The 135,251-nt window shown below is 52.6% G+C and overlaps 5 protein-coding genes and 2 long non-coding RNA genes across 14 annotated transcripts; 6 read left to right on the top strand and 1 right to left on the bottom strand.

The window, feature by feature from the left end:
• The first annotated feature begins 10,844 nt into the window (after positions 1–10,844).
• Positions 10,845–15,803, top strand: LOC141584920 (uncharacterized). Its single transcript, XR_012518220.1, has 2 exons — positions 10,845–12,718; positions 13,185–15,803. It is a non-coding gene; the product is annotated as an uncharacterized LOC141584920 (long non-coding RNA).
• A 12,096-nt stretch (positions 15,804–27,899) lies between these two features.
• LOC141584919 (uncharacterized) lies at positions 27,900–54,029 on the top strand. The gene is made up of 3 exons (XR_012518219.1): positions 27,900–28,094; positions 40,760–40,960; positions 52,980–54,029. It is a non-coding gene; the product is annotated as an uncharacterized LOC141584919 (long non-coding RNA).
• Positions 54,030–68,061: 14,032 nt separating this feature from the next.
• Positions 68,062–72,252, top strand: CABP2 (calcium binding protein 2). 2 transcript variants are annotated; one of them, XM_003941191.3, is made up of 7 exons: positions 68,062–68,223; positions 68,783–68,953; positions 69,422–69,452; positions 70,099–70,233; positions 71,034–71,143; positions 71,254–71,401; positions 72,027–72,252. In XM_003941191.3, the coding sequence occupies exons 1-7, from the start codon at positions 68,182–68,184 to the stop codon at positions 72,050–72,052; spliced, it is 663 nt and encodes a 220-aa protein (XP_003941240.1). In that variant the 5' UTR covers positions 68,062–68,181; the 3' UTR covers positions 72,053–72,252. The 2 variants fall into 2 exon arrangements, with proteins under 2 accessions (XP_003941240.1, XP_010350249.1); XM_010351947.2 differs by having other exon boundaries at positions 68,783–68,957.
• Positions 72,253–87,406: 15,154 nt separating this feature from the next.
• Positions 87,407–89,644, top strand: CDK2AP2 (cyclin dependent kinase 2 associated protein 2). Of its 2 annotated transcripts, none has more exons than XM_003941192.4 (4): positions 87,407–88,114; positions 88,426–88,523; positions 88,618–88,750; positions 89,108–89,644. In XM_003941192.4, the coding sequence occupies exons 1-4, from the start codon at positions 88,033–88,035 to the stop codon at positions 89,173–89,175; spliced, it is 381 nt and encodes a 126-aa protein (XP_003941241.1). In that variant the 5' UTR covers positions 87,407–88,032; the 3' UTR covers positions 89,176–89,644. The 2 variants fall into 2 exon arrangements, with proteins under 2 accessions (XP_003941241.1, XP_010350250.1); XM_010351948.3 differs by having other exon boundaries at positions 87,408–88,256.
• A 1,108-nt stretch (positions 89,645–90,752) lies between these two features.
• PITPNM1 (phosphatidylinositol transfer protein membrane associated 1) lies at positions 90,753–104,658 on the top strand. The gene is made up of 24 exons (XM_039470372.2): positions 90,753–90,958; positions 91,937–92,058; positions 93,437–93,651; positions 93,741–93,862; positions 94,068–94,292; positions 95,751–96,077; positions 96,162–96,257; positions 96,341–96,448; positions 97,440–97,501; positions 97,595–97,845; positions 98,121–98,310; positions 98,417–98,524; positions 98,733–98,890; positions 98,976–99,181; positions 100,069–100,239; positions 100,781–100,945; positions 101,170–101,318; positions 101,431–101,541; positions 102,066–102,182; positions 102,354–102,502; positions 102,587–102,736; positions 102,829–103,012; positions 103,350–103,478; positions 104,130–104,658. The coding sequence occupies exons 2-24, from the start codon at positions 91,981–91,983 to the stop codon at positions 104,391–104,393; spliced, it is 3,735 nt and encodes a 1,244-aa protein (XP_039326306.1). The 5' UTR covers positions 90,753–90,958; positions 91,937–91,980; the 3' UTR covers positions 104,394–104,658.
• A 650-nt stretch (positions 104,659–105,308) lies between these two features.
• On the bottom strand, positions 105,309–113,922 carry AIP (AHR interacting HSP90 co-chaperone). 3 transcript variants are annotated; one of them, XM_003941195.4, is made up of 6 exons: positions 113,411–113,903; positions 109,159–109,338; positions 107,241–107,429; positions 106,185–106,361; positions 105,954–106,095; positions 105,309–105,628 (listed from the first exon to the last, which is right to left on the bottom strand). In XM_003941195.4, exons 1-6 carry the CDS (start codon positions 113,507–113,509, stop codon positions 105,423–105,425), a joined length of 993 nt encoding a protein of 330 aa, XP_003941244.1. In that variant the 5' UTR covers positions 113,510–113,903; the 3' UTR covers positions 105,309–105,422. The 3 variants fall into 3 exon arrangements, with proteins under 3 accessions (XP_003941244.1, XP_010350256.1, XP_039326307.1); XM_039470373.2 differs by having other exon boundaries at positions 105,456–105,628; positions 105,962–106,095; positions 113,411–113,916; XM_010351954.3 differs by lacking the exon at positions 109,159–109,338 and having other exon boundaries at positions 113,411–113,922.
• A 13,129-nt stretch (positions 113,923–127,051) lies between these two features.
• Positions 127,052–131,932, top strand: TMEM134 (transmembrane protein 134). Of its 4 annotated transcripts, none has more exons than XM_010351952.2 (7): positions 127,052–127,301; positions 128,226–128,290; positions 128,699–128,785; positions 128,898–128,974; positions 131,167–131,211; positions 131,433–131,486; positions 131,620–131,932. In XM_010351952.2, exons 1-7 carry the CDS (start codon positions 127,128–127,130, stop codon positions 131,769–131,771), a joined length of 654 nt encoding a protein of 217 aa, XP_010350254.1. In that variant the 5' UTR covers positions 127,052–127,127; the 3' UTR covers positions 131,772–131,932. The 4 variants fall into 4 exon arrangements, with proteins under 4 accessions (XP_010350254.1, XP_003941245.1, XP_074257874.1 ...); XM_003941196.3 differs by having other exon boundaries at positions 131,586–131,765; XM_074401773.1 differs by lacking the exon at positions 131,167–131,211.
• Positions 131,933–135,251: the final 3,319 nt, after the last annotated feature.

Below are 135,251 nucleotides of genomic sequence, written 5' to 3'. Positions count from 1 at the left end.
GATGGACGGTGACCGAGTCCCCTGTGGAAGAATTGCCTTTGGGGAGCTGGGAGGAAGCCTATCCCGGCGTTTGTGCCTCCAGCTCAGAATACTCGGTATCCCAAAGCAGCTTGCTTGAGGGTATGTGTCCTGAACTCCTTCCTTTCCCCGGCTTGAAGCTTCTCTAAAGTTTCACATTTTAAAAGCCAAAGAGTTGGCCTTGGAGAGAAAAACCGGGTTGGTAGCTGAGTAGCACAAGCTGTGAAAGAAGAGAGAGGGATATAGACTAGAATGAGGGTGAACCGGAGCAAGAACAAATCGAAGCGCGTTTTGGCCAACTCTGCTGAAGCAGTCTCCCAGGCCTGGAGTGGTCAGTCCAGTCAATTGGCTGAGCCTTTTCACATCTGAAAGAGAGTTTCTCTTCTCCGTTCAAAGGTGTAAAGTAGACACCGTTTTCCTATTCACTTCACGTAGAAGCAGCATTTTCCACCAGTGATTTTGGAGTATACAACAGTGGTTAAATTATTAGCTTCCGAGTGGAGCCCTTCTACATTTAAGGTATTGAACAAGAGTTCTATTACCATGGGAAGATTTAGGGTTGCGTTTTTTTTTGTTTGTTTGTTTGGTTTTTTTTTTTTTTTTTTTTTGAGACAGAGTTTCGCTCTTGTTACCCAGGCTGCAGGCTGGAGTGCAATGGCGCGATCTCGGCTCACCGCAACCTCCGCCTCCTGGGTTCAAGCAATTCTCCTGCCTCAGCCTCCCGAGTAGCTGGGATTACAGGCACGTGCCACCATGCCCAGCTAATTTTTTGTATTTTTAGTAGAGACGGGGTTTCACTATGTTGACCGGGATGGTCTCGATCTCTCGACCTCGTGATCCACCCGCCTCGGCCTCCCAAAGTGCTGGGATTACAGGCTTGAGCCACCGCGCCCGGCCTGGTTTTTTTTTGAGTCTGAGTCTCACTCTGTCCCCCAGGCTGGAGGGCAGTGGCATGATCTTGACTCACTACAGGTTCAACTGATTCTCTACCTTCCAAGTTGTTGGGGATTACAGGTATGTACCACCACACCCGGCTAATTTTTGTATTTTTAGTAGAGACGAGGTTTCATCATGTTGGCCAGGCTGGTCTTGAACTCCTGACCTCAAGCAATCCACCCGCCTTGGCCTCTCAAAGTGCCAGGATTACAGGTGTGAGCCACCGTGCCCAGCCAGGGTGGCTGCCTTTTCTAACACATCAGTTCCAAAACCTAAGAATAAGATCCCAGGGCTGGGAAGAACTTGAAGTGTTGATATATAAGCAGGTTGTCCGTGACTCATATGAGGCGTTTACATGGCACAATTTTGTGAATGAGAAAACCCAAGTGTGTAATTTGGTTAATGTGGCTGGCATTGAATGGGGTACCTCGTGATGGAAGGGGATGGGCCAGCTGTCTGAGTGCACTGCCGTGACCATGTGGTGGAACGCCTGAGGCACCTTGTCACCACATGGCTTGAGCAGAGCATGCCTGATGATTAAGGGCAGAGGGCAGCTGGTGGCACACTGGGGTGGGGTCTGGGGTGTTGTCACCTGTCATGTTGTCATCTGCATATCTCCATTTTCTGTTTTTAGGGGTTTTTTGAGATGGAGTTTTACTCTTATTGCCCCGGCTGGAGTGCAATGGCACGATTTTAGCTCACTGCAACCTCTGCCTCCCAAGTTCAAGGGATTCTCCTGCCTCAGCCTCCGAGGGAGGAGATCCTCCAGGATTGCAGGTGCCCGCCACCACACCCAGCTAATTTTCGTATTTTTAGTGGAGATGGGATTTTGCCATGTTGGCCAGGCTGGTCTCGAACTCCTGACCTCAGGTGATCCATCTGCCTCAGTCTCCCAAATTGCTGGGATTACAGGCGTGAGCCATCTCACCCAGCCCATATCTCCATTTTCTATGTGCTCCTGGCAGTTGGCAGGAGAGGAAGAGCTGGAAATCCCTGATACAGGAGGCCCGCGGCTCCACTCCGGATGCCGTAAGACCGGGCTTGTCACCTGACCAAGGGAGTCCAGGTTTTCGGTCTCCCTGGACTTGATCTTCAGTGAGTGACAGCCCAGATAGGGCAGCGGCTGGCTCAGTGTCCGGTTCAGCAGAATTGGCTGAGTGCGCAAGGCTGCTGGGGAGGCAGGCCCTGTGTGGGGTCCGGCCCTGGGCAAATTCTCCAAACACATCTGATTAGAAGCTTCTGGACTTGGTGACTATTCAGGGAAGCAGGCCTCAAGGGACAGCAAAGGGGTCCTCTTCTTCCCTGAGTTGGAGCCGCAGGACAGGAGGCAGCACTGGGGAGGCACCGTTTTCCCTGTTGGGCGTATGGATTCCAGGTGTCTGTGGGATTAGGGTAACACCCATGGGATTGTCCCCAGGAGGCAGAAAGGAAACTCAGACAGGAGCGCTGCTGAGCAACCATGTGGAGTCCGGAGAACCAGCTTCCTCCCTCAGGACAGATGCCTTTCCCCTTTCCTCATTCCTGATGTCCCACCCCCACCCCAACCAGAGCAGTGACTCTCAGGGACAAGCACCCACCATCGACAGCAGTGGCTCACTCCTGTAACCCCTGCACTTTGGGAGGCCAAGGTAGATGGATCACCTGAGGGCAGGAGTTTGAGACCAGCCTGGCCAACATGGAGAAATCCTGTCTCTACTAAAAGTACAAAAATTAGCAGGGCCTGGTGGTAGATCCCTGTAATCCCAGCTACTCGGGAGGCTGAGGCAGGAGAATTGCTTGAACCTGAGAGGCGGAGGTTGCAGTGAGCCGAGATTGTGCCATTGTACTCCAGCCTGGGAGACAGAGTGAGACTGAGTCTTAAAAAATAAAATAAAATAAGATAACCTCATATGTGGAAGCTGAAGCAGTCTTTTCCCTATTGGCCCTTGGCAGTGCCCTCGGAGCTGAGGTGGGAGAAGGGGCTCAGAGCATGGGGACTGATCCCCACCTCTGCCAGCAGGTGGCGGATGGGCACAGTGGCAGGGTGGTGCCATCTGGGGCTGGCTTGGCCAGAGGTGGTACAGACAGGGACAGGCACTGTCTTGGGGACAGACAAGTGGAGTTCTCACTCATGGGGAGCTGGGCCAAGTCACCGTCCACCACGTGCCTGGGCCAGAGAACACACTCCAGGTTCTGGGTCCCGGGGGTCTGGGCATAAATGTCTTTATTCCCCTCATTCCCGTGCCCTCTCACCAACTTCTTCCCTCACTCAGATCCTGCCAGCACCCTCTTCTTCTCTTTCTTCCAGAAGAGCTTAATTTGCTCATTTGACCTGAGCTAAAAACGATCTGCAATTTGCCTTCTTCAGTTCTCAATGCTGAGTATTCAATAAACTACAAAAAACAGTGGGTGTGGTGGCTCATGCCTGTAATCCCAGTACATTGGGACGCCAAGACAGGTGGATCACCTGAGGTCAGGAGTTCAAGACCAGCCTGGCAAACATGGCAAACGAAACCCTGTCTCTCCTGAAAAATCCAAAAATTAGCGGGGCATGGTGGCGGGTGCCTATAATCCCAGCTACTCGGGAGGCTGAGGCAGGAGAAACGCTTGAACCTGGGAGGCAGAGATTGCAGTGAGCTGAGATGGCACCACTGTACTCCAGCCTGGGTGACAAAAGCGAAACTCTATCTCAAAACAATAATAAATAAATAAAATACAAAAAGCAAAGAAAAGGCCAGCGGTGGCGCACGCCTGCAACCCAGCACTTTGGAAGGTCAAGGTAGGCAGATCGTTTGAGCCCGAGAGTTTAAGACCAGCCTGGGAAACATGGTAAAACCCCATCTCCACAAAAAAAATAAAAAATTAGCTAGGCATAGTGGCGCGCATCTGCAGTCCCAACCACTTGGGAGGCTGACGTGGGAGGATCACCTGAGCCCAGGGAGATCAAGGCTGCAGTGAGCCGTGATTGTACCACTGCACTCCAGCCTTGGTGACAGACTGCATTTTTGTATCAAAAACAGTGCGTGTGCTTCCCTTTCTGCTACGTTCTCTCCTTGCAGCAAATTCTGCAGCCCTTTCATATATACTCACCCCATTCCCAGCACACACACCATTCCCCAACACACTCACCATCAAACACACATGCTCCACACGACCTTGATACGCTGTATGGGAAGTAGAAAAGTTCCTTTTTAAAGTTTCCTTTCTTGTTAAAGAATACGTGTGCTAATAATTTTGTTAAGTCCTCTCCTGTGTAGCTGTTTTTTTAATAGTTGTTTTGTTTTTTTGAGAAGAGTTTCACTCTTGTTGCCCAGGCTGAAGTGCAATGGTGTGATCTCGGCTCACCACAACTTCCGCCTCCTGGGTTCAAGCAATTCTGCTGCCTCAGCCTCCCAAGTAGATGGAGATTACAGGCAAGCGCCTCCATGCCTGGCTAATTTTGTATTTTTAGTAGAGATGGGGTTTCTCCATGTTGGTCAGGCTGGTCTCAAAACTCTCAACCTCAGGTGATCCACCTGCCTCAGCTTCCCAAAGTGCTGGGATTACAGGCATGAGCCACCACGCCCAGCCTCTATATAGCTGTTAAACATGCCATGCCTACAGGCACATAGTACATTCTATATCCTTGTACTTTAACCAAGATATCTGTGCTGGATGTGCTCACAGGCATATCCCAGCTCTCCATTGCTCTTACCTGTTTAGAAAAGTTTTAAGTTATTAGCCAATCAGGTTTTAGTTTAGTTTGTGAGGTCTGGGTCCAGCCAACAGAGATCAGACACAGTAGTAAAAACGACCCCAAATGCATAAGCGATAAATTTGTGTGTTTGCCTTTGTTCATCGTACTCTTGTGGCAAAATGGCTAGTGAAAGTACTCTTCCTGCAGTCCAGGAAGTAAAAATTGCGTTGCTGAAAAAGCCTTTGTCTCAGTGCTGATTTTTCTTTGCGGCACCGAGCATCTGTTTCCAACACTCTGTCACCCATGCTCACTCACACCCACATGCTATCGTACACACACAACTTATTCACACTCTCAACAGTTCACATTTCCTCCTTCCCTCCCCAACACACACACTCATGCACACACGCACATGCACACACTCATGCACATGCACGCACACACATGCATATGTGCGCACATGCACACACTCACATGCACACGCTCACAGGTACACACACATGCACATGTGCACACGCACGCACACACGCACATGCACACGCACGCACATGCACATGCACACATGCACACACGCACATGTACACACATGCACATGCACACACACACACTCAGATGCACACACATGCACACACTCACATGCACATGCGCGTGCACACACATGCACATGCATGCACATGCATGCACACACATGCACATACACACATGCACATACACACACATGCACACACGCACATGCACACACACTCACATGCACACTCCTGCACATGTGCACACGCATGCACACACGCACATGCACACACTCGCATGCACACACGCACATCACACACATGCACACACACACACACCTGCGTGGCCGGGAACAAATATCTTGTGAGTTAGCACAGTGGCCTCCTCCTCCGGGCCCTCCAGGGCCTGCAGGTCCAGCCAGACCTCCTCCTGTCCTCTGGCAGCGGTTCCACATCCCTTTGGGCTCCCTTCTGCTCTGCTATTTCTCTGCTCAGGGTCTTCCCTGTGTAGGTTGGAGCAGGGTCTGGGCTATAAGAGCAGGGTACAGGGTTGCCCATGGCTGCTGTTTCCCCGTGAGTACCTGCCTACCACTGCCCCAGCCTGTGTCTGTCATCTTCTCACATCTCCCACTGTGGTCAGTTCAGATTAGGCTAACGTAGCCTCCCTGTGTGTCCCAGAGTGTGCGGGAGCATTTCTGTGCCCTGCAGACTGTAAGATCTACCCACAGTTCATTGAGACATGTCCAATCCAGCCCTCCTCCCACAGCGAAGCCTGGCCGTTCTGGGCCATTCATTCTTCCTGTCCATGCTGGACTGCAGATGTGCACATGTGCGTGGTGGGGGAGGGGTTAATTACTCCTAGGTTCCTAGTCCATGACCCTCGCTGCCTGGGCAGGATCTCCCTCTTATTTGTACCATTTATGTATATGTTCCCTTTGTCCTTACATTCCACTCTCACCTCCTGGGGGTGATGTTGGGATGATGTCCTGCGTGGAGCTGCTGGATCCCATGGATGCAAGCAGGTGGCTTCCATCAGCAGAGCCAGGGGCCCTCCCGAGGGCTTCCCCAGCCCCCTGCGCTCACGGCTGCTGCTGGACTCTCTCTAGCCCCATGTCCTCTCCTCCCGGCAGTTCTAAGGAATTTCCATTCTCTCTTTGTCTGCTTATTGCACTTTGTTTTTCTATTCTGAAAACTGGCTGTTTATTTCCTTGGACTATTTTTTTTCAATTACTTTATTGATTCGTTTTCTTTTTTAGTTGTGTGTGTGTGTGTGTGTGTGTGTGTGTGTTTTCTTTCTACTTTTTTTTTTTTTTTTTTTTTTTTTTAAGGCTGAGTTTCGCTCTTGTTACCCAGGCTGGAGTGCAATGGCGCGATCTCGGCTCACCGCAACCTCTGCCTCCTGGGTTCAGGCAATTCTCCTGCCTCAGCCTCCTGAGTAGCGGGGATTACAGGCACGTGCCACCATGCCCAGCTAATTTTTTGTATTTTTAGTAGAGACGAGGTTTCACTATGTTGACCGGGATGGTCTCGATCTCTTGACCTAGTGATCCACCCGCCTCGGCCTCCCAAAGTGCTTGAGCCACCGCGCCCGGCCTTTTTTTTTTTTTTTTTTTTTTTTTTTTTTTTGAGATAGAGTCTCACTCTGTCACCCAGGCTGGAGTGCAGAGGCACGATCTTGGCTCACTGCAACCTCTGCCTCCCAGATTCAAGCGATTCTCCTGCCTCAGCCTCCTGAGTAGCTGGGACTACAGGCGCCCGCCACCACGCCCAGCTAATTTTTTGTATTTTTAATAGAGACGGGGTTTCACCAGGTTGGCTAGGCTGGTCTCAAACTCCTAACCTCAGGTGATCCACCCGCCTTGGCCTCCCAAAGTGCGGGGATTACAGGCGTGAGCCACCAAGCCCGGTCCCCCTTCAACGTTTCTTTAAAGTTCTGGGGTACATATGCAGGATGTGTAGGTTTGTTACACAGGTAAGTGTGTGCCATGGTGGTTTTCCTGCACAGATCATCCCACCCAGGTATTACGCCCAGCATCCTTTAGCTATTCTTCCTGGTGCTCTCCCTCCCCAGTACCACCCCCCACCCCCCACAGGCGCCAGTGTGTGCTGATCCTCGCCATGTGACCAGGTGTTCTCATTGTTCAGCTCCTACTTGTAAGTGAGACCATTCGGTATTTGGTTTTCTGTTCCCGTGTTAGTTTGCTGAGACTAATGGCTTCCAGCTCCACCCATGACCCTGCAAAGGACATGATCACGTTCCTTTTAATGGCTGTACCCTGGGCTATTTTCTTTGGCGTTGCTGCCTACTTTCTGTTGATTTACAGATCTTCGTTTATTCTAGCTATTGATCTCTTGTTGGCTTTAGACACGACAGACAGCTTCTCCTATTCTATCAACCCTCAGGTTTGTCCAAGGAGTCTTTCATTAAACAAAACTCCTTAATTTTAGTGTAATCAAATTCATCAAGGGATTTTTGTGGTGAGGGAGGGGTTGGTATTTATGTTTTGTGCCTTTCAAACTTCATTTAATGCAGCCATGAAAAGAACAAGACCGTGTCTTTTATGGGAACATAGACGAAGCTGGAGGCTGTTATCCTTAGCAAATTAATGCAGGAGCAGAAAACCAGATACTGCATGTTCTCACTTATATGCGGGAGCTAAGTGATAAGAACTAATAACACAGAAGGAAACAGCAGACACTGGTGTTTACTCAAGGGTGGAGGGTGGGAGGAGGGAGAGGAGCAGAAAAGGTAACTACTGGGTACTGGGCTTAGGAGCTGGGTGATGAAATAATCTGCACGACACACTCTTATGACACAAGTTTACTTATGTAACAAACCTTCGCATGTACTGCCAAACTAAAATAAAAGTTTAAAAAAATTTTTCATTAAAAAGTCTTTTTTTTTTTTTTTAGACAGAATCTAGCTCTCTCCAGCCCAGACTGGAGTGCAACAGTGTGATCTCGGCTCACTGCAACCTCTGCCTCCCAGGTTCAAGCAATTCTCTGCCTCTGCCTCCCAAGTAGCTGGGATTACAGGCACCCACCACCACACCTGGCTAATTTTTGTATTTTTAGTAGAGATGGGTTTTCACCATCTTGGCCAGGCTGGTCTTGAACTCCTGACCTCGTGATCCACCCACCTCGGCCTCCCAAAGTGCTGGGATTACAGGCATGAGCCACTGTGCCAGGCCAAAAAAAAAAAAAATTTTTTTTTTTTTAAGAGCTTTGTGTTGTCCAGGCTGGTCTGGTCTCAAACTCTTGGCCTCAAGTGATCCTCCTGACTCAGCATCCCAATGTGTTGGGACTACAGGTGCGAGCCATTGTGCCCGGACTTAAAGGTGTTTCATGATCCCAACAATATTCTCCTATGGTGTCTTCTAGTAACTGTTTTTTTTTGTTGTTGTTTGTTTTTTTTTTTGAGACGGAGTTTCACTCTTGTTACCCAGGCTGGAGTGCAATGGCACGATCTCGGCTCACCGCAACCTCCGCCTCCTGGGTTCAAGCAATTCTCCTCCTGAGTAGCTGGGATTACAGGCACACGCCACCACGCCCAGCTAACTTTTTGTATTTTTAGTAGAGACGGGGTTTCACCATGTTGACCAGGATGGTCTCGATCTCTTGACCTCGTGATCCACCCGCCCCGGCCTCCCAAAGTGCTGGGATTACAGGCGTGAGCCACCGCGCCCTGCCCAGTAGCTGTTTTTTTAATCTTCACATTCTATCTTCATATTTAACGGCCACTCTAGCATATGCTGTTGGGTGGGAATCCAGTTTTATTTTTCTCTAAGTAAAGAGTCATTTTCTCCAGCACCACCTGCAGAACAACCTGACTTACGTGTTTTTGTTTTTGTTTTGTTTGTTTGTTTGTTTGTTTGTTTTTTGAGACAGGGTCTCGCTCTGTCACCCAGGCTAAAGTGCAGTGGTACAATGGCAGCTCACTTCAGCCTCCACCTCCTGGGCACAAGCGGTCCTCCCACCTCAGCACGTGCCCCTGCCACGGCTCCTGCCCCAAGTAGCCAAGACCACAGGCCCAGCGTGCCACCATGCCCAGCTAATTTGTGTGTTTTTTGTTTCGAGATGGATTCTCACTCTGTCACCCAGGCTGGAGTGCAGTGGCACCATCTCGGCTCTCTGCAACCTCTACCTCCCAGGTTCAAGCGATTCTCCTGCCTCAGCCTCCAGAGTAGCTGGAATCACAGGTGCCTGCCGCCATGCCTGGCTAATTTTTGTATTTTTAGTAGAGGCAGGGTTTCACCATATTGGCCAGGCTGGTCTCGAACTCCTGACCTCAAGTCATCTGCCTGCCTTGGCCTCCCAAAGTGCTGGGATTACAGGCGTGAGCCACCCCGCCCAGACACTTCACTGTCATTCGTGTTTCTTCTGGTTTATCCTTCCTGGGAGAGAGTTCCCCAGCTGATCTCGCCACTCATCTCTTTATCCTTGAGTCATATACCTTGTATGATTCATCCCACTTGTCACTGGCTTTCTTTGATTATTATTATTATTTTTTCTTTTTTTGAGATGGAGTCTCACTCTGTCACCCAGGCTGGAGTGCAATGGCGTGGTCTCAGCTCACTGCAACCTCTGCCTCCTGGTTCAAGCGATTCTCCTGCCTCAGCCTCTCAAGTAGTTGGGACTATAGGCAGGTGCCGCCACACCCGGCTAATTTTTGTATTTTTAGTAGAGACGGGGTTTCACCATGTTGGCCAGGCTGGTCTTGAACTCCTGACCTTAGGTGATCCACCCGCATTGGCCTCCCAGAGTGCTGGGATTACAGGCGGGAGCCACCGCGCCCAGCGATTATTGATTTTCTGTCTACTCTGTCTTTTCGTTGTTTTTTGTAACTTCCTGCTGCCAGTGCCTTTTCTTGTCTGCTAGTGCATTTCTCTTGTGTGTATTCTCCATCTGTGTGCTCCACTAATTCAGCACCAGGGATGTCCTTGTCCCCTGAGATGTCTCCCCTGGAACCGGTGAGCTCAGGCCCTTCCCCTGGTGGAACTGGTGGTTCTCGCTGGTAATATGCCAGCCTGTGGTTTCAAGGCGTAGGAAGGAGCTAAGCCCCAGGCACCACCAGACCCGCCAACCTCTCCCCTTTGCTATCTCGCACTTGAGAGTTTGAGGTCAGAGTTTCCCCTTCTGAACCTGGGGAGGTGGCTCTCCACGTTCTAATGTGCTGGTTCTGGGTATTTACAGCGGAAGTGTGGGAGCGGGACGGCCCGCAGCAGCCAGTCCCACTGTTCGCCCAGCGCCTCACCCCCCGCAGAGGTTAGCAGTGGCCTGCGCCAGGGTCAGTGCTGAGCAGTGACTGTCCCTCAACAGCTCCAGATATCGGTAAGAGAGGAACTGAATGCAAACGGCTTCCTTCCGGCATCCTCCCACGGCCACCTCCAGCCACGCTCAGCCTCCACCCACACACACACATCTCCACGCACACGCAGGTTCAAAACAGCCTGCAGCCTCCAGGAGCGGCTATGTCTCACTTCATTTGTTTATTTTACTGTTTTCCTGAAGTCCGTTTCTCTCTGTGGTTTCTCCCATAACCCTACCGGAGAGGGAACTGAAGGCGCATGCTAGTTCCCCATCTGCATCAAAGGCTGGGATGCCGTGGACCTAGGTCCATCACCTGCTTTTTTTTTTTTTTGAGACGGAGTTTCGCTCTTGTCACCCAGGCTGGAGTGCAATCGTGCGATCTCGGCTCACCGCAACCTCCGCCTCCCGGGTTCAGGCAATTCTCCTGCCTCAGCCTCCTGAGTAGCTGAGATTACAGGCATGCGCCACCATGCCCAGCTAGTTTTTTGTATTTTTAGTAGAGACGGGGTTTCACCATGTTGACCGGGATGGTCTCGATCTCTTGACCTCGTGATCCACCCGCCTTGGCCTCCCAAAGTGCTGGGATTACAGGCTTGAGCCACCGCACCCGGCCATCACCTGCTTTTGTAAGTAAAGTTTTATTGCAGCCCAGCCATGCTCACTCCTTTGTGTGTTGTCTATGTTTGCTTTTGTGCTGCAATGGCCCAAACGAATGATTGCAACAGAGACTATGTGGTCCTCAGAGCTTAAGATGTTTTCTATCGGCATTTTATTTTATTTTATTTTTTGAGTCGGAGTCTTGCTCTGTCTCCTGGCTGAAGTACAATGGCAAATCTTCGGCTCGCTGCAACCTCCACCTCCTGGGTTCAAGCAATTCTCCTGCCTCAGCCTCCCGAGTAGCTGCAATTACAGATGCCCACCACCGTGCCCAGCTAATTTTTGTATTTTTAGTAGAGGCAGGGTTTCACCATGCTGCCTAGGATGGTCTCTTGGCCAGTCTAGTCTCGAACTCCTGACCTCGTGATCCGCCCGCCTCAGCATCCCAAAGTGCTGGGATTACAGCGTGAACCACCACACCTGGCTCTATCTGCATTTTCAGGAAAAATGTGCTGACCCCTGATCTAGACCAAGATTCAGACCCCAGCCTCAGGAAAACCTAGACTTCCAACGTCACCGATTCAGCCTTCACCAAGAGTGGCTCCATAGCAACTCCATCTTCCCCTGGCAATGCCCAGCGCCTCCCTGATATCCCGGCAGCACAGGAGGATTCCAGGCCAGGGTGGGAGCCATTGAGACACCCCTGAAATGCCCTGAGGGTGAGATCTGGTCCAGCATAGTCTTCGGAGTTCTAAACTCTTATCCAAGGGGAAGGTGCCCCAGCGGCCTCACTGAGCACAGGGATGGGTGGGCCACAGGCGTGGGCTCATGTGTCCCTGAATGGAGTTGGGCTGGGAGCTCTACGTGGTGCTCCCAGCACCAGTTGTCCTGAGCAGGTGGACTGAACCTGGGAAAGCCCTTGGCCTCTGTCCTTGTCTTGGGCTTGATCCGTGGCTGCCCTGTTCCCGCCAACCTGCCATGTGCAGCCTGACCGAGCACTGGAGCTCGCTCAGGGCAGTAAAGGCTAAGCTGGGGCTTGACTGCCCAGCTCAGCAGGGCACAGAGCAGGCTTGGACTTCAATCCAGCACTTTCCCAGAGGCAGCTAGGGGCGTAGGGGCTAGATGTCCAGTGTGCCAGGGCTCTGACACATTATTTGTGGTGTCCTAGCCAAACCCAACTAACCTGGGCTGCATTTAGTGGCTTAGCACTCAGCGCCAGAGTAACCGGAAGCCCAGTTGATCTCTGCCCTTGCAGGAGCGGGGCCCATGGGTGGCAGTGAGCCGTTTCAGGGGTGTGTGTCCACTCGGTGCCAGGAAGCTGGTGTTAACAGTGCTTCCAGATAGACCAATTCTCACCTCTGCACGGACGCTCCTGGGCTGGCGGCCAGTGTCCTGCCTGCTTTCCTGAAAGCCTGGAAAGACGCGGTTAACGGAACAGCTCTTCCATGAATCACCGAGCCATAAGGAGGATAAGTGCCCTGTCCTCGTGGCGCTTACCGTATCATCTCCCACGAGTGGCATCGGGGCGAGAGCGCAGTCCCCAGGCCAGGCAGCCTGGGATCGATTCCCGGCCCCTCCCTCGCCCTCTGCAGCCTTGGCCATGCTGCTTGTACCTCGTGGGCCTCCCTTTCCTCACCTGCAGTGACGACAAGCCGAAGCTTCGCGGAGCTGACATTTCACACACAGCGAGCACATGGTGAGCGCCCGCACCCGTTCATACTCTGCCTGCCTGGTTCCCTGATCCTGCTGAGCCCTTCCCAAGGAGACCCTCGGCTTCCCCTCCTCCTGCCTGAGGGGACTCCGCAGAGGGTGGGGGCTCAGAGTCCCCTGGTTCAGCGCAGGACCCATACCTCTGGTCCTCGCCTGGATATTTCCAAATGCCTGTTCTGCTGCCAGGATCTCTGCCCCCCAGGGCTGGCTCCAGGGAGCAAGGGCCCTGACATGCTCTGGGTTCAATCCCATAGCACTCCCGAGAGCCCTCCCGAACCTACCAGGGACCCATGAGCTCCATCCCAGAGTGGGGGAAGCAACTGGGCTCAGGATGCGGGCCCAGATAAGGCTTTTTCCTCCCCGCTCCCAACACACACCTTTGGGTGCCCGCCAGAGGCCTGTCAGGGACGAGTCCCGGGGTGCCACCCCACTCACCTACCCTTCTTCTCCAGGCTGAGCCCCAGGCATCGTCCACCTCAGACCCAGTCCTGCCTGTCCCAGACCCAGTCTCCAAGGCTCTAGCACCCTCCTGAGGCAACACCAAAGAGTGCAGAAGCCAGGACCGCTCTGCTTTGAGAAAGAGACGGGGCTCCTGCCAGGAGGTGACCCGGAGCAGGAGTGCAATGGCGCGATCTTGGCTCACCACAACCTCCGCCTCCTGGGTTCAGGCAATTCTCCTGCCTCAGCCTTCTGAGTAGCTGGAATTACAGGCACCCACCACCATGCCCAGCTGATTTTTTGTATTTTTAGTAGAGACAGGGTTTCACCATGTTGACCAGGATGGTCTTGATCTATTGACCTCGTGATCCACCCTCCTTGGCCTCCCAAAGTGCTGGGATTACAGGCGTGAGCACCACGCCTGGCCCACCTTCCTTCTTTAACACAGGTTTCCTAGGCACCTACTATGTGCGAGGCATGGCTGGAGGCATGGCTGAAGGCACTGGGGATGCAGCAGGGAAGGAGACAAAGTCCCTGGGCTTTGGAGCGTGCGTTTTATCTACTTCTCCGGGCATAGAAAGACGGTCAATAAGTGTTCACAGACAAAAGGGTGTCAGTCCCTCTCTCTGCGTTGGAAAAACTACCCAGAATTATTTCCATAATCACCTTCTTCTGTCTTAGGCTGGATCGCTCCAAAGACAGGGCTTGTATGCAGTGGCTTGTTTGGGGAGTGGTTCCAGGGAGCAGGAGTGGAGGATTACGAGAGTGGGACAGGGCAGGAGCCCCTCCTAGGGTGTGTCACTGGGCTGGCACTGTGGGGCACCTGGAGCTGCTGTCCTCTAGGGAATTCTGAGGAGCCAGGCAGGGCAGAGGAGTGGAGACGGTGTCCCCGGGCTCCCAGCCCATCACTCAAGGGCTGCCCATGACTGTGACCCCCTGCACTCCAAGTCTCATCTGAGATGCCACCAGGGAGGTTGTGGCAGGTGATCGAGAGGCCTCCGGGCAGAAACTGATGGCCACAGGTGCTCTGAGGCAGGGCTGTCAGCGGCACCTGTGGGAAGCTGACTGTGGCAGCCATGACTAGAGAACGGGCAGGCAGACAGCACGGGGTCAGGCCTGGGGTCTCCATATACCCCATTTCTATCTTCCTAATATTCCTCCTTCCTTTTTTTTTCTGAGATGGTGTCTCTGTCACCCAGGCTGAAGTGCAGTGGTGCAATCTCGGCTCACTGCAGCCTCTACCTCCCAGATTCAAAGCGATTCTCCTGCCTCAGCCTTCCTCGTAGGTGACATGTGCCACCACGCCTGGCTAATTTTTGTATTTTTAGTAAAGACAGGGTTTCACCATGTTGGCCAAGCTGGTCTTGAACTCCTGACCTCAAGTGATCTACCCACCTTGGCCTACCAAAGTGCTGGGATGACAGGCATGAGCCTCGGCACCTGGTCTGTTTGTTTATTTCTTTTCAGAGATAAGATTTCGCTCCATTGCTCAGGCTGGCATGAAGTGGCATGATCACGGCTCACTGCAGCCTCTACCTTTTGGACTCAAGCAATCCTCCCGCCTCAGCCTCCTGAGTTGCTGGGACTACAGGCACTCACATCCACATGTAGCTAGTTTTTAAAACTTTTTGGCCAGGCATGGTGGCTCACACCTGTAATCCCAACACTTTGGGAGATCAAGGCAGACAGATCACCTGAGGTCGGGAGTTTGAGACAGCCTGGCCAACATGGTGAAACCCTGTCTCTACAAAAATACAAAAATACAAAAAAAAAAAAAAAAAAAATTAGCCGGGCATGATGGTGGGTGCCTAGAATCCTGCTACTTGGCAGGCTGAGGTGGGAGAATCGCTCTAACCCAGAAGGCAGAAGTTGCAGTGATCCAAGATCATGCCATTGCATTCCCATCTGGGCAACAGAGCAAGACTTCATCTCAAAAAAGCAAAACAAAACAAAACAACTTTTGGCCAGGTGCGGTGGCTCATGCTTGTAAGGAATCCCAGCATTTTGGGAGGCCGAGGCAGGCGGATCATGAGGTCAGGAATTTGAGACCAACCTGGCCAACGTGGCAAAACCTGTCTCTACTAAAAATACAAAAATTAGCCAGGAGTGGTGTCGGGCACCTCAGCTACTTGGGAGGCCGAGACAGGAGAATCACTTGAACCCAGGAGGTGGAGGTTGAAGTGAGGCGAGATTGTGCCATTGCACTCCAGCCTAGGCAACAGAGTAAGACTCTGTCTCAAAAACAAAAACCAAAACTTTTTTGTAGAGACAGCGTCTCTCTGTGTTGCCTAGGCTAGTAGGTCCAGGTTTTTAAGTTAAAAGACAGAGGCAGTTCCTAAGTTGTATACCAAGAATTCACAATAAAATAACATAACTTATCGACTGGCTGTACATTGCCCTTTGTATCGCAAATCCCAGGAACATGAACAGAATGAGTGAGGCAGGAAACAGGAACGAAATGCCTTTAAACAATGCTGGGGCAGGATGTGTGCGCAGGCGTGAGGGGCGCTGGAGTCTCATGCTCACGTCTCTATGGGCCTGATGAATTTTTCACACTTCACACAGCTAAGACTTCTCCGAGCTACTTTTCTTGGCTCAGCTCCCTCCTTTTCATCAAGATCTTTCAAAGAAAAGGCATCACAAGTGAACTCATGTTCACTCCTTAGCCTTAGCCTTGTGTCGCTAGCACGGCTCATCCCTGGCTGGTTCTGTCTGACGCTGTGGGGTGCCGAGGAAGAATATGTCTCAAAGAGGAATTTTAAGAACATCAAAAGCCAAATTAAGATGGCATCGCAGAGCGGCAAAAATGAGGCCTCTGTCTGATTTATATAGCTGCCGTCACTTTGTCTCTAGTCTTCGGAATATCATGAGCTTCGTTTTCTCAGGAGTAAAATGGGTCAGGTGTGATGACTCACACCTAATCCCAGCATTTAGGGAGGCCATGGTGGATGGATCGTTTGAGCTCAGGAGTTCGAGACCAACCTGGGCAACATGGTAAAATTCTGTCTTTACAAAAATATACAAAAATTCGCTGGGAGAGGTGATGTGTGCCTGTAGTCTCAGCGACTTGAGAGACTGAGGTGCGAGGATCCCTTGAGCTCATGAGGCAGAAGCTACAGTGAGCCAAGATCGCACCACTGCACTCCAGCCTGGGTGACAGCCAGACCCTGTCTCCACAGAAAGAAAGAAAGAAAGAGAGAGAGAGAAAGAAAGAAAGAAAGAGAAAGAAAGAAAAGAAAGAGGCTGGTCTGAAGGTAGTGAGTTATCTCAATTGATCGTTCACAGTCAGTTACAGATCAAAATCCTTGTTCTACTCTTTCCTCCCTTCTCACTACTGCACTTGACTAGTCTTCAAAAAAAAAAGAGAGAGAGAGAGAGAAAGAGAAAGAAAGGAAGGAAGGAAGGAAAGACCAAAAGAGACCAATAGTCCAAATATAAGTGTACATAAGAATCACAACCAGCCAGCCGGGCATGGTGGCTCACGCCTGTAATCACAGCACTTTGGGAGGCTAAGGCAGGCAGTCACCTGAGGACAGGAATTTGAGAACAGCTTGGCCAACATGGTGAAACCTCATATCTACTAAAAGTATAAAAATTAGCCGGGCGTGGTGGCAGTTGCCTGTATTCCCAGCTACTCAGGAAGCTGAGGCAGGAGAATCGTTTGAACCAGGGAAACAGAGATTGCAGTGAGCTGAGATTGCACCACTGCCCTCCAGCCTGGGCGACAGAGCAAAACTCTGTCTCAAAAACAACAACAACAACAACAACAAAACAAAGAATCACAACCAAAGAGTTTGTATGTCAGAATGACAACAAAAAACTTTTCCATCAGGGAGTCAACTAAAAACATCATGAAGAAAATGAAAACCCAGTCCTTCTGTAGAGACTGGTGGCCAGGAGATAATTCAAGACTTAGTCAAAATTGTAGGAAGACAATAAAACCTCAAAAGCTGTGGTCAGGGCTGAAATCTAATAACAGGTGTGCCATAGTTTACTTTTGAAAGATAATTCTCTCTCTCCAGTTCTGCATTTCTATCAAATAGAAATCTTAGTAGGACTGATTTGCTTGCAAAATAAGTTTTTGTATTATACTTGGTCTGATTATTTGCAAAAAGTGCAATAGGAATAGTGAATGGCCATATAGGCTCGTTTGTTTGTTTTGAGACAGAATTTTGCTCTTGTTGCCCAGGCTGGAGGGCAATGGTGTGATCTCAGCTCACTGCAACCTCTGCCTCCCAGGTTCAAGTGATTCTCCTGCCTCAGCCTCCTGAGTAGCTGGGACTACACGCATGCACCACCAAACCCAGCTAATTTTTGTATTTTTAGTAGAGATGGGGTTTCTCCATGTTGGTCAGGCTGGTCTCAAACTCCTGACCTCAGGTGATCTGCCCACCTTGGCCCTCCAAAGTGCTGGGATTACAGGCGTGAGCCACTGGGCCCAGCCCATATAGACCCTTTTAAATTGGCTTTGCTGGAGTTTTTTCGTGAAGAATCCAGGTAGGACTTTTGAAAGCCTCCCCAGGAGGAATTCACCCACTTCATACAGGTGCTACAGGTATAGGCTGTATGAAGTCGGTGAATTCCTCTCTTCTGAAGGTCCCAAATATCTTGAGGTTCTTGGGCATTTCAGAAAGTGACATCCCTTCCTTACCATGAGATCAGGAAGCTTGTAAGGGAACCACATAAACCAGGTACCAGACCAATCTTTCCAAAGGGCTTTTTACTGGTTCTATAAAGTCAACCTCAATTCCTCAAAACAGTCTGGTCATATCTGAAAATATGCCCTTGCAGTGAAAACCTTGGTAAAATTACTAGTGTCTTCAATGTGCCCTGTTACAAAGAAAAACATAGTCTTATTGATCGTATGCAGATAACTGTATTGCAATAAAGTTATAAAAAATAAGACTATTCACAAATAGTGTCCACATTTTGGAGAAATCAGTCGAGAGAAATTTCAGTTTTGCTCACAAAAGTATACTTTGCCCAATGGCCCTGAGTTATAAATAGCTTGAAAGAGAGTTTTCTTGTCCCTAGAAAAAATATTTTTTAAAATCAGCAATGTTTCAAACGAACGTCATAAAAATAATTTTAGTCCCCTATCGGTTCAGTCTTATGTAATTTATTCTTGTTCTGTTGCTGTCGCGTTCACAATCTTCATCGAATGCATCAGTTCTTTTTAGAGTTCTGGAAGTTTTTACTTCGTTCAGTGGCATGATCCCTAAAGTCACCAGAGCGGGTGCGGGAGCTCATGACTGTAGTCCCAGTGTTACCAGACGGCAAGTCTTGACTGTGACTTCAGGTTCTCCGTGTGCTGAACAAAGAATTGAACAAAACGCACAAACAAAGCAACAGAAGACGAAGGCATAGATTTATTAAAGCGAAAGTACACTCCACGGAGTGGGAGCAGGACCAAGCACTTAAGATGTTCTTCAGGGCTATTACTAAGCTAAAAGAACTTGGTAACGCCCTAGGTGCCCTTTAGAGGCCTCCAATTAGTTACACCCTGTAAAGGATTGGCCTGTGACCAATCAGAGGCTGAAGTGCAGACTCCACCGGTGGTCAATTGGAGGCAGAAGTGACCTCTTCTCTCTTGTTATCACAGAAGTGAGGACGTGGCCTGTGTGCTGCCTAATCTTGCCTGGAACTGGCTGCCCCTGCTGCTCTTTTGCTTATGCCTTAACCCTTTGTTACCCTGATTCCCTAGTCTCCTATTTTACCAGCATTCTGGGAGGATAAGGAAAAAGGATCACCTGAGGTCAGGAGTTTGAGAGCAGCCTGAGTAACACAGAAAGACTGTCTGTACAAAAAATTTAAAAATTAGCTGAGCATGATGGTGCATGCCTGTAATCCCAGCACTTTGGGAGGCTGAGGTGGGCAAATCAGAAGGTCAGGAGAGCGAGACCATCCTGGCCAACATAGTGAAACCCCATCTTTACTAAAAATACAAAAATTAGCTGGGTATGATGGCATGCACTTGTAAGCTCAGGTACTTGGGAGGCTGAGGCAGGAAAATCACTGGAACTGGGGAGGCAGAGTTTGCAGTGAGCAGAGACTGTGCCACCGCATTCCAGGCTGGCAACAGAGCTAGACTCCAGAAACAAAAAAAATGCAACTGACAAGGAAACTTGGTTATTTCTATAACATATAAAAATTTAGCCGGGCGCGGTGGCTCAAGCCTGTAATCCCAGCACTTTGGGAGGCTGAGGAGGGTGGATCATGAGGTCAAGAGATCGAGACTGTCCTGGTCAACATAGTGAAACCCCGTTTCTACTAAAAATACAAAAATTAGCTGGGCATGGTGGCACGTGCCTGTAATCCCAGCTACTCAGGAGGCTGAGGCAGGAGAATTGCCTGAACCCAGGAGGCGGAGGTTGCAGTGAGCCGAGATCGCGCCATTGCACTCCAGCCTGGGTAACAAGAGCGAAACTCTGTCTCAAAAAAAAAAAAAATTAACAAAATTATCACTGAAAACATATACCAAGACATGTCATTTTAAGAATCTCATATGATTTTGCCACACATATTAATAACACATTTATACAAATATAACTCAAAGTAAGTTAAACACCAGCCGGGTGCGGTGGCTTACACTGGTAATCCCAGCACTTCAGGAGGCCAAAGCAGGTAGATCACCTGAGGACAGGAGTTCAACACTAGTCTGGCCAACAGGGTGAAACCCCGTCTCTACTAAAAATACAAAAATTAGCTAGGTGTGGTGGCGCACGCCTGTAATCCTGCTACTCAGAAGGCTGAGACAGGAGAATCGCTTGAACCTGGGAGGTGGAGGTTGCCGTGAACCGAGATTGCACCACTGCACTCCAGCCTGGGAGACAGAATGAGACCCCGTCTCAAAATAAAATTAAAAAAAGAAAATTAAACATCATTTATTATTTGACAATACCCCATACATGATTTTAACATACCAATGAGTCCATATTTCTCTCTTGGACTTCCAGGGTTCCTATTTCTTGTGTCCAAGTCAGTTCAGATAAAAAAAGACTTAATTTTAGAATTTGAAATTTCATTTTGGGAAATCTGTAAGATACATTTTTAAATTTGAAATTTAATTTTGGCAGCCAGAGGTGATGGCTCATGCCTGTAATCCCAGCACTTTGGAAGGCCAAGGTGGGTGGATGATTTGAGGTCAGGAGTTCAAGACCGGCCTGGCAACATGGTGAAACCCTGTCTCTACTAAAAATGCAAAAATTAGCCAGGCATGGTGGCGTGCACCTATGGTCCCAGCTACTCAGGAGGCTGAGGCAGAAGAATTGTTTGAACCTGGGAGGTGGAGGTTGCAGTGAGCTTAGATCATACCATTGCACTCCAGCCTAGGCAACAGAGTGAGACCCTGTATCAAAAAAAAAAAAAAAAAAAATTGAAATTTAATTTTGGGAAGTATGTCAAATTTAAAGGTTCAAAACACTTGATACTAAAATAACTAAGGTTTAAAACACATGATCAAAATAGGATCACAGGTTACTACAAAATAAAAGTCATTAATTTAGACCAGGTACAGTGGCTCATGCCTGTAATCACCGCACTTTGAGAGGCCAGATTTCCCTCCTTTCAACTCATTTACCAAAACACACCTCTTTTTTTTTTTTTTCTAGATTGGGTCTCACTCTGCCACCCAGGCTGGAGTGCAGTGATGTGATCATAGCTCACTGCAGCCTCAAACTCCTGGGCTGAAGCGATCCTCCTGCCTCAGCCTTCCAACCAAAAACATGTCTTACTTTCTGCAAACACTCTATAGATAGAATTGCTTCTCTTACGTTTAGTATTTTTACTTCCATATGTCAACTAAAATGTTTACTCTTAGTAACCCTAATTTGCAGCAAAAAAAACAGGAAGTACGTAATTTTAGACTGTTTCATATCAGTATTTGTAGATGAAAACCATTTCCTAATTTTTAGAAAGCTACTTTGTCAGTTTATTAACAGATCTAAATATATTTGGTTTTTCTATACCATATAAACAACTCAGACATTTTATGATAATGAATTACTTAATTTAACCTAACGACATTAAGTTTCTGCAAAATAGGTTTGAAATTATGAAAAGTTCCTTTTTAAACTTTTACTCCATTGACATTTATTTAATTTATTCATTCTCAACAATTATGCTTGAATCGTTCCAGAAACAAAGCTTGCCATCCTCTCAAATCCTTTCTTTGTTCATCATTTTCATAGCCTTCGAATGTTGAGCAGTCATCACCTAAGCATCCTAAAGTTACATACACGGGTGTTTCGCCGATTAGAAGACAGAGCTGTTTTTGTTTGTTTGTTTTCTTATTCTTTCTGGGAGCTGTTTTTATTAAGCCAATTATATTATTCTAGCTGCAAATTGAGTCCAACCCAGATGTCTGTCCAGCCACGTTCCAGGATCTCATCTTTTTGAGACAGGATCTTGCTGTGTCATGAAGGCTGGAGTGCAGTGGTACAATCGTGGCTCACTGAAGCCTCAATCTCCTGGGCTCAAGCTATCCTCCTCCCTCAGCCTCCTGAGTAGCTGGAATTTTAAGTGCACACTACTGTGCCAGGCTAATTTTTTTTTTTTTTTTTTGGCAGATACGGAATCTTGCCGTGTTGCCCAGACTGGTCTCAAACTCTTGGGTTCAAGTGATCCTCTAGCCTCGGCCTCCCAAAGTCCTGGGGTTACACGTATGAGCCCCCATGCTCAGCCAAGCCAACAATGTGAAACTATTCTTACTTACCAGAAATTTACCCAAGTCATGTGAACTAAAAGACATTTGAGTCAGTTTCTGCTTTTCTGATGAAACATTAGATTTCAACATTTTCTTTTTCTTTACGTTAATTAATTAGAGCATTTTCATATGTTTTGGCAGTGAAATATCACAAACACATGACATATAAAAATATATAGACATAAAGACACACAGAAGAAGCAGAGTATTTTGTTTTTTTGAGACAGAGTCTCGCTCTGTCACCCAGGCTGGAGTGCAGTGGCGTGATCTCACTCACTGCAACCTCCACCCCTTGGATTCAAGCGATTCTCCTTCCTCGGCCTCCCAAGTAGCTGGGATTATAGGCATGTGCCACCATGCCCAGCTAATTTTTGTATTTGTGGTAGAGATGGAGGTTCACCATGCAGGCCGGTCTTGAGCTCCTGACTTCAAGTGATCCACCCGCCTTGGCCTCCCGAAGTGCTGGGATTACAGGCCTGAGCCACCACGCCCAGCCAGAAGCAGACTTTATCGCTTTATACATTTCTTTCTCTCTTTCTTTTTTTTTTTTTTTTGATAGGAACTCACTCTGTCACCCAGACTGGACAGTAGTGGTGCTCTCACGGCTCACTCCAACCTCTGCCTCCCAGGAAGCTGTCCTCCTGCTCAGCTTCCTGAGTAGCTGGGACTCAGGCGTGCAGCACCATGCACAGCTAATTGTTTCTATTTCTTGTAGAGACAAGGTTTCTCCATGTTGTCCAGTTTTATCAGTTTCTTCATCTTTTCAAATAGTTTTTCTGTCCCCTTCAGACTGTCAAGTCCTTAACACTGGCTAGCTAGGCAACCCTAAACTTGCACTTCCAAAGACACGACTCTGGTGGAAATTGACATCCCAAAGACACAGAAATTAGATCTAAACACAGATTTGGCAGGACACAGAAGGACGTAGGGCCCAGAGAGGACAAAATTGCCAGGAGAATGGTCTTAAACGAAGGTAAGGTTTGTTACATAAACTTAAAGCCAATGTTTTCCCTGTTATAAAAGTTTCTAGTGATTGAGGCACAACAAGGGAGACAAATAGAGATTACCACTGGATACGGCGGCTCACACCTGTAATCTCAAAACTCTGGGAGACTGAGGTGAGCGGATCACCTGAGGTCAGGAGTTCAAGACCAGCCTGGCCATCATGGTGAAACCCCATCTTTAAAAAAAAAAAAAAAAAAAAGTTCTTTTGCAAGTGATTCACCAAAACCAGTAACCCTTAACCAAGGTTACGACTTAGCCAAGGACAAACAAGGCATCTCCAAAGACGTGCAAAGTGGTCCTCACAAGATCCAGAACCACCCTAAAGACAGCTCGAAGAAAGAAAAGTCTCACTGTTCCTGGAAAGGGGTCCCGATCCAGACCCAAGACACGGTTCTTGGATCTCACACAAGAAAGAATTCAGGGCGAACCCATAGAGTCAAGTGAAAGCAAGTTTATTAAGAAACTAGAGGTAAGCCGGGCGCGGTGGCTCAAGCCTGTAATCCCAGCACTTTGGGAGGCTGAGGCGGGTGGATCACGAGGTCAAGAGATCGAGACCATCCTGGTCAACATGGTGAAACTCCGTCTCTACTAAAAATACAAAAAACTAGCTGGGCGTGGTGGCGCGTGCCTGTAATCCCAGCTACTCAGGAGGCTGAGGCAGGAGAATTGCCTGAGCCCAGGAGGCGGAGGTTGCGGTGAGCCGAGATCGCGCCATTGCACTCCAGCCTGGGTAGCAAGAGCGAAACTCCGTCTCAAAAAAAAAAAAAAAAGAAAAGAAACTAGAGGTATAGCCAGGTGCGGCGGCTCACAGCTGCCATCCCAGCACTCTGGGGGGCTGAGGCTGGCAGATCACGAGTCAGGAGATGGAGACCATCCTGGCCAACATGGTGAAACCCCGACTCTACTAAACATACAAAAAAGTAGCCGGCCCGTAGTCCCAGCTACTCAGGAGGTTGAAGCAGGAGAATTGCTTGAACCTGGGAGGCGGAGGTTGCAGTGAGCCAAGATTGGGCCACATCACTACAGCCTGGGTGACAGAGCGAGACTCCGTCTCAAAAAAAGAAGAAAGAAAAGAAAGTAGAGGACTAAAAGGATGACTACTCCATAGCCAGAGCAGCTCTGAGGGCTGCCGGTTGCCCGTTTTATTTTTTATTTTATTTTATTTTTTTTTGAGACGGAGTTTCGCTCTTGTTACCCAGGCTGGAGTGCAATCGCGCGATCTCGGCTCACCGCAACCTCCGCCTCCTGGGTTCAGGCAATTCTCCTACCTCAGCCTCCCGAGTAGCTGGGATTACAGGCACGCGCCACCATACCCAGCTAATTTTTTGTGTTTTTAGTAGAGACGGGGTTCCACCATGTTGACCAGGATGGTCTCGATCTCTTGACCTCGTGATCCACCCGCCTCGGCCTCCCAAAGTGCTGGGATTACAGGCTTGAGCCACCGCGCCCGGCCGGTTGCCCGTTTTTATGGTTATTTCTTGATGATATGCTAAACAAGGGGTGGATTATTCATGTCTCCCCTTTTTAGACCATATAGGGTAAGTTCCTGGCATTGCCATGGCATTTGTAAACTGTCATGGCGCTGGTGGGAGTGTAGCAGTGAGGACAACCAGAAGACAATCTCATCGCCACTTGGTTTTGGTGGGTTTTAGCTGGCTTCTTTACTGCAAGCTGTTTGTCAGCAAGGTCTTTATGACCTGTATCTTGTGGACCTCCTGTCTCATCTAGTGGCTTAGAATTCCTTAACCATCGCCGGGCGCGGTGGCTCAAGCCTGTAACCCCAGCACTTTGGGAGGCCGAAGCGGGTGGATCACGAGGTCGAGAGATCGAGACCATCCTGGTCAACATGGTGAAACCCCGTCTCTACTAAAAAAAATACAAAAAACTAGCTGGGCATGGTGGCATGTGCCTGTAGTCCCAGCAACTCAGGAGGCTGAGGCAGGAGAATTGCCTGAACCCAGGAGGCGGAGGTTGCGGTGAGCCGAGATTGCGCCATTGCACTCCAGCCTGGGTAACGAGAGCGGAACTCCGTCTCAAAAAAAAAAAAAAAAAAAAAAAAGAATTCCTTAACCATCTGGGAATGCAGCCAGGTAGGTCTCAGCCTCATTTTACCCAGTCCCTATTCAAGATGGAGTTGCTCTGGTTCAAACGCCTCTGACATTGAAAGCTTCAAATGGAGTGTGACCCACATTTCTGTCCAGCCATATCCCAGGATGTCACCTTCTCAGCCGACCACCTATGCATAAAGGCTCAAAATCCCCATATGCCCCACAGATGGGAAAAAAACAAGAAATCAGAAGCCGCCCATGAAAAGGAAGAGGACCAGTTACAAATGGCTACCCAAAAGGCGGAGAGTCACGCAATAATTTAAAATACACAAGATTGCCGGGCGCGGTGGCTCAAGCCTGTAATCCCAGCACTTTGGGAGGCCGAGGCGGGTGGATCACGAGGTCGAGAGATCGAGACCATCCTGGTCAACATTGTGAAACCCCGTCTCTACTAAAAGTGCAAAAAATTAGCTGGGCGTGGTGGCGCGTGCCTGTAATCCCAGCTACTTAGGAGGCTGAGGCAGGAGAATTGCCTGAACCCAGGAGGCGGAGGTTGCGGTGAGCCGAGGTCGCGCCATTGCACTCCAGCCTGTGTAACAAGAGCGAAACTCCGTCTCAAAAAAAATAATAATAAAAATAAAATAAAATAAAATAAAATAAAATACACAAGATTGGTTCCCTGGCCAGGAGTCCAGCCTAGGCTGCAGTCATGAAGCCGAGAATCATAGCCACGATCACAGTGCTCTGAACGTTTAAAGGATGTTAAACTGTTTCAGATCTGATCTCAACTAGAACTCTGCTTAGCCAATTCTGTGAGAGTTAACGTTTCAAATATATGATAAAATTTACAGCCGGGCGCGGTGGCTCAAGCCTGTAATCCCAGCACTTTGGGAGGCCGAGGCGGGTGGATCACGAGGTCGAGAGATCGAGACCATCCTGGTCAACATGGTGAAACCCCGTCTCTACTAAAAGTGCAAACAATTAGCTGGGCATGGTGGCACGTGCCTGTAATCCCAGCTACTCAGGAGGCTGAGGCAGGAGAATTGCCTGAGCCCAGGAGGCGGAGGTTGCGGTGAGCCGAGGTCACGCCATTGCACTCCAGCCTGGGTAACAAGAGTGAAACTCCATCTCAAAAAAAAAAAAAAAAGATTTACATCTCCAGGGGACTGTGAAGTCCAGCAGGCCTTTTAAAGGATATTTTCTGATACTGGGTCAATAAATCATCTTTGTCATTCATTAATCCTGGTTTGCAGGGGAAAAAATGTTGGATCTGTATTTTATGACGTCAGTAGAGTCATTCTCATTTTGCAGTAATTCTGTTTGTTTCCTTGGTTCCAAATTTAGATTTCCACCCTTTTGAGAGAAGCAAATGTGTGTATTGTGGAATTCCAAAAATCTCTGCCTGAGAGATGTATGGGAGTTGAGGGAACCAGCAGAAAGAGTTGGGTTCAGATTGCAGGGGGTGAGGGCCATGGAGCAGGCGGCGGGCGGTGAGAGAGAAAAAGCCTCCGAAGTCTGTCTTAATTTAGAAAGAATTTCAAATATCCTTTTGTTTACCTCTTTTTTTTTTTTTTTTTTTGGAGACAGAGTTTCGCTCTTGTTACCCAGGCTGGAGTGCAATGGCGTGATCTCGGCTCACCGCAACCTCCACTTCCTGGGTTCAAGCAATTCTCCTGCCTCAGCCTTCCGAGTAGCTGGGATTACAGGCGTGCGCCACCATGCCCAGCTAATTTTTGTATTTTTAGTAGAGACGGGGTTTCACCATGTTTACCAGGATGGTCTCGATCTCTTGACCTCGTGATCCGCCCGCCTCAGCCTCCCAAAGTGCTGGGATTACAGGCGTGAGCCACCGCACCCGGCTTTGTTTACCTCTTGAATGGAGGCAATTTTTTCTTTCAGAATTTCCTTTAGAAGCTTCTAGGTGTGGCCGGGCACGGTGGCTCATGCCTGTAATCCCAGCACATTGGGAGGCTGAGGCGGGCAGATCACAAGGTCAGAAGATTGAGACCATCCTGGCCAACATGGTGAAACCCCATCTCTACTAAAACTACAAAAATTAGTTGGGCATGGTGGCGTGTGCCTGTAATCCCAGCTACCCGGGAGACTAAGCAGGAGAATCGCTTGAACCTGGGAGGTGCCAGTTGCAGTGAGCTGAGATCTGGCCACTGCACGCCAGCCTGGTGACAGAGCAAGACTCTGTCTCAAAACAAACAAACAAACAAAACAACAACAACAACAACAACAAAAACAAAAAACAGAAGAGGCTTCTAGGTGCTATTGGAAGTAAATCTCTCATTCCATTTGTTTTGTTTCTGTTTTTGAGAAGGAGTCTTGCTCTGTCACCCAGGTTGGAATGCAGAGGCATGATCTCGGCTCACTGCAACCTCCACCTCCAGAGTTCAAGGGATTCTCGTGTCTCAGCCTCCCGAGTAACTGCACTTACAGCGCCCACCACCATGTTCAGCTATTTTTTGTATTTTTTAGTAGAGACAGGGTTTCACCATGTTGGCCAGGCTGGTCTCAAACTCCTGACCTCAAGTGATTCACCTGCCTTGGCCTCCCAAAGTGCTGGGATTACAAGCGTGAGGCACCACATCCGGCCCTATTTGTCTGGTTCTAAAATCAGCTTTTTCCAGTTGTGCATGTGAACTAATTTGGGCATTTCAAAGTACTCCATTTGGCATTATAAGTTGGGGTCATCACGAGTTATGCATGAGCAGTTTTCTAAATATTTGTGTGAAGAGGCACCACAGTATTAAACACAAATCCAGCCAATGTTTTTCATGTGGATCTTTCCTTCAGGAGCCATGGAACCGAGCTTCAGAACCTGGCCAGTTTAAAAGATTATAAATTTGACACTGAAGGCATAGAGATTTCACTCTTTTCAGAGAGAAATTGCTTTTTCCCTGATCAAAATTTGAAATGAGAAAAAAGGTTGCAAACTCTAATGAGGAAGACAAACAGACTCTTAACCTCGGAAAAAAGTGAAAATCATGAATATGTAATCAGCAGAGTCTCTAGAGAATAACAGATGAAACTCCCACCTCTCAGGAGAGTTTCAGCTCCAGCCCCACAGAGTAAAGAGTATTTGTAGCTTGAAGCAAGTCTGAATTTACAACCAAGCCTGGGAGGAATTTGGCCCTGAGCAGGACCTTATCAGAAATCGGGTGAGTCTGTGGTTCATGCTGGTACCAAGGCTCTGGTTGCTGGTGAGGTGGTGGCATCGTGGGAGGCTCCCTTCAGGTCTCAGCTGGGGTGAACCTTAATATAACAAGATTCCAAAAATATGATTAAGTACAGAGTCTAAAGCCTGAGGATGGCCGCCTGGGACACAGACTCAAGTTGCCCTAAATGTACACTCTGATTAGCAGCAGATACAAGCTGGGGTTTTTTTGTTTGCTTTTTGTTTTCTTTGTTTTTTTAGTAGGGGTTTAGTTCTTGTTGCCCAGGCTGGAGTGCAGTGGTGTGATCTCAGCTCACTGCAACCTCCGCCTCTCGGGTTCAAGCAATTCTCCTGCCTCAGCCTCCCGAGCAGCTGGGAGCTGGGATTATAGGCATGCGCCACCACGCCCGACTAATTTTGTATTTTTAGTAGAGATGGGGTTTCTTCATGTTGGTCAGACTGGTCTCAAACTCCTGACCTCAGGTGATCCACCCACCTCGGCCTCCCAATGTGCTGGGATTACAGGCGTGAGCCACCACACCCGGCACAAGCAGGTTTTTAAGGAAAAACGAAGAGGCAGTTCCTAAGTTGTTTACCAGAATTTTTTTGTTTTTGAGTGGAGGTTTTCACTCTATTGGCTAGGCTGAAGTGCAGTGGCATGATCTCAGCTTGCTGCAACCTTCCCTCTCAGGCTCAAGCAATCCTCCCACCTCAACCTCCCCAGTAGCTGGGACTACAGGCTTGCACCACCACGCCTGGCTAATTTTGGTATTTTTTTGTAGAGAAGGGGTTTTACCATGTTGCCTAGGCTGGTCTCAAACCCCTAGACTCCAGTGATCCAACTGCCTCAGCCTCCCAAAGTGCTTGGATTACAGGCGTGAGCCACCGCACCCAGCCCCTTTACCAGGAATTTACATTAAAATAATGTGAGCCGGGTGGGTGTGGTGGCTCACGCCTGTAATCCCAACACTTTAGGAAGCTGAGGCGGACGGATCACCTGAGGTCGAGAGTTCGAGACCAACCTGACCAACATGGAGAAACCCCATCCCTACTAAAAATGCACACATACACACACACAAATTTGCCAGGCATGCTGGTGCATGCCTGTAGTCCCAGCTACTCGGGAGGCAAAGGCAGGAGAATCGTCTGAACCCAGGAGGCGGAGGTTGCGGTAAGCCGAGAGATGGAGCCAAGTGCGTAAGCAGAAGCATCCGTTATCTTCCAGTTAACGGACTTAGCAAATTCGCCTTTGTTTGAGTTGGGTTTCTGTTGCTTTCCATCAAAATCAGCCTAACACAAGCTAAAGAGCAAGTGTGAGGAGTGAGCCCGCCCCTGCTGCAGTGTGCGGCACGTTTGCAGGCTGCAGAGGCACGGGCTAGAGTCCAGACAATCGACGCTGTGGACCCCGCCTGCAGCGTGGCCTCAGAGAGCTGGAGCTGGACCCAAACGTCCCCAGAATGAACCAGTAACGGAGCAGTCAGTGTGCCTCCCTGCCCTCCTTGATTCCTGAAATAACCGCTTAAGTATATAAATCGGCCACACCCCACTGAAATACTCCAGAGGGAGAAAAAAAGTAACTTTGTGATAACATTGGGGTCTCCGTTGAGTGTTTCTGGGCTGCACATTCACCAGAAGTCAAGGCCAGGTGCAAGTCAGAAAGGCCGTGCTGCATAATGGGGTATGCTGCGTGTTGGCCACAAGTGACTGACTTTACCATCCCCTTTCAAAGCTAGAAGATGCCTCTTCAAAAGGTGTTGTTCAGAGAACCTCCCAGCCTGTGGGGCTGGCACATAGAAGGGACAGGGATGGCACCCTTGGCACGGCAGATAGAGCAGCGGGGAGCCTGGGTCCGTGACACCGCAGAGTGCCTGCCGCTCCGTGCAGAGGACAGCGGCCTTGCTGCTGAGTGAAAACACACTTCTGGCTTGTTTTAGCTGCTGCTGTTGGGGGACTTTGTAACCTCAGTGGAACTTGTGTCTGATTAATATACAACCTGAAGTAAGAACAAGAACCACAGAGAAGCAGGAAGTGGTTAGGAGGATTTTTTTTTTTTTTTTTTTTTTTAGCCCCTGAAGGTGAATCTGTTTCTGAAAACAATCTTTTGTTTTTCTTTAAATAAAAAGCGGCTTTTTAAAATAAAGGCACAGCCAAACTAAATACATGTTGAGCAAATGTGTAAAGACTTTGGGCCGGGCGCAGTGGCTCACGCCTGTAATCCCAGCACTTTAGGAGGCCAAAGCGGGCAGATCATTTGAGGTGAGGAGCTTGAGACCAGCCTCGCCAACATGGTGAAACCCTGGTTCCACTAAAAATACAATAAAAATGAGCCGGACATGATGGTACATGCCTGTATTCCCAGCTACTCGGGAGACTGAGACAGGAGAATTGCTTGAACCCAGGAGGCAGAGGTTGCAGTGAGCCGAGATCACACCATTGCACTCCAGCCAGAGTGACAGAGTGAGAACTTGTGTTAAAAAAAAAAAGAAAAAAAAAAGTAAAAGACTTTGAAGGTGACCAGGTGTGGTGGCTCACGCCTGTTATCCCAGCAGTTTGGGAGGCCAAAGCAGGTGGATCACTTGAGCCTAGGAGTTCGAGACCAGCCTGGGCAACATGGTAAAACCCCATCTCTACAAAAAAAAAAAAAAAAGACTTTGAAGGGACAATAAATTACTAGCCTATCTGTGTTCATATCCCATAGTCTAGTCCCTAATATTTAAAAAGTAGTCTTAAGATAATTGGTATGCCATTATTATACACCCCTTAAGCATATAGAAAAGTAAAAACATGCTCAGTGTCATTAGTTATTAAGGAAATGCAAATTTTTTTTTTTTTTTTTAGATGGAGTTTCACTCTGTCACCCAGGCTGGGGTGCAATGGCATGATCTCTGCTCTCTGCAACCTCCACCTCCCGAGTTCAAATGATTCTCCTGCCTTGGCCTCCCGGGTAGCTGGGATTACAGGCATCTGCCACCATGTCCAGCTAATTTGTGTAGTTTTAGTTAGAGACAGGGTTTCACCATGTTGGCCAGGCTGGTCTCCAACTCCTGACCTTGGGTGATCTGCCTGCCTCAGCCTCCCAAAGTGCTGGGATTACAGACGTGAGCCACTGTGCCCAGCTGGAAATGTAAATTAAAGCCACAATGAAATACCATGTACACAAGACGCTAACAATTCCAACTGTCAACAGGAGCCAGAGCAACTCTAACCTCCACGTGCTGTGGCTCGGAGGGATTATCAAACCGTCAGCCACACTGAAAAACTGTATTAGCTACAAAATCTCCAAGGTATATACTTGGGATGGGTGATTTTATGTGTTAATTTGGTCAGGCCACAACACCCAAATATTTGGTCAAACATTATTCTAGATGTTTCTGTGACGGTATTTTTTAGATGAGATTGACAAATCAGTAGATTTTGAGTGAAGCAGATGACCCTCCATAATGTGGGTGGGCCTCATCTCATCAGCTGAAAACCTTAAGAGAGATGACGGAGGTTCCCTGAACAAGAAGGAATTCTGCCAGAGTCAGCCTTCAGCTTCAAGCAGTGGCATCACCTCTTCACGGGGTCTCCAGCCTGCCAGACCATCCTGCAGAATTGGACTTTTCTGAACATACCTGACCTCAGGAGATCTGGCCACCTCAGCCACCCAAAGTTCCGGGATTAGGGGCATAAGCCATTACACCCGTCCAAATTTTTGTATTTTTAAAATAAATTTTAGGCCAGGTGCAGTGGCTCACGCCTGTAATCCCAGCACTTTGGGAGGCCACGGCGGGCAGATCACGAGGTCAGAACATCCAGACCAGCCTGACCAACATAGTGAAACCCCGTCTCTACTAAAAATACAAAAATTAGCCGGGCATGGTGGTGGGTGCCTGTAATCCCAGCTACTCAGGAGGCTGAGGCAGGAGAATCACTTGAACCCGGAAGACAGAGGTTGCAGTGAGCCGAGATCGCGCCACTGTACTTCAGCCTGGGTGATGGATCGAGACTCTTATCTAATTGGCTTATGTGCTTGGTGGAGGTCCTGTCCTGCAGGCTGGAGTGCAGTGGCACAGTCTCAGCTCACTGCAACTTACACCTTCCCGGGTTCAATGACTCTCCTGCCTCAGCCTTCCAAGTAGGTGGGACTACAAGCACCCACCACCATGCCTGGCTAGTTTTTGTATTTTTAGTAGAGACGGGGTTTCACCATGTTGGCCAGACTGGTCTCAAACTCCTGACCTTGTGATTCCCCCACCTCGGCCTACCAAAGTGCTGGGATTACAGGCGTGAGCCTCTATGCCTGGCCTACCAATAGCACTTTAAAGCCAGAAAAGTAAATAAATAAATAAATAATGAATTTTAAAACAAAATCTTTACCACTAGGAAGGCTGAAACCAGAAGATGGCTTGAGGCTAGGCATTCAAGGCTGTAATGTGCTGCAGTCGAGCCTGTGAATAGCCACCGCACTCCAGCCTGGCCAACACAGCAAGACTTTGTCTCAAAACAAAGAAAAACAAAACCTTTAAATATGAGACGGGAATTTGCTAACGTAAAAAGATTCAGTATTTATTAAGAAATTGCAAAATTTCTTAATTTGTATGCCCTTAATAACATGGCCACAAACTATATAAAATAAAATATGATGGAATTATGATGAGAAATACACAAAACAGGTGTGTGTGTGTGTGTGTGTGTGTGTGTGTGTGTGTATGTGTGTGTGTGTTTGCCAATCTCAATCTTAGTTCATTTCTATTTCGTCCCAGCCTATAGTGGGATATTTTGACATAGCGCTTCGGTAAATGACAGAACAGCCTGAGAAAGCAATCAGAATAATATTGAAGATTTGAATGACTGCAAAGACACTTTCTTTTCAAGCACACATAAAGCACCCATGAGATCCTATACAGCACCAGAAACATCCACATCCTTCAACGGACTGAAATCTTAGAGCATGTTTTCTGTACACAGTACAACTGAGCTAGAAACCAATTATTAAAAGATAACTTGGGTCTTTGTGATGAAGAGACTATTTCTTTTCTTTTTCTTTTTCTTTTTATTATTTTTATTTTTTTTTTTTTTGAGGTGGAGTCTCACTCTCTCACCCTGGCTGGAGTGCAGTAACGCAATCTCAGCTCACTGCAACCTCCACCTCCCAGGTCCAAGCGATTCTCCTGCCTCAGCCTCCTAAGTAGCTGGGATTACAGGCGTGCACTACCATGCCCAGCTAATTTTCATATTTTTAGTAGAGATCGGGTTTCACCATGTTGGCCAGGTTGGTCCTAAACTCCTGATCTCTTGATCCACCTACCTCAGCCTCCCAAAGTGCTGGGATTACAGGCTCTAGCCACCATACCTGGCCTCTCTCACTTTTAACTTTACTTTTAAACCTCTTAACAGAGTCTTTTGCAAAGCAAACATTTTATTTTCTTTCTTTCTTTTTTTCTTTTTTCTTTTTTCTTTTTCTTTTCTTTTTTTTTTTTTTTTTTTTTTTTTTTTTTTTTTTTTTTGAGACAGGGTTTCACTCTGCCTCTGCTGCCCAGCTCAGGCTGGAGTGCAGTGGCACAATCACAGCTCACTGCAGCCTTGACCTCCCAGGCTCAAGTGATCCTCCCACCTTAACCTCCTGTGTAGCTGGGACTACAGGCATGCACCAACATACCTGGTTAATTTTTTTTATTGTTTGTAGAGATGGGGTCTCACTGTGTTGCCCAGGCTGGTCTTGAATCCCTGGGCTCAAGTGATCCTACTGACTTAACCTACCAAAGTGCTGGGATTACAGGTGTAAGCCGCAGTGCCCAGCCAAACATTTTCATTCTTATGAGATGCAATTTATCCATTTTATCTTTTATGGATCATGCTTTGAGTATTAATTTAAGAATTCTTTGCCTAGCCCTAGATCCTAAACATTTTCTCACATTTTTTCCCTAAAGTTATATAATTTTTTATCCTGTAATTAAGTCTATAATCCATTTCAGTTAATTTTGTATACATTGTGAGGTTTAGATTAACATTTCTCTTTTTTGCCTATAAAATTCTAATTGCTCCATGACCTTCTGTTGCAAGGTATGTTAGTCCATTTTCACACTGCTCTGAAGATACTGCCCAGGCCTGAGTAATTTATAAAGGAAAGAGTTTTAATTGACCAACAGTTCTGCATGACTGAGGAGGCCTCAGGAAATTTACAGTCACAGCAGAAGGGGAAGCATGCCCATCTTACATGGCAGCAGGCTAGAGAGAGCAAACGAAAAGCCCAGGGGAGACTGCCTTTTATAAAACCATGAGATCTCATGAGAACTCTCCCACTATCATGAGAACAGCATGGGGGCAACGGTCCCCATGATCCAGTCACCTCCCACCAGGTCTCACCCTCAACACCTGGGGAATACGATTCAAGATCAGATTTGGGTGGGGACACAGCATAACCACATGATCCCACCCCTGACCCATCCCAAATCTCATGTCCGTTTCACACTGCAAAACGCAATCATGCCAAAGTCTCAACTCATTCCAGCATTAACTCAAAAGTCCACAGTCTCAAATCTCATCTGAGACACGGCCAGTCCCTTCTGCCTACGAGCTTGTAAAATCAAAAGCAAGCTAGTTACTTTCTAGATACGGTGAGGATACAGGCATTAGGTAAACGCTCCCATTCCAAATGGGAGAAATTGGCCAAAACAAAAGGGGCCACAGGCCCCATGCAAGTCTGAAATTCGGCGGGGCAGTCATTACATCTTAAAGCTGCAAAATGATCTCCTTTGGCTCTATGTCTCACATCCAGGGCATTCTGATCCAAGGGGCAGGCGCCTATGGCCTCAAGCAGCTTATTCACAGGCTGGCATTCAGTGCCTGTGTCTTTCCAGGGGATCTACTATTCTAGGGTCTGGAGGACGGTGGCCCTCTTCTCGTATCTCTACTAGGCAGTGCCCCAGTGGGGACTCTGTGGGAGCTCCAACTTCACACATCCCTTCCATACCTATCCTAGCAAAGGTTCTCCATGAGGGCTTTGTCCCTGCAGCAGACTTTTGCCTGGACGTCCAGGCATTTCCATACATCCTCTGAAATCTACGCAGAGGTTCCAAAACCTCAGTTCTTGACTTCTGTGCACCTGCAGGCCCAACATCACATGGAAGCTGCCAAGGCTTGGGGTTTGCACCCTCTGAAGCAATGGCTCAGGTTACTTTGGCCCCTTTTAGCCATGATGAGCTGAAGCGGTTGAGATGCTGGGTGCCACGTCCTGAGGCTTCACAGGGCAGTGAGGGCCCTGGGCCCATGAAACCATTTTTTTTCCCCTAGGCCTCTGGGCCTGCGATTGGAGGCGCTGCCAACGAGATCTCTGACATGCCCTGGTGACATCTTCCTCATTGGCGGAAATGACTCACAGTTCTACGTGTCTGGGGAGTTAAATGGTGTCTCTACTAAAAATACAAAAATTAGCTGAGCATGGTGGTGCATGCCTGTAGCCCCAGCTACTCAGGGTGGCTGAGGCAGGAGAATCTCTTGAACCCAGGAGGCAGAGGTTGCAGTGAGCTGAGATCGCACCACTGTGCTCCAGCCTGGTGACAGAGCAAGACTCCATTAAAAAAAAAAATTCAGCTCCTCATTACTTATGCAAATTCCTGCAGTGGGCTTGAATTTCTCCCCAGAAATTGTTTTTTCTGTTGCATCATCAGGCTGCAAATTTTCTAAACTTTTATGCTCTGCCTCCCTTTTAAACATAAGTTCCAATTTCAAATAGTCTCCTTGTGAATGCATAAAACTGAATGTTTTCAGAATAATCCAGGTCACGTCTTGAGTGCTTTGCTGCTTAGAAATTTCTTTTGCCAGATGCCCTAAACCGTCTCTCTCAAGTTCAGAGTTCCCCAGATCTCTAGGGCAGGAGCAAAATGCCGCCCATTCTCTTTGCTGAAAAGCATAGCATGAGTCACCTTTACTCCAGTTCCCCATAAGCGCCTCATCTCCATCTGAGACCATCTCAGCCTGGACTTCACTGTTCACACCATTATCAGTACTTTGCTCAAAAGCATTCAACAAGTCTCTAGGAAGCTCCAAACTTTCCAGTATCTTCCTGTTCTCTTCTGATCCCCACCAACTGTTCCAACCTCTGCCCATGACCCAGTTCCAAAGTCACTGCCACATTTTCAAGTATCGTTAGAGCAGTCTCCCACTCTGCGATACCAATTTACTCTACTAGTCCATTGTCACATTGCTATAAAAATGCCACCTGAGGCTGGGTAATTTATAAAGGAAAGCGGTTTAATTGATTGACAGTTCCACATGGCTAGGGAGGCCTCAGGAAACATAATCACAACAGAAGGGAAAGGTATGTCTTACATGATGGCAGGTAGAGAGAGAGAGAGAGAGAGCAAAAAACCCAAGTTTTGTTTTTTTGTGTGTTTTTTTCTTTTTTTGAGACAGTCTCTCTGTTATCCAGGCTGGAGATCTCTGCTCACTGCAACCTCTGCCTCCTCTGCCCTCTGGGTTCAAGTTATTCTCCTGCCCCAGCTTCCTACATAGCTGGGATCGCAGGCATGTGCCACCATACCTGGCTAATTTTTTTTATTTTTAGTAGAGATGGGGTTTCTCCATATTGGTCAGGCTGGTCTCAAACTCCTGACCTCAAGTGATCTGTCTGCCTCAGCCTCCCAAAGTGCTGGAATTACAGATATGAGCCACAATGCCTGGCAGGGAAATGGCCATTTATAAAACCCTCAGATCTCGTGAGCACTTCCTCACTATCTCAGGAAGAGCACTGGGGAAACCACCCTAAGATCCAATCACCTTCCACTAGGTCTCTCCCCTAGCACCTGGGGATTACAATTCAAGATGAGATTTGGGTGGGGACACAAAGCCTAGCCATATCAAAAGGACTGTCTTTTCTCCACGGTCCTGGTTTTGCGTCTTTGTAAAAAATCACTTGGAAGGAAATTCTGATACGTGCCACCACATAGATGAACCTTGAGGACATTATGCTAAGTGAAACAACCCAGTCACGAAAAGACAAATACTGTATGATTCCATTTACATGAGATACTTCAGAGTAGTCAAAACCATAGAAGCAGAAAGTAGAATGGTGGTTGCCAGGGATTGGGAGGAGAATGGAGAGTTAGTGTTTAATGGGCAGAGTTCTGATTTTATAAGATAAAGAGAGTTCTAGAAATGGACAGCAGTAGTAGTTACACAACATGAATGGTTTTTTGTTTGTTTGTATGTTTGTTTTTTTGTTTTTGAGACGGAGTTTCACTCTTGTTACCCAGGCTGGAGTGCAATGGCGCGATCTCGGCTCACCGCAACCTCCGCCTCCTGGGTTCAGGCAATTCTCCTGCCTCAGCCTCCTGAGTAGCTGGGATTACAGGCACACGCCACCATGCCCAGCTAATTTTTTGTATTTTTAGTAGAGACGAAGTTTCACCATGTTGACCAGGATGGTCTCGATCTCTTGACCTCGTGATCCACCCGCCTCGGCCTCCCAAAGTGCTGGGATTACAGGCTTGAGCCACCGCGCCCGGCCATGAATGTTTTTAATACCACTAAACTTTGCACTTAAAAATAGTTAAGATGGTAAATTGTATGCACGTGTATTTTACTACAATAAAAAAAAGAAGTTGAAAAAAAAAAAATCGCTTGGGGCCAGACATGGTGGCTTACGCCTGTAATCCCAGCATTTTGGGTGGCCAAGGTGGGCAGATTGCTGGAGCCCAGGAGTCTGAGACCAGCCTGGGCAATATAGTGAAGCCTCATCTCTACAAATAATTTTTTAAAATTCTCCCAGCATGGTGGTGCACTCCTATAGTCCTAGCTACCCAGGAGGCCACCGTGGGAGAATCACCTGAGCCCAGGAGGTCGAGGCTGCAGTGAGCCGTGATTGCACCACTGCACTCCAGCCTGGGTGACGGAGAGAGGACCTGTCAATTTAATTGCTAATTTGTGTTTCAGTCTGTCTTATTTTATGCTATTTGTCCTCCCTGTTCTGTTTTCTGGTTTTTTTTCTTTTTCTTTTTCATTGGTTGAGTGTATCATTCCATTTTCCCTCCTGCTAATGTAGATGATATACACTCTGTGTACTCTCTTAGGGACACCCTAAAACTGCCCGCACACATACACCTCTTTGCTTGTTCGTTTTCTCGAATCTCTGTTCCTCTGTCTGTGATCATTCACGTTCTGCTCAAAGAACATCAGCGGCCAATTGTCAAATGACCACCACTTTTTCCCGTTCCCGTGCCCAAGTCCCTTCACAACGTGACTCTGCTGCTCTGTCCACCGAGAGGAAAAGCATCACTCTGGCTCCTGAATCTGGGCTTGGTCACACAGCGTGCTCTGGACAATGGAATATGAGCAAAAGGGACACAAGAGGCGGCCTGGAAAGCGCCTGTACGCCGAGGTAGCCCTCTCTTGTGCTAAAAAGCCCGGGCTGACGTCCTGGAGAATGCGAGACCACACGGAAGGAGTTCCCACTATCTTTTTCTTTTCTTTCTTTCTTTTTTTTTTTTTTTTGAGACAGACGAGTCTCATTGTGTCATCCAGGCTGGAGTGCAGTGTCGCAATCTCAGCTCACTGCCACCTCCGCCTCAAGTGATTCTCCTGCCTCAGCTTCCTGTGTAGCTGGGATTACAGGCATATGCCACCACGCCCAGCTAATTTTTGTGTTTTTAGTAGAGATGGGGTTTCACCATGTTGGTCAGGTTGATTTTGAATACTGAACAATTAAAAACTTGGTTTCAAAGAACTTTACTTGGAGGCCAGGTTCAGTGGCTCACGCCTGTAATCCCAGCTCTTTGGAAGGCCAAGGCAGGCAGATCACTTGAGGTCAGGAATTCAAGACCAGCCTGGCCAACAGGGTGAAACCCTGTCTCTACTAAAAATAAAAAAAATTAGCCAGGAGTGGTGGCACATGCCTTTAATCCCAGTTACCCAGGAGGCTGAGGCAGGAGAATAGCTTGAATGTGGGATGTGGGAAGTAGAAAAGTTCTCTTCAAAGTTTTCTGTCTTGTTAAAGAATAAGTCCTTCTTGCTTTTTGCTAATAACTCTTTGTTAAGCCCCCTCCTATGCAGCTGTTAGACACACTCACAGGCACGTAGTACATTCTACCTCCTTGTACTTTAACCAAGACGCCTGTGCTGGACGCGCTCACAGGCATGTCCCAGCTCGCAGCCCGTGCCCTTCCTTATTTGGACTTCCTTTTCGTTCTCCATTGCTTTTACCTGCATAGAAAAGTTTTAAGTTGTTAGCCAACTGGGTTTTAGGTTAGATTGTGAGGTCTGGCTCCAATCAACGGAGATTAGACACAGCAGTAAGGATGACCCCAAATGCATAAGGCATAAATACGTCTGCTTTTCCTTTGTTCGTTGTACTCTGGTGGCAAGATGGCTAGTGAGGGTTCCCTTCCTGCAGGAAGTAAAATTTGCCTTGCTGAAAGCTCCTTTGTCTCAGTGCTAATTTTCTTTGTGGCACCAAGCATCTGTTTCCAACATGGGAGGTAGAGGTTGCAGTGAGCCAAGATTTCACCACTGCACTCCAGCCTGGGCAACAGAGACTCCATCTCCAAAACAAACAAACAAACAAAAAAGAAAGAAAGAAAGAAAAGAACTTTACTTGGAGAGAAAATTGCAATGCAATAATATTTCTTTGTTTCATACTAGACTCGAGTGCCTGACTCACGGCTTGGCTGAAATTTTCAAAAGCCAAGTTTTGCCGCAGGTCAATTCACTACCTATTTTTTTTTCTTGCTCTTAGGTGAGATGAACATATTTGTTTTGTTTGTTTGTTTTGAGACGGAGTTTCGCTCTTGTTACCCAGGCTGGAGTGCAATGGCGTGATCTCGGCTCACTGCAACCTCCGCCTCCCAGGTTCAGGCAATTCTCCTGCCTCAGCCTCCCGAGTAGCTGGGATTACAGGCACGTGCCACCAAGCCCAGCTAGTTGTTGTATTTTTAGTAGAGACGGGGTTTCACCATGTTGACCAGAATGGTCTCGATCTCTTGACCTGGTGATCCACCCGCCTTGGCCTCCCAAAGTGCTGGGATTACAGGCTTGAGCCACCGCGCCTGGCCAAGATGAATATATTAAAGCAGGAGACTGTGCTCAGTTGCCTAACTGTACAAAATACGTAGAAAAAGAAGAGATGCTGCTTTCTGAAGATGTTACGATAACACCAAAGCGAACAGTAGTGAGAAACTTTGAAGCTGGGTTTTTTGTTCGTTTGTTTTCTTTTGCTTGCTGAGACAGAGTCTCACTCTGCAGCCCAGGCTGGAGTGCAGTGGCTTGATCTCAGCTCACTGCAACCTCCACTTCCTGGATTCAAGCGATTCTCCTGCCTCAGCCTCCCAAGTATCTGGGACTACAGGCATGTGCCACTATGCCACTCTAATTTTTGTATTTTGAGTAGAGTCAGAGTTTCACTGCATTGGCCAGGCTGGTCTCGAACTCCTGACCTCAAGTGATCCACCCGCATCAGCCTCCCAAAGTGCTGGGATTACAGGTGTGAGCCACTGTGCCTAGCTGAAGCTAGATTTTTACAAAAATTATTTTCAGCCATTTATTGAGCACCTACTGTGTTCTAGGCACTGTGCTAAATGTTTTAGAGGCATTATCTCATTTAGGCATCTAGCTCAAAGTCACGTGGCAGAGTTGGGCCCTGAAGCCCAGCCCAGCACCTGCTCTCTTACACACTGCTCCTTCCTTCCTCTTCAGTGTGAATGAGCTGCAGCCACACAACCTCACAATTGGGAATCGGGGATCATCAGAGGAAAGACTCCTGTCTGAAGGATGTGACTTTGTCCCAGATACTGACAAACACCTTTGCCAAGAGAACTCAGAAATGACTGCAAGCCCCAACCCAAGAAACTGGACTCTGGAGAACAGCTCATGAAATCTCAGCATCTGCCTTGTCTGGTAAGCCTTGTTAGCCACTCACCTCTGTCCCATACTGAGGTTTGATGGCATCGGCTTGGTTTGAACTCTGTATTACTCATCTATTGCTGCATCGCAAATGACCCCCAAGCTTAGCCACTTAAAACAACACGCAGGTATTATATTCGTTTCTGAGTCACAAATTTGGGAGTGCTTTAGCTAGGAGTTGCTGCTGGGGTCTCTCATGAGGTGAGAGAGATGGTGCCCGGGGCTTACCTGGGGCTGCAGGATTCACGTCCACACTGGTGCACTCACATGAACAGTGATGTAGTGCTGGCTTTGTCAGGGCGCCTCAGATCCTCACCACTGGACCTCCACAGAGCTGCTTGAGTGTCCTCATGACATGGCAGCTGGCTTTCCCAGAACATGTGATTCAAGAGAGCAAGACGGAAGCCACAGTGCCTTTTACGACCTGGTCTCGGAAGTCACGCGCATCACTTCCACACACAAAGTCCAGCCTATACTCGAGGGGTAGGGATTAGGTTCACTTCTATTTTTTTAAGCGGGGAGACGTGGTCTCCCTCTGTCACCCAGGCTGGAGTGCAGTGGCACAATCACGGCTCACTGCAGCCTCAAGCTCCCAGTCAGGTTCAAATGATCCCCCTGCCTCAGCCTCTCGAGTACCTGGGACTACAGGTGCATGCCACCACACCGGACTAATTTTATTTTTAATTGTAATTCTCATTGTAATTTTGTTTTGAATAATTCCTGGGCTCAAGATATCCTCCTGCTTTGGCCTCCCAAAATGCTGGGATTACTGGAAACGCCCTGGCCAGTTTCCAAATTTTGAGGGAGAAATCGTCAAAGGATTTACGGACATATTTTGAATCTATCGCAATCTCTTTCAGCTGAAAGTACAGAAACTCACATGACCTAACCAGGGCAAGTGGAGCTGGACTCTCACGGAATGGAACCAGGCAACTAAAAACTGCCCACCACCTCTCTCTCTCTCTCTCTCTCTCACACACACACACACACACACACACACACACCTGCTCTACTCTCTCAGCCGTAACCAACACCACAGTCCACTCTGGATTCACCTTCTCACAGCCTCTTGACCTGAATAGAAGCTCCCATCTCAGAGGGGGCTCCGGGCTCCTGGCCAACTGTGCTTGGGACGGGTCAGGGAGGACTCTGATAAGCCGGGCTCAGTTCCTGTGCTCCCCCCGAGGGACCAGTTGCTGCTGTGGCTGGAGCTGAGGCTCTTTGATTGGCAGGGCTTGGGTCAATCCTTGTGTCTAGGGAGCAGGGCCTGGGACCAGCAGGGAACGCTGGCCAGGTGGGTAGAGGAAGAGAGCTGGGCAGCTATCCCAGTTGCGTGTGCAACTGTTGCCTTGGCTGGATTTATGAGCCAAAGGTCGCGGTTGTCCTATTTTTGGAACAGCAGGAAAAAGCAGCTGCTTCCAACTCTGGCAATGGCAATCCTCCGCAGGAGTGGCCTCGTCGCTGGTTCTACCTGAAGATCTAAACCCACCGAGCCTGGATCTCCGAGAGGGCACCGCCTTCTCTTTTAAGGTGGGACACGCCGTAAGCCCGGCACCTGTGGCAGGCGCAGCAGACAGCCGGGCCAAGCCTTCCACCAGATTTTCCGCCCTGAATGCTGCTCCTGAGGACAAGGCTCATGACGTTAGTTTAAGGAGAAGCGGAGAAGGCGAACGCTCACGTCTGCATGAGCCACGGCCACGCTCCTGACCTTGTTTGCGGCAGAAAATCCCATCTGGAAATGGCAAGGTCCCACCCTGACCCTGTCCAGAGTCTGCCGGCGGGGAGGTCTGGAGTTCAAGCGTGGTTTCATTGCCAAAAACAACTCCCAGAGAAACACCCAGCAGCTTTCAGGGGTAACCGTGTGTGCGGGTGCAGTGAAAGGAGGCTTCCGGCTGTACGAGAGCACCCCGACTTCACCCCACCTGTTTCAGGGCTGGCTTTCCGCTTTGCTGGCTATGAAGGCAAGCTGCAGAGTGGGCCAGAGGTTGCGCGTGACTTTGCTTTTGCTTCTAAAATTCCTGGGCTTCAACTTAATTTCAGTCAGGATAGTTAACATTTAACTAACAATAACCTTTTTTTTTTTTTTTTTTTTTTTTTTTTTTTTTTTTTTTTTTGAGACAGACTCTCGCTCTGTCACCAGGTGCCACGCTGGAGTGCAGTGGTATGATCTGGGCTCACTGCAACCTCCACCTCCCGGGTTCAGGCAATTCTCCTGCCTCAGCCTCCCGAGTAGCTAGGACAACAGGTGCCTGCCACCACGCCCAGCTAAGAGACGGGGTTTCACCATGTTGGCCAGGATGGTCTCAATCTCTTGACCTCTGCCCGCCTCGGCCTCCCAAAGTGCTGAGATTACAGGTGTGAGCCACCATGCCCGGCCCAAGAGTCTTCCGAATCTTTTCCAGAGTGCTTTTGAGAGCATTTTCTGAGGCTCTTTGAGAAAGGATGAAGGCTTGGTAGTCAGCCTCCTGGGTACACATTTCAGTTCTGACCTCAGTTTTCTCATCAGTGAAATGGGGATCTGAAGATCTGCCAAGTGCCTGGCATGTGAGAGGTATTTGGTAACAACAGGGCCCTTTGTGGAGGAGGAAACAGGCCCACAGTTGAAGCAGCTCACAGCTGTAATCCAGTACTTTGAAAAGGTGAGGCAGGCGGGTCACTTGAGCCCAGGAGTTCGAGACCAGCCTGAGCAACACCAGGGAGAACCCCCTGTCTACAAAAAATTTTTTAAAATAGCCAGACACAGGAGGCTGAGGCAGGAGAATTGCCTGAACCCAGGAGGCGGAGGTTGCGGTAAGCCGAGATCGCGCCATTGCACTCCAGCCTGGGCAACAAGAGTGAAACTCCGACTCAAAAAAACAAAACAAAAAAATAAAAATAAAAATAAAAATAGCCAGACACGGTGGCGCATGCCTGTAGTCCCAGCTCCTCTGGAGTCTGAGGCAGGAGGATCACTTGAGTCCAGGAGGTCAAAGCTGTAGTGAGCCGTGATTGCACCACCACATTTCAGCTTGGGCAACAGAGCAAAACCCTGTCTTGAAACAAACAAAAAGAAACTGGCCCAGAGAGGGCTGACCACTCTGACCAAGGTCAACAGCTGGGTAAAGGCAGCCATGAGCCCCAGTCTCTAGTTGCAGGGTCCCCAAGCAGGGCGGAGAAGAGTTCTCAGGCCTCGTGTGAGGATGGAGAGGAAGGGAACCCGATCCTGAGCTGCAGCCACCTGGGACCTTGACCAAGCAGGGAACAAGCAGGGGCGGCAGGAGGAGGGGCAGGGAGGGGTGGAGCCAAATTCCTGCAGCTGCCCTGCCGGGATGGTGCCACTGGGGGCAGGACCTGTGGGCTGAGACCTGGTGCCAAGGCCTGCAAGCAGCCTCAGGTTTTGCCCCTGAGGCCTGGGGTCACTCTCCACACCCCCAAGGCCGCCCCCCCCCATGCTGGTCAGTCCCGGGGCTGCCACCAAAGGGCCAAACCCTGGGTGAACAGACGCCAGCCCCCTGATCTGCCCCTTCTGCCTGCTCCTGAACAGTAGCTGGCCGGGGCCAGAGGCTCCTGCTGCAAATGCTTTTCATTTGCAACCTGCGCGGCCCCCTCCCCAGCCAGGGAGCAAATCCAGCCACCAGTTTCAAATGTTCCAACCTTCAGACCAAAGCCGGTCCCACTCCCACCCCTACCCCATCCCTGACTGGCTGAAGCCGATCCTTTCCCTTGGGCTTCCTGTCCCTCGTATAATGAGGGGCAGTGAACAGAGTTACCAGCCTCTCTCGGTCACTCTGCACCAGAATTTAAGAATTTTAAAAAAAGCCGGGCGCGGTGGCTCAAGCCTGTAATCCCAGTACTTTGAGAGGCTGAGGCAGGTGGATCACGAGGTCAAGAGATCGAGACCATCCCGGTCAACATGGTGAAACCCCGTCTCTACTAAAAATACAAAAAATTAGCTGGGCATGGTGGCGCGTGCCTGTAATTCCAGCTACTCAGGAGGCTGAGGCAGGAGAATTGCCTGAACCCAGGAGGCAGAGGTTGCGGTGAGCCGAGATCGCGCCATTGCACTCCAGCCTGGGTAACAAGAGTGAAACTCCGTCTCAAAAAAAAAACAAAAAAAAAACCCAGCAGCTTGAGCCTCCACCTGTGGCAGAGGTGCTTCAAGCACAGGCCTGGAGCCAGAAAGCCTTAGTTCAAATCCTGAGTCACCCTCTTACTAGCTGTGTGACCTTAGACCGTTACTTTACCTCTCTGTGCCTCTGTTTCCTCATCTCTAAAATGGAGATAAAAGGTCGGGCACGGTGGCTCACACCCGTAATCCTAGCACTTTGGGAGGCTGAAGCAGGCAGATCACTTGAAGTTATGAGTTGGAGACCAGCCTGGCCAACATGGTGAAAGCCATATCTATGAAAAATATAAAACAGCTACATATGGTGGCAGGTGCCCGTAATCCCAGCTACTCCAGAGGCCTAGGCAGGAGAGTCACTTGAATTCAGGAGGAGGAGGTTGCAGTGAGCCGAGATCGCACCACTGCAGTCCAGGCTGGGTGACAGAGTGACGCTGTCTCAAATAATAAAAAATTTAAAAAACAAAATGGAGATAATAAGAGCATCCACCAGGTGGGTTCTTTCTGCTGATTAAATGAGTTAACATATGTCAAGTGCTTGGGACATTTCCTGGAGAAGCTCACCCTGCTCCCTCCCATGTGCTGCTAGGGAGTCCCGACCACATGCCCTGAGTGTCACCTGTCAACCGTCCAGCTAGAGGGGCTCCCAGCCTCTCACTGATGACCATCCGCTCACCCCCACGCCTTGCAGCACCAGCTCACACAGGTGGCTCATGCCAGTCCTGAGGCACCCAGACAGGGCCCAGTCCCTTTTCCTGGCCACAGGGAGCCTCTCCATCCACGTGCCTGCAGTCTCAGAGCTACGCGGTCAAAATGCCCAGCCCAGTCACCCTGAAGAATGTGCAAGTGATTGTTTGCAGGAAGCTTTCTTTTAAAAAGATTTTTAGCTAGACACAGTGGCTCATGCCTGTAATCCCAGCACTTTGGGAGGCTGAAGTGGGCGAATCAAGAGGTCAGGAGTTTGAGACCACCCTGGCCAACATGGTGAAACCCCATCTCTACCAAAAATACAAAAATATTAGCCAAGCTTGGTAGTGGGTGCCTGTAATTCCAAATCTGGAGGCTGAGGCAGAATTGCTTGAACCCAGGAGGTGGAGGTTACAGTAAGCCGAGATCACGTCATTGCACTCCAGCCTGGCAACAGTGCAACACTCCATCTCCAAAAAAAAAAAAAAATATATATATATATGCATATACACACACATACACATACATATGTATCTATATTTATATATATTATATAAATATATATAAATATATATAAATATGCATATACACATATAAATATAAATATATGCATATAAATGCACATATGCATATAAATATAGATATATATGTGCATTTATATGCATATAAATGCACATATGCATATAAATATATATAAATATGCATATACACACACATACACATACATATGTATCTATATTTATATATATATTATATATATTATATATGTATATATTATATATACACATATATGTATATATTATATATATTATATATATTATGTATACATATATTATATATGTATAATATATACATAATAATGTATATATTATATATATATAATATATGTCTATATTATACATATATGTATATATTATATATATGTTTTATTTTATATATATTTATATATAAATATATATTATAAATTATATATATCTTTATATATAATATACATATACATATATATGTATATATAATATATAATATACATATACATATATATGTATATATAATATATAATATATAATATATATTTTTATATATTATGTATAAATATACGTATATACACATAAAATATATATACACATATATGTATATATATGTGTGAGTGTATATATATATATGTGTGTGTATATATATATATATATTTTTTTTTTTTTTTTAAGCTGGGCACAGTGGCTCACACCTCTAACCCCAGCACTTTGGGAGGGTGAGGTGGGTGGATCACTTGAGGTCAGGAGTTTGCGATCACCCTGGCCAACATGGCGAAACCCTGTCTCTCTTAAAAATACAAAAATTAGCCAGGCATGGTGGCATGTGTCTGTAATCCCAGGTACCCAGGAGCCTGAGGCATGAGGATCACTTGAACCCAGGAGGCAAGGTTGCAGTGAGTCGAGATCACGCCACTGCACTCTAGCCTGGGTGATGGAGTGAGATTGTCTCAAAAAATAAAATAAAATATAGAGACGGGGCCTCACTCTTTTGCCCAGGCTGGAGTGCAGTAGCACAATCATAGTTCACTGTAGCCTCTAACTCCTGGACTCAAGCGATCCTCCCACATCAGCCTCTGCGTAGCTGGGACTGCAGGTGTGTGCAGTGCACCCAATTCCTGCGGGAAGCTTTGAAAACAGCCACTTTTCTCCTGCTACTCTAGAACCTGTGGATGCCCGAGTGTCCCCCAGGCCTGATCTGTGGCCTCCCACGGCCACTGTCTTGCCTGCCTGCACAGTGAACCACTGTGGTCCAAGGACTCCAGCCCTACTCATGCCAAGCCACTGGCAGAGCTGCCTGCCCCCAGGACCGGGGCATCCCAAGCATACCCAGGCTGCAGGCCCTGGGCCCTTCCTGGCAGGCTCCTTGGGGCAGGGTTATGAGACCCACCGGAACAGCGCCCCCCTCAGACAGCAGTCTGTCTTCAGGGCTTGGGAGTTTCAGGATTTCACTGAGATGATAGGCGTGCTGCACGTTCCTCTTGGGGACTTGGTGAGGGGTCCTTCCTGGAGCATGACTTCCAAAAGGGGTCAGCTTTCCTTCACCAGAAACACAACTGCCAGTCAGCCCCTCACATCCAAGGTGCATAAGGCCCCTCCCCATGGAGCCTCTGCTAAGCGTCTCCAGCCTGGGAGGTAGGACCCAGGGCACCAACTCGGCCCATCTACCCACTTGCTCAGTGAACCTAGGAGGTCCAGTTCCCTCTCTGGGCCTCAGTTTCCCTATCTGTTAGGTGTTGAGTTAGCTGGTGCCCAAGGCCTCCTGAGCTGTCGCAGGCTCTGATTCCTGAAAGTCACCAACCCTGCTCAAAAGCCTGCAGTAGCTCCCTAGAGGCCTGGGAGTCGATTCCCACTCCTTCCTCCAGCAGACAAGGCCTCTGCTGAGGTCACCAGGCCCCTGTCCACTCAACCCCTGGGAGCCTCCTCCGTAGCTTCCGGTCCTGCCTGTGCCTGCGTCATTCCTGCCTTGAGCCTGGCCCCCTGCTCTCTCTTCTGGTCCCCAACCCCTTCCCTTCCTCTTTTTCCCAGAGCCACCCATGAAAAAGCCTGGGAGCTGCTCAGCCCTGGGTGTGAATCCAGCTCCGCCTTTTCTGAGCTGCGTGGCCTTGGACAAGTCACCTCACCTCTTTGATCTTTGGCTTCATTGCAAAGGGGTTGGATGCGACAGTCATCTAAGTCCCTACCGTGCTCCCAGCACAGTGGGGTGCCAGGCCTGTGGGCACGGGCAGGTCTCTGAGAGGAGACTCGTAAAATGCTACTGGGTTGAAGAGAGAGAGGAGAAGATCGGAAGGGCGAAACCCGGGCCTGGTGCCTTCGAGACAGAGGTGGCAGCAGCGGGGATGGGGCGCAGCTGCCGGTGGTGTCTGCACACCCATGTCCTGACTCAGGGTAAAGGGGAGTCGGCCACCTCCCCGCAGCAGCAGAGACAGAAGAGAACCAGACCTGGCCCTGCCCTCGGGGATGAGCCTGTGGTTCCAGGGAAGGCAGTGAGCAGCCCAGGCTCCCCAGGGGGGCTGAGGAAGGCAGAAGTGTCCCAGGGCACCTGAGCCATTGCAGGAGGGACAGAGAGGAGGGCTGAAGGAGGGGCAGGCAGGGAACAGTGGGCAGAGGGGCTCCCAGTGAGCCAAGCTGGGCAGCACAACGGTGAATGGGGCATGGAGGGGCAGGGAACGTTCTGGACAGACAGCAAGACCTGCAGGGGGTAGTCTTCATCCTGAGGGCAGCAGGCATGTGTGAGGGTGGTAGGCTTTCTGGAATTGTCCAACTCCAGATCGTGCAATGAGCTGGCAGAAGGTGCCAGACAGGCTCAGCTCTGCAGGAGGTGGCCACAGGAAGAGCGGCTAGGCTGGGCAGGCGGGTGGGGCCTTGGGGCGGGGCGAGCCCCACGTGCACCAACGGAGGCTCCCTGGAGCTTCGGGAAACCCTTGATGCCTCAGTCCCCAGAGGCAGGAGGCCACCCAGACTTCCGGGCTTATAAAATGGCCCTCACCAGGCTGGGGCTGTCCCAGCATCTGTGACCATGCGTCCGGACAATGGAATTCATCACACGACCAGCAGCAACTGTCACCGCAAGGCTGTCCTTTTCTTGGATTGAGACCATTCCCTGGCTTGCTGTCATTACAACCCCTGTGAGAGCAACCCCTCCTACAGGAGGCCCTCCAGGGTGGATCCTTGAGTTTTGGTGCCTTGAACTCCTCTTGTTCACAGGCAGCTCTGGGGTCCGATGCTGTTACCCGGCCCGGGCGTCCGGCCTCGAACTCACCCTCCCCGAGGCAGCCTGGGATGGGGCAGAGGATCCCTCAGTGACACGGCGCAGCTTGCCTCTCATTGCTTTTCTTGATCCCCAAGGGCAACCCTGCTCCCAGGGGGAGGCCAGGTGGGCTGACGTCTTACAGCTTCCAAAGATGGGACGGTTCTCGGGCGAGGCCAGGTAGGCCTTGAGCTTGGGCCAAGCGCCAAGGTGTGCCACGTAGGCTGAGAGCAGGGGCAGGGTGTCCAGACAGGCAGACACCGTGTCACTGGTAGAGGGTTGGGACTGCAACCCTCTGTTGTTTTTTGGATTTTTGAGATCGAGTCTCCCTCTGTCACCCAGGCTGGAGTGCAGTGGAGCGATCTCAGCTCACTGCAACCTCTGCCTCCCGGGTTCGAGCAATTCTTCTGCCTCAGCCTCCCGAGTAGCTGGGACTACAGTGGGGCCAGATTCACCCCAGCTCTACCCCCTCCACCCCTGGCACTTGCCCAGGGAACCGTCCCAGTGGCTTAGTGTGTGTCCCCTCGCCCTCCTGAAGGAGCTGGGGCTGTACCTCGTGTCGGGAAGTAGACGATGGTGTCACTAGGAGAGACAAGCAGATGAAGGCGGTGAAGGAGGTTCGCCCTCGCTGGAGCTGGGCGGACCTCCAGCGGACTGGGTTACGGTGATGACTCAGCCTGGCCCTGCCCCCAACCCAGTCCAGACCCCACCTTACAGGCAGGGAAGTGGAAGCGCAACAGGAAGCGGGAGGTGGGGTGGGCCCAGAGACCTACTCACTGTTTGGCCCCACCCCCACAGCCCCCCCCAGTCCCACCCCAGGAATGCGCCAAGGAGCAGGTCAGGGTAAGGAGGCGTGGGCATGATGAGGGCAGGGTCAGGCAAGGCTCAGCTTGCCCATCTGCATGGATATACCCTGCCTGCAGGCAGTGTCTTTGCAAGAGGCACCCACACCTAACGACCACCACAAATTGACACATCCCCATGCCCACCCCCAAACCACACAGACCGCCAGGACTGAGGACCTCGCACATTCCTGGGTCCCCAGCACCAGTAGGTGCTCAAAAAAATGCTTTTTTAGGAGACTGAGTCTCACTCTGTCGCCCAGGCTGGAATGCAATGAAGACCATCTCGCTCACTGCAACCTCTGCCTCCCGGGTTCAAGCGATTCTTCTGCCTCAGCCTCCCGAGTAGCTGGGATTACACATGTGCGCCATCACTCCTGGCTAATTTTTGTATTTTTAGTAGAGACAGGGTTTCAACATATCAGCCAGGCTGGTCTCAAACTCCTGACCGAGTGATTTGCTCGCCTTGGCCTCCCAAAGTGCTAGGATTACAGGCATGAGCCACCACCCGTGGCCAAAAAATGCTTATTGCATGGATGAATGCAGTTCCAATAAATAGACCTACCCATGTACACACCCACTCTCTGTGGTGGTAATAACAAAAAATTCTTGGGGCCTGAATAATGAGTTGAGGGCTTTACACGTATTACAACTGTAAGGCTCATTTTCGTTTGATTGATTGATTGAGACAGAGTTTCACTGTGTCGCTCAGGCTGGAGTGCAGTGGTGCTATCTCGGCTCACTGCAACCTTCGCCTCCCAGGTTCAAGAGATTCTCCTGCCTCAGCCTCCCAAGTAGCTGGGATTTACTACCACGCCCGGCTAATTTTCAAATTTTTAGTAGAGACAGGGTTTCGCCATGTTGGCCAGGCTGGTCTCAAACTCCCGACCTCAGTCAGGTGGCGCCTCTGCCTCCCAAAGTGCTGAGATTACAGGTGTGAGTCACCGCGCCCAGCTCATCTTCATTTTATAGAAGAGGAAACTGAGGAAGCACAGAGATGCTAAATGACATGCCCGAGGCCACACAGCTGGTGAACAGGATTTAAACCCAGGTCTGGCTCCAGGGGCCTGTGCTGCTCCAGTCTTGTTCTTTCCTCTTTGAGACCTTGTAGTTGAGGAAAGCCAGAATTTGTCATCCCAAAATATGCCTCTTTGACGTAAAATTATTCTTGAGCTGGAGGCAATTAAGGAGCAAACAGGCCAAGTGCTGTGGCTCACACCTGTAATCCCAACTGAGGTGGGCAGATCGCCTGAGGTCACGAGTTCAAGACCAGCCTGGCCAACACGGCAAAACCCCGTCTCTACTAGAAATATGAAAATCATTGCTTATAGCCATTATTGGAGGTAATGAAAAGAAACGAAATTTTTTTAAAAGAAAGAAATATGAACATTAGCCAGGCATGGGCGTGGGCACCTGTAATCCCAACTACTCAGGAGGCTGAGGCAGGAGAATCGCTTGAACTGGGGAGGTGGAGGTTGCAGTGAGCCAAGATGGAGCCATTACACTCCAGCCTGGGTGACAAGAGTGAAACTCAGTCTCAAAAAAAATACATACATACATAAAATAAAACAAAATAAAAAATAAAAATACATAAATTTTCCAGGTGTGGTGGCGCATGCCTGTAATCCCATCCAGTGGGGAGGCTGAGGCAGAGTTGCTTGAACCTGGGAGGCAGAGGTTACAGTGAGCTGCGATCGGGCTGCGACACTCCAGAGCGAGACTCCATCTCAAAGCAGCAGCAGCAGGAACAGAAAGGGCGCTGCCTGTCCTCCTCTCCTGCCTATGTAAATTCTCCTTTATTAAAGACAACTCTAGATTCTCAGCCCCAAGGATTTGTTACCAGAGGAAACCTGAATTCTTTCACCTGGCGAGTAAGAAATGACTTCACGGGAACGCAGGTTTAGATGAACAGGGGTTTTATTACTTGGCATAAGTAAGGAGAACACTGAGAGGATTCTCCAAAGCAGCATCTCCCCATGGGAAAGGCACAGGAGAGTTTTATGGCGTGATGGAGGTGGCGGGGGGGTGATGGCATGCAGAGGAGAGGTCCCAGTTGCACAGACACAGTGAGTCATTAAGCCAGTGTTCCCAGAAAAAGCGGTCCAGATCCAGATCCCAAGAGAGGGTTCTTGGATCTCTCGCAGGGAGGAATTCAAGGCGAGTGGCAGAGTGCAGTGAGAAGAGCGAGCTATTGCAAGCCGCTCCGTTACAGCCTAGGGCATCTTCCAAAAGCGAGAGGAAAGATGCACCATCTTTAAGTTCTCATACGGGGTTCTCATCTATGCAAAGACTCAACTAAATTGTGCCTCTGTGTGGGTGGGCTGACAGTATGACAAAATTTATTATTTTATTGATTTAAAGAAAACTATCCTTGACATTTTAATGTGTGAGTGCGCCAAAGCATAACCAGAATTATCTCAAAAACATATGTTGTCATGGGTACTGGAACGTCTGGAATTTCTGTGGCTGCAGTAGTGTGTCCTTGTGGGCAGTACCAAGCGGTTTCCTTAGCTGTAAGCATCTTAGAACCATGGGTTGTGACTGGCGCCAAATGTGCCTTGCTAGTTTTAAGACAGACTTGATTTTTTTTTTTTTTTTTCAGATGGAGCCTTTTTTTTTTTTAGATCGTCTGTCATCAGGCTGGAGTGCATGGGTGCAATCTCAGCTCACTGCAACCTCTGCCTCCCAGGTTCAAGCGATTCTCCTGCCTCAGGCTCCCAAGCAGCTGGGACTACAGGCACCTGCCACCACACCCGGCTAATTTTTTGTATTTTAGTAGAGATGGGATTTCACCATGTTGGCCAGGATGGTCTCAATCTCCTGACCTCATGATCTGCACACCTCAGCCTCCCAAAGTGCTGGGATTACAGGTGTGAGCCATTGCATCCAGCCAAGATGGATCTGATTTGAAAATGGTGTCACTCTGGCTTTCCCAGGCTCCTGCTTCCCTGGCAGTCCTCCGACCTACTTATAAGAGAACCCTTAATCCAAAGGAGAGAAGAGTGAAGATGGCTTGCAGCAACTTCTTCGTGCTGATGGGGGAGTTTTATCTTTGGAACAGGATTCTCTCATATGGCCTCTAGGGAGCCAGGGGAGGTCCTCGTTTAGGCGGACCCCCCTAGTACGAGAGGTGGAAAAGTCTCTGGATGCCTGAGTTACAAGGCCTAGAGATATGGCGTGTTTATTTCCCGGCTCAGAAGATGGAACGGGTTGGAAGCCTTGTGCCAGCATCATATTTATGTGAAACAGCCATATTAACAGAAGACACGAACTTTACCAAGGGCTTAAACAAGAAAGGGCCAAAGATAAGTGAGAACAAGAGAAGCTACCGAAGGCTCTAGGAAGGGCAAAAACCAGTGAGATTCCGGAGGGCAAACTTAATGACGGACCAAGTAGCTGGGATGGTGCCTTGGTTACATTTATGCAACCAGGCAGTTTGTTCATATATCTTCTGTATCTCTTCTATTGTGCTCGCTTTGGTACCACATATATCTTCTTCTACCTGACCTGAGGTGTTCACATAAGTGCAGGAGGTTTTAAAATTTATTATTTTATTATTATTATTATTATTAGAGATGGAGTTTCCCTCTGCCTCCTGGGTTCAAGCAATTTACCTGCCTCAGTCTCCCAAGGAGCTGGGATTACAGGTGTGTGCCACCATGTCTGGCTAATTTTGTATTTTTAGTAGAGACGGGGCTTCACCATGTTGGTCAGGCTGATCTCAAACTCCTGCCCTCAAGTTATCCACCTGCCTTGGCCTCCCAAAGTGCTGGGATTACAGGCGTGAGCCACCACGCCCAGCTGGATTTTTTATTATAGGACAGCCTACCCCGTGTTCAAGCAATACGTAATCTAGTGGTCATCTATTATCCATTACTGTATCTTTGAAGGAATCAAGGGAGACTTTTGATTATTCTAAAGTGTCCCCGTTTCATTAGACTGTATAAAATGAAGAAGTGAAATTTTGAAGAGGTGCCTGATGATAGGCAAGTTTTTCCCAGGGGTCAATAAGCTGACAGCAAGCCCAACCCCAGCCAATGTAAAGCTAAGTGCCCTCTTAGAGCTGGGGTCAGTGATGTTATGTAATTGTATATTACAGGGCTTTGGTTGTCCCAATATACACTGACCCGAGAACCAAACGTCAATACACTGGTAACCATGAGTTTCATGATCCCAAATAAGAGACAAGTTATTTATAGGTTGATTAAATGGCCGACCAAATGGCCATAGGAATCTCTTGGGGGTGCAAGCCTGTATGGGATGGGAGTTGTTAAGCAGGAGGGACTCAGGATGTTACTTACCTGTTTATTTCTTTAGGTCTTCTACACCCGGCCTTAAGTGTAGATCATGGTGTCTTTCTTAGGTACCTGCGGGGACTCATAAGAAACAGGTGTAAGCCGGGCGCGGTGGCTCAAGCCTGTAATCCCAGCACTTTGGGAGGCCGAGGCGGGTGGATCACGAGGTCGAGAGATGGAGACCATCCTGGTCAACATGGTGAAACCCCATCTCTACTAAAAATACAAAAAAAAATAGCTGGGCATGGTGGCGCTTGCCTGTAATCCTAGCTACTCAGGAGGCTGAGGCAGGAGAATTGCCTGAACCCAGGAGGCGGAGGTTGCGGTGAGCCGAGATCGCGCCATTGCACTCCAGCCTGGGTAACAAGAGTGAAACTCCATCTCAAAAAAAAAAAAAAAAGAAAAGAAAAAAGAAACAGGTGTAATCCTCCAGCCATGGTGGTGGCTCACATCTGTAATCCCAGCACTTTGGGAGGCTGAGGTGGGTGGATCACCTGAGGTCAGTAGCTTGAGACCGGCCTGGCCAACGTGGTAAAATCCTATTTCTATGAAAAATACAAAAATTAGCCAGGTATGGTGGTACACGCCTGTAATCCCAGCTACTCAGGAGGCTAAGGCAGGAGAATTGCTTGAACCTGGGAGGTGGAGGTTGCAGTGAGTGAGATAGCGCCACTGTACTCCAGCCTTGGTGACAAGAGTGAAACTCCGTCCCCCTGCCCAAAAAGAACCAGATTTAACCTTGGACAGGTGTGCCCAGCTAGTGAGTCCCTGAAGTTTAACAGCAGAGGGCGCGCTTAACAATACTTAATAGGGGACCCTCCATTTTTTACTGTAATTGATCTTTGCGGAATCCTTCTTTCCAAGTTTTTTTGTTTTGTTTAGTCTTGTTTTTGAGATGGAGTCTTGCTCTGTTGCCCAGGCTGGAGTGCAGTGGCTTGATCTTGGCTCACTGCAACCTCCGCCTTCCAGGTTCAAGCAATTCTCCGGCCTCAGCCTCCCAAATAGCTGGGATTACAGGTGCCTGCCACCATGCCTGGCTAATTTTTGAATTTTCAGTAGAGATGAGGTTTCACCATATTGGTGAGGCTGGTCTAAAACTCCTGACCTCAAGTGATCCATCCACCTCAGCCTCTGAAAGTGCTGGGATTACAGGTATGAGCCACCACATCCAGCCCCTTCTTTCCATGTTTTTAGTAAGATGAGGCCTCATGACTGAACATGGAAGCTATAAATATCTACGGAGGTGGTCCCGAAACATGTATGTTAAACAAACATGCATGGAACATATGACTCTGTGTGCCTTGGGGCTTAAACCTTGCCTGGCATGGTCCTAGATATGTTCATAATTGGATATCTTCTTTCCATAGAGTCTGTTGTGTCAGTTTTATAATCTTTGTTTCAATGTTAATGCTGGTTAGCTGTGTCTGAATTCCAAGGGGTAAAAGGTATAGCAAGGCTGGTCTGACCCCTGGCTTCCCATCATGGCCTGTTAAGGGGCTTAGAATTGTATTTATTTCTTTAGTACATATATCCCCTTTTTTGTCAAGGTATGCCAGAGGCAGTATCAACGGCCAAGATTTTATTATTTATTATTTATTTTTGAGACAGAGTCTTGCTCTGTCACTGAAGCTGGAGTACAATGGTGCAATCTTGGCTTGCTGCAACCTCTGCCTCCCCGGTTCAAGTGATTGTCCTGCCTCAGCCTCCCTAGTAGCTGGGATTACAGGCACACACCACCATACCTGGCTAATTTTTGTATTTTTAGTAGAGACGACGTTTTACCATGTTAGCCAGGCTGGTCTTGAACTCCTGACCTCAGGTGATCTGCCCACCTTAACCTCCCAAAGTGCTGGGACTACAAGCATGAGCCACTGCACCCAGCCTGCCAAGCTTTTATTTTGTCCAATAGCGATCCCAAGGTGGTGTGCTACCTGTCCTGGGTCCATTATGTCCCTTGATGGGATCCCTAAGGCCGAGGGACTTAGAGTCAAAAGATGTATAGTCAATTAAACATTCCAGGTCAGGTGGGAATGGAGCTAGGCAGGCATTCATCAACTTTAGGACTCCCTTTAAGCAACATAAGAGCAGGTTCCTGGATCTCATGCACGAAGGAATTCAAGGTAAGCTGAAGAGTGCAGGGAGAAGACAGAGTTTGTTGAAAGCTACTCCATGACAGAGTAGGGCATCCTCAGAAAGCAACAGGAAGGGTGCGCCATCTTTGTTTTAAGTGATACATATATATATATATATATATATATATATATATATATATATATATATCATATGAGGTGGGCAGATCACTTGAGGTCAAGAGTTTGAGACCAGCCTGGCCATGGTGAAATTCTGTCTCTACTAAAAATACAAAAATTAGCCAGGCATGGTGGTGGGCACCTATAATCTCAGCTACTCGGGAGCTGAGGCAAAATAATATATAATATATATTTGCTTGAATATATATATATTTTTATATATTAATATATAAATATATATATTTATATATATTTATATATATTTATATATATATTTATATATTTATATATTTATATATATATTTATATATTTATATATTTATATATATTTTTATATATATATATATATATATATATATATATTAGTCTTTGCATAGACAAGACCCATATATGGGTCCCTACATGCAGGTGGGCTGACAGAATGACAAAAATCAATATTTTATTGATTTGAAGAAACTTTAATAAAACTGATATTTTATTAAAGTGTTATTTTATCAAAGCACATTTATTCCAAAGTGCTGGGATTACAGGCATGAGCCACTGTGCTCAATGTCTTAATAGTTGTAAGATGAAATTGATTTCAATTTGGGAGGCCAAGGCAGGAGAATTACTTGAGCCCAGGAATCAGAGACCAGCCTGGGCAACACAGTGAGACCTCATCTCTAATTTAAAAACAAAAATGGCTGGTGTGGTGGCTCACACCTGTAATCCCAGCACTTTAGGAGGCTGAGGTCAAGAGTTTGAGACCAGCCTGGCCATGGTGCAACTCTGTCTCTACTAAAAATACAAAAATTAGCCAGGCGTGGTGGTGGGCACCTATAATCCCAGCTATTCGGGAGCTGAGGCAAAAGAATCGCTTGAACCCAGGAGGTAGATGTTGTAGTGAGCCAAGATCGTGCTACTGCACTCCAGCCTTGGCAGCAGAGCAAGACTCCATCTATAAATAAATAAACAAAATATCAAGATGGACGTGGTTTAAAAATGGTGTCACCCTGGCTCTCCCAGGCTCCCTAACATCGGCACATGGCCGCATGCTATGGTCATGAAGCTATAGCTCCTTCCGGGCTGGAGACTTCAGCATGATCGGGGGAAAGTTCACTTTCTGTAAGTTGCTGGAGTCTGTCAGAAGCTGCTTCCAACCAACAAGGTGACCACTTTCCACACAGGGTTTGGGGAAAAACAGGTAAAACAGGCAATTACGCAAGTTGATAAAATTCCTATTTTATAGGAAATTACATAAATTCCTATAAAATTACAGGAGACCCTCCTTGTCTGCTGACAGACTTTGCAGATAAACCTCCCCCCATTAGTTTCTTGCCATAGATTTACCATCCAACAGCAATCACTCTTGGAAGCTTAAAGCTGCTTCATTTTTCCTGTCATTTCTCTAAAACGTATTGTTCTTTGGTGAAGATACTATGTGAGCGAAATCTCATCACTGCTTGGACTGGCTTTTCACTGAGATTGCTCCTGGGCGATTGTTGGTTTTTCTTTTGTTCTTCTATTACAGGGGTCCATTCCAACTAACAACTCATGAATGTTGAGGAAAAGACGATCTTTTCTCCCCCACATAGTCTGCAAACCATTTCTTGACTGAGCATGAAGGTGAATGCAGCCTTCAATCGCCGAGGGCAGAGATGCGTGGGGCCTCCTGGACCTGGGAGGGCTGTATCCTGGTGGAGCCCCTTATTGCCTCACTGCAGGCTCAGCTGGCCCCCAGTCCAGGTGTTCCCCTGGCTGCCCCTCCCCCAGAGGGCTCAGAGCCGTAGGAGGGACGGAGGTGTCCTTCCCAGGTGCAGAACCGCCCACCTGTCGGGGACCATCTGGGACGGGTAGGCACGTCTGCCGGGGGTCTCTCAACCTGCAAGAGGGTCCCAATACCTGGAAGAGAGCGTGCGCTTGGAGAAATATGAAAGAGACAGAGAGAAAGCGAGGCATCTGGAGGGCTGGATGGGCCGTGCCTAAACAGCAAATTTTATTTTTCAAAGGTCAGGAATAAATACACTTTCTTTGCTCTGGTTTACGTCATAGCAAGAGGAAATGCAAATCTATGCCTCACATGGCCTATACAATAGAGAAGTCAGCTATGCAATCAGTGGTTGTAAAAAGTAACAGAATTTCCTGTGATCACAAAGCTTGTTTACATCCAGACATTATTCCTCCTGGCTGCAGGTATTTCTGCTTTGATCTTGTTTTAGAACTGAGATGTGAAAAGGTTTTCTGGTTTTCCTCATCAGAATCTCTTTTAACCGGATTCTCCTTTGTCTGCTCTTGACTCAACTTATCTCAACTTCCCCATTCAGGAGTCTCTGAGTCAGAAATCAAAGCCATCCCTTATGGTGGCATTTGCTTTGCAAATATCCCGACAGTTAAACCATTACCTAGGGTACAAGGCAGTCAGGTAAGTAAAGAAAAGGTTAAAGCTTATTCTTAAAGAAAGAGTCATAAAACGTTAAAAGCAGGAACCAGTTGCTGGCAGGGGGTCACTCAGTCTAGCAGCACCACATAGTTTTAGGCTCAAACGATATCATGGTTGATATTAGAAACTGATCATTCATCTTTAAGTTCCTTCCCCCCCGCCCCCGATAGCTCGACTGCCTCCAGTAGGAAACTGTGTTTGGGATCAAACTCACCGTAGAGTGAGACTCACGCCTTTTGGGGGTCTCACACAGGAATGTTCCCCACACCCACCCAAAGCATGGGGAAAAAATCAAAACATGGCCCTGATCAGGGGTACCCCCTACACGGAGCGCTCACGGTTGGGCGCACTTCCCCTCCTCCTCATTTGAGCTCCCAGCTGCCTAGGCCTGGGGGGAGGGGAAGTGGTGCCAGGGCTGGGATCTCATCCCTGACTCACAGCTGGAGGAACATCTGTCCATGTAGCAGCTTACAAAGAGCTTTCACAGAAATGATCTCATTTCATCTCCACACAACCTGGGAGGGAGGGAGTCACGTTCCCATTACACAGATGAGGACATCAAGGCTCAGAGGAACCTGCTGTGGCCTGGAGCACCTGCTCCTCCTTTGTGCAGAAGCATCACAGATCTGAGAGTGTGGGAGGACCCTTTGTTGTCCAGCAGACTGCCCCCCTCCCGCCACCGAGCGGGCTGAACGTCCAGATGGCTTGCTCCCACGGTGCTGTGGTGTTCCACGTTCTGAGACCAGGACTTGCACTGTCACCAGGCTGGAGTTCAGTGGCACAATCTTGGCTCACTGCAGCCTCGATCTCCTGGTCTCAAGCGATCCTCCCACGTCAGCCTCCCGAGTAGCTGGGGTACAAGCACATGCTACCATGCCCAGCTAATTTTTGTGTTTTTAGTAGAGACGGGGTTTCAGCATGTTGCCCAGGCTGGTCTTGAACTCCTGAGCTCAAATGATCCGCCCACCTTGGCCTTCCAAAGTGCTGGGATTACAGGCATGAATCACCGTGTCCAGCCTAAACAGCTTTATTGTTATATAAGATTCACCCTTACAAAGCCTGCATTCTGTGGTTTTACATAAATTTACTGTTGTGCAGTCATCACCCTATCTAATTCCAGAACATGTTCATCGGGCCAAAAAGACACCCCATGCCCATTAGCAGTCCCTCCTCTTTCCTCATCCCCCCAGCCCCTCGCAACCACTAATCTACTTTCTGTCACTATGGATTTGCCTATGCTGGGCATTTCATGTAAATGAAGTCATACAGTATTTGTCCTTTTGTGTCTGTATTTGTCACTTAGCATACCGTTTTCAAGGTTCATCTATGCAGTAGAATGTGTCAGCACTTCATTTCTTTATATGGCCAAGTAATATTCCATTGCAGTGATAGATCACCTTTGTTTACTCATTCATCGTTTGCTTGTGTGGAGGGGGGGCGGGGGGTTGTTTTGTTTTTGATACAGAGTCTTGCTCTGTCACCCAGGCTGGAGTCCAGTGACGTAACCTCGGCTCACTGCAACCTCTACCTCCTAGGTTCAGGCGATTCTCCTGCCTCAGCCTCCCGAGTAGCTGGGACTACGGGTGCACACCACCACGCCAGACTAATTTTTGTAATTTTAGTAGAGATGGGGTTTCACCATGTTGACCAGACTGTCTCGAACCTCTGACCTCAGGTTATCCACCCGCCTCAATCTCCCAAAGTGTTGGGATTCCAGGCGTGGAATCTCCATGCCCGGCCTTTACTCATTCATAGTTGATGGACATTTGGGTTGTTTCACTTTTTGGTCTACTATGAATAATGCTTTTATGAACATTTCTGTAGAAGTTTTTGTACAAACTTACAGCAGTTTTTGTTTTGGTTTGGTTTGGTTTTTTGGAGACAGGGTCTTGCTCTGTCACTCAGGCTGGAGTACAGCTCCTGAGTAGCTGGGACTACATCGCTGTGCCCGGCTAATTTTTAAATTTATTGTAAAGACAGGGTCTCCCGTTATTGCCCAAGCTGGCATTGAACTCCTGGCCTCAAGTGATCCTCCTGCGTTGGCCTCCCAAAGTGCTCAGACCACAGGCATGTTTGCCTGGCCCCAAACTTATGTTTTCAGTTCCCTTGACTGATATACCTAGGAGTGGAATTGCTGGCTCACGGGATAACTCATTTTGAGGAATTGCCAACGTCCTTTCGGAAGTGGCTGCACGATTTTAGAATGCCATCAGCAGAGTCTGAGCGTCCCAATGTCTCCACGTCCTGACCCAGGGTGGTTAGCGTCCGTCTTTTTTTTTTTTTTGAGACGGAGTTTCGCTCTTGTTACCCAGGCTGGAGTGCAATGGCACGATCTCGGCTCACCGCAACCTCCGCCTCCTGGGTTCAAGCAATTCCCCTGCCTCAGCCTCCTGAGTAGCTGGGATTACAGGCACACACCACCATGCCCAGCTACTTTTTTGTGTTTTTAGTAGAGACGGGGTTTCACCATGTTGACCAGGATGGTCTCGATCTCTCGACCTCGTGATCCACCCGCCTCGGCCTCCCAAAGTGCTGGGATTACAGGCTTGAGCCACCGTGCCCGGCCTGCGTCCGTCTTTTTGTTAATTATCCTGGTGGTTATGAAGTAGCATCTCAACGTGGGTCTGTTTGAGGTGCTTACCAGGTACCAAGCTCCAGGTTCGACTTGTGGGGCAGACAAGGGAAAAGAAGCTCTCATCTTTGCCATTAGAGGAATCACAGTTAAGAGCGAAGGGAGAGAGACACGAGTCTTTCTTAATGCATTGATTAGTCTGTGCCAGGCAATGAATCAGCTAGACACCAAGAGAGACACCAAAACAGGCGGGATGTGGTCCGTACCCTGATGAACTCTTTTAATGAAGAATATAGGACCCTTGCCAGGAGCCATGGCTCATGCCTGTAATCCGAACACTTTGGGAGGCCACGGCAGGAGGATCACCTGAGGCCAGGAATTCATGACTAGCCTGGGCAACATAGCGAGATGTCATCTCTGCAATAAATACAAAAAAATATGGCTGGGCATGGTGCCACATGCCTATAGTGCCAGCTACTCAAAAGGCTGAGAGAAAGATCCCTTGAGCCCAGGAGGTCAAGGCTATAGTAAGCCATGAGCCATGATTGTGCCACCGTACTCAAGCCTGGGCGACAGAGATCCTGTCTCAAAACATGCGTGTACGTTTGAGTGTGCGCGCGCACACACACACACGCACGCACAACCTTCACCAGCAGTCCATCCTCCCAGCAGTCTATCTACTTCCATCTATCTCTCTATCCATCTAAAGCCTCATCTACCCAGTCATCCATCCATCCATCCATCCACCAAACATTCAACAGCAGTCCATCAAGATATTCACCTATCCATTTATCCACCCATTTATCCACTTACCCATTTAACCACTTACCCATTTAACCACTTACCCAGGTAATCATTGGCCACCTGTCTATCCATCCCTCCTCCATTCATCCATCTATCTATCCAACCATCTACCCAACAAACTATCTATGCAACCATCCATCCATTTACCAACCATTGCACCACCACCTGTCCATGTGTCCAACTTCTCAACCACCAACCCAACTATCCACCCTCCTGTCCATCCGTCCATTTAAACACCAGTTCATCAGATTCCACCCATCCTTCCAACCATCCCTTTTACCCAAGCAACCATCCTTCTACCCATCCGTCCCTCTGTCTACCCATTAGTCAAACCCCTGATCCACCCATCCTGGACACTGGAGCCAGAATCCCAGCTTGGGTAAGACATGGTGGGCAAGTTGAGGGCACCGGGACGAATGCTCCAGGATGCTGCTCATTGAACACAGCCCGGGGGGGATTTCAAAGCCAGGCTTTCTCCTCCACTTAGACACAAGGCCTTCGCTCCCCGACTGAAAACTCTCGACCACCTATACTCTGAGCAGTTACAGACCCCACTGTTTTGGATACTTTGAGACACACGTTTCTCACCAGTTCCCACTTTTGAAGATGGTTATTTAGACATGAAATTATTCATCACATGCGGTGCCCACTGTGTTCTGTGTGGCACACACACCTTCCTGTGTGCCAGGAGCCTGCCAGGTCCTGCCATCTAATTTCCACAATGGCACTGGGAGGCAGATGCTAGGTCAGCCTCCACTTTTCAGATAAGGAAACTGAGGCTCAAGGAGGTGATATACCTTTCCCAGGGTGACACCCTGTGTGCATGGGGGAACCCAGGCCTGCCGGCCCTTTCTACGGCCTTGCAGAGAATTCCTGTCTCCGAGGAATGTTCTCAGAGACCTTACTGTCTGGGAGGCAGTAACAGGGTGTTCCTGCTCTCCACGTGGAGAGGTAGAGCTGAAGGACACTGAAGTCTGAGGCGATGCTTTCCACTCACCTCTCAACCCCCGCCTGTCCTCAGATGTGGCGGCTTTCCTCTGCCTGGGTGGCTATCCCCGCCCTTTGCTCGGCCATTCCCATCATGCTCTGCTCTTAGCTGGCATGTCAGTTTTTTGTTTTGAGACAAGAGTCTCACTCTGTCATCTAGCCTGGAGAGCAGTGGTGCAATCTCGGCTCACTGCAACCTTTGCCTCCTGGGTGCAAATGATTCTCATGCCTCAGCCTCCCGAGTAGCTGGGATTACAGGCGTGCACCACCATGCCAGCTAATTTTTCTATTTGTAGTAGAGACAGGTTTCGCCATGTTGGCCAGGCTGGTCTCAAACTCCTGACCTCAAATGGAGTTTGGGCCTCCCACAGTGCTGGGCATGAGCCACCTCGCCGGGCCGAGGCCTCCCTCCTGACACCCAGCCATTGTCATTCTGGTTTGCTGGATGTACATCTCCCAGCAGATGAGATTTCAGGAGGCAAGGACTGGTTCCAGCGCCCAGGAAGGCACAGAGCAGGTGCTAGACAAACATTTGCTGCAGATTCAGCCTCTCTAAAATTTTCTCTGACCTCCTGCCACCTCCAGAGGCCACTAACTCTTTCCTCCCTCCCAAGGGTCTCTGTGCAACACACCCTGCCAGGTTCCGGCTCCTGGGGCACTCCAAGTTCAAGGCTGATCCCTGCCAGGGCCGCCGGCTCTCACCCAGGGCCAGGTAAGGTTAAAGACGAACAGGCAATGCCTGCAGTGTTACCTTCTCCCTCACCTCCTCCAGGAAGCCTCCCTGACGGCTGGGCCAATGACCGAAAGCACTTGGAGACTATCTGGGGGCTCTTTTCCTGCTTAGATGTACTTGAGAGTGGGCTTCTCTGGGCAGACGGGGCCTGTGACATAGCCCCAGCAGCTGGCCCAGCCAGCCTCAGCTATTTGCTGAGGGAATACATGAGTGGATGGCCGCGTGCGGCCAAGAGAAGCCAGAGCTACCAGCTCAGGTGGCAGCACCTAGTAGGATCTAGTTCCCTTGGACAAAGGCCAGCGTGGGGGGCAGGTGAATAAATCATGAGGGGCCTGGAATGGAGCCGGGGCAGGACAATGACCTCATTCTGGGAGTTGAAGAGCGGGCAGCTGGGTGGTGAGTGGGCTGAGGACATGGCAGGGAAGCCTGGGAGGCCAGAAGGGGCTGCCTGGCCCACCGTCACCCCTTTGCCTTGAGAAGCAAGAGGCTGAAGGTCAGCAGGACCAGGCGGAGGTCCTGGCAGGAGGCAGGGAAGTGGGCAATGGGGAGGAGGGAGGGAGGTGGGCAGTGCAGAGGGACCCTGGGGAGGAGGAAGAGAGGGAGGAGGAGCACAGAGGGACCCTGGGGAGGAGGGAGGGAGGGAGGGGGAGCACAGAGGGACCCTGAGGAGGAGGAAGAGAGGGAGGGGGGAGCACAGAGGGACCCTGGGGAGGAGGAAGAGAGGGAGGGGGGAGCACAGAGGGACCCTGGGGAGGAGGAAGAGAGGGAGGAGGAGCACAGAGGGACCCTGGGGAGGAGGGAGGGAGGGAGGGGGGAGCACAGAGGGACCCTGGGGAGGAGGAAGAGAGGGAGGGGGGAGCACAGAGGGACCCTGGGGTGGAGGGAGGCAGGGAGGGGGGAGCACAGAGGGACCCTGGGGAGGAGGAAGAGAGGGAGGGGGGAGCACAGAGGGACCCTGGGGAGGAGGAAGAGAGGGAGGGGGAGCACAGAGGGACCCTGGGGAGGAGGAAGAGAGGGAGGAGGGAGCACAGAGGGACCCTGGGGAGGAGGAAGCGAGGGAGGGGGGAGCACAGAGGGACCCTGGGGAGGAGGAAGAGAGGGAGGGGGAGCACAGAGGGACCCTGGGGAGGAGGAAGAGCGGGAGGGGGGAGCACAGAGGGACCCTGGGGAGGAGGAAGCGAGGGAGGGGGGAGCACAGAGGGACCCTGGGGAGGAGGAAGAGCGGGAGGGGGGAGCACAGAGGGACCCTGGGGAGGAGGAAGCGAGGGAGGGGGGAGCACAGAGGGACCCTGGGGAGGAGGAAGAGAGGGAGGGGGAGCACAGAGGGACCCTGGGGAGGAGGAAGAGAGGGAGGAGGGAGCACAGAGGGACCCTGGGGAGGAGGAAGCGAGGGAGGGGGGAGCACAGAGGGACCCTGGGGAGGAGGAAGAGAGGGAGGGGGAGCACAGAGGGACCCTGGGGAGGAGGAAGAGCGGGAGGGGGGAGCACAGAGGGACCCTGGGGAGGAGGAAGCGAGGGAGGGGGGAGCACAGAGGGACCCTGGGGAGGAGGAAGAGCGGGAGGGGGGAGCACAGAGGGACCCTGGGGAGGAGGAAGCGAGGGAGGGGGGAGCACAGAGGGACCCTGGGGAGGAGGAAGAGAGGGAGGGGGAGCACAGAGGGACCCTGGGGAGGAGGAAGAGCGGGAGGGGGGAGCACAGAGGGACCCTGGGGAGGAGGAAGCGAGGGAGGGGGGAGCACAGAGGGACCCTGGGGAGGAGGAAGAGCGGGAGGGGGGAGCACAGAGGGACCCTGGGGAGGAGGGAGGCAGGGAGGGGGAGCACAGAGGGACCCTGGGGAGGAGGGAGGCAGGGAGGGGGAGCACAGAGGGACCCTGGGGAGTAGGAAGAGAGGGAGGAGGGAGCACAGAGGGACCCTGGGGAGGAGGAAGAGAGGGAGGAGGGAGCACAGAGGGACCCTGGGGAGGAGGAAGAGAGGGAGGGGGGAGCATAAAGGGACCCTAGGGAGGAGGGAGGGAGGGAGGGGGGAGCACAGAGGGACCCTGGGGCTCTGGGCTGGGGAGGTGGGAGAGGCCTTTCCAGAAATCTGGAGCTCTCCTGGGAACAGGATGATGGGGAGACTAGGAAGAGCAAGGAAGATGGACCAATGTGAGGAAGGGCCTTGGGACCACATGGGGAGGGAGCCAGCAGAGAGATGGGCTGGGTGCGTCAGCGATGGCAGAGACACCGCTGGACCCAGACAGAAAGAGACAGCGGCGGGCAGAGGGGATGGAGACGGGGACACAGAGGCCGAGGGGCAGAAAGGGGTGGGCGTGAGATGGAAACCGAGCAAGGAGAGTGTGTGGGACAACGGGCAGGGGGCCGAGAGCCAGAGAGATGGAGGCGAACGCTGCAGGGAGGAGGCCGAAGGCAGGCGGGGGGCCGCTCGCCAGGGCCAGGAGGACAGTCAGGAGGAGGCGGGGGCACAGTCCGTGGCCAGCATGAAGGGCTTCACCAGACTAGCAGGGCTGCATGAGGGGCCACATGGAGCCGGGGAGGATGTGAGACTCTGGGGACACGAGGCTCTCCCGGCTTGTGGAGGAAGGGACAGAAAGAAGAGAAGCAGGGACCCGGGCCACACTTGCGGCCGCCCACCAGGCCACTCTCCCACAGGACTGGGGAGGCCAGACGGGGACAGTGTCCCTCAGCCAGGAGGAGGTGCCGCGCCCTCATCTCCATGGCCCAGCCCCAGGGCCCAACAGATGGCAGCCTCCCCACTGGGGACCCCAGCCCCTCCAGGGGCACCCCAGAAACCAGCCAGGCCCTTGGCAGCCCAGCAGCTACCCGGCGGCGGGCGCTCCTCCGGGAGCTGGAGGCCCAGGTGCAGGCAGCCTACGGGCAGGTAATGCGGGCAGGGGGTGAGGGGACCAGAAGCGAACAGCAGGGACCCACGCCCCAACCAGCGGCCCCAGAGGACAGACCCAGGACTCAGTCTAGGGAGGGGACCTGGAGGCACAGGCCAACTGGGGGGGGGTCTCAGGTCGGCAGGTCTGGGGTGGCTCCGCTTCCCCACCTCTGCCCACACCGAGCCCTGCTGCTGCCCACAGCACCGAGTGGGCTCCCTTCTGCTCCTCACCCAAGGGCAGGGCACCAGTCCAGGCAGGGGGTGCCAAGGGCAAGCAAGTGAGGAGCCCAGGGCACAGCTGGGGTCCTGCAGGGAGAGGCAGGGGCTTCCTCGGCTGGGCCAAGTGGCTGCCTCCCTCTGGGAGGCAGTGTGGGAGGGCCCAAGTGTCCATACCGACCGGAATCTGTGCCATTCAGAGGCCTAGCTCACCCTGGCACACTGCGTGCCTGTCTTCCTCCTCCTGGGACCCAGGCCCTGCTTCTGAAGACATTAAATCTCCACCGATTGGGAGAGATTAGAGGCAGGGGTGGGGGGAGGTGCTAGAGAAAGGGTGTCTGGAAGACCCTCGGGAGGCAGTCTCGGGAGGCTGTGCTCTCCAGGGGGCCTTGGGCTCAAGTGGCCCCCCTCAGCAGCGGAGACGCTCAAAGATAATCCCGGATTAGGACCCAAGCCCCGGGCCCAGGTCCCCCCGCCTGCCCACCCGCCCCCGATCTTCCCCACAAAACCCCGGGAAAATCCCCGGCAGTACTCCAGGCTCTCACGGGGAGCAGCTGGGGGCTGGCAGGAGTCCGTGGGCAGCAGCATCCACCGAGGCCCAGCCCGGGCCAACCCCGGGGTTCCAGGCCTGGCATGGTTCAGAGCCCATGGGGAACTGTGCCAAGCGGCCCCGGCGCCGGGGGCCTAAGGTAGGAGGGGTCGGGGAGAAGCCCAGGCCAGGAGGCCAGGATGGACCCTGAGGGTCAGAAGGGATGGGCAGAGCCCTGTGAGGGCTGGGCAGGGTTGGGGGCTGCCCACTGCCCCAGGTGGAGATTTTTTCCTGGAAGCCATAGCCTCTGACATCCTGATCTTGGCTTCCACAGACCGCTGGGTCTCCCATGCCAGGCTCACCAGGTCCCCCAGCTGCCCGCCCAACTGCCCCGTCCCAGCTGCAGATCCCACTCCCTGCTAGCCAGCCTCCATCTGGGAGGCAGAGCTGGGCACAAGATCCCGCTCTGCCGCTGGCTTTCTCAGTGGCCTTGGCCAAGTCTCTTGCTTTTTCTGGTGCTCAGTTTGCCCAACAGAACAGTTAGAGAGACTCTTTCAACCTCAAGTGTTCATGGGTGAGGGTCCTCTGCCCTCCAGCCCCTCCTCTACTGTCCCGTGATGGGCTCCAAAGACAGAGGCAGCTGGGGCGAGGAGTGGGGAGGGCTGGCAGGCCCAGAGCTCAGCGGCCACTGCCCCGGCTCACACCCAGCTCTGCTGCAGGACCCCTGGCAGTGGCTTGGCTCCCCATCAAGGGGCCCCTGCCCCAGCCCCAGCTCCAGCCCCAAGGAGCAGAGGGGCCCCGGGCCGGGCGTCCAGGGCTACTCGGTGCTCAACAGTCTGGTGGGGCCTGCCTGCATCTTCCTGCGGCCCAGCATCGCCGCCACCCAACTCGTATGTACGGCCACCCGCCCACCAGCCCGCCTGCCCCTGCCCCTCGCTTTGCCTCTCCTGCAGCTGCGGGGAGGAGGATTGAGTGGGGACATCAGAGCAAAGGCACACAGATCTGGGGTGGGGGTGCAGAGACGGAAGAGAGATCAACAGTGACACGAGGCTGGCGGGGCCACGTCTTGAGATTCTGCCCAAACCCCAGATCCACCACAGCAAAGGGAGCCCCTGCCCCAGAAGAGGGTGACGGAGTAGGTGGGGATGGCCCGAGGAGCCACCTGGGCAGCAGCAGGGAAGGGGGCACCTGGTCGCCCAAGCCAGTGAACAGGACTGGGTGGGAACCAGGGCTGAGCAGTCAGATAGACACAGGCCCTGCCTGTGCGTGCTGGGGGCAGGGTTGGGTAGGGAAGCCAGAGGGAAGGGTGCAGCCCTCAGGAGGAGCAGGGAGTTCCTAACCGCTCTGTGCCCCTTCAGGACCGGGAGCTGCGGCCCGAGGAGATTGAAGGTACAGGGTTGGAGAAAGAACTGGTTCCCTGGAGGGGAGGTGGGCATGGGGTGGGGACGCGGGGTGGGGGGGTATCAGGTGGGGGCCTCAGTGTTTCCACGAGGAAGTAGGAGCAAGAAGGCTTCAGGGGACCAGTTCAGGGAAATGGGGACAAGACTGAGCAGGGAGGGGATGACAGATCCCCACCCAGCTGTCAGTTCCTTGGTCTCACTGACCAGGCAGGTGACAGGGCCCCTTTCACATTTGTGCATTCAGCTGACACTTTCAGGTGCTCACTGTGTGCCTGGCCCTGGCTGAGCGCTGAAACCACGACCCGCTAGATAGATACGGCCCGTGCCTTCCGGAGACCGACGTCAATTAGTCAGCTACAAGTACAAATGATGCACATGCTCTCCAGGAAAGGAACGAACAGGCCGGGGGAGGCCACGTGTCGAGGGACGGCTTCCTTTAGTAGGCGACATAGAACCAAACAGGAAGGGGGAGAGTGAGGAAATCTCCAAAAGGTCAGGATTTGTTTCCCCCCTGAGGCAGCAAAGAGAATCTGACGTTCAGAAGGAGGGATGACTGGACCAAGGGAGAAGAGTAGGCTGGTCCGGGCCAGGGTCCGGGGGATGCGGGGAAGGACTGACCTCACCCTGCCTGGTAGAGCTGCAGGTCGCCTTCCAGGAGTTTGACCGAGACCGCGACGGCTACATTGGCTGCCGGGAGTTGGGGGCCTGTATGCGGACCCTGGGCTACATGCCCACCGAGATGGAGCTCATCGAGATCTCACAGCAAATCAGTATGTGCCTCAAACCTGTCCCTATCCCCAGTCCTCCGGATACCCCAGCAAGACCCAGGAAGCCAAGCGGTCCAAGCACAGAGGTGGCTGCACAGGCTGTCCCCCAGAGCCCATGACCTGGGTCATCCTCAAGGCAGGCTCTGCCTCTGGAGAATCTCACCAGCCTCTAGGAGGCGGGCAAGGACTGAGACCCTCATTTTGCAGATGAGGAGACTGAATGGGCAAGTGACTTGTCTAAGGTCACACAGCAAGTTCCTTGGAGCCAGGACTTGAACCCAGCCGAACTCTTCAGGAAAATTAAGGAAAGCTCCAAGAAGTTTTTATTGAGATGGAAGTCTTGCTCTGTTGCTGAGGCTGGAGTGCAATGGCGCGATCTCAGCTCACTGCAACTTCCGCCTCCCGGGTTCAAGAGATTCTCCTGCCTTGGCCTCCTGAGTAGCTAGGATTACAGGTGCCCACCACCACACTTGGCTAATTTTTGTATTTTTAGTAGAGACGAGGTCTTACCATCTTGTCCGGGCTGGTCTTGAACTCCTGACCTCAGGTGATCCACCGGCTCGGCCTCCCAAAGTGCAGGGATTACAGGCCTGAGCCCCCGCACCCGCCGAAGAAGTTTTGAAAGTGGTTTTCCTTTCACTTTTGGCCAAATTTGTGCCTTGTTTGGAGGGCGATTTCCCTTGGGTAATACAGATGACCTAGGCTTTGGGCGCAGAGACAGGGAGGATCCATTCACAAAGGGAGGGCAGAGGGCAGAAGAGAGTGGGGCAGGGGTCTCTGATGCCCTGGGTCGGGACCCCCAGGTGGCGGGAAAGTGGACTTTGAAGACTTCGTGGAGCTGATGGGCCCCAAGCTGCTGGCAGAGACGGCAGACATGATCGGTGTCCGGGAGCTTCGGGACGCCTTCCGGGAGGTGCGGCCACTGGGGCTGAGGGCGGGCGGGGCGGCGTGTCTGCCGAGAGTGAGGGGCTGAGCGGGTGAATGACTGTCAGTGACCCGACGCCACGACCAACGCCGCCACAGTTTGACGCCAACGGGGACGGCCGCATCAGCGTGGGCGAGCTCCGGGCGGCCCTCAAGGCCCTGCTGGGGGAGCGCCTCAGCCAGCGGGAGGTGGACGAGATCCTGCAGGATGTCGACCTCAATGGGGACGGCCTGGTCGACTTCGAAGGTACCAGACGCCACACGTAGCAACATAGCCTGGAAGGCTCCTCCAGATAAGAAACCGCACAGCAAGCAGCCTGCACTGGGCACCAGACCCCGTGCCAGGCACCCCCAGGTCCGCTCCTAGTTAACCGCCACGGGGAACCCGAGAGGAAGGAATTGTCATCCCCATAGGCAGGAGAAGAAAGTCCACTCTCAGGAAAGCCTAGGCACTTAGCAAAAGCAAGTAGATGGAGCCAACATTTGAATCGGGGCAGCCTGATCCAGAACCCAGCTCTTCCTCTATGCTGCATTCCCATAAAGGGGAAAATGATTAAATCACGGTAAGAAGCCAAGGAAAATTACTATGCGGAAATACTTTCCCATAAGCAGAGCCCAAAGTTACTCCTGAGCTTCCTAGCAGTCAAAGCAAAAAGGAAAACAAGTTGCGTTACAAGAGTTTGTTTGTTCTTTCCCCCGTAAGACAAAGCCCCCTCTTCCTGGCCCTGAGGCCTATTCCCTATCAGATCCAGGGCGTGTCCTTGAAGACCCTCCCCTTGAACCACACTCCCACCTGCCCCAAGGCCTACAGATGACCTCACTCCTAGCGCAGTCCAGAGAGCAGACCCAAAACCTTGGCTTTGTCCTGGCAGAGTTTGTGCGAATGATGTCTCGCTGAGCCTGTACGGAAGCTGGAGGCAGCAGACAGGACTCAAGGACCACAGCCTCTGCCTACTAGCACGTCCCTCGGAGCCCGTCGCCTCCGGCAGGGATCCTCCTCTCCCCATCCCACTGTGTGCAGTGCCCTTGCCTGCCCCTCCAGTAAAGCCGCCTGGCCTCGTCTCTGCTTCTCTGACAATAAAGTTTCTCCAAGCCTGGAGGATGGCTTTTGCCTCTCATGTGCTCATCCTGGAGGCTCCAGTATTTGGGCCCCAAAATCAAGTCCTGGGGCTGTCCTCTCGGGTCACAGCCCCTTCCATCGTGAGCTCCGGAGAGGTGGGGACCCTCTTCTCTTCCTCCCTGGATCCTGGACCCAGCCCAGAGCAAGTCAGGAAGCATCCCTAGGAAGTAAACAGAGCCTTCTTGTCCGGGGCTCAGGCGTGTGTTGGCCTCCAGTTCCTGCTGCGTGTCCTGAGAACAGCTCCTGCCAGCTGTGACTACCTTCGAGCGTGGAGAAGGTGCCTTGGGAGGACTTTTCCCCAGCTTGGTCTCACTCCTCCTGCAGCAGCCTTGGAGGCGCACTGCTCAGAGCTCCCTTCAAGAACGCGCAGCTCCGCTTAAGAGGAGTGAGTGGTAGCAGAAGGGCCCAGCCGCTGGCCCCTTCAGGAGACACCTCAGCTTTTGGGCTGGCACCTGACTCCTCCAGGGACCACCCAACGCCACTGGCTGAGCACGGTGTGGGGAACCAGGACCTGAACACTTCTGCCTGAAGCAAGGCCCCTCTACGGGGCCATGTTTGCTCTGAGCTCCCGTTTGCGGCAGCCAAGGCAGACAGATCTGCGTGGAACCAGAGGCTGGCCTGCTGGGTCCTGCTTCCTCCGCCATGATCCTCCTTCCTGGAGGACCCTGGACACTCGCAGCATACCCCACCCCAGTCTTCAGGACCCCATTTTCCAGATTGAAGAAATTGACAGGCTGAGTGCCCTCATCCATTCCTGCTGCTATAACAAAATACCTCAGACTGGTATTTTATAAACCAAGCTCACAGTTATGTAGTCTGGAGAGTCCAAGGTCAAGGTGCGGGCAGCTGAGTGTCTGGAGAGGGCCAGGCCTCTGCTTCTAAGACAGTGCCTCGAGCTGCTTCCTCCAGAGGGTGCCTCAAGTAGAGGAAAGGCAGGAAGGGCAGGAAGGTCCGGCTACTCCCTTATCCCAATGCCACCCCCAGCCCTTCTATAAGGCACTAATCCCATCTGTAAGGGCAGAGCCCTCAAGGCCTGATCATCTTCTGAAGGCCCCACCCCTTCCCGTCCTTGCACTGCGGGATTGAGTTTCAACATGCATTTCAGACGGGACACGAACATCTAGGCCACAGCACAAGGGCTGGGTGCAGGGGCTCCGCATGCAGGCACTACCAGCACTCTGAGGCCAGGAATTTGAGAACAACCAGGGCAACACAGTGAGACGCCATCTCTACAAAAATAAAAATCAGCCAGGTACGGTGGTGCATGCCTGTAGTCCCAGCTACCTGGGAGGCTGAGGTGGGAGGACCACTCAAACCCAGGAGGTGGAGGCTGCAGTGAGCTATATGATTGCACCACTGTATTCCAGCCTGGGCAACAGAACAAAACTCTGCCTCTAAAAAACTTTTTTAACTAAAAAAAAATAATAACGCCGGGCGCGGCCGGGCGCGGTGGCTCAAGCCTATAATCCCAGCACTTTGGGAGGCTGAGGGTGGATCATGAGGTCAAGAGATCGAGACCATCCTGGTCAACATGGTGAAACCCCGTCTCTATTAAAAATACAAAAAAATTAGCTGGGCATAGTGGCATGTGCCTGTAATCCCAGCGACTCAGGAGGCTGAGGCAGGAGAATTGCCTGAACCCAGGAGGCGGAGGCTGCAGTGAGGCAAGATCGCACCATTGCACTCCAGCCTGGGTAACAAGAGCGAGACTCTCCGTCTCAAAAAAAAAAAAAAAAAAAAAAAAAAGAATAACGCTGGGCGCGGTGGCTCACGCCTGTAATCCCAGCACTTTGCGAGGCTGAGGCGGGCGGATCACCTGAGGTCAGAAGTTTGCAACCAGCCTGACCAATACGGTGAAACCTTGTCTTTAAAAAAATAAATAAATTTTAAAATAATAATAATAACATAAACAATAGCACCACGTCCAAGTGACCTGCTGGAGGTCACGTGGCCTCACTGCCCTCTATCCCCACACGCTGCCAGGTTGTTCTTCCTAAAATGCCACTTGCATTTTGCCATACCCCTGTTCAGGACCTGGCCATGATTCTCCATTACCCTCAGCTTAATCCAGGGCTGTGCCTGCACCAGAGGCCCCGAGAGAACATGGGACTGGCACAAAGCCACACACAATCAGGACGAAGGAAGGTGGGACTTGTACCCAGGCCCATGGCCTCTAAAACCACAGCGCCGACCAGGGAGGGTGCCTCAGGGTCAGAACTGCCCAGGCCAGATCTCAGCCTCTTCCAGCTACGGCACAGACCTCATCTGCAGCTCCTGCGTGCTGGGAGCAAACGAGCCTGACCTTCCTGGTCACAAAGGGGTCACTGGGGAGTTCCCAGTGCCTGCGCTGGTCCTCACATTGCACCTGCAAGATGGCCCTGGGACAAGGCAGGCAGGTGGCCTGGGACGTGCCCTGCACGGTCTGGAGCCCGGCTGCCGAGGTGCCGAGGTGCCAGGGCTGGCTGTGGTGGCCTGAGCACCACTCTCCCGGCAGAGCTCAATTAATCCTTAATCCTCAATTAGGTGATCACCGCTGCCAATCTGGCAGGCTTGGGGATGAGGATGAGTCGTCCCAGCCCCAGTAGCTTCTCTGGGAGCCAGGATCCACACTCCCGCCCTCCCTTCCACCACCCTCACAGCTGGTACAGATGGTATTGCTGTCTGAGAAGATGTCTGTCCCCGCCGCAGGGGCTGAAGGGTAGTGATGGCCATGAGGAAGAGGGAAATCAGAACCCCACTCAGGGCCAGCCTCCCACCACCTCCCCAGCCCTCAGCCTGGCAGGCTCTGTGGCAGGAGAACTGGAAGTGGCTGTGGGGTGGTCTGAATCGGGGCACTGTGTGTCTGCTGGCAAAAGAAGTGCTCCCAGCTCTCCCAAACCTCACACACCCCTCCCAACAGACAGCAGCTGGAGCAGGGGATCACTTGAGCCTGTGATATTGAGGCTGCAGTGGGCTGGGGAAGGAACAGCGGGCAGGCTCGAAACTATGGCGAGTCCAGACCCCTGCCCCCACCACAGGGGGCACCTACTACCCAACTCCTCCGACTCTTGCCAGTCAAAGCAGCCCCAAGCTATAAGATCTTCTAATTTAGCCGGGCACGGTGGCTCAAGCCTGTAATCCCAGCACTTTGGGAGGCTGAGGCGGGTGGATCACGAGGTTGAGAGATCGAGACCATCCTGGTCAACCTGGTGAAACCCCGTCTCTACTAAAAATACAAAAAATTAGCTGGGCGTGGTGACACGTGCCTGTAATCCCAGCTACTCAGGAGGCTGAGGCAGGAGAATTGCCTGAACCCAGGAGGCGGAGGTTGCGGTGAGCTAAGATCGCGCCATTGCACTCCAGCCTGGGTAACAAGAGCAAAACTCCGTCTCAAACAAAAACAAAAACAAAAACAAAAAACAAAGATCTTCTAATTTAGACTGGGCACGGTGGCTCATGCCTGTAATCCCAGCACTTTGGAACGCCGAGGCAGACGGATCACCTGAGTTGGGGAGTTCGACCAGCCTGGCCAACATGGTGAAACTCTGTCTCTAGTAAAAGTACAAAAATTAGCCAGGCATGGTGGTGCATGCCTGTAATCCCATTACTTGGGAGGCTGAGGCAGGAGAACCACTTGAACCCGGGAGGCAGAGGCAACAGTGAGCCAACATTGCGCACCGTACTCCAGCCTGGGCAACGGAGTAAGACTCTGTCTAAAGAAAAAAGCTATACATTCAGATTCATGCTTTAAGTATTTTGAGTATAGCATGCATTCAGTGAGTGTATAAATCCTAAGCTCACAGCTCAACAAAGTTTCCATGTGCATGCACCCAGGTAACCATCACCCAGGTCAAGATATTCCCTCCACCTGTTTCATTTTAGAGGATTGTAGGAGCTGGGTACAGTGGCTAACGTCTGTAATCCCAGCACTCTAGGAGGCCAAGGCAGGCAGATTACCTGAGATCGGGAGTTTGAGACCAGCCTGGCCAACATGGGGAAACACCATCTCAAAAATTAACCAGGCCTGGTGACAGGCACCTGTAATCCCAGCTACTCAGGAGGCTGAGACAGGAGTATCACTTGAACCTGGGAGGCAGAGGTTTCCGTGAGCCAAGATTGTGTCACTGAACTCCAGCCTGGGCAACAGAGTGAGACTCCATCTCAAAATAAGTAAATAAATAAATACAAATCAATCAATCAACAAAAGGGTTGTAGACTTACAGAATGACTGTGAAGATAGCACAGAGGGTTTCCAAATACCCCATACCCAGATTCCCCTATGTATCAGTCAGCGTTCTACAGAGAAACAGAACCAGTAGGATATCTCAGTAGATGATTAATTGATTCATTCATTCATTCATTGAGATATCTATAGGGAGTCTTTCAGTTGGCTTTGTGTCCCCATCATTGTGTGCGTTTGTTTGCTTTTAGCACATTTTACATTTTGGCACTACAAGTTGCTCCAGGATCATCTTGTATATTTCCTGCTCAAGTCCTAGAATCAGTCATTTCTCCAAGGAGCTCTGGTTCATTTTATTGGAGAATGGTATTAGACACCAAGATCTGGGGGAGGGCATGTTGCCTAATGCCTGTAATTCTTACACTTTGGGAGGCCAAGGTGGGAGGATCACTTGAGCCCAGAGTTCAACATCAGCCTGGGCAGCATAGTAAGACCCTCATCTCTACAAAAACATTTTAAAAATTAGCCAGGTGTAGTAGTGTGCGCCTGTAGTTCCAGCTACTTGGAAGAAGTGGGGAAGATCACTTGAGCCTGGGTGTTCAAGGCTTCGGTGAACTAGGATACTGCCAAGTTCACTACAACGCAGCCTAGGCAACAGGGCAAAGCTCTGCCTCTCTTTAAAAAAAAAAGCCACTGAGCTGGGTGCAGTGGCTCATGCCTGTAATCCCAGCACTTTGGGAGGCCCAGGCAGGCGAATCATTTGAGGTCAGGAGTTCGAGACCAGCCTGACTAACATGGCAAAACCCTGTCTCTACTAAAAATAGAAAAAAATTAGCCGGGCATGGTGGCATGCACCTATAATCCCAGTTACTTCCCAGCTACTCGGGAAACTGAGGCAGGAGAATAGCTTGAACCCGGGAGGCAGAGGTTGCAGTGAGCTCAGATCACACCATTGCACTCCAGCCTGGGTGACAGAGAGAGCCTCCGTCCGCCCCCCCCCAAAAAAAAGGAACAAAAAAAGTAAAGTAAAGAAACCAAGATCTGGGCACCACGTTAGGCTGCTTGTTGCCAGCAGGTGTGGGTGCGAAGGGGATGGTTGTTTTCAGATCTTCTCTGCTGATAACATAAGAAGATGCATGCTATTCTGTGTATATATACATTTATAAATATTTCTGTATGTAAGCAACTGAATCTCTATTAAGCTGCACATGAGTTAATGCTGATGCTGCCAACTCCAGTCCATTACCACATGGATCATTCTAGTCCTCCCACTTGCTTCGCTGTAACTTCTCATTCCAACAGTGATCCCACCATCCATCGTCTGTTTACTTAATCGTTCAGTTCCAGCACACATGTGTGGTGGTTTGAGAAGTGTTAACCCATCCTCTGTGAGACCATGCAGTTCCTTCTGCCTTTAGACTTACAGACTCGCTCATTTCTAGGTCAGCACCTTATTCCCACAGCCCCTATGGTGACGTTGTTACATATGTTTGTAATCTAGCTAGTTTCTCTGGTCACATTCTGCATTCCATCCTGGGATCCACTGACTGCCAGGATGAAGTTTTTAAAATTGCATACATTAAGGTTTACTCAGACCAGCACTATGGCTCACACCTGTAATCCCAGCACTTTGGGAGGCCAAGGAGGGAGGATTGCATGAGCCCAGGAGCTGGACGATGGAGTGAGCCATGATTGCACCACTGTACTCCAGCCAGGGCAACAGAGCAAGACCCTGAATCCAAAACACAAGTCAGCCAGGCATGGTGGCTCACACCTGTAATCCCAGCACTTTGGGAGGCCAAGGAGAGTGGATCCACCTGAAGTCAGAAGTTCGAGACCAGCCTGGCCAACATGGTAAAACCCCATCTCTATTAAAAATACAAAAATTGGCCAGCGTGGCAGCTCACATCTGTAATCCCAGCACTTTGGGAGGCCGGGGCAGATGGATCATCTGAGGTCAGGAGTTCCAGACCAGCCTGACCAACATGGTGAAACCCTGTCTCTACTAAAAATGCAAAAGTTAGCTGGATGTGGTGGTACACGCCTGTAATCCAAGCTACTCTGGAGGCTGAGGCAGGAGAATCACCTCAACCCAGAAGGTGGAGGTTGCGGTGAGCCAAAATTACGCCATTGCACTCCAGCCTGGGCAACAACAACGAAACTCTGTCTTGAAAAAAAAAATAAGAAAATTAGTTGGGCGTGGTGGTACATGCTTGTAGTTCCAGCTACTAGAGAGGCAGAGGCATAAGAATCACTTTAACCTGGGTAGTGGAAGTTGCAGTGAGCTGAGATCACACCACTGCACTCTTGCCTGGGCAACAGAGTGAGACTCTGTCTCATTAAAAAAAAAAAAGTTTACTCACACAGAAGACTTTCACTCCCCTGTGCTTTACCTATTCAATTCTACTCCCTCCACCTCCAGATCCCCCGCTATCAGTTGTCTGTTCAACTTCCGTAGTTTTTCTTTTCCAGAATGTCGTAGAATTGGAATCATACAGTACGTAGCTTTTTCAGACTGCTTCCTTCACTTAGCAATATGCATTTAAGATTTAGCAAACAGCCGGGCGCGGTGGCTCAAGCCTGTAATCTCAGCACTTTGGGAGGCCGAGGTGGGTGGATCACGAGGTCGAGAGATTGAGACCATCCTGGTCAACATGGTGAAACCCCATCTCTACTAAAAATACGAAAAATTAGCTGGGCATGGTGGCGTGTGCCTGTAATCCCAGCTACTCAGGAGGCTGAGGCAGGAGAATTGCCTGAACCCAGGAGGCGGAGGTTGCGGTGAGCCGAGATCCCGAATTGCACTCCAGCCTGGGTAACAAGAGCAAAATTCCATCTCAAAAAAAAAAAAAAAAAAAAAGATTTAGCAATGTCTTTTCATGGCTAGATAGGTGATTTCCTTTCATTCCCAATAATATTCCACTGTATGGACATGTCAGTTTGTTTATCCATTCACCTTTTTTTTTTAAATGTGACAGAGTCTCACTTTGTCACCCAGCCTGCAGTGCAATGGCATAATCTTGGCTTACTGCAACCTCTGCCTCCTGGATTGAAGCAATTCTCCTGCCTCAGCCTCTCGAGTAGCTGGGATTACAGGCACCCACCACCACGGTCAGCTAATTTTTATATTTTTAGTAGAGACGGGGTTTCACTATGTTGATCAGGCTGGTCTCGAACTCCTGACCTCAGGTGATCCACCCACCTTGGCCTCCCAAAGTGCTGGGATTACAGGTATGAGCCACCACACCCAGCCCTATTCACCTATTGAAGGGCATCTCGGTTACTTCCAGTTTTGGAGATTATCAAACTTCTGTAAATATTCACATGTACATGTTTGTGTGTGTTCATACATTTTCAAATCGGTTGGGTCAACACCCAGGAACACAACTGCTGGATCATAGAGTAAGTCTACGTGTGGTTTTGGAAGAAGCCACCGAACTGTCTTCCAAAGTGGCTGTACCATTCTGCACCCCCACCGACAGTGGATGTGAGTCCCTGCTGCTCACACCCTTGCCAGCAATTGAACGTTGTCAGCTTCTGGATTTTAGCCGTTCTAACAAGAATGTGGTGGTATCTTCTTGTTCATCCATTCATTTTTCAACATTTTATGGTAAAACTTTTCAAACAAGGCCGGGCGCGGTGGCTCACGCCTGTAATCCCAGAACTTTGAGAGGCCGAGGCGGGTGGATCACTAGGTCGAGAGATCGAGACTATCCTGGTCAACATGGTGAAACCTCGTCTCTACTAAAAATACAAAAAATTAGCTGGGCATGGTGGCGCGGCCTGTAATCCCAGCTACTCAGGAGGCTGAGGCAGGAGAATTGCCTGAACCCAGGAGGCGGAGGCTGCGGTGAGCCAAGATCGCGCCATTGCACTCCAGCCTGGGTAACAAGAGCGAAACTCTGTCTCAAAAAAAAAAAACTTTTCAAACAGGCCAGGCATGGTGGCTCCAAGCCTGTAATCCCAGCACTGTGGGAAGCCGAGGTGGGCAGATTACTTGAGATCACAAGTTCCAGACCAACCTGGCCAACACGATGAAACTAAAAATATAAAAATTAGCTAGGTGTGGTGGTACGTGCCTGTAGTCCCAGCTACTCAGGAGGCTGAGGCAGGAGAATCGCTTGAACCCAGGTGACAGAGGTTGTAGTGAGCTGAGATTGTGTCACTGCACTCCAGCCTGGGTGACAGAGCAAGACTCCATCTCTAAATAAATAAATAAACTGGCTGGGTGTGGTGGCTCACGCCTGTAATCCCAGCACTTTGGGAGGCCAAGGCAGGCCTGAGGTCAGGAGTTCGAGACTAGCCTGGCCAACATGGCGAAACCCCATCTCTACTAAAAATACAAAAATTAGCCGGGTGTGGTGACACATGCCTGTAGTCCCAGCTACTGGGGAGGTGGAGGCACAAGAATCGCTTGATCCCAGGGGGACAGAGGTTGCAGTAGGCAGATATCAAGGCACTGGACTCCAGCCTGGGCGACAGAGACTATCATCTCAGAATTTAAAACTTTCAAACATACGGCAAAGTTGAAAGGACTGTACAGAAATACAATGCTGGGCACTAAAATAAGTTTTCATTCACTGGGCAAGCCGATAAAAGCCCATTCTATACACTGAATTTAGCCAGTGGGCCCACTTTTCAACTTCTGATTTGGAGGCTTCAAGGTTGAAAGGCTCCAACATCCAGGGGATGAGCTCTGGGTCTGGGGGCTGGGAGGAGGGACGCCCTGAAGTGTCGTACCAAGGAATCTATGCTATCTTCGCCTGAGGTAGACAGTCCTCTCTCTCAGACAGGCCACAGCTGTCACCACCTGCCTCTCTCAGGGAACTCTGTGCCCCTCCTGCCACGGCCTACTGCTCCAAGGAGGAGGGACACCTAAAACTGCTTTAGGGCCAAGCCAGTGGCTCCGATCTGTAATTCCAGCACTTTGGGAGGCTGAGGCAGGAGGATTGCTTGAGCCCAGGAGGCAAGACTACAGTGAGCCATGTTTGCCCCACTGCACTCAAGCCTGACGGGGTGACAGGGTAAGACTCTTGTCTCAAAAATAAATAAATATAAATGAATGAATAAACTGCTCTACAAGGTTCAGCCCCTCAGGCACCTCCCAAGCAAGCCCCTTCCCCCAAACATAGGTGTTATGGACTAAATGTTTGTTTCTCCCCAAAATTTACATGCTGAAGCCCTAACTCCTACTGTGGCTGTGTTTGGAGATGAGATGGGCAGCTAAGGAGGTAATTAAGGTTAAATGAGCCGGGCGCGGTGGCTCACGCCTGTAATCCCAGCACTCTGGGAGACCGAGGTGGGTAGATCACAAGGTCAGGAGTTCGAGACCAGTCTGGCCAAGATGGTGAAACCCCGTCTCCACTAAAAAACACAAAAAATTAGCTGGGCATGCTGGCAGGTGCCTGTAATCCCAGTTATGAAGGAGGCTGAGGCGGAGAATTGCTTAAACCTGGGAGGTGGAGGTTGCAGTGAGCTGAGATCGCTGCCACTACACTCCAGCCTGGGCGAAAAAGTGAGACTGTCTCAAAAAAAAACAACCAAAAAAAGTAAAAAAAAGGTTAAATGAGATTAGCCAGGCGTGGTAGCTCAAGCCTGTAATCCCAGTACTTTGGGAGGCTGAGGCGGGCGGATCACAAGGTCAGGAGTTTGAGACCAGCCTGACCAACATGGTGAAACCCCGTCTCTACTAAAAATGCAAAAATTAGCTGGTGTGGTGGCGGGCTCCTGTAATCCCAGCCAATCGGGAGGCTGAGGCATGAGAATCACTTGAACCCAGAAGGAGGAGGTTGCAGTGAGCCAAGATCTTGCCATTGCACTCCAGCCTGGGTGACAGAACAAGACTCTGTCTCAAAAAAAAAAAAAAAAAAAAAAAAGCCGTAAGGGTAGGGCTCTGATTCGATAGGATTAGAGTCCTTTTTTTCTTCTTCTTCTTCTTCTTTTTTATTTTTTTGAGACAGGGTCTTGCTCTATTGCCCAGGCTGGAGTGCAGTTGCATATTCACAGCTCACTACAGCCTCCGTCTCCTGGGCTCAAGCAATCCTTCCACCTCAGCCTCCTGAGTAGCTGGAACTACAGGCACATGCCACCATATCAGGCTAATTTTTGTATTTTTTGTAGAGACAGGGTCTAACTATGTTGCCCCGGCTGGTTTTGAACTCCTGGGCTCAAGCAATCCTCCCACCTCAGCTTCCCAGTGTGCTGGGATCACAGGAGTGAGCCACTGAGTCTGGCTCTTTTTTGTGTGTTTTAGATGTGGAATCTTACTATGTTGCCCAGGCTGGACTCAAACTCCTGGGTTCAAGCAAGTCTTCATTGTGAGCCTCCCAAGTAGTTGAGATTACAGCCTTGTGCCTCCCTGCCCAGCTTCCAGGATTAAGTACTTATAAGAAGAGATACCAGAAAGCTCGTTCTTTCTCTCTGCACCAAGAACATATGAAAACATAGCCAGAAGGTGGCTATTTGCAAGCCAGGAAGAGAGCCCTCATCAGAAACCAACGGTGCTAGCAACCTGATCTCAAACTTGCAGTCTTCAGAACCGTGAGAAAAGAAAGAAATGTTCGTTGTTGAAGCCACCCAGTCTATGTTTTTTTTGTTGTTGCTGTTTTGTTTTGTTTTGTTTTTTTGAGATGGAGTCTTGCTCTGTCACCAGGCTGGAGTGCAGTGGCGCAATCTCGGCTCACTGCAACCTCCACCTCCTGGGTTCAAGCGATTCTTCCACCTCAGCCTCCAGAGTAGCTATGACCACAGGCGTGTGCCACCATGCCCGGCTAATTTTTTTGTATTTTTAGTAGAGATGGGGTTTCACCATGTTGGCCAGGATGGTCTCGATCTCTTGACTTTATGATCCGCCCACCTCCCAAAGTGCTGGGATTACAAGCCTGAACCACTGCACCCGGCCAGTATTTTGTTTTGTTTGTGGAATTAGGCCAGTGGCTCTTGCCTGTAATCTCAGCACTTCAGTAGGCTGAAGTAAGAGGACTGCTTGAGCCCAGGAGGTCAAGGCTGCAGTGACTGATATAATGGGCAGTGGAGAAAGTAAGATGTGGAAGTGGCAGAGGCTGTGAACTATAGCTACTCTATCTTTTTTTTTTTTTTTTTTTTTTTGATACTGAGTCTTGCTCTGTCTCCCAGGCTAGAGTGCAGTGGCAGAATCTCAGCTCACTGCAGCCTCCAACTCTCTGGTTCAAGCAATTCCCCTGCCTCAGCCTCCCGAGTGGCTGGGAGTACGCGTGCACGACACCACGCCCAGCTAATTTTTTTGTATTTTTAGTAGAGACAGGGTTTCTCCATTTTGGGTCAGGCTGGTCGCGAACTCCTGATCTCAGGAAATCCGCCCATCTCAGCCTCCCAAAGTGCTGGGATTACAGGTGTGAGCCACTGTGCCCAGCCAGCCATTCCATCTTGAATAAGAGCTGGGTAAAACGAGACTGAGACCTACTGGGCTGCATTCCCATATGGTTAAGGCATTCTAAGTCACAGGCTAAGCTAGGAGGTCAGCACAAGGTACAGGTCATAAATACTTTGCTAATAAAACAGGCTGCAGTAAAGAAGCCAGCTAAAACCCACCAAAACCAAGATGGTGATGAGAGTGACCTCTAGTCGTCCTCACTGCTACACTCCCATCTGAAAATTGATGCAATGACACTGTCAGGAAGTTACCCTATATGGTCTAAAAAGGGGAGGCATGAATAATCCACACCTTGTTTAGCATATCCGCAAGAAATAACCATAAAAATGGGCAACCAGTAGCCCTTGGGGCTGCTCTATGGAGTAGCCATTCTTTTATTCTTTTCTTTTTTTTTTTTTAGACGGAGTCTTGCTCTTGTCACCCAGGCTGGAGTGCAATGGCTCAATCTCAGCTCACTGCAACTTCCATCTCCCAGGTTCAAGCAATTCTCCTGCCTCAGCCTCCCTAGTAGCTGGCATTACAGGCATGCACCACCATGACAGCTAATTTTTGTATTTTTTTTTTTTTTTTTTTTTTTTTTTTTGAGACGGAGTTTCGCTCTTGTTACCCAGGCTGGAGTGCAATGGCACGATCTCGGCTCACCGCAACCTCCGCCTCCCGGGTTCAGGCAATTCTCCTGCCTCAGCCTCCTGAGTAGCTGGGATTACAGGCACACGCCACCATGCCCAGCTAATTTTTTGTATTTTTAGTAGAGACGGGGTTTCACCATGTTGACCAGGATGGTCTCGATCTCTCGACCTCGTGATCCACCCGCCTCGGCCTCCCAAAGTGCTGGGATTACAGGCTTGAGCCACCGCGCCCGGCCTAATTTTTGTATTTTTAATAGAGACAGGGTTTCTCCATTTTGGTCAGGCTGGTTTCGGACTCCCAACCTCTGGTGATCTGCCTGCCTCAGCATCCAAAAGTGCTGGGATTACAGGCATGGGCCACCATGCCTGGTCATTCTTTTACTTTCTTTTCTTTTCTTTTTTTTTTTTTTTGAGACAGAGTTTCACTCTTGTTGCCCAGGCTGGAGTGCAATGGCGCGATCTCGGCTCACCGCAACCTCCGCCTCCTGGGTTCAGGCAATTCTTCTGCCTCAGCCTCCTGAGTAGCTGGGATTACAGGCACGCGCCACCACGCCCAGCTAGTTTTTTGTATTTTTAGCAGAGACGGGGTTTCACCATGTTGACCAGGATGGTCTCGATCTCTCGACCTCGTGATCCACCCGCCTCGGCCTCCCAAAGTGCTGGGATTACAGGCTTGAGCCACCGCGCCCGGCTCTTTTACTTTCTTAATAAACTGTCTTTCACTTTATGGACTCGCCCTAAATTATTTCTTGCATGAGATCCAGGAACCCTCTGGTGGGATGTGGATCCGGACCCCTTTCCTGTAACAGAAGGAGTGGGGGCTTGGTGGTTCCCAAAGGAGGCATAACCCTCCATGGCTCCTCTTCACCTACTGTGGATCACAGATTTCTTGAGAGTGCACCCTCAGTGCCACCAATAGGGAGCGTAAGACCTTGGGTGACCTGATCAACACCTTTTCATTTTAACAGTAGTTGGATTTGAATATGTATTCAAAAACTATAAATAGTGAGTACACAATTAAATGGACATTATTACTTTTCCTATTTAAGATTTTTTTTAAGTGAGTTAATTCAAAGGAAATGTTCAACAGATGGCAAGACCGATGGCGTTTTTCTAACGGCTGGAGTTAGGGAAGCACTGGACTCTGTGGTCAACTCAGCTTCCTTACATCCAGGTCACCTAAGGTCCCCTCCTGCCCCTGTGGTTATTTCCACGGCTCCACCCCCACTCCCCAATGACCTCTCCAGCAGAAAAAACAAAAACAGACAAACAAAAACACTGCTTCTCAAACACATGCTGTGCTCTCCCATTTCCCAAGGTTTTGCACATGCCAGTCCCTCTACCTGGAGTGCTCGCTCCATCTCCACTTCTGCCCCCGCCTACTCAAATGCTACCTGCTCTTGAAAGATTTCTTGATGCCACCCAGCAGATCCTTTCTCTATTCCAATGCACCCTGTCCGGGTCTCCCCTGTGGCCACTGTCTCACTGCAGTGAAAGGAAGATGTTGCTTCCCTGTCTGTCTCAGAGAATAAGGCCTCCTTGGGTACAGAGGCCATGGCCGGTTCGTTTCTGTAACCTCGGCGTTCGGCACAAGATGTGGGACGGAGGAGGGAGTCAAGGGAGTCAGAACATGGTTTTTTTGGTTTTGTTTGTTGGACGGAGTCTTGCCCTGTCGCCCAGGCTGGAGTGCAATGGCAAGATCTTGGCTCACTGCAACGTCTGCCTCACTGCAACCTCTGCCTCCTGGGTTCAAATGATTCTCCTGCCTTAGCCTCCCAAGTAGCTGGGATTATAGGTGCCGCCACCACGCCCAGCTAACTTTTGTATTTCACCATGTTGGTCTCGAACTCCTGACTTTTTTTTTTTTTCAGACAGAGTCTCGCTCTTTCGCCAGACGCCAGGCTGGAGTGCAGTGGCGCGATCTCGGCTCACTGCAACCTCCGCCTCCCAGGTTCAAGCAATTCTCCTGCCTCAGCCTCCCGAGTAGCTGGGACTATAGGCGCGCGCCACCACGCCCAGCTAATTTTTTATATTTTTAGTAGAGACAGGGTTTCACCATGTTAGCCACGATGGTCTCAATCTCTTGACCTCGTGATCCGCCCGCTTCGGCCTCCCAGAGTGCTGTGATTACAGGCGTGAGCCACCGCGCCCGGCCGAACGCCTGACCTCTTGATCGGCCCACCTCCACCTCCCGAAGTGCTGGGATTACAGGCGTGAGCCATCGCCGGCCAGAACATGTATATTGGATGGATGAATGAATGAATGACTGTCCCGGAGATGAAGATCTACAAAGCTGGGACCACGAAGGTACATAAGGCCAGAAAAGTTTGAGCTTGGGGAAGGAGACCGGGAGAAAGGGTTAGCTAGTGGAGGAGGGTCTGAAGTCTAAGTTTGTGGTGAGTGAGATTTGAGGGGAGGCGTCTGAGTGGTGGAGTGGAAAGGGACGGGGGCCCTGGAGTGGGACAGGAAGGCGGAGAACGAAACAACAAACACTTTATTCACTTAGTCCACACAACAACCCAATGAGATCGTCATTTTCCCCATTTTACGGATGGGAAAACTGAGGCATACTGAGGCGAGACACTTGCCTGGGGGAAATCGCCAGTGGGGGTGGTGCTGAGATTCGAACCCAGGCGGTTGGCTCCAGTCGGTGCTCTTGATCAGTTTGGTCCGGGCCTGCCACACAGCAATCCCGCAAGTTTGCCCTACGGCCATTGTCACTAGCTGAGGCGGCGGTGCGGGGCCTTGGGGGTGCAGGCAAAGGGGTCTTTGAGGTCGCCCTTGGACCTGAGGACCAGCCAAGACACAGGAGGAGCGGCGCGTGGCGGCACTGAAGAGGGGCCCGTTGCCATGGGAACAAACGCAGGCCTCGGGCGGACGCATGCGCAGATCGGCGCGAGGGTGTTGAACCGGTGAAAGGTGACGTAAAAGCGCACGGGGTGGGGCACGGGGCTCGGGACGTCAAAGCTCTGCGTCCTTCGGCCCCGGGAGGGGATAGGCGCGCACAGCGGCGGCGACAGCGGCGACGGCGGCGGCGACGGCAGCGGCGACAGCAACCCCTGCTGGGCCGAAACTGGGCAGAGCGGAGCCGACGTCTGAAGCAGCGCGAGTGAAGCGCGAGGGTAGCGTCCGCCTCCGGGAAGATCCCTCGGCGCGAACCGGCTGCCCAGCCCGGGGTCCGGGTTCCCGAGGCCCCGCCTCTAAGGCCTGGGGACTAATCGGATTGAGAGCGCGCCGGCCCGGGCCGCGAACTCGCCAATTGCGGAGGACGGCAGCCACCGCCCAATCCGGAGCAGACAGGTGCGAGGTCCGGAAGGCGGAGGCCAATCGGCGGCGGTTGCGACCTGCTGGGGCAGGTCTCGTCCAATAAGGAGGCTCGAGTGACATCTTCAGGCGCCAATCGGGAGTGAGAGAGCATTCGAGCCCGCTCGCCCTTCCGGCCAGACCTCTATTTACCAGGGGCGTGCAGCCCGCTTGCCAATCAGAACGCGGCTGAGCGGCCCGGCGGCCAACCCCAGAGGAGCGGCCGGCTGGCGTCCGCCGCGCCCAGGAGTTGGGGATGTCCTACAAACCCATCGCCCCCGCCCCCAGCAGCACCCCTGGCTCCAGCACTCCTGGGCCGGGCACCCCGGTCCCTACAGGTGAGGATCCAGCTCCACCCCTGCTCGCCTGCCGGGCGGTCGAGGTCTCGAAGAGAAGACGGCCTGAGTTCTGCAATACTGGGCCTGCCGCCTACCCCTCGCTGAGCCTCAGTTTGCTGGCCTGTGAAATGGGCGTGGTCATGTAAGGGCTTGTAGGTGGCGCACAGGGGGAGGGATTTGTCCCTGAAGTTGATCAGCATGGAATGAAGCATCCTTTGGAGGGAATCGGGCGAACCCGGTCCTGGGCTTGGAAAAGCAGGGAGGCGCGTCCCCGCCCAGCGCTGACCTCTTACTCGCACCTGTTGCTGCAGGAAGCGTGCCGTCGCCGTCGGGCTCAGTGCCGGGAGCCGCCGCCCCTTTCAGACCGCTGTTTAACGACTTTGGACCGCCTTCCATGGGCTATGTGCAGGTGAGTGGGGCCAAAGCCTTGCTTATGGATGGGGACTGGAGTGCCCTTCCCTGCCAGGTGCCTGAGCCCACTGCCCTGTTCTCTTTTGACATAGGCGATGAAGCCACCCGGCGCCCAGGGCTCCCAGAGCACCTACACGGACCTGCTGTCGGTCATAGAGGAGATGGGCAAAGAGATCCGGCCCACCTATGCTGGCAGCAAGAGCGCCATGGAGCGCCTGAAGAGAGGTAAGTGAGGCCAGGCCGCCCTGCCCTGCTCCCCTGCTCGGGAAGCCGACACTGGACTATCCTTCATTAGGGAAGTAAGGACATCTGGAGGTCCCCTGAGCCACGCCTAGACTAGGGCCAGTATTACTATGCAGAGAGGTGTTTTGAATTTAAATTGAGTCCATTTCCAGGGAAGAGCCTGGGAATTTGTATTTCAACAGGGCCACCTGGAGGATTAGCCAAACCTCTAATCTCATCTCGACATTATTAGATTTGAATTTCTCTTGCCGAAAGGAAAGGGAGTGGGGAGGCAGTGGCGGTCCTCTGGAGGGCGGAGGTGGGGCCATGGAGGGTTGCTGAGACCCCACCTACCCCCAGGTATCATCCATGCCCGGGCCCTAGTCAGAGAGTGCCTGGCAGAGACAGAGCGGAACGCCCGCACGTAACAGGAAGCCTCTCGGCCTCAGCGTCTGGACCTTTCCCGGCCACTGCAGAGCACCCGCTTCTCCCTGGCCATCATCCCGAGTTGCACTAACCATCCTGGGCTTCCTGTCCTGTGTCCCTTGGTGGGTGCCCTCCAGGAACCAAAGGGCGGCTCTCACTCCAGGTGGCAGCACTAAGAACGCCCCCCACACACACACACACACAGAGCAAGAGTTAGCAGCGAGGTCCCTGTGAGTCGCGCCCATGACCTGCCGACAGTGTTGCCCACTGGAACTTTCTGTGGCCCCCACTGCTCAGCCCCTCCCAGCACTTCTCCCACTTCGTCCTGAGCCTCCCTCTCTCCCAGCAGGGGCTCAGGCCTGGCACCTGCTTGCCTTGTGTCCTGGGCCATAGTGACTCTTTTCTCTGTGTGTCTTTTGCTAAATATGCCCTTTTTATATTAATAAAAGATGATTTGGAGTTGTGCTCTCAGCTCTGAGCCTTTCTGGGTCTGGTTCTTCAGCTAAGCCTGGGTGGGCCAGGCAGAGAAGGAAGAGAACGCTAGGGGTGGGGAGGGTGTGACGGAACGGGGTTTGACTTGCGTCTGCGGGCCACAGGCCTTCCGTGGGACCCGGGCCCTCTCCTGCCCCAGCCCTGGTGCTGAGAGCCCTGGGCCTTCCTGTGGTGCCACCAGGGGGCAGAGCAGGGCCTGGCTGCTTCCACAGCCCTTGGCGCTGTGGGCAGCCTGGGCCTGGAGGGCGCTTCCTCTGGATTGGCGGTGATGCCTGGCAGCGGGGAAATGCCAGTTCACGTAAGCCACTCCCTTACACGCCCTAATGCCCTGAAAACACCCCAGCCTCTGAATCAGCCCTGAAGGTCTCTGACTTCGCAGAGAGAATGCGCACTGCTGTTTCCAGGACTGGCCTCAGAGTCAAGCGAGAGGCTGGCGGGTGCTGCCGTCACCAACGCAGCACCTGTAGCAGGCTGGGCGCGATCCCAGGAGCCCAGCCTTGGGGTTCCTTAGGGTGCCTCGCCCTTTGCCCAGACTCCGGGTGGCTGGGTCGCCGGACTTGTGGACCCGGAAGGCAGAGGTTGGGGAGGCTTTGTGGCACCACGCAGGGGCTAGCCCAGCCACTCAGAGTGACAGCCCGCTTCTGCCTGGGTGTGTAGCTGGGTGACTGTAGGGGCCTGGGGGCCCTGGAGCTCAGCCCTAGCTGGAGGCACATCAGAGCCACCAGCGTCTGCCTAGACTTTGGTGGGGAGGCATTTCCTCTACCCTGGGCCCCAGGTCCAAGGACTGCAGAGGGTGAGGAGAGGAGAGTGGGCCTGGGACACGCCCCCCCATATCAAACTCCACCCCTTCACTGCACACAGGAGGGGCCGGGCCAGGGTGGAGATAGGACCTAAGAGTCTTTAGGGACCCCAAACAAAACAGAGGGATTAAGGGACTAAACAGAATTTAGGCAATGCCTCTTCCCCACTGCCCGGGGGAAGGAAGGCAGGGGCCTGTCTCCCTGCCTCCGCTGCAGGCGGGGCTGCCCGGACCCCGCCGGGGTAGGGAGGGCCAGGCCGGGCCCAGGAAGGGGGCGGGGCGGCCGCAGTGACGCGGCGGGCGGCGGGGAGGGACGGCAGGGGCGCCGGCGGGCGGATCGAGAGGAAGGTCGGGGCCATGGGCCGGCACTGCGCCTCGGGAGGGTCCAGCCACCGCTGGAACCCGAGGCCGGGGCTGGGGGCGCTCCGGGCTCCGACCCACGGGCCGGCTGGCCCTGCCCGGGCTGGGTGAGGGGCGTCCGCCTCAAGCTAGAGGTGAGCCGGGACGTCGGCAGGCGGGCCAAGAGCGCGGTAGGGGACCGGGAGGCCGGAGAGCAGAGGGAAGTGGGGACAACGGGGCCTCCAGCTTGCTCGCAGGGTGCGAGTGGGGGATGGAGGGGTGCCTGCAGCGGAACCGCGGTGCCAGCCCGGGGTGCGGGGGGGCGGAGCAGGTCTCCAGGGCCGGGGCCGGTGGGATACCAAGTGGAGCCACTCTGACCTCAGCCTGAGGAGGGGTCACCGCCTGGGAGGAGGACGGGGTGGCTGCCTAGGCACGTGGAAAGCTGGCAAGGGCCGGGGGTCCAGGAAGGATGCTGGGAAGGGGAGGTCGAGGACCCGGCTGCCCTCGATGATGAGGAAGACAGATCTGGGGGGCGGAAGGGATTCCTGGTCCCGGAAGGTAGGTTCGGGTGCAGGGCGTAGGGGAACCTGGCAGAGATGCTGGACGCACGGGGCCACTCCGCGCAGACACCCGGGGAACAAGGTTCTAGTTGAACGTCCGAGAGTGGGGGACCTGGGACCCTGTCGACTCCTCCGGGAAGGGGATGCAGGGGGCGGGTCCCCGAGGGGCCGGTCGCGGAAGGCGGGCCCGGAAGGAGGGGCCCCGGGGCTCCGGGGGGCGCGCCCCCGAGGGATGCTGTTTCCCAGGATTAAGACGCGGCCGCAGCGGGAGAGGCGAGGTGGCCCTCCCGCCCGCCGGCCGGAGCCTGGCGCTCCGGGGGGCCCGCGTCAGCGCGCGGTTGCCTTGGCGACGGGCGGGCGGGGGGCGGGGGCTGCGCGAAAAAGAGGTCAGCGCTCAGCCTCGCTGCGGCTCCGGGCCCCAGCGGCGCGGGCGGTGGCGCTGGGCTCGCCTCTGCCTCCCCCGCGGCGGGCCCGGGCATGGGGTCCCGTGTCCCGAGCCCCTCGGCGGGCGCGCTGGGCTCGGGACCGCGCGCCGCCTCCCGGCACTGACGGCCGCGCCGTGCCCTGCGCCAGGAGCTGGAGTGGAGGCCGCGCGCGGCCCGCCGAGCGCCTTCAGGATGCTCATCAAGGAATACCACATTCTGCTGCCCATGAGCCTGGACGAGTACCAGGTGGCCCAGCTCTACATGATCCAGGTAAGGGCCGCGGGGAGAGGGCGCCCGGGCAAGGGGTGGAGCCCTGCCGACCCCGCCAACCCTGCCCCAGGGCTGGGACCCACTGGGAGCCCGGAGGAGGCGAGAGAGGCCCCCCTTCGGATGCAGGGATGGGGAAGGGCTGCGGGTAGAAGGGCAGGAGGGCCGAGTGGCGCTTCCCACCCGCTAAGTGCCCAGCCCTCCTCTGATCTCCTGTAATCCTCCTGAGGATCTGTAATCCCATCGGGGAAGGAAAAAGCGCCCAGGAGGCGGCAAGAATGAGGAGGGGGGCCTCTGCGGCAAAGGAGGGCGGGAGGGGGTCTGGAGAGGTGCAGGGTCCCCCGGCCACACCTGGAGGTCAGGGAGATGGGGTGAGGACCACGCGCCAAACCTGGGGCAGCAAGGATTGGAGGGCAGGGGGGCTCTGGGCTTGGGCAGTGAGAAGAGTGGGTCAGGGCAGGCCCACTCTTCTCACTCGCGGTGGCCAGGTTGGTGCAGGGTCTCAGAGTCCTCTCCAGATCTGTCCCCAGCACAGCAGGACCAGAGTCTCATAAAGCAAGAGGGTCTGGACCCCACCTCGGGGTTGAGAAGGCCAATCGGGCCCCGGGGCGATAGAAGGCAGGATCTGGGGGCTCTCAAGCTATGAGGGGTGTGGCAGGAGCTGGGATTCGGAGGCGGCTGGGGCCTTCCAGAGAGGGAGGGGGCAGGGGCAGGGCCTCTGAGAACTGGAGACCCCTTTTCCTCTCGGTGTCCGTTCTCTCTTGCCAGCCAGCCCAGCCTCCTTGCCACCGTTGAGCACATCCAGGATGTGCTCCCACCTCAGGGCCGCACTAGCTTCCCCTGCCCTGAGCGCTCCCTCCCACCTCACCTCCTTAAAGTCGTGTTCAAGCCACGGTCACATTATGTTCTTAGCAAGGCCTTCCCTGACTATCTGATCAAAACTGCAGTCCCCAACCCTGATCACCCATATCCCACTAGGCTTCCTTTTCCCATAGCACTTAGCACCTTCTAACACACCATATAATTTGATTTTTCCTTTTGTATGTCTCCTTCCACTGGAATCTAAGTTCCACAGGGAGAGGGGTCTTTGTTCTATTCATCAATGTATCTCAATTGATATAATCCCAAACACCGCTGGGAGTGGAGCAGACACTAAATGAGTGCTTGAATGGCTGAGTTGAATGGGGTTGCAGAGCCCATGCGGACTGGGCAGCATCTGTGATTCTGATCCCAGGGAGCTTCGGTGGGGCAGGTCTGGTTTCAGGGAGTTGAAAAGGTTGGGCCAAGGGCCCCAGAGCTGTGCAGAGCACCCAGCTGAACTGGGGATCCCACATGCTGAGCTGGGGCTGAGCTCCCTGTTCTGCTTTGCCTTGGGCCACAGAAAAAGAGCCGGGAAGAGTCTAGTGGTGAGGGCAGCGGCGTGGAGATCCTGGCCAACCGGCCCTACACAGATGGGCCCGGGGGCAGCGGGCAGTACACACATAAGGTGTACCACGTGGGCTCCCACATCCCAGGCTGGTTCCGGGCACTGCTGCCCAAGGCTGCCCTGCAGGTAGAAGAGGAATCCTGGAACGCCTACCCCTACACTCGAACCCGGTGAGTGGGTGAGGTGCGCATGATCCGGGGCCAGAGGGGAGCAGCCCTGGTGAGTACAGCAGTGAGCCTCACCCATGCCCTCTGCCCAGGTACACCTGCCCCTTCGTGGAGAAATTCTCCATTGAAATTGAGACCTATTACCTGCCTGATGGGGGACAGCAGCCAAATGTCTTCAACCTGAGTGGGGCTGAGAGGAGACAGCGCATCCTGGGTGAGGCCTGGAGCTATGGGGGGACCCTGGCGCCCCTCTCAGGCTCCCGGCTGCCTCAGTGGGCAGCCTCTGAGAAGTCCCAGCCCTCTCCAGGCCTCCTGTCCTATCTGCAAAAGGAAAGGAGCTGTCACCCAGTCCCAAGAGGGTGCCAGGAGCAGGGGCTCGAAGGGACTGGCGCTGCTCAATACTTACCGAACTCCCTCAGACACCATCGACATCGTGCGGGATGCAGTGGCCCCGGGCGAGTACAAAGCAGAAGAGGACCCCCGGCTGTACCGCTCGGTCAAGACAGGCCGAGGGCCACTGGCTGATGACTGGGCGCGGACGGCGGCGCAGACAGGGCCCCTTATGTGCGCCTATAAGCTGTGCAAGGTTGAGTTCCGCTATTGGGGCATGCAGGCCAAGATCGAGCAGTTCATCCACGATGTAGGTGAGCACCCAGCCACGGGAGGCCCCGCTGACTCAGCATGCCCCAGACCCCGTTGTTTAGGGCCAGGGAGGCTCCCATCCACTGGAGACACAGAAGCCGGAAGCCATCATTTCCATTTGAGCTAGGGAGCACTGGGGCAGAGGTGGCCGCACGACCCAGCCAGGCATCCACAGAGCCAGAAGCTGGTAATGTAATCTACAAGGTCCGTGCTGGCTCTGACATTGAGAAATGCTGCTGCTTCCATTAAGATTCTAAGATTCATCATCATCCTGTGAGTTGAGCAAGACTTAGAGACTCTCAGGAAGGTGACCAGCTCCAACTGGCAGCATGCTAAGGAGTGCAGGCTGAGGCTGTGACTCCGATGTCTTTCTTTCTGGGTTCCCCCACCCCGGCCACTCCCAGTTTCCAGGATTCCAGCCTTTGGCCCTGGTATCCAGGAGCCCCAGTCCCACACCTCCCCTCAACCTGACCTCACCATGCCTACAGCTCAGCCCTACCTCAGCGCCCAGGTCATCTGCACACAGAGGGATGGTCCCTAGTCGGGGAGACCAGCGGCCTGGCTTCTGTCCCACTACTGACCCCCATGGTACCTTCAGCAAGCCACTGGCCATCTCGGCACTTTCAATTTCTCTTTGGTAAATGAAGAAGAGGTTGGGTCAGATCTGAAGAGTTGATACTGACAGTGATTGCAGCACTCAGACCCTTGGCTAATCGCTGTCTGTGCAAGCTATCCCTTAACACCGACAACACCACCAGGTAATGACGATCATTATTCCCATCTTACAGGTGAGGAAAGTCAGCTTAGAGAATAATGTGGCCGCCTTGTCTTGCATTTGGAAAAATACCAAAAAGCACAAATAAGAAAATTAAAATCACCCACATATAGCCAGCCACTACAAAGATTCTGATGTATCTCCTTGCAGAGGTTTATAATTATCATTCAACCACCATTCCTTTATTTCCTAGATATTTAAGAGTTTCTAACTTTATTCTTCTGCTTAAGATAAAAATATCCCAGAATGGGTATCATCTTTCGCTACAACCTTCATTGAGTGCCAACACTTCCATTAACTATTAACACCTTCATTAACCATCAACAATTTCATTAACTGTTAACACCTTCATTAACTGTTAATTCCTCAGAAGTCAACAGGAAGCCAGCCAAAAGCAAGAACAAGCATCAGTCCCTGCTTCTGGAGTGATGGGGTGGGGACAGCGCTGAGAGTTAGGGTGTGCAGAGAGACAGAAAAGGCAGTGGGCAGGGAGGGAGTCAGGCAGGAAGACAAATGCCCCACTTTCCACTCCCATTCCTGGACTGCCCTGGCCCTGCCCTACTTTGTGGCTGTGGGTGGGTGGTGTGCCCGGGGGAGCCATTACCCAACCCCAAGGCTGGGCATGTGGCTGCGGTGGTAGGGAAGCAGGCGGAGGGGCACAGTTCTGATGCCTGGGCACCTGCAGGTCTGCGTCGGGTGATGCTGCGGGCCCACCGCCAGGCCTGGTGCTGGCAGGACGAGTGGACAGAGCTGAGCATGGCTGACATCCGGGCACTGGAAGAGGAGACTGCTCGAATGCTGGCCCAGCGCATGGCCAAGTGCAACACAGGCAGTGAGGGGCCCGAGGCCCAGCCCCCAGGGAAACCAAGCACTGAGGCCCGGTCTGGGACCAGCAACAATGGCACCCCTGATGGGCCTGAGGCCCCCCCTGGCCCGGATGCCTCCCCCGATGCCAGCTTTGGGAAGCAGTGGTCTTCATCTTCCCGTTCCTCCTACTCATCACAACATGGAGGTGAGGCTGGGGCACAGGGATCGGGGAGCAACCGTCCCCAGGCTGGGCTCCCGGGCTGAGGCTGAGGCAGAGCCGGCCCGGCAGGGGCTGTGTCTCCCCAGAGCTTGTCTGAGTGGCGCATGCAGAACATCGCCCGTGACTCCGAGAACAGCTCCGAGGAAGAGTTCTTTGATGCCCACGGTCAGCACCGAGGCCCTTTTTGGGAGTGGGGCTGTCCCCCAGCAGCTCCTCCCACCCCATGACACAGCCCTCTGTCCCCTCAGAAGGCTTCTCGGACAGTGAGGAGGTCTTCCCCAAGGAGATGACCAAGTGGAACTCGAATGACTTCATTGACGCCTTTGCCTCCCCAATGGAGGCAGAGGGGACGTCAGGTAAAGATCCCGATCCCGCCTAGGACACCAGCCCCAGCACCCACGTACAGCAGGCCACAAGTTTAATGGCATCTTAAGATGAAAGTCCACCTGAAGAGGTGCTCATTAAATACACAGATGAATAATGAATGATGGTGGGTGAATGGATGGATGGATGGATGGATGGATGGATGGATGGATGGATGGATGGGTGGATGGATGGATAAATGGATGGATGGATGGATGGGTGGATAAATGGATGGGTGGGTGGGTTGGTGGGTGGGGGGATGGATGGATGGAGAAATGGATGGATAGGTGGGTGGGTGGATGGATGGTTGTATGGGTAGATGGATGGATAGATAAATGGATGGATGGATGGGTGGATAAATGGATGGATGGATGGTTTGGTGGGGGGATGGATAAATGGCTGGATGGCTGGTTCTATGGGTGGATGGATGGATGGGTGAGTGGAAAGATGGTTGATTAGAATGTAGTCAAGATGCACACATAGCACAAAGACTGAAGGAATTAACTTGGACTCCCTGGAACCTTCACGGGCGAGGTGATGTTTCTGCTGGCTTTGGAAGGCTTGTGCTGTCCAGCAGAACTTCTAGGTCCGTGTTGCCCAAGGCGATAGCCACCAGCCACACTGGCTCTCAGGCACCGAAAATGGGGCTAGTGTGACTGAGGAACTGAAGTTTTTATGCATTGTATTTTAATTCATTTGAATTTAAATAGCCACTTTAATGGCTAATGACTGCCGAGTTGGCCAGGGCGGGGTTGAGCAGTCTGCCAGGCAAACAGGCATTGTGTGGAGAGGCGGCTCTGACTGCAGTAGGACCGTCGGAGCAAAGGCCGGGACATGCAGACTGACCTGGGAGGGTGAGTGGTTAGAGGAAGGCAGGGACTTGAGGCCTCAGGCAGACACCGGAACTGGGGTGCCTGGGGTGCCAGATGCGGGGGATCCCCGCGGCCCCCTCCATCCTTCTCACTGGCTCTCGTTGCACTACAGAGCCTGGAGCCGAGGCAGCTAAAGGCATTGAGGACGGCGCCCAAGCACCCAGGGACTCAGAGGCGAGTATGGTCGGCCACCCTACGTCAAAGCTCCCCCTACTCACTGGCCTGGCCACTGCTGTGACACTCATGGCACCCCACTGTGCCCTCCAGGGCCCAGATGGAGCTGGGGATCTGGGGGCTGAGGCATGCGCAGTCCACGCGCTCTTCCTCATCCTGCACAGCGGCAACATCCTGGACTCAGGCCCTGGAGACACCAACTCCAAGCAGGCGGATGTGCAGACGCTCAGCTCGGCCTTCGAGGCCGTCACCCGAATCCACTTTCCTGAGGCCTTGGGTCACGTGGCTCTGCGACTGGTGCCCTGTCCACCCATCTGCGCCGCCGCCTACGCCCTTGTCTCCAAGTACTAGCCACAGGTGGAAGGGTGGGGAACTCCTAGGATCATGGAGGCCTTGGGGCGGGGGGTGGGGGAAGGGGTCAGGAAGCCAGACACCTGGGTCAGTCCCTCGCGTGGCTGGACCTGTTCTGGGGAATGCCTCCATTTCAATTTCCTCTTGGGACTGATACTCCCCACAAAGGACCCACAGAGCCAGAGCTTGCCAGCAGGCCCAGGGGACTTGGGCGGCGGGAGTGGGTCTGGAAGCCCCCCACCCACCACCACATTCCCTCCTCCTGCAGCCTGAGCCCCTACAGCCACGATGGCGACAGTCTGTCCCGCTCCCAAGACCACATTCCGCTGGCCGCCCTGCCACTACTGGCCACCTCATCCTCCCGCTACCAGGGTGCCGTGGCCACCGTCATTGCCCGCACCAACCAGGCCTACTCAGCCTTCCTGCGCTCACCTGAGGGCACTGGCTTCTGCGGGCAGGTCAGCAGTTAGGGACATTCCATCTTCTGCCCTCCACTGCAGCCCGCCCTGTGGCCTGCCCTGGTGAGGATAAGCCTCTCCTGATGGTGCCCCTGCTCCCACCCAGGTGGTGCTGATTGGAGATGGTGTTGGTGGCATCCTGGGCTTTGATGCCCTCTGCCACAGTGCCAACATGGGCACCGGGAGTCGGGGCAGCAGCCGCCGTGGGAGCATGGTCAGTATAGCCGAACCCAGCCTCCTGAGGAGCAGGGAGTCCCTCTCCATCTCTGGGTCTTTGCCCCCTGGAATGGCAACCCCTCTGCCAGCAGGCAGGTCCTCTCTGGAACTCTGCTCTGCCTAATCCTTAAGCCTCCTTGCTTTGAAGTAAGTAGAATTCGAATGGTCCCAGGCCTGAGGATGTTTCTATTCCCTGTTCCATCTAGAACAATGAGCTGCTCTCTCCAGAAGTTGGCCCAGTGCGGGACCCCCTGGCAGATGGCATGGAAAGGCTGGGTCGGGCCAGCCCAGAACCCTCAGCCCTGTCTGCCCAGCGCATCACCAGCGACATGGCCAGTCCTGAGCCTGAGGGCTCTCAGAACAGGTGACATCCCTGCCCCATCACTCCTGCCCTGGGCACATGCTGGACTACAGAGGCAGCAGCACTGAGCACCCCTCCTCCCCAACAGCCTTCAGGCAGCCTCAGCAACCGCCTCCTCCGGGGAGCCCCGGCAGGCAAGCACGGCCTCCTGCCCACCTGCTGCCACTTCCGAGGCGCCTGATGGCCCCAGCAGCGCTGCCCGCCTCGACTTCAAGGTCTCTGGCTTCTTCCTCTTCGGCTCCCCACTGGGCCTGGTGCTGGCTCTGCGCAAAACTGTGATGCCCGCCCTGGAGGGTGAGCCCCAGGGGCTGCGGGGGCACCTCTAGTCTCTGTCTGCCCCTTCCTCCCCCACCTCCCCTGGCCTTCCCACTCATCCGAAGCACAGGCAACTTCCCCAGTGTACTAACTCAAAGGCCTGGCTGGAGAAGGGGAGCCTGAGGCCCAGAAAGAAGGGACTTGCCAAGGGTGAGTCTCCCAAAGCCACTGGGAGGAGCTTCACACCCGAGCAATGTTCTGCATGAGAAGGGGTCCAGCGGGCACACAGGAGACACTTCCTCCTGGACCATGACAGCAAATCGAAGCCTCTGCCCTCTTCTCAGCACTTTTTTTTTTTTTTTTTTTTTTTGAGACAGAGTCTCACTCTGTCATCAGGCTGGAGTGCCAGTGGCCCAATCTTGGCTCACTGCAACCTCCAACCTCCCGGGTTCAAGCGATTCTCCTGCCTCAGCATCCCAAGTAGCTAAGATTACAGGCATCTGCCACCATGGGAGGCTAATTTACGTAGTTTTTTTTTTTTTTTAGTAGAGATGGGGTTTCACCATGTTGGCCAGGCTGGTCTCAAACTCCTGACCTCAGGTGATCCACCCACCTCTGCCTCCCAGTGCTGGGATTCAGTAGAGGCAGAGTTTTGCCATGTTGGCCAGGCTGGTCTCAAACTCCTGACCTCAAGTGATTAGCCTGCCTCTGCCTCCCACAGTACCGGGATTCCAGGCATGAGGCACCACGCCCTGCCCCTATCTCACTTTAAGCAGGGCCCTACTGACTTCCTGGGGAGTACAGTTTGGGAAGTGCTGGCTCAGGGTCACACCGGACATCAGGGTGCTGCTCCCATACCCCTACCTCCCAGAGTGCCCAGCTGAAACACCCACCCCACAATCTTTCTCTATCTTCTGGGTACCCAGTGGCCCAGATGCGCCCAGTCTGTGAGCAAATCTATAACCTCTTTCACGCGGCTGACCCCTGCGCCTCACGCCTCGAGCCTCTGCTGGCCCCCCAGTTCCAGGCCATCGCCCCACTGACTGTGCCACGCTACCAGAAGTTCCCCCTGGGAGACGGCTCATCCCTGCTGCTGGGTATACCCCCAAACAAGATAAAGGGGAGGAGGAGGAGGGTACCAACAGGGAGGGAGGAGGTAGCAGAAGGCGTGAGGCAGCTCCCACAATATGGGAAACCTCTCAGGCCACCACTCCCAGGACCAGGAGCCCCTTCCCCTGTGGGGGTCTGGATCCCCAGGATCCTCTCACCATCTGGGCCAAGCTAGGGTGGCCCCTGGCAGCATGCTGCTGGTGCACTGCTGTGCCAGCAGCCAGTGTGTGTGTCCTGCTGCGTCTGTGGGGGTGCACGGCAGGCATGTATTAGGGGGCATGCCCAGGTATGCAAGGGCCAAGCGGGCCTGTGTTGGGCACAGGTGTGTACTGTTTGGGGCAGTGGCAACAGGCATTCTGGCAGGAATGCAGCTGGCCACTGGTCTAGCTGAGGGGAGAGAATGCCACAGTGCAGCCTCAGCCAGGTCCTGGCACCACAGGGAAGATGGCGAAGGTGCGGGGATCCCCAGGTGAGAAGACAGGGGAGCCACCCAGCTGGCCCCTGCTGAGCTTACCCTCCCTCTCCCAGCTGACACTCTGCAGACGCACTCCAGCCTCTTTCTGGAGGAGCTGGAGATGTTGGTGCCGTCAACACCCACCTCTACTAGCGGTGCCTTCTGGAAGGGCAGTGAGTTAGGCACTGAGCCCCCAGCCCAGCCAGCCGTCCCCAGCACCACCAGTGAGGTGGTTAAGAGTAAGTTAAGACAGCCTGGGCAGTCCAGCCTGTGGGTGGGGGAGGTCCGGATAGCACCTACCAAGCCCAGCCGAGAAACCCTTTCACCCAGCACCCAGCACCCAGCACCCAGCCTGGACTTGGCAAAGAGCAGGCTGAGTGAAAGGGAGGGAGGAGCACCAAGCCCCCAGGCAGATGGGTACGGGGCAGGAGGCCATCTTGACTCGCTGCCCATTGCCTCGCAGTCCTGGAGCGCTGGTGGGGGACCAAGCGGATTGACTACTCGCTGTACTGCCCCGAGGCGCTCACCGCCTTTCCCACCGTCACGCTGCCCCACCTCTTCCACGCCAGCTACTGGGAGTCTGCCGACGTGGTGGCGTTCATCCTACGCCAGGTGGGCCTGGGAATATGGAATGGGAGATGAGAATGGGAGGAGGATGGACTACTGTGGGCCTGGGGAGAGGTAGTCCCCCCCTCAACAAGGCCTTGCCCGCTGGCCCTCCCAGGTGATCGAGAAGGAGCGGCCACAGGTGGCGGAATGCGAGGAGCCCTCCATCTACAGCCCTGCCTTCCCCAGGGAGAAATGGCAGCGAAAACGCACACAGGTCAAGATCCGGGTAAGTGCCCTGCCGCTCACCCCCTCTCCCTCGAGGCCCTGCCTCTTCCCCCTACCACTCCGCCCCCTCAGGGCAGGGCCAAGCCGGCCCAACTCTCTCCCAGTCCAGCCCCGCCCCTGGGGTCCTGGCCCACCTCATTGTCCCAGCCCCGGCCCTGGGAACCGCTGGTCTCCCCACCCCTCCCAGCCCTCTGCACACATTGGGGTCTGGGGTCTGGATCTGTGCTGGTCCTCACCTGGCCTCATCCTCTGCATCCCATCCTGTCACTGCCCTGCCCCTGGAACCGCAGCCCACGCACAGGATCTCAGGCCTGGGTCCACGAAAGTGTGCCTCCCCTTTCCCTCCCTCCCCGCCCCATCCCCCTTCACCCTTTGCCCTCAGTACCCTGTGGCCTCAGGCCCCAACCCCCGGTGTGTGTGCGCGCGAGGATCTGACCCCGATGTGTGCACGTGGACTCACCCGCTCCTTCCCCAAGCATCCCCATCCTATCCTGGCCGCTGACTCACGCCTTCTCCTCCTAACAGAACGTCACTTCCAACCACCGGGCTAGTGACACTGTGGTGTGCGAGGGCCGCCCCCAGGTGCTGAGCGGGCGCTTCATGTACGGGCCCCTGGACGTGGTCACGCTCACAGGAGAGAAGGTCAGGACCCAGAGGCCCTGGCCCCCTGGTCTCACGGCCCCACCTTCTGTCCTTGGAACAGCTCCAGGTCCCTGATCGTTGAGCTCCTAGACCCACCCATCCCTGACAGCCCTGCCTCTGCCCTCCTCCACACGGGGCCCCCATGGACCTCCCGCACCGTCCCCCTTCCAGGTGGATGTCTACATCATGACGCAGCCCCTGTCGGGCAAGTGGATCCACTTTGGCACCGAGGTCACCAACAGCTCGGGCCGTCTCACCTTCCCAGTTCCCCCAGAGCGCACGCTGGGCATCGGTGTCTACCCGGTGCGCATGGTGGTCAGGTGAGCGCGGCTGGCCGGGCCTCTGCGGGAGGGCTCCACCACGCCTTGCCCCGCGCCACTCACGCCCCGCCCCGTGGGCCGCAGGGGCGACCACACCTACGCCGAATGCTGCCTGACTGTGGTGGCCCGCGGCACGGAGGCCGTGGTCTTCAGCATCGACGGCTCCTTCACCGCGAGCGTCTCCATCATGGGCAGCGACCCCAAGGTGCGCGCTGGCGCCGTGGATGTGGTCAGGTAGGAGCCGCCACCGCCACCACCACCCAGCTCACCGGGGTGACCGGCGCCCCACCCCGGCCGGCGGAGCTGACCGCTGCCCCACCCCGCAGGCACTGGCAGGACGCGGGCTACCTGATCGTGTACGTCACGGGCCGGCCAGATATGCAGAAGCACCGAGTGGTGGCCTGGCTGTCGCAGCACAACTTCCCCCACGGAGTCGTCTCCTTCTGCGACGGCCTCACCCACGACCCGCTGCGCCAGAAGGCAATGTTTCTGCAGAGCCTGGTGCAGGAGGTGCGGCGGCTGGGGAGGCTGTGGGTCCTGACCCCGCCCCGCTTCTCCTTCCCCTCACCGCCAGCCGAAGCCCATCTGGCCCCACCCCATCGGCCCAGGCCCTGCCCGACTGCAGCGGCCCCTATGGTCCTGCCCGCCTAGTTCGAGGGGTCCCAGGTACTTAAGGGCAACTAGGGAGATGCAGCTGCTCCCGCCCCTGTTCCCCCGGCACTGGGACCTGTCCTCGCCTCCATCTACCTGGCCCCACGCTCAGAACAATCTGGGGAAGCCCAACAGACCCCGCCCCCAGTTGCATGGCTCCGCCCCTGGGACAGCTGATTGGCATCTCCCGCCACAGGTAGAACTGAACATCGTGGCAGGTTATGGGTCTCCCAAAGACGTGGCTGTATATGCGGCGCTGGGCCTGTCCCCCAGCCAGACCTACATCGTGGGCCGCGCGGTGCGAAAGCTACAAGCGCAGTGCCAGGTGAGGGACCAGTGATGGCCTGGAACAGGACCTCAGGGGGCAGGAGCCTGAGACCCAGGCCTTAGGAACCACCTGCGCTGGGGCAGCTGGGAAAAGGCCTCACCGGCCTCTGGGGAACCCGGGATCCTCCTAGGACAAGGGCCATGAGCAGCTTGAGCTACTGGCTGCCAGGCAGGCCAGAGGGGACAACCCATGCTGCGGTGTGCTGAAAATCCTGGGCGCTGCTTCCACTCCACCATGGCTTTGGGCAAGGGTCTGACCTTTCTGAGCCTCACCTTCCCGTCTGTAAATGGAATGATCATGGCACTGCCCATGTCAGCTTATAAAGATCACATCATTTACTACACATCAACAGGCACAGAGCTGGGCACAAAGCAAGTGCTGGCTAAACACTGGTTGCTGGTATTTTTCCTCTACGACCCATTTTCCAGATGAGGAGAATGAGGCCCAGAGAAGGGCAGAGGTGGGAGCACAGCTGAGGTGCCCTGGCTCCCAGCCTGGGGTCCTATCTATTGAGAAGGCTTCGCCTTCGGCTGCGCGGAGCCTGCCACCAGTCCCCCAGCCTGCCTCAGGTGCCTCTGGAGGACCGGGGAGGGCAGCATGTGGGCCCCTGGCCAGCACCCCCTCATCCCTGCCCACCTGTGCCCACAGTTCCTGTCAGATGGCTACGTGGCACACCTGGGCCAGCTGGAAGCGGGCTCGCACTCGCATGCCTCCTCCGGACCTCCGAGGACTGCCTTGGCCAAGAGCAGCTATGGCGTGGCCGCCCCTGTGGACTTCCTGCGCAAACAGAGCCAGCTGCTTCGCTCCAGGGGCCCCAGCCAGGTGGAGCGTGAGGGCCCAGGAACACCGCCCACCACCCTGGCAAGGGGTAAGGCACGGAGCATCAGCCTGAAGCTGGACAGCGAGGAGTGAGGCCCACACCACACCAGGACCTGGATTATTTATTGACACACCTGAGGGGTCCAAGAGGCTGTCTGTGGGAGGCTGGGGGCCCAGACTTTTGGCCCCAGTGCTGGCCCCCCAGCCCCATACCCTGCATTGCCATGTGCCCCTCGGTGTTACTTCCCTTTCACATGAGGGGACCCAGCGCCGGGGGGAGGGAGGAGGCCGTGGGCATAGGCACAGAGGCTTTTCCAGTGTGTATAAATTCACGAAAATAAACGCCACCTGCATCCCACCCACTCGCCCTGTGCCGGGCACCACAGGGCAGCCAGCCCAGTTTCCAGTTCAATAGGGGACACCAATGTGCATGGAGAGGCCGACACGCACCCAGGACCATCCAGGTCACAGGCAGGGTCAGGATGAGGGCCTGGCCTTCAAAAGGTGTCACAAAGCATGAGCCCAGGGCCATCCAGGTCATGGGCAGTTCAGGGTGGGGGCCTGGCCCTCAAAAGGTCTCACCCTCTCTTCCTGGACAGTCTGCCCACCCCAGCCCGACCCTGCTTACCTTGGCCCCAGTATGGCTTCTCATGGAAACCCTGTCCCCAGACACCGAGGCCAGGAGACCATGGGATCCAAGGCTGGAAGGGGAGGACAGCACCAGGAGACCACCTCAGGCGCCCAGCTCCCTGGCCTGTACCCACTTCATCTTCACCTTAAGACAGGAGGCTCCCGGGGCACCCCAGCCCTGGCCAGCAAGGGACACTTCCCCCTACCTTGGTGAAAGAGCCCATCGTCATAATTTCTCTAACAGGGACACTGAAGCCCCAGAGCTGACAGGTGGGGGGCTAGGATTTGAACCCTGATTCTCTGCCTCCTGACGGCCACCCAAGTACCAGAAAATGCCAGGTGATGACCCAGCTCTCCCAGTGGACCAGCTCGGCAGACTCAGAGAGAGATAAATAAAGGTTTTTATATACACAGAAGCAAGACGGAGCGGGAGCAGGAGGGCTGGCAGCGGTAGCTGCGGCTTGGCAGGTGAGGTGGGGCCGAGCGCTCCTGTCAATGAGAGAAGATGCCCCGGAAGCGGGCCTTGTCCTCTTCGTCCTTCTGCCGGACCCGAGCCTCCAGGGCCCGCAGCTCTCGGCTCACAACGGGCGCCAGGGCCGGGTCCAGCTCCAGCACTTTGGCAAAGTCAGCCTGGGCCTCCCGGGCGTTCCACACGGCCGCGTGGGCCTTGCCCCGCTTGAAGTAGGCCTTGACGTTGTCTGCAGGGGATGCCCGTGGGCAACGGCATGCAAGGGCATGAGGGGGGATCCTGGCCAGCTACCTGGCCTCACGTCTCCTGGCACCATGGGCCCACAGGGGAGAGAACCCTCCCTGACCTGAGGATGCCACCCCATGCCAGCCCCAATCCACCATTCATGCTTCATTGGCAAGATGGGGCCCATAGCCCCGCCGAGGCGGCGCATTTAGTCACGCCCCCGTGGGAGCTCAGAATGGGGGGTGTGAAAGCCTAGGTCGTGAGCCCCAGCAGTGACGGGAGAAAGGCGACTCTCTGAGCACTCGCAGCCCCGGCAGCCTGGCGCTCACCGTCATACTTGTTGAGAATGGAGGAGCAGTGGTCCAGCACCTCGTAGTACTCCTTGGCCACCAGCTTGCACTGGCAGTAGTTGAGCAGCAGCGGCGTGATCTGCTGGTCCAGCTGGATCCAGTCAGAGGACCCGGGCTGTTCCTGGCAGTATGGGAGCAGGGAGAAGCTGGAGACCTGGGCCCCCTGGCTCCGCACCCCCCCCATCCTCCCGCTCAGCCTCCAGGCAGCACCTTCATCTGCAGGTTCTTGAGGCAGGCAATGGCATCGTAGTACTTGGCGGCAGCCTCCTTCACGTGTCCCTCACGGTACAACCGGTTGCCCTCCTGGTGGATAAGCGGCACTGCCTTTGCCTTTTCTTCATCCGTCATGGCCCATGGGTCCTGCTGGTATGTGCCAGGGCTCTCCACCTGCAGGGCATGGGGCATATTACAGTAGGACTTCGGAATACCACAGCTGCTTCAGCGGCAGACCTGACCAGCATCTGGGCTGGCTGGGCACCCGATCAGCACACAGCAGCAGCACGGCCGCCTGTTACTCAAATAGCATTCGGGCCCGGTGCAGTGGCTCAGGCCTGTAATCCCATCACTTTGGGAAGCCGAGGCGAGTGGATCACCTGAGGTCGGGAGTTCAAGACCAGCCTGACCGACATGGCGAAAACCCATCTCTACTAAAAATCTAAAATTAGCCAGGTGTGGTGGCGCATGCCTGTAATCCCAGCTATTCAGGAGGCTGAGGCAGAAGAATCGCTTGATCCCAGGAGGCAGAGGTTGCAGTGAGCTGAGATTGCGCCATCGCACTCCAGCCTGGGGCAACAAGAGCGAAAGAAACTCTATCTTTAAAAAAAAAAAAAAAAAAAAAAAAAGCATTCCACAAACATCGATGTCACATCTCCTGTGTGCCCGGCACTGTGCCCAGTGCTAAGAATAGAACAGTAAACGAGACGGTGAAAACCCTGCCCTCGCAGAAATCGTGCTCCATGGGCAGATTCCCTAAACGGACAAGGAAATACACAAATTCCCAGGGACTTCAAGACGCGGCGAAGCTGGGAAGAAAATAAGCCTCTAAAAGACAGAGAACCAGGAGGTTGGATAGGCAGGGCCAGCTTCCTGGAGGAGGTGATATTTGAGACATGAAGGAGGAGGAAAGGAGACTGGGGGGCTGCCAAGGGTCCCATACAGGCTTTCTTGTCCCTGTCCGCTCCCCCAGCAGTCCACCCACGGATCCCACCACCCCTGGGCAGACAGGCCAGCACCCTGAGGCTGGGCAGTGGGGGCGGTGCCCCTCACCTTCAGCATCTCCATGTGGAAGATGAGGGGCTGGGGGTTCTGCTGCAGGGCGTCCAGGTCGGCGTGACCCAGGGAGCTGTGCTCTTGCATCTGCGCGACGCCACAGCAGTGCCGCTGGCCCTCCAGGGGGTCCTTGCCTGCCGCGATGTTTCGGAGACTCTTGGCCACCAGCGGGTACAGGACCACATGCTGCAGGAGGGCAAGGGCACCAGGGGCTCTGTCATTGTGAGCTGGATGGTCACCGCGTCCACAAGACCCAGCCCCCCTTCCCCATCGCCACCTGAGAACAAACACCAAGGCCCAGAGAGGGACAAACGGGCCCCCACTCCGTTTACGAGCAGGAGGCTTTCCCTCAGGACTCCTCCAGCCACTTGGCCCTCTCTTGGTGAAGCCCCAGCTTCTGCCACTTCTCTGGCGACCAGAGCACCGACCCCCACCCCCACCCCCACCACAGACACACACCTCCCATCAACCCGTCTCCCTGGTCCTTACAGGCCGGGTGGAATTCTCACCTCCTCTCCCTCCTGAGGATAAGGCCCACAGGCTGGACTATGCCAAGCACTGGGGCCCCACATTCTGTTCCCGGGAGAAGCTCCTCCTCCGGCCCCACCCACACTCCACCGAGGGCCCTACCACTTCGAAACCCTCAGGGAGACGGGAATAGGGGACCCAGCCTCTAATCTCCTGCTTGGCAAAGCTGCTAGGCTGGTGGGAACCAGATTACTCCCACCCAGGGCTCCCCTACTCTTCCCACTGCCCTGCGGTCTGGACACAGGCTGACTGCTGGGCTGCCATTCAGCAGGCATTTCCCGAGTCTTGGCTCTGGGGTGGCCCATGCTGGGCATCTCAAAGCTAGAAGTAAACAGGCCAGATCCCTGCCCGTCAATAGCCTAGGACAAGGCAGATCCTGGCCAGCAGATCCTGGCCATGCAGGGCATGAGGGCTGGAGGACCCAAGGTGGGAGTTGAGCCAACCACTGGCAGTCAGGGAGGGCTTCCTAGAAGTGGTGCCCCAGGAATCAGCTTTGAAGGAAGAGGGAAGATCTTGGCTAAGAAGGAGAATGCAAAGAAAAAGCAGGGAGGTTGAGTCAGAGGAGATGGCAGGAGCCAGCCCCCAAAAAGCTATGTGAGCAGCTATAGCTTATACAGTTTAAGTCCTCACTTAACGTCCTAAGTAGGTCTTGGAAACCGTGGCTGTAGGCCAAACAATACATAACGAGACCAGTTTTTCTTCTCATCAATGTTTTAACAAAATTATGCTGAGAGAAACGACGGTGGCTGAGAACCTGATGTATGTTTTCTCTCTCAGTCAGTTTCCGAGAACGTTCCAGCAACATTAAGTGAGGACTCACTGTGCTCTGTCCTGACAGTGACCAGGAGCCACAGAGGTTTGAAACAAAGGGATGTACCAGTCATTTGCATTTGAGAAAAGAGTCCCCTGGCCGCAGTCTGGCTAATAGGAGAGGGCGGAATGGAGGCCAGGATGCCATCAGCAGGCTGGTGTGGTAGTCTGGAAAGAGTGGGTGAGCCGGGCGTGGTGGCTCCCGCCTGTAATCCCAGCACTTTGGGAGGCTGAGGAGGGCGGATCACCTGAGGTCAGGCATTCAAGAACAGCCTGGCCAACATGGCGAGACCCTGTCTCTACTAAAAATACAAAAATTAGCCAAGCATCATGGTGGGTGCCTGTAATCCCAGCTACTCGGGAGACTGAGGCAGGAGAATTGGTTGAACCCAGGAGGGGGAGGTTGCAGTGAGCCAAGATCACACCACTACACTCCAGCCCGGGTGACAGAGTGACACTCCATCTCAAAAACAAAGAGTAGGTGGCAGTCTAGCGAAGGGTGGAGGGAGGAGGAGCCCTGGGGACAGGGAATGGGGCGTGGCTGGACAGCCACCACAGACAGGTGCAGGACGGACACCTTGACGTCACAGAGGAACTGGGCAATCTCCCCCTCACGCATGGTGCACACGATGGTCTCCCACACGGGCAGCTTGAACTTCTTGCCAATGATGAGCTCCATGGGCTTGCCTCGCGCCCGGCTGTCATCCAGAACGGTGCCCTCGTCATCACTGTGCAGCGTCCGGTAGTGGAACGTGGCCTATGGGCCACATGTGAGGTCAGGCAAGGGCACAAACCCCCACCCTGACCCCCAAAGACAAGTCCAGTCCCTGGCCTGCTGATGGCACAAGGGACGGGGCTTCCCCAGGGACACCACCTGACCTTACACCTGGCTTTATCCCCCGACACTGGTGACAAAACAAAGTCACAAGGAGGGGAGTAACAGGCCCAAATCACACAGCCAGTGGGTGGCTGGGTGGGAACAAGAATCCAAGAGGTCTGACTCCGGTCGTTCCTCAACAAATATTTACTGAGCACCTACTACGTGCCCAAGCTCTGTGCTAGACACCAGAACATGGCAGCTGGCAAAACACAAAAAAAGTCCCTGCCCCCCTGGAGCTTGCATGGAGCTTCTAGAGGGAGGAGATGGGTGTCAAACAAAACAATGTGTTGTTGCAGGTGAAGCCACGTGCTTGGGAAACAGCAAGGGCAAGAGGGTGGGGGCTGGATTAAACAGAGTGGGGGTGGGGGAGTAAGAAAGCAAGCAAGCCAGGCCGGGCGCGGTGCCTCAAGCCTGTAATCCCAGCACTTTGGGAGGCCGAGGCGGGTGGATCACGAGGTCGAGAGATCGAGACCATCCTGGTCAACATGGTGAAACCCCGTCTCTACTAAAAATACTAAAAAAACTAGCTGGGCATGGTGGCACGTGCCTGTAATCTCAGCTACTCAGGAGGCTGAGGCAGGAGAATTGCCTGAACCCAGGAGGCGGAGGTTGCGGTGAGCTGAGATCGCGCCATTGCACTCCAGCCTGGGTAACAAGAGCGAAACTCCGTCTCAAAAAAAAAAAAAAAATACAGAAGGAAAGGAGAAAAGTGCTGGGTAGAGGAGGGCGTGGCCCCTAGCTAGGGCTCCACCCCCACGGACCTAGGTGAGGACAGACCTTTCCCTCCCAAATGTTACATTTCCTAACACCCCGCTGGCCTGCCATGCCCCCATCCTGTGCCTATAGAAACCTGAGACCTGGTCAGGCACAGTGGCTCACGCCTGTAATTCCCGCACTCTGGGAGGCTGAGGTGGGCAGATCACAAGGTCAGGAGATCAAGATCATCCTGGCCAACACGGTGAAACCCCATCTCTACTAAAAATGCAAAATAGTAGCCAGTTGTGGTGGTACGCGCCTGTAATCCCAGCTACTTGGGAGGCTGAGGCAGGAGAATTGCTTGAACCTGGGAGACAGAGATTGTAGTGAGCTGAGTTCCAGCCACTGCACTCCAGCCTGGGCCACAGAGCGAGACTCCGTCTCAAAAAAACAAACAAAAACCCTGAGACCCTAGGGGGCAGACACACAGCCAGCCAGATGTCAGAGGAGCACATCAGCAGAAGACATGAGCAGCTGGTCACTGAGAGGACGTCGGGAAAGCACCCTGCAGAAGAACACACTGACAGGCAGCAGCACACTGGCAGACCATCGACCGAGAGGATGAGGCAGAGTCTGGCTAGGGCAGTCAGAGGAGAGCTGGGGCCACCACAACCCCAGGGGAAGACCATCACCCTTCTGGCTCTCCCATCAGCTGAGAGCTACTTCCACTCAATAATAACTTTGCAGTCAGCCGGGTGTGGCTCATTACCTATAATCCCGGCACTTTGGGAGACCAAGGCGGGCAGATCACTTGAGGTCAGGAGTTAGAAACCAGCCTTGGCCAAGACAGTGAAAGCCCGTCTCTACTAAAAACATGAAAAAAAAAAATTAGCCAGGCGTGGTGGCAGGCACCTGCAATCCCAGCTACTTGGGAGACTGAGGCAGGAGGATCACTTGAACCGGGGAGGCGGAGGTTGCAGTGAGCCGAGATGGCACCATTGCACTCCAGCCTGGGCAACAAGATCGAAACTCTGTCTCGGAAAAAAAAGAAAACAACCCTGCACTCATTCTCCAAGCCCACGTGTGGTCTGATTCTCCGGCACATCAAGGCAAGAAACTCCAGGTTACAGAAAGCCCTCTGACCTGTGATAAGGAACGGGGTCGAATTGAGCTGGTGAGCACAAGCCGCTTATAGACAAACTAAGAGAGCTCCCAGGGACACACGGAGCTGTAAACGTTCGCCCCTAGGCACTGCCATGGGGTTGGAGCCCCACAGCCTGCCCTTCTGTATGCTTTTTGAGAGGTTTGAGAAGCGGGGCACCCAAGAAGCAAGCCAGACCCCCATCACACGCCCTGTGAGGAGGACAAGGGAACTTTTTCTGTTTCAAACCCATGGTGCGTTCAAGAGCAGCAAGGACAGTGTGGTGGAGCAGAGTGAAGGAGGCGGCGGGGTCAGCAGCGGGGCTCACCCAGATCAGCAGGGGTGGACCTCAAAGGGCCTGCAGGCGATGGTGAGGCCTGTTTTCGACTCTGAGATGGAAGCCACTGAGTGGCTCCAAGCAGAAAAGGAACAGAATCTAACAGGTGTTCTGCTGCTGGGATGAGAACAAACCATAGAGGGACGAAAGAGGCAGGAGGAGAGTCAGAGATCGCTGCACTAACCCAGGCCAGAAGTGAGGACAGCCTGGACCCAAGCGGTAATGGCGGAAGTGGTGAGAAGTCAGATTCCAGCTGGAGATTGAGGAGGTGATGTGGGATATGAGAGACTGGGAGGACCATGGAGACACTCAGGTTTTTGGCCTGAACAACGAGAAGGCTGGAGGTTCCCCTAACTGACATGGAGAAGGCGCTGGTGGAGCAGGCTAAGTGTGAGTTGCCAACCAGGCTTCCAGGTGGAGATGGTGAGTCGGGAGCTGTATGTCAAGTGTAAGAGAGAGGTAATGACTGGACGTCTGTATCTCAGGGTAATCCAGGCAGGGAGAGATTTTAGAGAGGACACTGAGGGTGGGTGCAGACAAAAGGGGTTTGAAGACTGAACCCTCGACAGGATATGGTTAAGAAGCCCATGCTCTTAACTGCCACGCCACGCTGCATCCCTCAACTCAGTTTCGACATCAGGAAAATGGAATCCACACAGTACCTATCTCACACTGTGGGAAAGAAACAGACTTGTGAAGCAAGTAGCACGGTGCTCACACAGTGCTGACACCTGGTTATTTAACACCACCTGTTCCTGATCTTGGGGTGCCATTTGTTCACATCTCTCCTTCTGGTGTCTGTTCCATCCAGGACCTCCATGGCCAGGTCCTTCTTCCAACACCACCAATCCCCCAGTCCTTGGGGGCATGAACCCACACCATACATCCCGTCTCTTCTTAGAGATCTCTTTTCATACAGTGGCTCGCTCCAGCCATGCAACGCCCTCTGCTCTCAGAGCACTTCCACTGCACTGGGCTAGGATGCTTAGCTGCCCGATTCAGCACAGCGCTGGCCCGGGGGCATGCGCATGTCCTGCCTGACTGCTCTGCTGCGCACAGGGGCTGCCCCTGGGAAGGTCCCTTCTCTGCAGACAAATGGCAGCTGGGAAAGGCACTCCCCCGGGAGGGGTCAACCGCAGGAGAAGCAGGGAAGCCTAGAGTTGCAGGTTGTCGGGGGAAGGGACCAGAGGGGCTGGATCTGCGGGCCTGGTTGTAAAAAAGAGGAAAGTGGGAGGCTCTTTACTTCCCAGCCCTCATCTGGGCCAAACAAGCCACTAACGCTGTAGGAAGGCTGCCAAAGGGTCCCTGTCTGGGAGACCTGACCTCTGGACCCGTTCTCTGGCTTTGCATGTCCCAGGGCCTCAGTTTTCCATTCTAAATAGTGGCAGTTGGTCTAAGTGTTTTTGGAAGGCCCTTCCATCTACAAAGGATCATTAAGCCTTGAAACCCAGATACCCCAGGACCACTCCTCTCCCTGGCTTTCCTCTGCCGTGGGGTCTGCCCAAGCACTGAGATCAACCCCCAATCCCAAGCCGCTTGTGATGACTGACGGCCTCCTCTACTAATGCTGCTGCAACGCCGGGCCAGGGGGCGGGGCAGACAGGCCCGAATTCACCCCCTACTTAAATTCAGACCAATCAGCGTCGAGCTCCGCATGTGAGCGGTAGGGTCACTGAGGGTGTCCTCTGGGCATGCGCAACCTCTCGCCTAAGGCCTCCTCCCGCCTCGCATGCGCACCACGCCGCAGAGGGGAGAGGGGAGGGGTAGACACGAACCTTGGTCCCATCCTGAAAGTCGGGGAGGTCTCCTCGGCCTTCCTGTATCACACGTTTTTGGATCCCGTCCTCCCGGAGTCTTGCGATGATATCCGCCATCCTCCTTCGCCGCTGCTCCCTTTCGGCAACTTCCGGACTCGCTCGGTGGCTTCCGGACTTGCTTCGGCAACTCCTAGAGCCTCGGCAACATCCGGGCTAGCGCCATTTTGGTTGAGGGCAGAAGCCAAAAAGGACTGAGCGTGAAAACGGATGGTGATTGGTTCTCTGCGCGCCTGGGGACTGGGCCTGGGAATGTCTCGGGGCGGGACCCGAGCCGGTCAAGGAGGCGGGGCCGGGGTCCGCTGGCCGGGCGGGAGGAGGATGTCCCCAGCACTTGTGTCTTTGAATTGATTGGGACTGCGGCCGTGTGGCACTTCGTTTGAAGTTATGGATGTAATATAACAGCATTGCAGAGTTAGGAAAACTTAAAAAATAACTCCACTCGTAAGCCACACCCTCAAAGCGTTGTGATTTTTGCGTATTTTCTTCCGGCTTTTTTTTTTTTTTTTTTTGAGACGGGGTCACTCTGCTGCTCAGGCTGGAGTGCAGTGGCGTGATTTTGGCTCATTGCAACCTCCGCCCCGTGGGTTCAAGCAATTCTCCTGCCTCAGCCTCCCTAGTAGCTGGGATTACAGGTGCGCACCATCACGCCCAGCTAATTTTTGTATTTTTAGTAGAGACGGGGTTTGGCCTTGTTGGCCAGGCTGGTGTCAAACTCTTAACCTCAGGAGATCCACGCATCTCGGCCTCCCAAAGTGTTGGGATTACAGTCGTGAGCCACCATGCCTGGCCTATATGAAACACTCTAAATAAAATACTAGGCGAATTGAATTCACTAATGTCATGTAAAAATGCATCAGCATGGGCCAGGTGCGGTGGCTCATGCCTCTAACCCGAGCACTTTGGGAGGCCAAGGTGGGTGGATTCTCTTGAGCTCACACGTTCAAGACCAGCCAGGACAACATGGAGAAATATCATCTTTACCAAAAATACAAAAAATTAGGTGGTGTGGTGGTGCATGCATGTGGTCCCAGCTACTCAGGAGGCTGAGGCTGGAGGATCCCTCGAGGCTGGGAGATGGAGGTTGTAGTGAGCCGAGATTCTGTCACTACACTCCAGCCTGGGTGCTGAAGTGAGACCCCCATCTCAAAAAAAAAAAAAAAAAAAAAAAAATCAATATTCTAAGTGAAATATCAGCCACATACAGAAAAATACTGTATTATTCCTCTTATGCAAGGTACCTAGAGTAGTCAGATTCATAAAGACAGAAAGCAGAATGGTGGTTGCCAAGGGCTGGGGGAGGGGGAAATGGAGAGCTGTTCTTTGATGAGTCTAGAGTTTCCGTTTTGAAAGATGAAAATGTTCTGGAAATTGGTTGCATAACAGTGTGCTTATACTTAACGCCACTGAGCATACACTTCAAAATGGTTAAGATGGTAAATTTTATGTGTATTTTACCACAATTAAGAATGGGTTTTTTTTTTGTTTTTTTGTTTTCAAAAAAAATTCATGACGATCAAGTAGAGTTTATTCCAAGAATGTCAGAATGGTTCAACATTATAGGCATCTATTACTGTAATTCACATCGGTGGGCTAAAGGAGAAAATGCCTATGGTTATCTCAAAATATGCAGAAAAAAACATTTTATTAACTTCTATGACTATGATTAAAAACAAGAGTTAGGAACAAAGAGGAATTTTCTCAGGTTGATGAAAGCTATATACAGTTAAGTACGGTGGAATCAGTATCCACATTTTCTTCAAGATCAGGAACAAGACAAGGATGCTCTCTATCAATGGTTCAGCAAATATTACAAGCCCTGCCTAGAACTTCAGCACTTTGGGAGATTGAGGCAGGAGGATCACTTGAGCCCAGGAGTAACAACTTAGCCAAGATAGCAAGACCTTGTCTTTACAAAAAGAAAAAAAGCAAGGAAATTAGCTGGGCATGGTGGCACATGCCTGTAGTCTCAGCTACTAAAGAGGCTGAGGCCGGAGGATCCCTTGAGCCCATGAGGCTGAAGCTGCAGTGAGCCATGATCAGACCACTGCACTCCACCCTGGGCGACAGAGTGAGACCCTATCTCAAAAACCGAAACAAAACCAACCAAACAAAAAAACAAACCCAGAGTTCAGCAATGTTACAGGGATAAAAAATAAGGGGCCAGGTTGGGTGGCTCACACCTTAATCCCGGCACTTTGGGAGGCCAAGGCGGGCAGATCACCTGAGGTCAGGAGTTCAAGACCAGCCTGGCCAACTTGGTGAAACCCTGTCTCTACTAAAAACACAAAAATTACCTGGTTGTGGTGGCAGGTGCCTGTAATCTCAACTACTCAGGAGGCTGAGACAGAAGAATCGCTTGAACACAGGAGGCGGAGGTTGCAGTGAGCTGAGATCGAGCCACTGCACTCCAGCCTGGGCAACAAAGAGCAAAACTTTATCTTTAAAAAAAAGAAAACTAACAAAAATTAAAACAATTTTTTTTTAGTGGAGATGGAGTCTTGCTCTGTCACCCAGGCTGGAGTGCAGTGGGACAATCTTGGCTCACTGCAACCTCTGCCTCAGCCTCCCAAGTAGCTGGAACCACAGGCACCCACCACCACACCCGGCTAATATTTTTGAAACTTTCTCTCAAAACAAGCAAACAAACAACTTGGAACAGAGGCGAATGTACAATAGCTACCCTTGCCCCTCCAGAGGTCACAGTCTGTAACCCCATTAAAACCCAAGAACGGCCGGGCGCAGTGGCTCAAGCCTGTAATCCCAGCACTTTGGGAGGCCGAGGCGGGTGGATCACGAGGTCGAGAGATCGAGACCATCCCGGTCAACATGGTGAAACCCCGTCTCTACTAAAAATACAAAAAATTAGCTGGGCATGGTGGCACGTGCCTGTAATCCCAGCTACTCAGGAGGCTGAGGCAGGAGAATTGCCTGAACCCGGGAGGCGGAGGTTGCAGTGAGCCGAGATCGCGCCATTGTACTCCAGCCTGGGTAACAAGAGCGAAACTCCGTCTCAAAAAAATAAAATAAAATAAAATAGGCCGGGCGCGGTGGCTCAAGCCTGTAATCCCAGCACTTTGGGAGGCCGAGGCGGGTGGATCACGAGGTTGAGAGATCAAGACCATCCTGGTCAACATGGTGAAACCCCGTCTCTACTAAAAAATACAAAAAACTAGCTGGGCGTGGTGGCGCGTGCCTGTAATCCCAGCTACTCAGGAGGCTGAGGCAGGAGAATTGCCTGAGCCCAGGAGGCGGAGGTTGCAGTGAGCCGAGATCGCGCCATTGCACTCCAGCCTGGGTAACAAGAGCGAAACTCCGTCTCAAAAAAAAAAAAATAAATAAAATAAAATAAAATAAAATAAAATAAAACCCAAGAACACCAGAAGTAAGTGAGCAATAGGGTTGATTTGGGCAGGAATCAGGGCAGCAATGGGATGAGCGGCACCCTAGGGTAGCTTTGCTTACCACGAATCAACCGCAAAGCACTCAACTCAAACCCTAGAATCCTTAGTCACCAACATGGGTCAGGCATTAAAGGGAATTCAAGAATTCCTAGACTCATTGGCAAATATAGTTCTCAATAACAGATTCACATTAGATTATTTACTAACTGAACAAGGTGAAGTCTGTGCAGTTATTAACAAAACCTGCTGCATGTATATTACCAGCTCTAAACAGTTCAGGTTAACAGTCAAAAGATCTATGAGCAAGCTACTTGGCTACATAGATATAACCAGGGCACCGACCCCAACTATATATGGTCGACTATCAAAAGTGCCTCCCGGAGTCTCACTTGGTTTTTACCTCTCCTAGGACTTTGGATAGCTGTCTTGTTATTTCTAATTATTGGCCTTTGCTTGTTTAGCCTCCTAGTAAAGCGTGTGTCTTCTAGTTTACAACAGTTTCAGGTAAACACCAGCCTCGGGAATGCTGGCGGTATGCATCACCACAGGATCAACATTGGCAAATACCACCCAGGTTACTTTGGGAAAGTTGGTATGTGGAATTACCACTTAAAGATGCTGGCACAAGGCTTCCGACCCATCCATCTACTGACCTGGAGAATGAAAGCATCCTGCCTTTTGGACCCTTAGATAAGGTATCTGGAGATTTTTACTGCTCCAGCGCTTGGCAGGGGCTATGCCCATAAACCCAACAGGGAAGCAGTTACAGAAGATGGATCTCTGCCTTTCAGCTGCACCATTAAGATTAAGAAGGAGTATCTAATCTCAGCGGGCCATGGAGTAGGTGGTAGGACTCCACCCTGGAGGTGGGGCACAGACACCAGACCAGATTGAGGACTAGCTAAAACAAGGAATGCTGGGCATTATGGCTCACACCTGTAATCCTAGCACTTTGGGAGGCTGAGGCAGGTGGGTCACTTGAGGCTAGGAATTTGAGACCAGCCTGGACAACATGGTGAAACACTGTCTCTATTAAAAATACAAAAATTGGGCCGGGCATGGTTGCTCACGCCTGTAATCTCAGCACTTTGGGAGGCCAAGGTGGGTGTATCATGAGGTCAGGAGTTCAAGACCAGCCTGACCAACATGGCAAAACCCCATCTCTACTAAAAATAAAGAAAAATTAGCTGGACACGGTGGCAGGCGCCTGTAATTCCAGCTACTCGGGAGGGTGAGACAGAGAATTGCTTGAACCCGGGAAGGGGAGATTGCGGTTAGCTGAGATCACACCACTGCACTCCAGCCTGAGTGACAGAGCGAGACTCCATCTCAAAAAAAAAAAAAAATACAAAATGAGAATAAGACCAGTGCATGTCAGTTTACCATTGCCATGGCAACACCTAGAAGTTACCACCCCTTTCCATGTCAATGACCAGACCACCCAGAAGTTACTACTTTTTTCCTAGAAATTGCTGGGTAATTGATCCCTTAATTTGCATGTAATTAAAAGTGGGTATAGCCGGGCACAGTGGCTCAAGCCTGTAATCCCAGCACTTTGGGAGGCCGAGGCGTGTGGATCACGAGGTCGAGAGTTCGCGACCATCCTGGTCGACATGGTGAAACCCCGTCTCTACTAAAAATACAAAAAATTAGCTGGGCATGGTGGCTCGTGCCTGTAATCCCAGCTACTCAGGAGGCTGAGGCAGGAGAATTGCCTGAACCCAGGAGGCGGAGGTTGCGGTGAGCCGAGATCGCGCCATTGCACTCCAGCCTGGGTAACAAGAGCGAAACTCCATCTCAAAAAAAAAAATGTGATTGCAGAACTGCCTCTGAGCTGCTGCTCGGGGTACATTGCCTGTGGGGTAGCCCTGCTCCACAAGGAGGGGCACCTGTGCTGCCCCCTTGCACTGCCACTTCAATCAAAGTTGCTTTCTAAAAAGTAAAAAATAAGGCCAGGCGTGGTGGCTCACGCCTGTAATCCCAACACTTTGGGAGCCTGAGGTGGGCAGATCACAAGGTCAGGAGACCAGCCTGGCCAATATGGTGAAACCCCATCTCCACTAAAAATACAAAAATTAGCTGGGTGTCGTGGTCCATGCTTGTAATTCCAGCTACTTGGGAGGCTGAGGCAGGAGATTCACTTGAACCCAGGAGGCAGAGGTTGCAGTGAGCTGAGATCACACCACTGCACTCCAGCCTGGACAACAGAGCAAAACTCAATCTCAAAAAATAAAAATAAAATGGCCACCAACGTGCCATCCAGACTGAGGAAAACCCAGAAACTTCAGGGCCATGTGAGCCACAGCCACATTGGCAAGCACCAGAAGCACCCTGGAGGCCTCGGGAATGCTGGTGGTATGCATCACCACTGGATCAACATTGGCAAATACCACCCAGGTTACTTTGGGAAAGTTGGTATGAGGAATTACCACTTAAAGAGGAACCAGAGCTCCTGCCCAACTGTCAGCCTTGACAAATTGTGAACAGACACGGGTAAACGCTGTCAAAACAAGACTGGGGCTGCTCCCATCACTGATGTGGTGCAATCAGGCTACTACAGTGGGAAAGGGAAATCTCCCAAAGCAGGCTGTCATGGCGAAGACCAAGTTCTTCAGCAGAAGAGCTCAGGAGAAAATTAGGGTGTTAGCCGGGCGCGGTGGCTCAAGCCTGTAATCCCAGCACTTTGGGAGGCCGAGGCGGGTGGATCACGAGGTCGAGAGATCGAGACCATCCTGGTCAACATGGTGAAACCCCGTCTCTACTAAAAATACAAAAAATTAGCTGGGCATGGTGGCATGTGCCTGTAATCCCAGCTACTCAGGAGGCTGAGGCAGGAGAATTGCCTGAACCCAGGAGGCGGAGGTTGCGGTGAGCCGAGATCGCGCCATTGCACTCCAGCCTGGGTAACAAGAGTGAAACTCCGTCTCAAAAAAAAAAAAAAAAAAGAAAGAAAGAAAATTAGGCTATTGGCGAGGCCTGTGTCCTGGTGGCTTGAAGCCGCATGGAAGGAGGTTCATTAAATGCTAACTACTTTAAAATAAAGAAAGAAAAATTAAATTTTTAATTTTTAAATTAAAAAAAGAAATTTAAGTTGCTAACACCACCAGCTCACCATTGAATTCTTTCTCAGGTAAAGCCCAGAACTCTCTTGGGCTAAGCCCTAATTTTGGGGATCGCCTGCCCTGCATCAGCCTTGCTATGCTGAGGCTGACCTTGAACGCCTGGCCTCAAGTGATCCTCCTGCCTCAGCTTCCCAAAGTGCTGGGATTACAGACATGAGCCACTGTGCCTGGCCTGAAAAGGAGTGATTACTCTTTAACTAAGAGCATGTTGTCCGGGCGTGGTGGCTCACGCCTGTAATCCCAGCACTTTGGGAGGCCGAGGCGGGTGGATCACGAGGTCAGGAGATCAACACCATCCTGGCCAACATAGTGAAACCCCATCTTAAAAAAAAAAAAAAAAAAAAAAAAAAAGAGCACGTTAGACAAGGAGACAAAGACAGACAGACAGGAAATATGTGTCAGGTTGTAAACCAGCAAGGGGTTAATGATTAGATATGTACATATATGCAAATTAGCAGAAAAAAGGCTAGAAACCCAATAGCAAAAAGAAGTTATGAAGAGGCAGTTTACAGATGAGGGAATCCCCGTGGCTGACAAGGGCACAGAGAGCTGTTCAAACTCTCCAGCCATCAGAGAACCCAGAGGAACCTGAGGCACCACTTTAAATCCATCAGTTCAGCAAGCCATTCAAAAGTTGGATGGTGCCGGGCGCAGTGGCACCATCCTGGCCAACATGGTGAAACCCCGTCTCTACTAAAAATACAAAAAAATTAGCTGGGCATGGTGGTGCGTGCCTGTAATCCCAGCTACTCAGGAGGCTGAGGCAGGAGAATTGCCTGAACCCAGGAGGCGGAGGTTGCGGTGAGCCAAGATCGCGCCATTGCACTCCAGCCTGGGTAACAAGAGCGAAACTCCGTCTCAAAAAAAAAAAAGTTGGATGGTATCAGGCCAGGCACAGTGGCTCACACCTGTAATCCCAAAATCACACCTGTAATCATACCTCCTACTGCCTTGGGAGGCCGAGGCAGGCAGATCATGAGGTAAGAGATGGAGACCATCCTGGCCAACATGGTGAAACCCCATCTCTACTAAAAATACAAAAAATTAGCTGGGCATGGTGATGTGCATCTGTAATCCCAGATACTCAGGAAGCTGAGGCAGGAGAATCGCTTGAACCCGGAAGGCAGAGGTTGCAGTGAGCCGAGACTGCACCACTGCACTACAGCCTGGCAACAGAGAGTGAGACTCCATCACAAAAAAAAAAAAAAAAAAAAAAAGAACACGGATGGTACCATGTGCTGAGACAGAACCAGAAGCCTCCAGGTGGAGTGTCAACTCTCACAGCCACTCAGGAGAGCATCTGTGGTACTGTGTGAAGTCAGGAGTGCGTGTGCCCCCAAACCTGGAAATCTACTCCAACAGGAGTTCTCCCACACTCCATAAGACGACAGCAGGAATGCCTGTGCTGGCTGGGTTGAGGCCAGTTTGAGTGTGCCACACCGTACAGATAAGGTGGATCGTAAAGGTGCTAGACACTGTAAGAACCTACCCTGTGCTAGCATCACTGACTCCATCATAGCTGTAAACTCCAACCTAGCTTCCCCCTTCCCTACCACCACCCCTTTGGGTGCATAACTGGACCACACTGACTGTGCACCTATGTCACGCTGACTCTGTGCTTATCCCACCATATGACCAATGAAACTGCATCCTGCTTGGCAGGCACACCTGCTATTGTGTATAACTCTCTTTGAACCTCCCCCTTGGTGACTGTTTGGAAATACCCTTAGCAACCAACAATCCTGGGAACCTCCTCCCCCCGGTTGCTAGCTAACTTGCCTGTTCTGCTTCTGTAAAATTCTGCTTCAGCTAGGCTCCCCCTCCCCTACCTAAATCAAGGTATAAAGGAAAATCAAGCACCTTCCTCAGGGCCAAGAGAAATTTGTGTGTTAGCCATCTCTTGGTCACTGGCTAATAAAAAGGACTCTTAATTTGGAACTCGGAGTATGGCCCATTTCCTTCTAACTCGCTCAATTATTACATTTGGAGGCCCCAGAGAGATATTTCACCACCGGGTGCAGACAGGGCTCGTTCCGGGCCACCCCGAGCTGGGAGGCAGACTATAGGGGCAGTGCCCCCTGAGACATTTCAGGGCCCCATAGGCCACCCCTTGCCAGAGGAGAACAGATCAACTCCCAGCGTCCTCCACCAAATTATTCCTCAGAGTCCCTGGTTCTGCTCAATGGAGAAAGTAAGATCAAGTCAGGCCTGATCTGGTTACTCCTGGAAGTTACAGGGATCATCCAATTACCAGGATGGCGGAATTAACTATGGTAATTCCTGTGACCTTGGGCCCTGGGTGCCCCAGAGTCCCTGGTCCTGGTTCCAGGTTCTGGACTCTGGAAGAGTCCTGGTTCTGGTTTTTCTGTCTTTAAATTCTAGGGGTCTAGGGTTCCTGGTTCTGTTGGCTTCTGGCTGTCTGCTTCTGGACTCTGGGTGTCCGGGGTCCCTGGTCCTGTCCTTCTGCCTGATCTAGAGGGGCTCAGCCCTGATAAGGGCACCCCCCTGGACTCCGTCGCCACTCCAGGACGCTGGAGGACAGAGTCCCTTGGTTTCTGTCTGATTTGAAACATTTACAAACAAGATAAAAATTTCATCAGGGTTCCAACTGTTTACAAAGTGTGAAAGACTGTAATAACCTCTAAATGAATGTGTGCATGCATGTGTGACTACCTGGGGACCTTAGAGGCTTGCATCTAAGGATCCAGTCCTTTGTCCTTAAAACTGCCACGATCACTTATCTACCTCCGTGCCAGTTGTCCTGTTTTGTTCCTAACGTCTGGATTTGTATGTCTCGTGTCTGTTGTCCTGCTTGTCTCTAGCATTTGAATTTGTATGTCCTGATGTCCTTAATGCCCAAGGCGATCGGGTAAAAAAAACTTTTTCAAGGTCCTACGTGCAGACTTCTATCTCATGTCAAATCCCATCTCAGTCCTGTCTTTTCTGTCAAAAACAGATCATGCGTTGTCACGGGAAAAATTGTGCTAAACATCCACCAATCTGAAATTTCTGGCACCTTAGAGGTTGTTGGCACCTAGATTGTCACACCCCACACCCCAACGACCGGTCTAACCCCTCCTTGACTGAGCCAGACTTCTCCTTTGCTCCGACCCTCAGCCTCCTGCTCCCCTGGGATTCCCCTCCGTCTCCTCCTCCTGGTCTCCTGTGGTCTCTCTGCCTACTGCCTCCTGACTTCCTCCCTGACTTCGGCCTCCGGCTGGAGGAGGCTGCCCCACTCCTCCCCTTAGGGGAGACGCCACCCCCACCAGGTAGTGAGTGAACCTGTCCCGTTTTTGGTCTATGTCCCTTTTTCTACATTTTTTTTTTTTTTTTTTTTTTTTTTGAGACGGAGTTTCGCTCTTGTTACCCAGGCTGGAGTGCAATGGCGCGATCTCGGCTCACCACAATCTCCGCCTCCTGGGTTCAGGCAATTCTCCTGCCTCAGCCTCCTGAGTAGCTGGGATGACAGGCACGCGCCACCACGCCCAGCTAGTTTTTTGTATTTTTAGTAGAGACGGGGTTTCACCATGTTGACCAAGATGGTCTCGATCTCTCGACCTCGTGATCCACCCGCCTCGGCCTCCCAAAGTGCTGGGATTACAGGCTTGAGCCACCGAGCCCGGCCTTACTTTTTTTTTTAAAGACAGGGTTTCACCATGTTGGCCAGGCTAATCTTGAACTCCTGACCTCAGGTGATCCGCCTGCCTCGGCCTCCCAAAATGCTGAGATTACAGGCGTGAGCTACCACGCCCGGCCCCTTTTTCGACTTCTAACCTGTACAACTGGAAGGCTCAAAACCCACCTTTCTCTGAGAAATCTCAGGTCCTAACCTCACTGGTTAAGTCCATACTCCGGACTCACCGGCCCACCTGGGATGACTGTCAGCAGCTTCTCCTGACCCTTTTTTACATCTGAAGAAAAGGAGCCGTATTTAAAGAGAGGCCAGACAGCCGGGCGCGGTGGCTCAAGCCTGTAATCCCAGCACTTTGGGAGGCTGAGGCGGGTGGATCACGAGGTCGAGAGATCGAGACCATCCTGGTCAACATGGTAAAACCCCGTCTCTACTAAAGATACAAAAAAAAATTAGCTGGGCATGGTGGTGCGTGCCTGTAATCCGAGCTACTCAGGAGGCTGAGGCAGGAGAATTGCCTGAGCCCAGGAGGCGGAGGTTGCGGTGAGCCGAGATCACGCCATTGCACTCCAGCCTGGGTAACAAGAGCGAAACTCCATTTCAAAAAAAAAAAAAAAAAAGAGAGGCCAGAAAGCTTTTCCTTAATTCAGTCAGTATGTCAGAGGAGGGAGCCCAAGACCTCCTAGAGAAAGTTTTTCCTTCTACTCAGCCTAACTGGAACCAAAATACCTCGGGGGGAGGGGGGCGAGCGGGGGAGCAGAGCTTTGGACAATGAGCTGTGGGAGCGAGGTGGGCGTGGTGCCTCACACTGTAATCCCAGCACTCTGGGAGGTCAAGGTGGGTGGATCACCTGAGGTCAGGAGTTTGAGACCATCCTGGCCAATATGGTTAAACCCTGTCCCTACTAAAAATACAAAAATTAGCCTGATGCGGTGGTCTGTGCCTGTAATCCCCACTACTTGGGAGGCTGAGACAGGAGAATTGCTTGAACCCTAGAGGTGAAGGTTGCAGTGAGTAGAGATCACACCCCTGCACTCCAGCCTGGGCAACAGAGAACAACTTTGTCTCAAAAAAAAAAAAAAAAAAGAACCGTGTGGGGTGGTGGGGATGGAAGAGGAGAAGTACGTCTGTGAATTAGGTGGAGCTGGGTTCAAATCTCTGTTCTGCCATTTGCAATTAATTGAGACTTTGGCAAACCCCTCATTCATTTCTGCCACAAGTATTTATTAAGCATCTACTTAGTGCCAAACACTGTTGTGGGCACTGTAGATACAGTGGTGAATAAAACCGTGCAAAATGAGATAATTTCAAGTGCTGTGTGATGCAAAACTGACTTTAGATTGTGCAGTCAAGGATGGCATTTCCAAGAGGTGACATTTAAGCAGAGATCCCCATGATGAAGGGAGCCAGCTATGAGAAAAGCAGGGCTAAGTGTTTTCCTGGCACCAGGGGACAGCAGGTGCAAAGGCCACAAGGCAGAAAGGAGCTTGGCCCATGGAGGAAGAATGTGAGAAAGCCAGTGTGGCTGAGCAGGAAGGAAATGGGCAGAGGGGGAATGCTGGGAGGGGCAGACAGTTCCCAGAGCCTTCAGAGCTTTATGGACCTTAGTCAAGAGTTCAGATTTTTTTTTTTTTTTTTTTTTTTTTTTTTTTTTTTTTTTGAGTCTTGCTCAGTTGCCCAAAATGGAATGCAGTGGGATGATCTCAGCACATTGCAAACTCCGCTTCCTGGGTTCAAGCAATTCTCCTGCCTCAGGCACATGCCACCACACCCAGCTAATTTTTTTTTTTTTTTTTTTTTTTTTCTGAGACAGTCTCTCACTCTGTCACCTAGGCTGGAGAGTGCAGTGACATGATCTTGGCTCACTACCACCTCTGCCTCCTGAGTTCAAGCGATTCTCCTGTCTCAGCCTCCCGAGTAGCTGGGATTACAGGCGCCCATCAGTCACCACGCTTGGCTAAGCTTTGTGTTTTTAGTAGAGATGGGGTTTCACCAAGTTGGCCAGGCTGCTCTCAAACTCCTGATCTCAAGTGATCTGCCCGCCTCGGCCACCCAAAGTGCTGGGATTACAGGGGTGAACCACCATGCCCCGCCTAATTTTTGTCTTTTTAGTAGAGATGGGGTTTCACCATGTCAGCCACGCTGGTCTGGCACTGCTGACTTCAAGTGATCTCCTCGCCTCAGCCTCCCAAAGTGCTGTGATTACAGGCGTAAGCCACCCTGCCCAGCCAAGAGCAGATTTTATTCCAAGTGCAATGGAAAACCAAGGGAAGGTTTTAAGCAGAGAGACTTAGCAGCACTTTTTTTTTTCTTTCTTTTTTTTTTTTTGAGACGGAGTTTCGCTCTTTGTTACCCAGGCTGGAGTGCAATGGCACAATCTCGGCTCACTGCAACCTCCGCCTCCTGGGTTCAAGCAATTCTCCTGCCTCAGCCTCCCAAGTAGCTGGGACTGCAGGCATGCGCCACCACGCCCAGCTAATTTTTGCATTGTTAGTAGAGACAGGGTTTCACCTGTTGGCCAGGCTCCTGTCGAATTCCTGACCTCAGATGATCTGCCCGCCTCAGCCTCCCAAAGTGCTGGGATTACAGGCCTGAGCCACCACACCCGGCCAAGCAGCAAAATTCTTAAAACGGGTTTTATTTAAGAATAACACACACAGGCCGGGCGCGGTGGCTCAGGCCTGTAATCCCAGCACTTTGGGAGGCCGAGGCGGGTGGATCACAAGGTCAAGAGATCGAGACTATCCTGGTCAACATGGTGAAACCCTGTCTCTACTAAAAATACAAAACATTAGCTGGGCATGGGCATGGTGGCACGTGCCTGTAATCCCAGCTACTCAGGAGGCTGAGGCAGGAGAATTGCCTGAACCCAGGAGGCGGAGGTTGCGGTGGGCCGAGATCGCGCCATTGCACTCCAGCCTGGGTAACAAGAGTGAAACTCCGTCTCAAAAAAAAAAAAAAAAAAAAGAATAACACACACAGAGAAAAAGATTTGTTTTAAAAGGTCACTTTGGCTGCTGCGTGGGGATTGGACTGAAGAAGTGTAAGCCACAAAAGCTCTTCGAGCCTCAGTTTCCACATCTGCAAAAATGGGGAGAGCACCCCTTCCGTGCTGGGCCGTGGTGAGTAAGGTGGGGAAACGGTTCTCAGGAGTCTCCTCGGCACTCGAGGAACAGGTTGGGGTGCAAAAGGCCCTGTACGAGACCTGGAGGTTGAGGCATGGAAGCCCCTACAGGCCCGGGGAGCGTGTCCGAGCGCGAGACGATGTGTCGCTCGCCACCGCGGCCGCTGAGCGGCGTCACGAGCCGGACGCGCTCTGTCTAGAAGAGTCCCCAGCCCATCAGCCCGCTCGGCGCTCGGCAGCTCTGGCCTGCTGAGGGCAGACGGGGACCAGGATGGGGACGGCGCGCGGGGCGGAGCCAAGACCTTCGGGGGCGGGGCTTACGGGGGCGGGGCCGTGGCGACGCTAGGCGTGCCGGCGCAGATGGCGGTGGCGCAGGGCGCCTGAGCGGGCCGGGGTAATGAGTGCCGCCCGGCCCCAATTCAGCATAGATGATGCCTTCGAGCTGTCCCTGGAGGATGCGGGCCCTGGGGCGGAGCCCAGCGGGGTCGCGCGCTTTGGGCCACTGCACTTCGAGCGCCGGGCCCGGTTCGAGGTGGCTGACGAGGACAAGCAGTCCCGGCTGCGCTACCAGGTGAACCGCCCGGCCCACCTCACCCGCTTGCCCCCGGCCGGACAGGACCCCAGGCCGGGTCTCAAAGGCCTCAACTTGGGGTCGAATCTGCCCAGAGTCCCCAGCTGGAGCGCGAGACCGCCCCCCGGACGTGACTCCTGATCCAGAGCCCTGCCCAAGCCCTCCCAGCACCGATACCCGGCCCCAGCCAGCCGGGAAGAGCCCGGAGCCCTGGCCCGGGAGCTCATCCCTCAGCTCCAGCTGGAGAACCCAGCCGAGTCCCCACCCAGTACTCGCCCCTGGCCCCCACTGTGCTGGGGGACCGCCTCTGTATCTGAACCAGACCTTGGCCACACGCAGGAGCATCCTCTGTGCCCCAGGCCGGCTAAGCTGAGGGGAACCCGCACACCTTTCTCTGTTCAGAAAGCCCTCGCCCCAATCCCGGCGCCACCCGCAAGAGCTGAAGCCCCTGTCACATCACCAGTCCTTGCCCACCCTTTGGCTCCCACTAAACCGGAAATTCCCATTTTTCCCAGAAAACCTCCACGAACCCTAGGCTCCTTTTCTTGGAGACACACAGGGACCAGATCCCCGTACCTTGAAGCTGAGAACCCTGGGCCTGCTCTTCCCTGGCACCCCAATCCCCAAGCTCTCGTTCTAGGCCACTGAATGAGAGTTCCACCCTGACTCCCAAAGTCGGGAGTTCTCCTTTCCCTGGGACCCGTGCAGGCTCCTGCTCCCCAAAGCCCCCGAATCCACCCACCTCCTACCTAGTTTCGGTTTCTGTGAATCACCAAACCCGTTCTGCGGGGACGGCGGAAGCCCAGGTGAACAGCTGCCAGGCGTCCAGGCGAACGGTTATGTAGACCTGCTTTTCTCTCATCCCCGGAGGGTGAGGAAGGGCCCCAGCCCAGCAACCCCCCTGAACCCTGTGTTCTGCCACAGAACCTGGAGAACGATGAGGACGGAGCCCAGGCCTCTCCGGAGCCGGATGGGGGAGTCAGCACCAGGTTAGAGCCAGGTGGGGACCCACCCCTCTACCTCGTCAGGCTCCTGTCCTCAGAGACCCTACTCAGTCACCCACCCGGCTTCACTCACTCTCTTCCATCCTGTCCTATTGATTCCTAGCTTAAGTCTCACTCTCCTGGCAGGGTCCCCTACACTGCAGGGCCACTCTACCCTAGTGCCCACCCACACTCACCTCTTTCAGAAACCCCAGTCTGGTCTGGCCCCCACCTTCATAGAGGTCTCCTGTCCTGCAGAAACCCGCAGCTCATCCCTAGTCTCATCCTCACCCACCAGGGCCTCTTAGGGCCCAGCCCCAGTCCCTGTACCACACCCTGCACTTTATCAGGACTCCTGTCCCAAAGGGACACCTGTCCTTGCCCCCCGCCCCTCCCTGGGCACCTGTCCTGCAGGGATTCCGGCCGGACTTCCATCCGCAGCTCCCAGTGGTCCTTCAGCACCATCAGCAGCGGCACCCAGCGCTCCTACACTTGCTGCAGGTGAGCCCTGCCCGCTGGAGACCCAGTCAGGCAGCCCTGGCTCTGCCCGCAAAGCCTCCTACACACCCTCCCTCCACCTCCTTCACACCCACCCTGCTCTCCCGCCACTCAGCTGGACCCAACACCCTTTGATCCAGAAGAACCGCCGAGTGGTGCTGGCCTCCTTCCTGCTCCTGCTATTGGGGCTGGGTGAGTGGCCCTGAGGGTTGGGGTCGGGAGGGGACCCGTGGGAGGCTCTGCCCTCCTTTTGTGCAGGCTCTGCCCCTCCCCTTGACACAGCCTCCCAGCATCCTGAGGCGGCAGCTGGCTGCCGTCACCACACTCCCGTTTTACAGGTGAGGAGACAGAGGCCTTGCCACCTGGGCACACAGCCAGGAGATCACACATAGCTGAAAATAGAACTTGGCTTATCACTCCAAAGACTTTTCCTTTATTTTTAGGGGACAGAAGAGTAGCAGCTACCATTTAGTCTGTGTCCACTTCGGGCCAGGTGCAGGGCAATTTTATTTTCTCCCCTTGCAGAAGTCCTACAAGTGAGGTGGTGCCCAGAAGCCGGGTGTAGGGGCTCCGGAATGCCGAGTGCCCGGCCAGTGCAGAGCCACAGGGCACCTGGCACTTCCCCTTGTCTGGCATCTGAGCACTGACAAGCCCACCCCTCTCCTACCTCCTACCCATTGCTCAGATGGGGGAACTTTTGGTCCAGAGCAGGCAGATCTCAGTCACCCACCCGACTTCAGAACCAGGTGTTCTCTGACTCCAAGGTGCCTCATTCTTTGGGGCTGAGGATGCAGAGTCTCCAGAAAGGATCCAGGGTTGCGCTAACAAGTGATCCATAAGGAGGGACCAAGTGCGGCTGCTGCCCTGGCTCACCTTCCCCCTTCTCCAGGAAGGCCAAGGCTCCCCTGCCAGCCAGGCTCCCAGCACAGGGAGGGGGCTGCCACTTCCCAGGGCCGCTGAACACCAGGCCCTGGTGGCACTGCCAAGTTCTTCATTTTTCCTCTCTCAACAACCCAGCAAGGCAAGCCTGGGGTCACCAGAGCTCCTTAGAGGGCCTTTGTAGGGTGCAGGGAGTGTTTCAGCCCACATTATCCCCATCATACCCTATACCCTTTTTTTTGGTGGCGGGGGAGGAATCTTGCTCTGTTGCTCAGACAGGAATGCAGTGGCACACTCTCGGCTCACTGCAACCTCCGCCTCCTGGGTTCAAGTGAGTCTCATGCCTCAGCCTCCGGAGTAGCTGGGATTACAGGCACCTGCCATCACACCTGGCTAATTTTTTGTATTTTCTTAGTAGAGTTGGGGTTTCACCATGTTGGCCTCAGGTGATAGACCCGCCTTGGCTTCCCAAAGTGTTGGGATTACAGGTGTGAGCTACCATGCCCAGCCATTTATTTTTTATTTTTTAGAGACAGGGTCTTGTTCTGTTGCCCAAGCTGGAGTGCTGTGGTATGATCACTGCAGCCTCAAACTCTTGGACTCAAGCCATCCTCCCAGCTCAGCCTGGGACTACAGGCGTGTACCACCATGCTTGGGTAGTTTTTTTTTCTTTTTTAATAATAATAGAGACAAGGTCTCACTAGGCTGCCTTGGCTGGTCTTGAACTCCTGAACTCAAGTGATCCTCCCGGCTTGGCCTCCCAAAGTGTAGGATTATAGGCATGAGCCACCATGCCTGGGCTGGGCTCATTTTTTAAAAAACTTTATAGAGATGGGAATCTTGCTGTGTTGCCCAGGCTGACTTCGAACTCCTGGCCTCAATCAATCTTCCTGCCTTGGCACCCTGAAGCACTGGGATTACAGGCATGAGCCACCGCACCCAGCCCATCATACCCTTTTTGAAGTGGACTGGGCAATGCACAAAGCACACAGTAGTCCATGTCAGCCACCAGGCTTATTGCCCCCGCTTGCTGCAGAGCGCAAAGTCCAGCTCACCGTTCCCCCCAGTTCTAACTGGGGACCCGGGACTCCTGCACTGCCCTGTTCTTACCCCCATATCCCAATCACCTGGACTGTAGCTTTCAGCTTCTTAGTGGTTCCTCCGCTAAGGACGGGCCATGAGGGCAGGGACCTTATCAGCCCTTCAAGGCATAATTCCTCGTACCAGGCACGCAGTAGGTGCTCCACAAATGCTTGTTTAAGGACTGAAAGCCCAACCCAAGGAGCAAATAAAAATCTCTCATTTCACAAACTTCCCAGGGCCTGCCCAGTGCCCTGCTCTGTAAAGAGAGCTTGGTGAGCTTCCTGGGGTGGGTCTCTGCCTAGGGGACCTTCCGCTCAGGTGGTGGGGGGCATCATTCCTTATGGCTGAGCCGGACTGGGGGTGGGAGTCCCCGCCCTCACCCCTGCTCCTGCGCCCACCCCCGCGGCTCCATCTGTGTGCAGTGCTGATCCTGGTCGGCGTGGGACTGGAGGCGACCCCCTCTCCAGGTGAGCGCCCCCTCCCGCCCCCTCCCGCTCCCTCCCGCCCCCACAGGCAGTGGACAACCCCCTCTTGTGTCCACGGGTCCATGGCAAGCCCTCCCACCTCCCGGCAGGAGACGGCCCCTTTTCAGCGGAGAGTGAGGCTTGCCCGGGCAGTCAGCGGCAGCCCGGAGGGCCTCGCAGCCCCGCGCTCCCTCGCCCTGACAGGCCTCCGGTCTCTCCCGCAGGTGTCTCCAGCGCCATCTTCTTCGTGCCGGGTTTCCTGTTGTTGGTGCCCGGAGGTGCGAGAGGGCGCCGGGGCGGGGAGGGGCGGAGCGGAAGGGGCGGGGCGGGGCCGCATTGGGGGAGTGGCCTCGGCACTTACAGGCCCCGCCCCACAGTTTATCACGTGATCTTCATCTACTGCGCGGTCAGGGGCCACCGGGGCTTCCAGTTCTTCTACCTGCCATACTTCGAGAAGTGACTGTGGTGCAGCGTGGGCTCCTCCCGTCCACGGGGGCGCCCCTGGGACCCGCGCCCTGTTCCGTTCCCCTCATCTCAAGGGAAGAGGCTCTCCAGGACCCTGAAACCCTGGGCCCTGGGGAGTTTGCTCAGGAAGTTTGGGGCATGCAGGCCTGCCCTGGGAAAGCCAACCCCGCCTGCTCTGTGCCTTAACTTATTCTCAGGCCCTGCCACCGCTAGGTTACTGTTATTTCGTGCTAATAAAGGAGTAACTAATTCCACCAGAGGCAATTGCTCTCCTGTCCTGCCACCGCTGTTCCAGCCCACCAGCCTGACCACAGCCCCCTCCAATGAAGACAGAAAAGGATTGACCCTGAGGCTGAAGGGCTTCGAGTAACACCGAACACGTGGCAGCCCTGATGCTGAGGCTTGCCCAAGGGCATGGGGCATGTTAGAGGTAGAGCAGGGCGGAGGACTCCTGCTTTGCCAGCCTGGAGAAGGCCAGAACAGCCTGCCCCGCCCCCAGCCCTTAGACGACTCAACCAGCCCGACTCTGTCTGGTGGCCCTGGCTGAGGGCACTCAGAGATGACGCAGGCCTGGGGCCTGGAGGCTGGTATCCTAGTTCCAGCCTGGCTCTAGGGCCCTGGGCTGCCACAGCCAGCCCTGAATGTGGGCCATGCCAAGGCAGTGGTTCAGCGCCCTCCACCCACTGCTCTCCTTCCCAGTCCCAGAGATTGGGAGAGCCTGGAGGCAGAAGGCCTGGGAAGCCGGGCCTGACAGACACCCTCAGTGATCAAAGACTTAGAACTGCAGAATGTTAGAAACAAACCATCTCAGAATTTTGGAAAATCAGAGCATTTCAGAATCTTAGGAACCAAGAAACAAAATCTTTGAGAGGACTGAAATCTGAGATCATAGTAGCTAGCAGTCATCAAGTTGGTTTTTTTTTGTTTGTTTGTTTTGTTTTTTCCGAGACGGAGTTTTTGCTCTTGTTACCCAGGCTGGAGTGCAATGGCATGATCTCGGCTCACCGCAACCTCCGCCTCCTGGGTTCAGGCAATTCTCCTGCCTCAGCCTCCTGAGTAGCTGGGATTACAGGCACGCGCCACCATGCCCAGCTGATTTTTTGTATTTTTAGTAGAGACGGGGTTTCACCATGTTGACCAGGCTGGTCTCGATCTCTTGACCTCGTGATCCACCCGCCTCGGCCTCCCAAAGTGCTGGGATTACAGGCTTGAGCCACCGCGCCCGGCAGTCATCAAGTTTTTAAAAGACACCAGGATGACTGGGTGCGGTGGCTCAAGCCTATAATTCTAGCATTTTGAGAGGCCAAGGTGGGAGGATTGCTTGAGCCCAGGAGTCCGAGACCAACCTGGGCAACATGGCGAGACCCCATCTCTCTTTAAAAAATAAAGAAGGCCGGGCGCGGTGACTCAAGCCTGTAATCCCAGCACTTTGGGAGGCCGAGGCGGGTGGATCACGAGGTCAAGAGATCGAGACCATCCTGGTCAACATGGTGAAACCCCGTCTCTACTAAAAATACAAAAAAGTTAGCTGGGCATGGTGGTGCGTGCCTGTAATCCCAGCTACTCAGGAGGCTGAAGCAGGAGAATTGCCTGAACCCAGGAGGCGGAGGTTGCGGGGAGCCGAGATCGCGCCATTGCACTCCAGCCTGGGTAACAAGAGTGAAAAAACTCCGTCTCAAAAAACAAACAAACAAAAAAAAAGATACCAAGTCAGGTGCTAAGCACTGAACATGGATTATATCTTAGAATCTTCACTACCTCAGTCCCATTTGACACGGGAGGACTGACTTGCCCAAGGACAGCCAGCAGGTGATAGGTAGAATTAGGAACATAACCCAGAGTTCCAGCTCTCTGACCCAGGGCTCCTCCCATGACACTGGGGGAGAGGGAGGAGGAGGTGGGCACTGAGCAGCTGATCTCCCCTACTGGCCAACCAAGAGGCTGGTCAAGTGAGCACAGGTTGGGATGCCTGGTTGGTGCACCTGCACGCAGTCTGTCTCCCCCACCGAAACATATCCCACAAACCACTGTCTGCGGCAGCCAGCACAGCGGGGCCTTCAGGGTTCTGTGAGTTAGAGGAGTGGACACCCAGACCCCGGCTGTCGCTCCCACCTTTCCAGCCTCTGCAGACTTCCCACCCTCATTCCACATTCAAGGCATTTTGGAGCACCCATTGGATGCAGGAACTCCTAAACCAGTGGTCCCCCAACTAGCTGTGGTAAAGGACCGGTTTTCATTTCTAATCCATCATGGTCCAGTACTTTCATAAGAACTAGCCAAGCATGGTGGCTCACACCTGTAATCCCAGCACTTTGAGAGGCCAAGGTGGGAGGATCACTTGAGTCCACGAGTCTGAGACCAACCTGGGGAACATGGCGAAACCCCGTCTCTACGAAAAATAACAAAAATTAGCCAGGCATGGTGGGGGGCCTGCAGTCCCAATTACTTGGGGTCCTGGGGTGGGAGGAGCACTGAGCCTGGGAGGCTGCAGTGAGTCATGATTGCACCACTGTACTCCAGCCTGGAAGACAGAGTGAGGCCTACCTATCTCAAAAAAACCATACAGTAATATACAAAATTTTAAAACTAGAAAAATGAAATAAAAAACACAGAGGCTGGGCACGGTGGCTCATGTCTGTAATCCCAGCACTTTGGAAGGCTGAGGCAGGCAGATCACAAGGTCAGGAGTTCAAGACCAGCCTGACCAACATGGTGAAACCCCATCTCTACTAAAAATACAAAAAATATTAGCCAGGCATCGTAGTGTGCACCTATAATCCCAGCTACTCAGGATGCTGAGGCAGGAGAATTACTTGAACCTGGGAGGCAGAGGTTGCAGTGAGCTGAGATCTCACCACTGCCCTCCAGCCTGGGCAACAGTGAGACACCATATCAAAAAAAAAAAAAAAAAAAAAAAAAAAACCATAGAATACAAGTCCCCAGTTTATCAGATTAATTAGCCATAAAATTACATTTCAATAAATATAATCAGAACAAACATATGAAAAAGGAAAAATGGCAAAAAGCATGCATTGAATATGAGCAAACAGGCAATTCGCACAACAGAATCGCAACTATATTTAACAACTTTTTATTATTCCACATTTTTTTCTTTTTTTTGAGACTGAGTGTCGCTCTGTCCCCCAGGGCTGGAGTGCAGTTCAGTGTCACAATTTCAGTTCACTGCATTCTCTGCCTCGTGGTTTAAGCGATTCTCATGCCTCAGTCTCCCCAGTAGCTGACACTACAGGTGCACACCACCATGCCCAGCTAATTGTTGTATTTTTAGTAGAGACAGGGTTTCACTATGTTGGCCAGGCTGGTATTGAACCCCTAAGCCACCTCACCTGACCTCATTCCACAATCTTAACAGAAAGTGATTTCAGAAGTGGTGATTCCCATCATTAGAAGTCTGCATTAGGAATCAGCAAGGTGGGCCGGGCGTGGTAGCTCACGCCTGAAAACCCAGCACTTTGTGAGGCCGAGGCGAGTGGATCACTTGAGGCCTGGAGTTCGAGACCAGCCTGGCCAATATGGTGAAACCCCATCTCTACTAAGAATACAAAGAATTAGCCGGG

Source organism: Saimiri boliviensis, chromosome 6 (genome assembly GCF_048565385.1).
Source record: "Saimiri boliviensis isolate mSaiBol1 chromosome 6, mSaiBol1.pri, whole genome shotgun sequence".
NCBI classification, from domain to species: Eukaryota; Metazoa; Chordata; class Mammalia; order Primates; family Cebidae; genus Saimiri; species Saimiri boliviensis.
The sequence above is the reverse complement of the archived record's forward strand: the minus strand, read 5'-3'. Positions and strand labels throughout refer to the sequence as shown.

Excerpts from the sequence above, each read along its gene's own strand:
- CABP2 (XM_010351947.2), top strand. The coding sequence starts at position 68,168 with ATGGTTCAGAGCCCATGGGGAACTGTGCCAAGCGGCCCCGGCGCCGGG. Across the intron at positions 68,224-68,782 it reads CCCGGCGCCGGGGGCCTAAG|GACCCCTGGCAGTGGCTTGG; the intron begins GTAGGAGGGGTC and ends GCTCTGCTGCAG. Across the intron at positions 71,144-71,253 it reads TTCGGGACGCCTTCCGGGAG|TTTGACGCCAACGGGGACGG; the intron begins GTGCGGCCACTG and ends ACGCCGCCACAG.
- CDK2AP2 (XM_003941192.4), top strand. The coding sequence starts at position 88,033 with ATGTCCTACAAACCCATCGCCCCCGCCCCCAGCAGCACCCCTGGCTCC. Across the intron at positions 88,115-88,425 it reads GGGCACCCCGGTCCCTACAG|GAAGCGTGCCGTCGCCGTCG; the intron begins GTGAGGATCCAG and ends CTGTTGCTGCAG. Across the intron at positions 88,524-88,617 it reads CTTCCATGGGCTATGTGCAG|GCGATGAAGCCACCCGGCGC; the intron begins GTGAGTGGGGCC and ends CTTTTGACATAG.
- PITPNM1 (XM_039470372.2), top strand. The coding sequence starts at position 91,981 with ATGCTCATCAAGGAATACCACATTCTGCTGCCCATGAGCCTGGACGAG. Across the intron at positions 93,652-93,740 it reads TACCCCTACACTCGAACCCG|GTACACCTGCCCCTTCGTGG; the intron begins GTGAGTGGGTGA and ends CCCTCTGCCCAG. Across the intron at positions 98,311-98,416 it reads GCACTGGCTTCTGCGGGCAG|GTGGTGCTGATTGGAGATGG; the intron begins GTCAGCAGTTAG and ends GCTCCCACCCAG.
- AIP (XM_003941195.4), bottom strand. The coding sequence starts at position 113,509 with ATGGCGGATATCATCGCAAGACTCCGGGAGGACGGGATCCAAAAACGT. Across the intron at positions 106,096-106,184 it reads TCAAGAACCTGCAGATGAAG|GAACAGCCCGGGTCCTCTGA; the intron begins GTGCTGCCTGGA and ends CCATACTGCCAG. Across the intron at positions 105,629-105,953 it reads CATTCTCAACAAGTATGACG|ACAACGTCAAGGCCTACTTC; the intron begins GTGAGCGCCAGG and ends CATCCCCTGCAG.
- TMEM134 (XM_010351952.2), top strand. The coding sequence starts at position 127,128 with ATGAGTGCCGCCCGGCCCCAATTCAGCATAGATGATGCCTTCGAGCTG. Across the intron at positions 127,302-128,225 it reads AGTCCCGGCTGCGCTACCAG|AACCTGGAGAACGATGAGGA; the intron begins GTGAACCGCCCG and ends GTTCTGCCACAG. Across the intron at positions 128,291-128,698 it reads GATGGGGGAGTCAGCACCAG|GGATTCCGGCCGGACTTCCA; the intron begins GTTAGAGCCAGG and ends CCTGTCCTGCAG.